The sequence below is a fragment of the Thamnophis elegans genome, chromosome 4 (assembly GCF_009769535.1).
Source record: "Thamnophis elegans isolate rThaEle1 chromosome 4, rThaEle1.pri, whole genome shotgun sequence".
Lineage (NCBI taxonomy): Eukaryota > Metazoa > Chordata > Lepidosauria > Squamata > Colubridae > Thamnophis > Thamnophis elegans.
The window spans coordinates 50,880,574-51,002,469 of NC_045544.1; the positions used below are offsets into that span (position 1 = coordinate 50,880,574).

General features: G+C 42.1%; 1 protein-coding gene across 1 annotated transcript; it reads right to left on the reverse strand.

Annotated features, from left to right (window-relative positions):
• Positions 1 to 62,503: 62,503 nt before the first annotated feature.
• On the reverse strand, positions 62,504 to 121,695 carry EPM2A (EPM2A glucan phosphatase, laforin). The gene is given in 5 exon segments (XM_032216527.1): positions 62,504 to 62,982; positions 88,914 to 89,155; positions 100,545 to 100,695; positions 100,698 to 100,718; positions 121,313 to 121,695. Coding segments are annotated over 5 exon segments (957 nt in total). The 5' UTR covers positions 121,581 to 121,695; the 3' UTR covers positions 62,504 to 62,707.
• Between the last annotated feature and the right edge of the window lie 201 nt (positions 121,696 to 121,896).

Here is a 121,896-nt window from a genome sequence, read left to right on the forward strand (position 1 = left end):
CTCACTCTCTCTCAAACAAACACAAACACAGAAGTTGGATTGGATATATTTTCCAATGGCTTGAAAGCAGCTCCTCTACCACCACCACCCTTCCCCTGCTGCCTTCCCCAAACACCTCCCAATTGCAAATGCAGCCTGCTGTCTGGGTGGGAAATGCCTGAAATGCAATAAAGCCCACCCACCCACTCACCTCCTGCTTGCAGGCTGGGATGAGAGAAGAGGCAGAGAAGCCAGAGGGGAGCTGATCCAAGCCTTTGATTGCAGGCGGAGCCACACTGCCTTTTCAAACTTGTAATCAGTGAAGCTGGGCTTATATGGTTTTATCCAGGGGTGTGTGTGTGTGTGTGTGTGTTTGAAAAGGCAACATGGCTCTGCCTGCAATCAAACTACACTTGGGGAGGGATCTACACTTGAGGATGAAGTTTGAATTCCTCCCCACCCCCTCCGACCCACACGTACCTTTTCCAGCTGTTTCAGAGAGGATTTCAATTCTGCTCTTGCCTGTCATCATGAAAAGAAAAAAAATGTAAAAGGAAAAAGGCAAGAACTGAGGTCAGGCTGAGCTAGTTGCTGCCAGAGTCACTGTGGATGACTCTGCTTAACTGTTTAAAAAAGCCTCTAAAAAAGTGCCCTCTACAGGAGGAGGCAGGAGAACGACGTGCGTCACCTACATCAGGAATTTTTAGGCTTTTACCCCTTGCTTAACTCTGCTTGAGTGATCATAAAACGCCTAAAGTCAGACTAGATGAGGCACGTCATTCTCCTGCCGCCTCCTGTAGAGGACACTTTTAGAGGCTTTTTTAAACAGTTAAGCAGAGTCGTCCATGGTGATTCTGGCAGCAACTAGCTCAGCCTGACCTCAGCTCTTGTCTTTTTCCTTTTACATTTTTTTTCTTTTCATGATGACAGTGGTGAGGCTCTGCCTCCTCTGACTCCCCTGACTGCATATCCCTGAATTCCTATAGTTTCATGCAATTGGCAATGGTGGTTGACTTTGTAAGGAGTTGAAAAACTGAATATCTGGACAATACCTAGTCACTTATCCCTGATCGGCTGCTTAAAAATTATGATCATGGCTTCCTCCGGTATTTTATTATAATGCGTTCTTCATATGCTCTCTGTACATTGACACTGACACTAGTGAACTCTTGTGGAGATGTAGGCAGACACTACTAGTTGTTGGGAAAATAGCAACTGCAGCCCTGGGAGCAGCTTTGCAGCTGATAGGTTCAACTCTATTCATTCCAACTTTTCTCTGTACTATTTCTTTAAAATTAATAAGTGTGTCTGTGTGCACAGCATCTTAAGAATTGTGTAGCATCTTAAACAAAACCACTATATTACATAGTCTTTTCTTTTGTTTTTCCCTTTTTGTTTATATCCTACATGCCTCCACCTAGTAATATGGATGAGAACTCTTGAAAATATGAAGCAGTAGCACACTGATCTTCATTTTCATTGCTCCCTTGTCTTATCTGTCACACCACTATTTTTTGCAATTTTTTTTAAATTTTCATTAAACAAACAACACAAAAAAGAATCATCTTACATTACATCTTGTAGAAAGTGTGTCAATTGATTACAAATAACTTTTGTGCATCTCTTCCACAGTCATTGCTTATATTCATATCAGATATCAAAAATTCTTTATGAATCTTACTGTCAACATAGCATAATTCTCATTTGACTATGAGAATTTGTTGTTTTAACATCCTTTTGCCTAAAATAATCCATAGTTTAAAAAAAATCACCTGATGGCATTTCATTAGGTATTACAAAAATCATCCAATAACCTTAAGCCTTTATAACATATTCTAAATAAACATTAGTTAACAAAGTTTCTAAGCCTTTTTTTTCAAGTCACGGTTTACAATTTGTGTCCAAGTTCCTTTTTTATGGTAGTGTACACACACACACACACACACACAAACACACACACACATCATTAACTATATTCCTTATTATTTTCATTCCATTATTTATTGTTATAGTTAATGTTGGTTAACAGAAAATCCTTTACTGTTTATATCCAATTTCTTCTCATCAAGCCAACACATATGTGTACCTTATTGCCATTATCAATTATTTATTTAACATAACAATCTAAAAGTTACTAAATTATTACTTACTAATTATAAAACTTAGTTAATTTTTTGTTATCAACTTTCATATATGCAGTAACATTACACCTTTATAACACATTCAAAATAAGGATTAATTAACAAAATTTCTAAGCCATTTTTTCCAAGTCACTGTTTGCAATTTACATCCAAATTCCTTGTTAAATAAGTACATATGTATATAATTAACTATAGCTCTTATCATTTCATTATTATTGTTATTATTAATATTTGTTAACAAAATCATTTACTATTTATATTCAACTTCTTCACATCCAGCCAACACAAAAATGTACCTTGTTGCTATTATCAATTATTTATTTAACATAGAAATCTAAAAATTACTAAATTACTATTTACTAATCACCAGACTTAGCTACTTTTTTATTATCAACTTTCATATATCCACCTGTGTCCTTCCAATAGGCCTATAGTCTTATTTCTTTTGCCATTTGTGGAATTAATCTTCTGTTTATTTCCTTAGTAATGTTTTTATGGACATCTCTCCACACCTTGTTACTTGTTGCGTCTCTTGGGTAATTTCGGCGCCCTCCATTTGCTACTTTAATTAATTTATCTTTGGTTGACGATCGTGCTTCTGGTAAGGTCGCTCTCCTTAAAAATCATCATTTCCCCCATATTTCTTTTTCTGTGCCTTGAAATTTGGGGTAGAGCTCCAGTCCATCAAATTCCCTTTTCCATACTCCCATTTTTTCACTTTCAACCACATTCACTCCACAACTCAAATTATCAGTTTTCTTATCTTTGTATTCATTTTCCTCTTCAATTTTTGGTGCTCTATCTCCATCATTTTTTTCTAATAAAAACTCTATCTTCTTGTCAATTCTCCCGATTACCTCCAGTAAATTTTGAATTCCATCCCAAATATTTTGCAAAATTAAAGTTTCCTGTTCTGAAAATTCATCCATATTTCCAAATTGTAAATTGCTACCACTCTAGCTTTTCAAACTTTTTTTTATATTTAACTTAAACACAAGATCATTTGTAATCTTCACAAGAAAGGAGTTCCATTTTTTTCCCTCTCCCAGTGCCGATAAAGCTCTCAAAGGACACCTGTGTAAACACTTCATGCCCTTGGCTCTTATCACTTTTAATTACGGAACTTTGAAGTACAGAAACATTAAGATCAAAAGAGAAACAGGAAAAAATGTGTAGTTTCAGAAACTCTAGTCTCTAGCCTCTGAACGGCAGTATTGCTTCCTTTCACTCTCTAATGTTGTCTCAGGCTTAAGGGAAACAAAGTTCTTAAATGGAATTTAATAGCAAATAGTAGAAACTTTTGTTAAAATCGAGAAGGAGATTTTAATCCGTAAGTTAAAAAGTAAAGCAACAAAAAATAGAAGAAGAAAAACCGGTCCGTTCACTTGAAAAAGAGAAGAGAAAAAAAAGTTGCGAGCACTTCAATCTGCAAAGTATAATTACCGCCCCCCCCAAAATTACTATCCAAAACAATCCAATGCAGGTTAATTTTGCCACTTACTTCTTCTGCTTAAGGATTTAATTTAGCTTAAAAAGAGAATTGGGGGGGGGGGCAGTCTTTTTCAAAACAGAAAGGATTCTTCACCAAATGGACACACTTTCTCTTTCCTCTTTCCTTCTGTTCTGGAGCCATCCCAACTTCATCAGCCTAGGTTGCCTTTTGTCGCCAGCTTGAAAACCTTCTCTTGGATCAATCGGGGACTTTGCAGGGTCCCTGAGATCAGCAAGACATAGTCTTCCTGTTCATCGTCTCTTCGGGACGGTTTAGGTCCGATTGGACCACCCAGCGGCAAAAGTATTGGTGGCAGTCTCAGAGCATCGAGACCACATGTCCGTTCCATTGCTATGTTGGATCCTCCTTTCTTCACACCACTATTTTTTCTTCCACAAAACTTTATTGGATTTCCAAATAATATAAAATACAAAAGAAGAAAGAGAAAACATTGGAAAGGGAAAAGGGCAAGCATGGAGCATTTTGTGTCTCCCCCCCCCCCCCGGGAGACACAAAATTGGGAGTGCAGTCAAGAAGCGAAAAACACTATTGGAAAGAGTAATTTTCCAAAGAAAGTAAACTGATACAAAAGCAAGCGTGAATACACTTTGAACTAGAATAAATAATCAGTCATAAACAGTTCTGCTCATCAAATCCCAAGGTTAACGTTTCATTTCTTTCAGTTCCAAGAAAAAAGTTCAAAAGAGGTCTCCAAGTAGAAACAAAAATAGACAAAGCCTTTTTTTTTAACCAAAGCAGACAATTCCACTATCCATGCCAACTCTGCTAACTTCACCATCCATTCTTCCATTGTTTCTGTGTGTCCTTCTATCTCTGAACCATAAGAAGACTTGCTGCTGTTATGTATTTTCCCATTTTTTTCCTATTTCTTTTTTTCAATTTCCTTGTTCATCAAACCTAGAAAAAAAACTTATGGTTTCAATTATACAATCAATTTGAGAATTGTCTGAACTAAAATACATGTCTAATCCGAGTTTTTCTCAGCTTTCTTACATAGCCATCAAACTTGATAAAATGTACCTTCAAATTGCTTACATTTTCAACTTCCATTTGACACTCCTTATGTATCTTTGACAATTTATCATGTGCTAAATACCAATGATTCATCATGAATAAAAGATGTCTTTTACATTATAATTCAGTGTAAATTCTAGTCCTTTACTTCACATAATCTCATATTGCCAAGCATTATGCTATTTTCAGAGTCTTTGCAAATTTAATCATGTTATCTTTGCCACATTCATCTTATATATCTTTTTTTCAATTGTTATTTATACATTTTAGCAACAACATATTCATTATTAGTACATAAATGAAATTCTATTTTAATATTTTGTATAGCTTCTGATATTTTGAGGGTTATTATAAGGATATTCAGAATTTGTTTCTGGGATTATGGAAATTTTTGGTGAATTCTGTTTTTTCAAATATTCATCAATCATTTCCAGGGAAACTCCCTGCCTTTTATACAAATGTGAGTAAAAAAAGTAGAAGGATTTGTGAATACTCTGAATACTCATGTTAATTTAAAAAAACCTTCCTGAATGTTTAAAATCCTTTCCTTTATGTTTCCTTATTATGAGATAAGAATGTGAGTTACTTGAATTAGAAAAAGCTTGAATTATTCTCTCATTTGAGCATCTTGGTAAAAGCCAAGCTAAATTGTTTTATTTCCTGGTCTGGGTGTGTTTATAAATTTAGGTTTGGATATCATTAGGCTTGGGGAGATATTTTCCCTCTCAAAATCTCTGTTATGCTTAAAATCCAAGACTTTTAGGTTAACAGACTCCATTTTCCACCTACACCATCAAGGTGATCACAGAGAGATCCAGGCTGCTACAGGTTCGCCCAGGTTTGGGAGAACCTGTAGCTAACATTATGGCTGGTTCAGAGAACCTCCAATTCCCACTTCTGGCTGGCCCATCTCACCCTGTCCCTTCCAGGAGTCTCCACACAGCCCATTTTGCATGCAAGGTAAGTGCAGGGCCTATGCGGAACTTGGGGAGGGGGAAAAACGGGCCTCCCAGAAGGCCTCCAGAGCCCGGGGAAGGCAGTTTCGCCCTCCCAGAGGCTCAAGGAAAGCCTCCAGAGCCTGGGGAAGGTGAAAACATCCTCCCACCATGGTGCAGGAGGCTGACTAGGCCACACCCACCCAGAAACCGGACAAGGAAACCGTTGCTGAAATTTTTGAAGCCCAACCCTGGAAATATCCCAACCAGGATTGATGATCTGAATTATTTTTCATATCTTATTATTTGCAGGCCAGAAGGCTGGGAAGAAGTTGAAGGAAGATATTTCATAAACCATTAAGTCCAGTCATCTGCAAAAGGCAGAATTTCCTCAGGAAATGGAGGGACTGTAGAAAACCAAGTAATTAAATATTAAAAAGCAATAAGCAGAAGATAAAAATAGCAGGCAACATTACAACCGAAGCTACAAAGAAGGTCAGAAAGGCACATTCATGCCACTTCTGCTGTTCATATGTGAAGCCAGTCTGCTGCAATTAAGGAATTACAATGATGTGGTTTTTTTCATGTGCACCTGACCATGGCAACCTCTTTTTCTTCTGTGTCCCTGTGACATTGTCCTAACCTATAACTAAAGTAATATTTGGCTGCTGTATTGTAGAGTTAAAGCACCCGGTTTCCCTGAAAATAAGACGTCCCTGGATAATAAGCCCAATCGGGCTTTTGAGTGCATGTGCTAAAATAAGCCCTCCCCACAAAATAAGCCCTACCCAAAAATATTACAATATAGCAGCAGCCATGCGGTGACCATGCTCATCGCATCCTGCACCTCAAAAATAATAAGACCTCCCTGAAAATAAGGCCAAGTGCTTATTTCAGGGGTCAAAAGAAAATAAGACCCTGTCTTATTTTCTGGGAAACATGGTAGTATTTTTCCACCTTTCACAGTCAACAAGCAGTGGTAGATTTACTATGAGTATGATCAGATGTACTTCTGCAACTATTTTAATGGAGTCAAAATCAAATGAATCTTGTGAGGGTGGAATCAGGCTGATATCTTATTAGCTACTTTTAGCTAATCTGGACCTGCCAATTCCTTCCAGTCTCTGGGCATTGTCCTCTAAGGCTATTCTGCTTTGATAGCACAGAAGTCTGGTCCTTTCAAACCTCTTTATTGGCTAGATCTCCAAAACCAACTTTTGCTCAGAAATTTTAACAAGAAACGCATCTCAAACAATGACTGGCTAGTGGTGGAGTGGGACCCTGAAAGGAAGATGGAAAGAAAATGGGTCTCTCTTTCTCTATCATTTCATGGTATAATCCGGTCTCCATCTCATCTGTCAAATCTTGGTTGGCCTGCTTTGAGGTTACTATTCTTCCAGAAGACCATTAAATCTCTGTGGTAAGACCACAAATGTAGCCATTAAACATAACACACTTTCAATGACCCAGTAATCCCTTGCATTGGGATGGAGTCAGGTTGATTAAATGGAGTGTTTACTGGCTGAATGCCCTATGCCTATGTGGAGTTCACAGCAGATATTTTCTCTTTGCACCCAAAGAGAGAAATACTATCAACTGCTACCTGTTCTGACCCCACTCTTCGCCCGTTCACAAACGACAGTCAGACAGAACTTCAAAGGAAATATTTTTATCAGTCCTGGCTCAAGCTGGCTGCGAGCCCAAAAATAAACGTAGATAAAGTCTCTGGCAAAAAGTTACACAGCAAAAGCAAAAACAAAAAGCTCTTACAGCAAACCAGGTTTACAGAAAGCAAATCACTTATCCAAGTGCCTCTTTGAATCAGGTTTACAGAAAGCAAATCACTTATCCAAGTGCCTCTTTGAATCTCAAAACTGAACTCATGAACAAACAAACGATGAACTACAAACAACGAACGACGTTGACTTCTGCAACTAAGGCGTGGCACCATCCGTCTTTTATCTGCAAAAGACGACCCTAACGAGCAGCAGCTGCTCATTATACCTGCATCCCTATGCAACTCACAGCAAGCTTCTGCTGAGTCACAACAGCTACCTAAGATTGAACTCACAACCTCCTGATCGTGAGGGAATAGCTCCACCTCTAGACCACCACCCCCACTCATTAAAGATAACACAATACATGTGACATATTTGGATATCTTGTAATATAGTTGCACAATCTACATTATGAATATGGCATTGTAATAATAGCATCAATTAAAAAACATGCTGACAATCTATGAACTATTCGCTCCAAGATAAGAAAGACAACCTTTTGCTGAGCTCAACTCTTGGCAACAGTACTCCATCAGCACAATTAATTTGATAATGTTACATAAGTGATTTGATAGTGTTGTCTTCCAGGATTTCTTTTTTACTTCCTAGTTTAATTATAAGCCTGGGACATCCAAACTTAGCTTCTACAAGCACCAAAGTCAATAGAGGGTTTCTACCAGCTGAGGTCCATAATAATAATATGCTTTCCTGCAATAACTTGGGTCCCCCTCTCTTAGCACTGTACCTGACTCTTGGAGTGCTTCAACATTTGTTTTGCATTTCTTGGGATCTATAATTACATGTGAGTTTTGAGAATTGCTGGAGGATGATGGCACTGTTTCTTTTTCTTAGTGATTTCTCTGTTCTGCAGATTCCCTGGCTGCCTGCTCTTCTTGGTCTGAAAAATGATTTTATTTGAGGTAAGGTAGTTGGAAAAGCTGGCAATCCTTTGGGGAGGTGAATGTACAATACAAAGTGAGACCTTCACTGAGAACCATTATTTGTTCTCCTTTGATTTTTTATCAAGCCAAAGGACAATGCAGAAGGTTCTGTACAGCACAGCTGGTTAACTAGATGGAAACTATGGGGCAAAAATAATGATTTGAGTCTTTGCATTCCATTGTCCTTGGGAATCAGCAGCCATTTTAGATTTATAAAGAACTGCTATATGCACAAAATTAATTGACTTATTTTATACACATAAAACATTTTGAAAGAGCACCTTTATCAGGCTAGATCACAGAGTGGGGCGTAATACAATAAAACCCATCAGCCACAAGGAAAGCAGTAGCTTAATCATTAAATTCATATTAGATTTGAAACACCTAGCTGCACAGAAAAATATTACTGCCTGGCACTCAAAGGGGAATGAGAAGGCATAGGAGATGGAAAGTTGCTGAAAATCCCTCATCCTCTACAATATTTGTCTTCAGCTCTTTTTCCTTCCCCAAATTTTATTTAGAAATTACACCCCAAAAATGACAAATCACCTAAATACACTAACTACTCCACATAACTGATGAAAAATGTTTTAATCTTGTGGGGAAAATAACAGAAACCAAAATAAAAGAAAAAAATAGAAAAACCAAACAGCCTGTCAGGGTTCCCTGAAGCTGACCCAGCCCCAAATAAATTATGAAATAGAAAAAGGAAGATATACACACAGCCGTGCACACACACTCACACACATACAGAAGATAGAGTTAGATGATGAGAGATGATAGCTATAGATAGATAGATAGATAGATAGATAGATAGATAGATAGATAGATAGATAGATAGGTAGGTAGGTAGGTAGATAGATAGATAGATAGATAGATAGATAGATGATAGATAGATAGATGACAAAGATTTGTGTGTTTGTGTGAAATTACAACTAAGATATTCATTTTATGTACGTACATACATAGGAATGGAGGTTTAGAGGTTTAGAGGTTTATTGGGATTTATATGCCGCCCTTTTCCCTGAGGGGACTCAGGGCGGCTTACAACCACAGGGGAGGGGAAGTGCAAGGTCAAAACAAACAATTAGTGAACAAAAGAAAAATGATAAAACACAACTTTCATTCAGCAATCAAACACTCGGGCGGGTGATTGGAAACCTATTCCCAGGCCTGCTGGGAGAGCCAGATCTTGAGGGCTGCGCGGAAGGTCTGGATCGTGGTGAGGGTGCGGATCTCCATGGGGAGCTCGTTCCATAGGGTCGGGGCAGCAGCAGAGAAGGCTCTCCTCCGTGTGGTCGCCAGTCGGCATTGACCGGCTGATGGAATTCGGAGGAGGCCTAGTCTGTGCGATCTAATTGGTCGGTTTAGGGAGGTAATCGGCAGAAGGCGGTCTCTCAAGTACCCAGATCCACTACCATGGAGTGCTTTAAAGGTGGTCATTAGTATCCTGAAGCGCACCCGGAGACCAACAGGTAGCCAGTGCAGCTCGCGGAGGACAGGTGTAACGTGGGCGAACCGAGGTGCGCCCACTATCACTCGCGCGGCTGCATTTTGGACTAGCTGTAGTCGCCGGATGCACTTCAGGGGCAGCCCCATGTAGAGCCCATAGCAGTATTCCAGTCTGGAGATCACAAGGGCTCGAGTGACTGTTGTGAGGGCCCCCCGATCTAGGTAGGGCCGCAACTGGCGGACCAGGCGAACCTGGGCAAATGCCCCCCTGGTCACAGCTGACAGCTGGTGGTCAAAAGTCAGCTGTGGATCCAGGAGGACTCCTAAGTTGCGGACCCTATCTGAGGGGTATAAAATTTGACCCCCCAGCCTAAGCGTTGGTGTATTAGCCAAATTATTGGGGGGGAAACACAACAGCCACTCGGTTTTATCCGGGTTGAGCACCAGTTTGTTAGCACTCATCCAGTCCTTAACGGCCTCCAGACCCTGGTTCATCACGTCCACCGCTTCATTGAGTTGGCACGGGGCGGACAGATACAATTGCGTATCGTCCGCATATTGATGGTATTTTATCCCGTGCCTCCGAATGATCTCGCCCAGCGGTTTCATGTATATGTTAAATAGTAGGGGGGATAAGACCGAACCCTGGGGTACCCCACATGTTAGGGGCCTCAGGGACGATCTCTGCCCCCCGACTAACACCGACTGCGACCTGTCCGAGAGGTAGGAGGAGAACCACCGCAGAACAGTGCCTCCCACTCCCACCTCCCGCAGTCGTCGCAGAAGGATACCATGGTCGATGGTATCGAAAGCCGCTGAGAGGTCAAGGAGAACCAGGATGGACGCATAGCCTCCATCTCTGGCCCTCCAGAGATCATCGGTCAATGCGACCAAAGCGGTTTCTGTGCTGTAACCAGGTCTGAAGCCGGACTGGAAGGGGTCAAGATAGCTAGCTTCCTCCAAGGCCCGTCGAAGCTGAAAGGCCACCACCTTCTCAACCACCTTCCCGATAAAGGGAAGGTTGGAGACAGGACGAAAGTTGTTTAAGATGGCTGGATCTAACGATGGTTTCTTTAGGAGGGGTCTCACCACCGCCGTTTTGAGTACGGCGGGGAAGTGCCCCTCCCGAAGGGAGGCGGTGACAACCGCCTGGATCCAGCCATGTGTCACCTCCCTGCTGTTAGCCACCAGCCAGGAGGGACACGGGTCCAGAATACAAGTGGAGGCACTTACAGCTCGGATGGCCTTGTCCACATCCCCAGAGGCAACTTCCTGGAACTCAACCCAGAGTTGATGTGGCAGATGATCCTCCTGTGTCTCAGCTGGATCTACTGCGGTGGAGTCCAAGTCCGATCGAAACCGAGCTACTTTGTCCGCCAAGAATTGAGCATAATCCTCAGCCCTACCCTGCAAGGGGTCTCCCGCATCCCTCCTATTAAGGAGGGAGCGGGTTATCCTGAACAGGGCGGCTGGGCGTGACTCGGCGGACGCAACCAAGGAAGAAATATATGAGGAATGTATATGTGCATATGCCTATAAATATATGTATGTATGTGTATCAATACATACGCTATTATAATATAATCAATACAGGTGGGTGGTTTTTTTTGCAAAATATGATGAAATCTCTGCCATAGCAAGACACAGCGCTACATCCTTTGATTAGTGGAAAATACTGTTGTTGTTTTCAAGAGATAGATCACCCTTTCTGAAAGTAATTATTTATCATCTGAAATAATATCACGGTTCCTATCTATCATCTCTCTTCAATTCAAGAAATAACAATTATGGCAGGGACAAAGAATTACATTAATGTTATGCACATCATGATGTCATCACACAAATTATTGCAACCATGTAATTCACATCAATCTTGTCATATTCCAAATGATGTGTGCTGCACCATTCATGGCATTTGCACTATAACGGATGTCAACCTCTCAATGACACATTGTCATCACATGACATTGCAATTTTCCCCCCTTCGCTAAAACGGGTGGGTGTGGCCAGCGCATGACACATCTGGCCCGTGGGCAACGAGTTTGATACCCCTACACTCAGTGACGTGTGGTGAGCTTCATGGCGGGTGAGGCAAGCACAAAAGCCCCGCTGAAGCCCTGGCGCCGCATCTGCCATAGAACAGGACCGGGACCCGCTCTATGGTGGATGGCACCAGGTCTGTAAAGTCCTGCTGCCGGGCCCTGGCGCCACTTTAAAGCCATGCCCCTGGGCACCAACTGCTCCAGCGAGGCTTCCAGCTCCACCCTGGCAGGCGGAGAGGGCGAGGGAAGACTGGAGGCAACGGGCAGGCGGGCGGCGAAGCGAGGCTGCTCGGGCGGCTGAGGCTCGGCCGCCCCTTGTCCCTCAGACTGGCTCTGCCGGTGCAGCAGCACTGCTGAGCCCGTCCGCCCGTCGCCTGCAGTCCTCCCTTGCCCTCTCTGCCCGCCAGGATGGAGCTGGAAGCCTTGTTGGAGCAGTCAGTGCCTGCCCTGCTGCCACTTTAAAGCCATGCCCCCAGGCACCGACTGCTCCAACGAGGCTTCCAGCTCCATCCCAGTGGGCGGAGAGGGCGAGGGAGGACTGGAGGCGACGGGCGGGCGGGCAGGCGGGCAGGCGGGCAGGCTCAGCAGCGCCGCTGCACCGGCAGAGCCAGCCTGACGGATGAGGAGCAGCCGAGCCTCAGCCGCCCGAGCAGCCTCGCTTCGCCGCCCGCCCGTCGCCTCCAGTCCTCCCTCGCCCTCTTTGCCTGCTGGGATGGAGCTGGAAGCCTCGCTGGAGTAGTTGGTGCCCGGGGGCATGGCTTTAAAGTGGCGGCAGGGCCCCGGTGGCAGGACTTTAAAGTCCTGCCGCCGTCCGCCATAGAGTGGGTCCCGGTCCCACTCTATGGCGGACGGTGCTGGGACTTTAAAGCCCTGCTGCCGGGGCCCTGCTGTCACAGAGGCTCGGCCACTCCTTGTCCCGCAGGCTGGTTCTGCCAGTGCAGCGGCGCTGCTGAGCCCGCCCATCCGCCCATCACCTCCAGTCCTCCCTCGCCCTCTCTGCCCGCCGGGATGGAGCACATCAAGCATGTCCCACTGAATGGCCAGCTCAGAAGGCATGCCGCTTCGGCCCGCCATAGAGCGAAACATGTCCTGGTTTGTGACCGGGTGGCACGCTGGCACTTTAAAGTGCATGCCTCCCAGCCACAAACCAGGACATGTTCCGCTTTATGGCGGGCTGAGGCGGCATGCACTTTAAAGTGCCGGCATGTCTTCCAGGCCGGCCATTCAGCATGTCCCGCTGAAAATAAAAAATGAAAAATGAAAAATAAAAAATGAAAAATAAAAATTAAAAATTAAAAATAAATGTGCCAGCCCACGCACCAGCAGTGGCGTGTAAACACACACACACACACACACACACACACACACACACACTAAAAACAAATTACAATTACTTACATTACAAATAATTTTGAATTCCTCCCCCCTGCCCCCTCCCTCTGACCCACATACCTTCCAGCTACGTCAAAAATGCAAGATTTGGTCTAGCCAGGGCCAGGCAGGCTAGGATAGTTGCTGCTAGAGTCACCACGTGGATGACTCTGCTTAAATGTTTTTTAAAAGCCTCTAAACAAAGTGCCCTCTGCAGGAGGAGGCGAGAGAATCACGTGCCTCATTTGCATAAGGAATTTTCCGCTTTTTAACCCTTGTTTAACTCTTAAAAGGCGAAAAATTCCTTATGCAAAAGAGGCCCATAGTTCTCTCGCCTCCCCCCTACAGTTAGCACTAAGCAGACTCAGAGTCACTGTGACTTGGAGTCTGGCAGCAACTACCTTGGCCTTTTTAATTATTTTAAAAATTCTTTCCTTTTCCTCATGAGACTAGTGAGGTCCCGCCTCCCCTGCCTCCAGCGACTGCACATCCCTGCCTGCACTATAACATCACAATGAACATGGCATCACTCGCACCTTTTGCAGAGGCCCAGGGCCAATACTTTATCATATAACACTAGTATTCAGCATGCTATAGGTGTTTATGGTCCAATGTATTTCAAGCTCTAAAAGAACACATACTATTAATACAGAAATGAAGAGCAAGGATATTTTAAGAATGGCATAATGGGAGCAAAACTTGTGCTAACCTAGTGGCTGCTCTCTATACTAATAAATTCTTTTAAACTCTCTTAAAAGACCCTTCCCAACATGTTGCGCAGCAGTGCACTTTGTAGCTTATCAGAATATAGATCAGTAAATGTCATCTTCTATCAGAGGTGGAATTCAGCAGGTTCTGACCAGTTCTGGAGAACTGATAGTGGAAATTTTGAGTAGTTTGGAGAACAGCTAAATAACACCTCTGACTGGCCCCACCTCCTTCTATTGTCTGCCTCCTGAGTCCCAGCTGATTGGGAAGAAATGGAGTTTTTGCAGTAACCTTCCCCTGGAGTGGGGTGGGGATGGAGATTTTACAGTATCTTTCCCCTGCCATGCCACCAAGCCACGCCCACAGAACCAGTAGTAAAAGTTTTGAATCCCATCACCGCCTTCTATATGTTATTGAATACATTTTCCACATTTAACATGCTGCTTGAGGCATGTTGAACTCTTTTCTCCCAATCAGCATTTTAAATGGGGAAAAATGTATTCAAAGAGTTCAACATGCCTAAACCTAACCTAAAGAATCTAATAGCAATTAGATGTGTTTTATCTACTTAAATTAGTATTATCTACTTAACTCTAGATCTCATTATTTAAATGAGTCACAGGATTAATTGTTTAATCTCCAGAAGTGCCTTGATTATGTTATTTTTTACATATTGCAATCTGAATAATTGTTTTAAACAAGTGGAAGTACTGATTAATATTATTTGCAGAGCCATCTTTCCAAAGTCACACATACTTTCAGAAAACTAAGTATCAACATAAAAATAAGAGAGGGAGAATATGTGGTACTAATAAAATCCTTTTCTCCCAGATTAAGCTATCAACATCTATTCTTGGAGTCTAAAGAAAACTAATGCCAATTTTTTTTTTACAGCCCACTGACATTGGCAATAAAGGAATGCACTATTTAGAATGAAAAATGAAGGGATGAAATTTAGTACAATAATAGGAGGAAGGCAGATAAAAATAATCCTTCCAGTTCAATCAACTTTTTTTAAAAAAAACTACTGGTATGCATTAATTCTGGACAACCATCTTGGATATTCTAAACGAATTTCCCCAGCAAAGATAATGGCTGCCACCTTATTGTTCTCTCGCTGCTATTGCAGAATTAAAAGAAGAAATGGATCGAGTATCATTTGCCCAGAAACATTCATTGCAACTGACATTCTTTTTGAAATTAAGTAATTCAATGGGATCACATATACTTCAGAAGTGGGTTGCTCCCAGATTGGCCAGGATCGAACTGGTAGTAGCAGCGGCGGGAGGCTCCACCCACCCACTTATGCACATGTGAAGAAGTGTTGTACACACGTGCAGGAGCACACCCGAACCAGTAGTAAAAAAAATTGGCAACCTACCACTGATATACTTATTGATTGATTCCATTTATTAGGTGACCAGATTTTCAGATTGGTAAAGAGGGACACCTTTGACCCGGGGGGGGGGGGGGCTTGATTAAAAATTTTATACGGAAAAATTATACAGAAAAATTATGGACTATGCCGAAATGGATAAATTAACGAAAGAAATACAGCTGGGTGAGCTCTCCGGTGCCCCGTGCTTTCCTGCCTCCTTCCATCACAAACTGTATCACAGACAGTGGTCACATTGAGGAAATGGGGATTTTATAGTATCCTTCCCCTGGAGTGGGCAGGGAATGGGGATTTTATAGTATCCTTTCCCTGGAGTGGGGAGGGAATGGGGATTTTGCAGTATCCTACCCCTGGAGGGGGGAGGGAATGGAGATTTTATAGTATCCTTCCCCTGGAGGGGGGAGGAAATGGGGATTTTGCAGTATCCTACCCCTGGAGGGGGGAGGGAAAGGGGATTTTATAGTATCCTTCCCCTGGAGGGGGGAGGAAATGGGGATTTTGCAGTATCCTACCCCTGGAGTGGGGAGGGAATGGGGATTTTATAGTATCCTTCCCATGGAGGGGGGAGGAAATGGGGATTTTGCAGTATCCTACCCCTGGAGGGGGGAGGGAACGGGGATTTAGCAGTATCCTACCCCTGGAGGGGGGAGGAAATGGGGATTTTATAGTATCCTTCCCCTGGAGTGGGCAGGGAATGGGGATTTTATAGTATCCTTCCCCTGGAGGGGGGAGGAAATGGGGATTTTGCAGTATCCTTCCCATGGAGGGGGGAGGAAATGGGGATTTTGCAGTATCCTACCCCTGGAGGGGGGAGGAAATGGGGATTTTGCAGTATCCTACCCCTGGAGGGGGGAGGGAACGGGGATTTTGCAGTATCCTACCCCTGGAGGGGGGAGGAAATGGGGATTTTATAGTATCCTTCCCCTGGAGGGGAGAGGAAATGGGGATTTTGCAGTATCCTACCCCTGGAGGGGGGAGGGAATGGGGATTTTATAGTATCCTTCCCATGGAGGGGGGAGGAAATGGGGATTTTGCAGTATCCTACCCCTGGAGTGGGGAGGGAATGGGGATTTTATAGTATCCTTTCCCTGGAGTGGGGAGGGAATGGGGATTTTATAGTATCCTTCCCCTGGAGTGGGGAGGGAATGGGGATTTTATAGTATCCTTCCCCTGGAGTGGGGAGGGAAAGGGGATTTTATAGTATCCTTCCCCTGGAAGGGGGAGGAAATGGGGATTTTGCAGTATCCTACCCCTGGAGGGGGGAGGAAATGGGGATTTTGTAGTATCCTACCCTTGGAGTGGGGAGGAAATGGGGATTTTAAGGGTGCGGAGGACGTGCCTCTTGTCGGTCGAGGCATCGGCTGCCCTCCCTTCTTCTGCCTTATCTCTCCGTCCGTCTACCTTTGCGTTGGGAAAGAGGAGTGGAGTGGGAAAGCAAGACGGATTGCCATTGTCAGTTGCCAGGCTTCCAGCAGGTTGGCTGGATGCTGCCCCTGTGCTCCCGCCCAGTAGCAGCAGCAGCAGGGCTGGCGCCTGAGTGTATGGCGGAGACACCCACAGCCTTCTCCGGCTCACTGATTCTCCCCAACCCCGCGATTTTCCTCCTTTCCAGCTGGGTGGCGGGAGCGCCTGGGATCTCCCTAGGTCAAAGCCAAGAGGAAGGGGGGAGATTCCATATAAAGGCATCCCGAGGCTCTACTTTAACCCATGCAGGAAGTTTGTGGGGGTTGCATCTTTTCCCTGGCTTCTCCGAGCTTCGTTCCTCCCGCTTCCGCTCCTTCAGCTGGAGACAATTACACACACACACCCCAAAGAATCCCAGGCACACAAACAAGCAGCTTCCCCACCGTGGGCTTTGTTCTTAACCGACAGCGGGCAAAGGGAATAGAGAGAGGCAGCGGCGAGGCTACCTGTTGCAGGGAGAGCAGGAGCTTGGCCAACCGTGGAAAGGTGCCCTGGGGCTGGGATCCAAGGTGCACTTAACTAGGCGAGGAACTTGTGCGGACCCGCCGGGGCATGGGAATTGAGGAAAAGAATAGAGAGGGGGGCGTGTGGAGAAGAAGAATCGTGTCGAGCTGTCATCGGGGCTGCTGAAGCTTGCGAGGGAGATCTAGAAGCAGATGGGATGGGACTTGGAGTCCTACAATCTTGGTGAGTGGGGATTCCTGTGATGGGATTTGGAGTCCTAAGACACTGGCCATTGGGGGCTGCTGCGATGGGATTTGGAGTCTGATGCCCCTGGCGATTGGGGGTTCCTGAAAGGAGATGCGGGAATAGGGGGGAGGGGTCTGCACAAGCCCCCCTGACCCCCTTCTTTAGAAGAGCCGGAAGTATTAGAGGAGGGGGCTTTGCACATCCCCCCTCCCCCGAAGCCCAGCGCCTGCTTACAGCAGCCCCAGATCGCCAGTGTCTTAGGACTCAGCACGCTTCTTCTTCTCCACATGCCCCACTCTCTATTCTTTTCCTCAGTTCCCATGCCCCGGCGGGTGCTGAGATGGGATTTGGGGTTTTGACAGATGCCCGTTTCCCCCCCCCCCCCGCGCGCCCGAGCCCTTTCCCCACATCCCTATGCAGCGGGGAAAGCTCGCTGCTTCTGCCGCAGCCACACCGAGGCCAAGACGGGATTCGGGGTTTTGACAGATGCCCGTTTCCCCCGCGCGCGGCTCCCTCCGGCCGGAGAGCCATGTAGATCCCTTGTAGGGGGAGGGGAGGGAGGGGAGGGGAAGAGGCTCCGTGGGTGGGGGAGGGGAGGGGAGGAAAATGGGGGACACTGTGGAGGTCAAGGAGATGAAGAAGTCCTTCATTGTGCCAGCCATCAAACCCTTCGGATCACTACGATTTCGCCGCCGCCAGTTGCAAGGAGTGGGAAGGAGAGGAAGGAAGGAGGGAGGGGGAAGGAAAAGAAGAAGGGATCTACATGGCTCTCTGGCTGCAGGGAGCCGCCCGGGGGGGGGGGGGGAAACGGGCATCTGTCAAAACTCCGAATCCCGTCTCGGCCTCGGGTGGCTATGGAATATATGTGATTGTGGACAGAATGCATGAAATGTACCTGTGACCAATGGATACGCTTTCTACAAGATGTAATGAAAGATGATGCTTTTCTTTTTGTGTTTTTTTAATAATAAAACTAATAATTTTTTTAAAAAAAGACACTAAAACTATTTTTGATTCTAATTTTCAAAATTCCAGTGGTTTTCTATAGAGTATTTTCTTTTCTATTTAATTTAGTTTTTATTCCTCCCAAGTGACACATGACTCAGAATGGCACATTCATTAGAAAAGTACAATAACTCAGTAAAAAAAAAACAGCAAGAAAAAACATAATCACCAGCCCCTGAAACTTATTATAGACAAAATGCTGGGAAATGGGACATATTGCTCCTTGACCTAAAGCTTAAGGGGGTGGGATCATAGGTCTTGGCCTTGTGTTAAGAATTCATAGTGAACTAGATGTATCTGAAGGAGTGGGGATGGCATTGCAGCTAGATCAGCAACCAGAAAAGGAATTCTAACCATTTAAATCTCTTCAAAAAAAGGTCATGAGATTGCCTACTTGCACTCCAGGCAGCTGTTCCTGATGAATTAGACTGCAGGAACTAAGTTTTTTGCAATTGGCTTGGTAGTTGAGCAACTGGGACTCAAAAGATTTCAACCAAGATCTCAGCTGGTAATATAGCCTGTATGTACACAAGTTCATGTGGCCTTTTTTCTTAACCAGTTTTTGATGTAACAACTTTACAGCTAAAGAAACTTGCTATTTTTTTCTTGATTAGATCTGAATAAAGGAAACAAGATCTTAAACACTTTAAAAGTTTTGACAAAAAAAGAGAAACAAGTTGATGCAAAAAAGAAGTCTAAAATGGATAAAGGAGATATATTTTGAAAGATATTTTTTTGGTGATAGTGTTTTTGGACCAATTGGAATTAAATTAGACAAATGAATAGGACCTTTGTGGGAATGTTTTTTTCTTTACTATTAAAGAGTAGAGACAAAAGATAAAGGTACTATAAACCAGACTATTATGCTGATTGTAACTATGGAGATGTTGACTGTGATGCTCACTGTAATTATGGAGTGCTATTTGAGATAAAAGTATTTGAACGCACATGAAGAAAAGGGGAAGGTTTGCTTTTCTATTTCCTTTGTTTAAGACACTTTCAATTTTGGATTTTAAAACTATAATGCAACCACGAGAAAAGTGGCAAAAATGGAGGGGATGAAAATGTCGTGAGAGCAACTTGCAGAGAGAGGAATTAAATCAAATTTGCTTCACAAAAAATCTGAGCAACTGGGCAGCAAGTTAGTTGAATCACTTGATATCAAATTGACAGCTTTTTAAAAATGAATGGATGAAATACTTGTAAAAATGAAATTTGGGATGAAAAAAGGAGTCAAGAAGATAGACATTTCTATAACTGGGGTCTGTAGAGGTAAAGTCATAGAACTTTATTTTTTTATATAAGTGCAGTGAGATTAAAGATGGAAAGATTGGGTACTACCCACAATGAAGGAATGGTTGGTGAAGGTGTTAGAACTTGCTGAGATAGCTAAATTGGCTTCTTTGATCAGAGAAAACACAATTTTTACATATACTGCTCTCTAGAAACCCTGGGTGGATTTTTGCGTGAAACACAAAAAATATGAACTGACGATTTATGGTTTTAATGAATAGACAGAATGGATAGAAAGGAATGATATTATAACCGTAGAGTAATAGGCAAATTTATCATCACACTTATAACTGCTGTAAAAAAAAACAGAAGCAATTTCTTTGTATCGTTTTTCCTTTTATTTCCTCTCTTTTTCTCACCTTACATTAATTTGAATTAATTTTTATCTTCTTTTTTAAACAAAATAAAAAAAATAGAAATGGTACATTACCAGAGAAATTGTATAGAATGCATTAAGACACTCTAAATTTATGTTGGAAATGTGAACAGCAAGAAGGGACATTTTATTATGTTTGGTGGACAGGTAAAAAACAAAACACAACTGAGAAAATTCTGGATTCGAATACACACACTGATTCAGAAGATTTTAAAGATTAATACACAAATGAGATCACAGATTCTTCTTTTGAGACTAATGGAACTTTTTGTTTGTACATGATTGCTGCAGCAAGATTATTGTACGCACAAAGATGGAATGATTGGGAACTGCTGACAATTGAGCAATGGTTAGTGAAGATGATGAAACTTGCTGAAATTGCTAAATTGATTTCTTTGATCAGAGAAAAGACAATATCTATGATTGGAAACTCCTTATTGATTTTATTTTTTGCTTGCAAGAGAAAAAAAGAACATATGATTTGTGGTTGTGATGATTGGACAGGATAGATTATAGAAAGAAGAGTGTTGTGTTGTAACCATAGAGTAAGTGATAAATTTGTGATTATATTTACACCTGCTGTAAAGAAGATTGGAAGCTACTTCTTTGTATCTTTTTTCTTTTCTATTTTTCTTTTACTTTCCCCCCTTTCTTTTAACATGTTTTGATTTTTTAATTTATCTCTTTTCTTTTTCTTACTTTATATTAGTTTGTGTTAGTTTTCCATCTTGTTTTTCAAAAAAATAATAATAAATTGTATATAATTATTATATGATGAGACATTGTCTCACTAATCCAATTGGCACAGATGAATCATAGTGAGAACATTGGAATGGTGTTAGGAATGGAGAAGTGTGACCAGATGGTAACAAAGAAAGAGAAGATAGTTAAAACTTATGGGGCCCACATAGCAATCATACAACCCAGCTATATATATTTGGAATCCCAAAGCCACATAGGAACCATGAAGAGGAGCCAAGGATGACAGCAACATCCATCAGGATAGCTGCAGGTCCAGAAAAGTCAGCTCATGGGAAGAACAAGATCCACCCCAACAACACATATGCTCTGTCTAACTAACTTGTACCAGCAGATTAGTCAACTGATGACTGATATAGCTGATGTAATGAGCTTGCCAAAGGAGGTCATGGAATCTGCCAATATGAAGACCTCAAAGCACCACCTGACCAGGCCTTTGGGGGCCTCCCAAATCCACTGAATCATCTCATACTCTGCTTAAAGACCTACGTGATTGCTTAAAAACTACAATGGGGAAAGCCAGGATTGTGATAATTGAGCAAGGTGGTCGTATGGGTGCCTCACTTATTGACCCCAAGACATATGACCCTAATTCCAGGTTCAATTGTGGTTGTAAGTTGAGGACTACCTGTATATTTTGTAGAAATCTCTTCTGGTTTTTGCAAGAGCCAGTGAATGATCAGTGAAGGCTACTAGTCAACAGGGTTCCCCAATCCTGATATAACTGGAAAAGCCTTCTGTTCGTATACTGTCTTTTATAAATCAAAAGGGATAAGGAAAAATGGGGAGGCTTCAAGGCTATGCTTCATCAAGGTAAATCACCTCTTTGTCTCAATAAAGTGAATTCCATTGTCCCTATAGTGTTAAACATTTAGTCAGAGCAGCTTACATTACCTGTTCCATAAGTGAATACTGTCTTTGGCTCAATAATCTATATAGTGGCTCAGTGTCTAAGACGATGAGCTTGTCAATCAGAAAGGTCAGCAGTTTGGGGGTTCGAATCCCTAGTACCATGTAACAGGGTGAGCTCCTGTTACTTCTCCCAGCTTCTGCCAACCTAGCAGTTTGAAAGCATGTAAAAAATGCAAGTAGAAAAATAGGAACTACCTTTGGTGGGAAAGTAACAGAGCTCCCTGTGCCTTCAGCATTTAGTTATGCCGCCACATGACCACAGAGACATCTTGGGACAGCACTGGTTCTTCGGCTTTGAAATGGAGATGAGCACTGCCCCCTAGAGTTTGGAATGACTAGCACATATGTGTGAGGGGAATCTTTACCTTTACTATGATTTTGTCACCAATCTAACTTAAAAAAAATGTGTGATTGCGTTCGTCATTTAAAGAAGTTTAAAGCAACATAAAGGTTGTCTATGTCGTAATTTGAAGGGCTGTGGAAATTATTTGGGGTTTGATAAGTGGCAACACCTCTTGTACCTTGGCTGGTGTTAGAAAGTAAGTAGAGTGATGCCTGATTAATATTTTGTTGGAAGGCTACTAAAGAATATTAGTATGTGGCTAGACTAAGAAGTTAAGGAACTTGTTAGGAATATAATCTAATGGTTGGGTTGCTGTACCTGTTTCTTTAAACCATGCTGTAAATGTGATTGGTTGCTGTTTCCTCAATCGGCCATAAGATGGAGCCAGAATCACTGTTAGATGCTGATCTGATCTGAGTGTTTGGAAGTTGGCTGTTAGAAATACCTCAGCGTGAGGTATTGTAAGTTTTGCAACTGCTAGCAAACTTTGTGTACCAGACTATTTGTATGATTATGGACTATGTTATTTGGGTTATCCCTTAACTGAAAGACGTTGATGACTGACTGTCTTAACCGTGTATTACTTGACTGTTTGATGGACTCTGATACCTCTATTTCCACGAAAGTAAAAACCTATTTAAACTGCAGTGTCTCTCTATGCTGGTTTGTGTGTTATCCAACACCACTCTCACAACACTTCTCTGAACACACTCGCTCTCCCAACGGGGAACTTACCTAACAGAACTGTCTTGAAAGGAGCCAGGACAAACTATGTTGTAGTATAGGAAAGAATACTATCTGGATGGGTTCCAAAACCTCTCAGGAGCTCCGAACTAATTTGCCAAGTAAAAGGAAAATAGGAATTTTCCATCAGCAAATAACTCTTGGATAATAGAGAGAGATGATAGAAGAGACAGAGCCAAGGGTTGGAGTTAGAGTAATCAGACCAGAATTGTTATGTTGCCACAAGTGATCCAAGTCCATCCCCTATCCCAAATTCATTCTTAGCAAGTACAGGCAAAAGTGTAGATTCTTAATTGACTATGGTAGATTCTCATGTATAGCCATGACCAGGGCCGGATTTAGATGAAAAGAGGCCCTAGGCTATTCCACTTATGAGGCCCTTTCATCTCCCATTTTTAAGTTTGTAAATTACATGAGAGACAATAAAATACATCATTACTGTGATATATATCAATATATATATCAATATATATAGCTGGCCTCCCGACGGAGGGCGGCTCTGCTCTGCGGCAAAGGCAGCGAGGCCAGCCGCCTCCCCTGCTGCACTCAGCTGCCCGGCTTGGCCCCCTCGCCCTCACCTGCCTGGCCGCTGGTGGGCTCCGCGTCGACGGGGCAACTACTGGGAGCGGCCGCGCCTCTCGCCCGACTGCCAGTGCTGGGAACGTGGGCAGGCTCCCCAACTGCCGCGGCGCTGGAACGATCTTAACCAATACATTTTTATGTTTGTTTATTAGTCATATGCGTAAAATTTCTCCTTATTTTCGGTTCAGTGTTTTAGTGTTCACTGTTTTTAGAATAGTGTAATTTTAATTTTGCTAACAATTTGAATGTAGGCCCCTCTTGATCTTGAGGCCCTAGGCTGAAGCCTAGTTAGCCTATAGGAAAATCCGGCCCTGGGCATGACCAATAAATCTTCATACTTAACGTATGGTCCTGATTCTTTGCATCTGACAAGAGCAGACATTTCAACAAATATATTCACCATTTTGATTCTTATTATAATAATTATAGCTGAAATGATAGCTATATCTGCACCCATGCTCATTTTGTGCTTATCTGTACCTACCTTCTGGTCTAATAAAACAAAGTTACATACTAAAGCTACGTCTGTGCCCCAGTTACATCTAGCTATCTTGGTTAATTGTAGCAAGCTGCAAGCTGTTCCAGCTCATATGATTTTTAGTTGGGGAGTTTCTGCTGGCGAAATGATAAGTTGTAGGAAGACATCACTTGAAAAATGTCTGGTATTAAGCAGCAATAAAAGGCATAAGGGTAGAAAGGAGCAGATACACATAAACAATAAATTAGAGTTCTGGCATTGTGAGGGTTGTTTAATGGAAGAGAGAGCACTTAGAATAGTTTTGTCTTTTCGCACAATAATTCAAATCAGAAACATGTCAGTATTGAGAGACAGGTTGCATATCAAAGCTGGCTAGATTTGAATTCTTTGGCAGCCTGATGAGAAATGTAAAAAAGTGGTTGCACATTCTAAATGGACTTCTTGAATTGGAATAAGGCAGGATCTATAGTAAATTAAAATATAAAAGTAAGACATGACAGAAAGAAGAAACAAAGACCTGCTTTTGAGACGTGTACAAAAACAGGAAATGTTAAAAGCCAAAACTGCAGGTTCAGCTACAGTTCACACATATGGCTTAAGGAGGACAAGCTAGCCACAAGAAGTTACTGGAACAAGTTAAGCAAGACATGTATAACAGGAACTACAAACATATCAGCACTAGCATGTTATATTCACATGTTCTGCTGCTTTTGAAAAATATATAAAGGCTGTCTTTTCTATAAATTGTTGTTCAGATGTTCAAAAGGCTGTCTTGCCTTAATTTGCTCTGAACCTGATACCAATAAAGCCACTTGTTTTGATTCTGATATCCGAGTCCCTTAATTTCCTGCAAGATAATGGGAAATGTAAGGACCACATTTACACAATGTGACTGACCCATTAGCTGCTCTCCAAGGGCATTTATCCTTTTGCTGTGGCAATGTATGGCTAACTATCCCAACCATACAGCCATTTTTATCAGACCTCCAAGCTGCCACAAATCTGGGGCCCTTCACTTCCTGAGCTTCTGGTAAACTGCTTAGGAAATAAAATAAAATAAAAACTTAAGAGTGATATTATGAGGGTCAGTGTGCTGAGGACACAAATGGAAGAACTAACCCACATCTATCTTTTCCCCCATGTGCTGCTGTGGGAGGAAGCAGTGTGAAATGTAAAATGAAAACAGAAAACAGAAAGTGAGTTCTATCAGCTCTATTTTTGTGGCCTGCTCTAGAACTTTCCTTAGTTTAGCTGGAAACAACCCCAGAGTTGTTTGATGACAGTGACTAAACCCATTTTGGCTGAAATTAAAACTTTTTTAGCCTCAGTGCTGACTGACAATGGAGCAATTTATCTTTGCTTATTTGTGAGCCAAAGATCTAGTTTGGGATTGTTGTTGACAAGAAACTTCTGTAAAACAACAGCTTGGTTTTGTTTTTTTTGGGGGGGGGGGTGCGTGAGAGTGAGACTAATGACATTATTTGAGACTGGGAAAAGGGAGAATTGATTGAAAGAATTTAGGAACCACTGCAGTAGAAGAAAAGTTCAACTATTACTGTCTTAATGTGCATGTTTTGAAATGAATTACATTCATTCATTCATTCAAAGCAGGCAGGATAACAACAAAATAAACACAAGAGATCTGATAGCAATGATGGTGGTGGCGGCCTTGATCGAGATTAAGACTCTGGTACTGGGGAAATGATGTTTACTCATCTCTCTCTATGTTGTGATCATAATCACAAGCTTCCCTTTGAGGCTTTGTTTGATGGGAAGGAAGTTGTAATTGGTCCATGTTTGGAAATTTCAAGAATGTGTCCAATAAGTTTTCCTAATGACAATATGGAACTGTTTTCTTCTGGGAAGCCTCTGGACCATAAAATAATATTTCCCCTTGTTACTCTGCACAGCTTTATATATTGTTTTAGTTTGGTTTAATTACATGGATCTGCTCTTAAATAATTTGTCTTAATTAATACATTTGCCTACAGTGGCACCAGGTGACTAAGGCAACTCTATCTCATGGGCTAATAAACCCCCTCCCCCACTTTTTTAAGAAAAAGAAAACTCAACAGATAACTAATTCCTCTTTTTTCTTCCTTGTATTGTACAGCAAGGATTTTTTACAGCAAGATTTCATAAGATAAACACTAAATTACAAAAGATATTTAATAAATGACAAACAGCTAAATACATTTAATAAATAGAATACAAGGAACACCTCCCCTGTTAGGTAAGCTCCCTGTTGGGAGAGCGAGTACATTCAGAGAAGCGTTGTGAGAGTGTTGTTGGAGAACACACAAACCAGCATACAGAGACACTGCAGTTTAAGTAGGCTTTTACTTTCGTGGAAATAGAGGTATCAGAGTCCATTAAACAGTCCAAGTCATACACAAATAAGACAGTCAGTCATCAATGTCTTTCAGTTAAGGGATAATCCAAGTAACATAGTCCAGTATTATATAAACAGTCCAGTACTCAAAGTTTGCTAACAGTTGCAAAACTTACAATAGCTCACGGCACTTTCTAACAGCCAGCTTCCAAAACACTCAGATCAGATCAGCCCAGCATCTAACAAACAGAGAACTAACAATCATTCTGGCTCCCTCTTATGGCCAATTGAGGAAAACAGCAAGCAATCACATTTTACAGTATGGTTTAAAGAAACAGGTATAGCATTGTTACATGATTTATATATTGCCAACCCAACTGTTAGATTATATTCCTAACATCCCCCATTAAAAATTAGGAAAAATGAAAAGATACCAATACTAAATATCATACACATACACGCACAACGTAAAAATCACTGGGTTTACAGTGTGTAATAGAAAAATATCTAAAAACTCTAAAAATATTGCTTTATGGTAAAGCATTGTGACACCTATATCAAAGAGAAACATTTTGTTTCATTTTCTGATTAGTTAAAAAGATTGCCTTTTCCAAAATCAATTTATGAATGCCAATCCTTCATATCAATTGGGAATAATGTTAATTTTTCTATTGTTGGGAATAATTCTTTCAGCAACCTCCCTTACCTGGTACAACTACAATTCCTTAAAAGCAGAGAGATCCCAAAGTTTGGGGGTTTAATTTGTAACACATTCACATCTTTAACGTTTAGGGATTTTCCCTCTTGCCTTCTAGTATCTGTTGTGGCCCACCAGCGGCCAGCGGAGCTGGCAGCAGAGTTGGACAGAGAGGAGGTTGGGGAGGAACATGGGCCAGTCCTGGAGGCTGGAGAAGGTTCAGACGAGGGCTCTGTGTCAGAGGCAGAGATGGGGCAAAGGCCATCTGGCAATTAACAGCTACCTTCAAAGCTACACAGCAGTGAGGCAGAGGAACAGCTGGAACTTATTCCCAGTGTGTGCATGAGCAAAGCTGCCAGAAGAAAAAAACAGATAAGAAACCAGGGTCGACTTGGGAGTCAGGCCACAGGTGGGTGGTGAATGGCCCCTTCCAAAGGAAATAAAAGAGCAGTGAAAGGGGAGTGAGCTTTTGCAGGAAACCATTCATTCATTTCAGGAGTGTGAAGAACTATCCATGAATCTCAGAGACTCTGTGCCAAGTCCTGTTGAGAGGACTTGGAAGAGTAAGCAATGTGAATTAAAACGAATATACGTGTCCCAGGATAACAGAAGTTCCCTGAAGATGGGCTCCAGCAAGAGTCTGAAATCTCGGAAGTTAAAACCTTTAGTCCCAATGACTGTCCCAGATTAGGTCTAGTAAGCAATGTGTTTATATTGCCAAAGTAAAATATATTGAGCTATTCAAATGATGTCAGACAAATTTACACCCAGGAGTCAAAGCAAAGGAAATGATAAGGAAATAACCCAATTAGACTAAGTGAAACAAAAGAAAAAAAATCAATGCTGTGTCCCATGCCTAATGACAATTGCCGTATTATTCAGCTTCCTGAACCAAAGATCTTATTATAATTGATCAGATAGATGCTGTTATTTGCTACCTGCGAAGCAAACATTGATGTAAATGGAGCATTCTGTCTACTGCAAAAAAAAAAAAAAAAAAAAAGAAGAACAATCCTTTTATTACTTAGCATTTGCTTGGTAGAGGCATCTCAGGGCCAATCAGCTATAAAACTATTTTTTTCATTATACCCAATGTTAGATGGAAGTATTTAAAAGTGGCATGTTTTACGCATAAAGATTTGCTGATTTAAACAAAGTAGCAATTATAAAGGAGCAGATCAATTTTCCCAGTATTTTTATCTAGAAATAAATGAGTTTATGTATTTGGTATTACCTAGGGCAGAGATGGCGAACCTTTTTTGGCTCGCATGCCATAAGTGAGGCGAGCGCAGGGGGGTCATGCATGGACTGCTATAGGTAGGTTTATAGGTTTATTTCATTTATATGCTGCCCTATTCCTGGAGGGACTCAGGGCAGCTAACAAACCTAGGGGAGGGAGTAATACAGACAAGGCAAAAACAACAAACAGGATACAGAAAAAATTTAAAAACAGTCACACAATTCGAGCGGGGAAGGGAACTCATCAACCCCAGGCCTGTCGGAACAGCCAGGTTTTAACGGCTTTACGGAAAGCCTGAAGGGAGGTGAGGGTCCGGATCTCCGCGGGGAGTTCGTTCCAAAGGGCCGGAGCAGCCACAGAGAAGGCCCTTCTCCGGATGGTAGCCAATCGACATTGGCCGGTAGATGGAATCCGGGGGAGGCCTAGTCTGTGGGATCTGATGGGTCTTTGGGAGGTAATTGGCAGCAGGCGGTCTCTCAAGTACCCAGGTCCAATACCATGAAGGGCTTTATAAGTGACGACTAGCACCTTGAAGCATATCCGGAGACCAATAGGCAGCCAGTGCAGCTTGCAGAGGATAGGTGTAACGTGGGTGTACCGGGGTGCACCCACAATCGCTCGCGCGGCTGCATTCTGGACAAGCTGAAGTCTTTGAATGCTCTTCAGGGGCTGCCCCATGTAGAGCGCATTGCAGTAGTCCAGTCTTGAGGTCACAAGGGCGTGAGTAACTGTTGTGAGAGCCTCCCGGTTCAGGTAGGGACGCAATTGGTGCACCAGACGAACCTGGGCAAATGCCCCCCTGGTCACAGCTGACAGATGATGTTCTAAAGTCAGCTGTGGATCCAGGAGGACTCCCAAATTGCGAACCCTGTCTGAGGGGTGTAAAATTTCACCCCCAAGCCTTAGAGATGGAATACCTGGCCAATTATTGGGAGGGAAACACACAAGCCACTCGGTCTTGTCAGGATTGTTTGTTTACCCCCATCCAGACCCTAACAGCCTCCAGGTACTGACACATCACATCAACCGCTTCACTGAGTTGGCACGGGGTGGACAGATACAGCTGTGTATCGTCCGCATACTGGTGATATTTTATCCCGTGCCACCGAATGATCTCACTCAACGGCTTCATGTAGATGTTAAACAGGAGGGGGGACAGGATCGAACCCTGCGGCACCCCGTACTTAAGGGGCCTAGGGGTCAACCTCTGCCCTCCAACCAACACCGACTGCGACCTGTCCGAGAGGTAGGAGGAGAACCACCGAAGAACGGTGTCTCCCAACCCCACCTCTCGCAACCGTTGCAGAAGGATACCATGGTCGATGGTATCGAAGGCAGCTGAGAGGTCAAGAAGCACTAGGACGGAGGCATGACCCCTGTCCCTGGCTCTCCAGAGATCATCAGTCAGTGCAACCAAAGCAGTTTCCATGCTGTAGCCAGGCCTGAATCCAGACTGAAAGGGATCTAGATAATCAGTTTCATCCAAGGACTGCCGGAGTTGAGAGGCCACCACTTTCTCAACAACCTTCCCAACAAAGGGGAGGTTGGAGACTGGACGATAGTTATTTAAAATGGCTGGATCTAGAGATGGCTTCTTCAGGAGGGGTCTCACCACCGCTGTCTTTAATAGAGGGGGAAAGAAGCCCTCCCAAAGGGAGGCGGTAACTATCGCCTGGATCCAGCCTGTGTCACCTCCTTGCTGTTCGCAACCAGCCAGGAGGGGCACGGGTCCAGTGCACACGTGGAGGCACTCACCGCTCCCATGGCCTTGTCCACTTCCTCAGGAGTAACAAGTTGAAAATCAATCCAAAGATGTCGCTCAAGACCCACCCCCGGTACCTCGGCTGGCTCTGCGCAATTGGAGTCCAGGTCTGTCCGAAGCCGAGCAACTTTATCTGCGAGAAATTGGATGAATTCCTCAGCTCTATCTCGTAAAGGATTGCCCGTATCCCTCCCATTCAGGAGGGAGCGGGTTATCCTGAACAAGGCGGCTGGGCGCGACTCAGCGGATGCAATCAGAGTGGCAATATATGTGTTCTTAGAAGTCCGAATTGCCAGAAGGTAAGCTCTGATGCAGGCCTTTAACAGTCCTCGGTCTGACTCGGATTTACTGGACCTACAGCGGTGCTCTAGGTGTCTCTTTTGCCGTTTCATCTCCCGGAGGTCCTCAGTAAACCAAACTTCTCGGCTACTGACTCGAGAAGCGAGGGGAGAGCTGTTGTCATGCTGTTGGGAGGCAGGTACATTAACAACAAGCCCATTTGACCCACAAGGTCCAACTTCACCAGCAAGGACTCACACCCGACAAGCTCCAGAGCAGGGATCCTACGAGGAACTAAGGACTCCCGGATAACAATGGCCACTCCTCCACCCCTTCCCTGGGGTCGCGGCTGATGAAGCACCTGAAAACCCTCTGGGCACATTTCAGTGAGGGGGACTCCTCCCTCCGGGCCCAGCCAGGTTTCAGTAATACATGCCAGGTCTGCCCTCTCGTCTAAAATTAGGTCCCGGACAAGGGGAGCCTTGTGAACCACAGACCTGGCATTTAGCAACAACAGCCTGAGACCAAGGTCCTGACTACTCATGCCATCTGGCCTTGGAGTGGAACTAATAGGGCCGGAAGGAGGGATCTCTGTGACGTAGGGAACCCTCCTTCCCCGGTAATGGCTCGCCCTAAAGTTCCCGCCATATCTGCCCCTCCCTGTTATGACCCTAATGTTCCAGCCCACTCCTGCATCTCTGGTCCCTCCCCCCTCCCCCCTGGCCACCGAGTTCACCGGCAGGCCCTTCGACACAGACATCCTAAGGATGGGATTAAGCCTAGGCCCCCCTGACACTTCTGCAAAGCACTCAGTGCAGGAGGTACCCGGCTGTGGTCCCGACCTACGCACACATACACACACATACAATCAGTCAATCCCCACAAACAAGTTAAAAACAAGGGAACAGCAATATCATCAATAAAAGTGGGTACATTCAATCAACCACAGTCATACCAAACACTCCCCATACAATTTAAAATTATAAAAACTGCGCAGAAGAGCAAAATTTGCTCGAAATTGGTCCGATGTAGAAGAGGAAAATTGATGTCCAGGTCCTCCCTCGCAAGGGGCCCAAGGTCCAAAAAAGTTGGGAGAACAGTATGGTAGAAGCAACTGGAGAGGGAGCCACACTTCCCAAATGCGTCCTTCTCGTCCAATGCCCTCTCTCTCTACCGGAATAAGCTTGTAGAATAGTCGGTAGAGGTATAAATGGGGGGCCCAGAATGGCCGGCGACAAAGTCGTAGGCCTCAATTCGCTCCCCGAAGATGATCCGGAGGGCAAGGCGAAAAATGTCTGGGAGGCAAGTAGGCTGTAGGCGGAGGATATAACAGCGAAAGTCGTGGGGCCAGCCATAGGCGATGACAGGTCAAGCAACACTCCTTCCCTCAGAAACAAGAGGAACAGAAAGGAGCCAGGGATACCCCATGGTACCGGGGGGGGGGGGAAACCCACTCCCAGCTGGGCCGTAACGCTCCCAAGTGGTGGCAGCCAACCGGTAGGCCGTCAGGCTAGCAACCTCACCCCCACCCTCACCCTAACTCTAACCTTAACCTTAACCTAACTAACCTCAACCTAACTAATCCTAACTCTAACCCTACCCTGTCCCTAGCCTGACCCTGCAGCAGCACAAACAGCGGTTGGAGGCGTCAGACAGTCAAAGGGGTCGCCCCCTCCAAGACAAGTCTCCGATAGCTGTCCCCACAGTAGCCAAAGAACTAGTCTCAGCTAGTTCTTCCAGGCTCCAATAAGCACCTCCAGGATCTGGTGGTCAGATAGTCTCAAGCCCGCCTCTCGCCACAGATGGCCACAACGAAATCCGCAAAAAATAGTTTAAGTGTCTTCCTGAGAAGGGGGGAGGGAAGCACTTCCCCCCGGAACTCAGTGCCACCTGCCCACGCCTTGGGGCCGTTCGGGGCACCGAACCAATCTGGTCTATGTTGGTCCAGGATCTTCTCTTGCAAAGCGTTAGAGGCGGCAGATCAAACAGCCCTTGCCACCGCCAGTTCTCCTGCTAAGCACAATCATTGGTAGTAGCGGCAGCGCCGGCAGCCCATGCCACTTCCAAGTTCTTAGCAGCCTCCCAACATCGACAAACTCCGCCTCCAGCACTCTCCAGCAGTCTCTGCGCTCTCACCACGCTCTCTTAACACCAGAGGCAAGTATGGTCCAAACTCGGCTTGTTTGTCGAGGGGGGGGGGCACCCAGCGAGCCGCAAGCTGCTCGCGTGCATGCAAAATGCCAAAAGCCGAACGCTAAAGCCAAAGCCAAGCCGTCACCAACGTTTTGAAGCGTTTTTCGAAATGGGCACCTCTCCGGATTCAGGACGGGATATCCTCCAAGTCCCTCACCAACTTAGGACTATCGTGCAGCGTGAAATGTATTTCAGAGCCATTCCAACACTCTTCTTTGCCGGAGCATAAAGCTCAGGCAGCCATCTTCCTAGCGCAGGCAGCCAGGTTCAGAAAGCTAGCCCATGGCTAGCATTGCAAGTTCTGAACCGTATTTCCATACCATTCCTGGAAAGTACCATCATTCAGGGAATCCAGGTTAGGGGCCAACGTAGTTAGGACAGAGGCTCTCTGCATTTGTCTAGGTGGGCATGTCTGAGGCCTCCCTGTGCCTACGCATTGCACACATAATGCAATGCGTGACACCACCACCCCAGCGCACATGCGTGCATGACAGGCGCAAACCCCCCCCCCCCATTTTTTGCATACTTTTTTCACCCTCCCCAGGCTCCAGAGGCTTTATAGGACCCTGGGGAGAAGCTTCCCTGAAGCCTCCGGAGTGCAAAAAACCAGCCCAATGGGCAAACCGGAAGTTCAGGAACGGAGTTCCGCTTTGCTCGTAGGGCTGGCTTAAGCCCTCCGGAGCCTTAAACCGGCCCTACCAGCAAACTGGAAGTCTGTTCTTGAACTTCCAGTCTGGCCGTAGGGCCGGGGTTTTTTGTGCTCCGGAGGCTTCTGGGAAGCTCCTGAAGCCTCCAGAGGGCCTCTATAAAGCCTCTGGAGCCCGGGGAGGGTGAAAAAATGGCTTTAAAAAAGGCTGAACTCAGCTGCCCTGCCAAACTCAGCTGCCCTGACAAATGGCCTTTAAATATTACTTCCATGTCTCCATGCAGGGGCGACTGCTATTTTTGAGAGCAAGAAGAGTTCCTGGACCCCACACACTCACAGCTAGTCCTTGACTTACAACAGTTCATTTAGTGACCATTTGAAGTTACAGCTTCCTAATACAAGGGGGAATAACATCCAAACTGTTCCCAATTCTTGAAAATAAATTCACCAGACAAAAGGCTGTCATTCTTGTGTTATCTACTAATAAACTCATTCAGGACAAACATGTCAGCTTGGTTGCACACGTGAATGGGAGAGAGAGGTTTCTACTGTTTGTTTTCTGATAAGTTCTGACATCAAGGCAGCTAATGGGATAAAGAAATAGCAAGGGTCAGTGCAGTGGCAGCCATACAGCCACCACTGGAGTACTGACACTCCCCTTTAAATGATTCTGAAAGGTCGGGACCTTGATAATGTGTTTCATTTCATCAAGAATGGTGAGAAAATGCATCTCTGAGCAGAAAAAAAGGAGAACAGAGAGATAAACGTACTTTTCTGAAGATGAATCAGAGGACATTTACTAGACTCCCTCCCTCCTTTCCTTGTCTTCCTTCCTTCCTTCCTTCCTTCCTTCCTTCCTTCCTTCCTTCCTTTTTCTTTCTTTTTGCTAAATATAGTGTAGGTCTCTGGTAGAACAGGGGTGTCAAATTCAAGTATCACAGACTGGATCCAGCCATGGGGTGCTTAGATCTGGCCTGTGGGGCTGGCCTGGAAACAGCAAAGGACCAGCCCGAAGTGCCTCTGCCAGCAAAAACAGCCCTCTCTAGCTCCATTTTTGCTGGCAGTGGGTTGCAGAAGGCCATCACAGTCGAAAACAGAGATTGGGAGCCCGTTTTCATTGGCAGGGCATTCGGGCCACCACAGGTGCCCCAAGTGTTGTAGAGTTGGCCATGCCCATCCTGGACCCTCGAGGTCAAGCACAACCCTGATGCATCCCTCAATGAAATCAAGTTTGACACCCCTGTGGTAGAGAATACAGTCAAAGTGAAAGAAATAAAGCTTCTAGTTTCTCCCTGATTTTTTCACTCTTTAATTGGTCTTGGTATATGGGAAGTCTTGAAAACAAATGATTTCCTAGGTTTTTTTTTTTTGCCTGTGTCTTAATTGAAGTTAAACATTTAGTTAAGGCAAACCTTGAGGCAACCAATTAAATATTTGAACTGCTAATCTATCATGACTGGAACATGGCATCATAATGTCATACTAGATGTTACGTTATTAAAAGACAAACGGCAATTTTAAGGGTTTAAAATTAGTCTATAGTAAATCTATAGAGCCTTAAGGCTATTCATTCTTTCCCTCTGTGAATTTCAATATTCCTTAATATATCATCAGCTTAGATACAGCTTGGTATAAAAAAAGAAAACAGCAATGACGCACTGACATTTCAGTCATATAATTCCAATATACCAGTAGTCCTTGTTTAACAATGGAAGTTGGGTCCAGAATTTCCATCACTATATGAGGCGGACATAAAGCCAATTTCATATGACCATGTCACTGAGAAACTGAAGTTCTTTTGAGGCTGTTTTTCGCCCTCCGGAGGCTTCCCTGAAGCCTCCAAAGCACAAAAAAACAGCCCTAGGGGCAAACCAGAAGTTCAGGAACAGACTTCCGGGTCACTGGCGCATGACCCAACCTGTGCTCCCACCGCTTTTGGCATGGTAGCCAAAAAAGGTTTGCCGTCACAATACTAGGGATTCAAACTGCCTAACTGCTGACCTTTCTGATCGACAAGCTCAGTGTCTTAGTCACTGAGCAACCTAGTCAAAGGTGGGATTGTATAAACACATGACGACAAGGATGCTGTGATGGACAGAACTTTGAGGACTAGTCATAAGTCATTCAATGCTGTTACAAGTTCAGATAGTCACTAAACGAGTGATTGTTAAGCAGAATCCACCTGTAGCTGGAAAGTAACAGACTGAGAGATGTTGTATGAAAGGTTTCCCCTTTACAGCAGAGAATAGATATCACCATGATCATTATATTCAAGGACAATGTAGTTCAGTTTTTCAGTCTCGTCAAAAAAGGTGCATTTCCTTCTCTGCTCTGTAACTGATTATTATCACACTTCTTTGGTGCCCTCGCATTCCTACTTAGGCATAAGTTTAAACCATGAGTTTCACTTTTTTCCAACATCACAGTTTTAAAAAATATTCCTTATTTTAGAAAAGTTTTGAGGTTCTAAGTTCCAATTAAAAAAGAAACAAAAAGAACTTGCAATGCCCATTGAAACGTAAATAAGTATACCCTTTTCCCGTGAGAATAATTTCTGTATTGCAAAATATGAATTCACAGGTCTGCAAAAAAAATTTTTTTTGAGAGCTGTTTTGGTTATTCCATGTAATCTTTATGTTTTTTGGTGCGCTAACCCGAAAATGACCTCCATTTTGTCATAGGACATCACGTTTCCTGACAATTTAGGTAACTATGTTAAATAAGTCAATACCTCAAAATAAATGGAAATAGACTTATAAAATTAAAGTTTTATTACAATATTTTCATGAAAATCCTTTTTTGAACTGAAATGAGCTCACCTACACACACTAAACTCGATTCTTCTTCCTTGTGAGGCTCCTCTTGGTGCATTTATGCTTGTGAGTAGCATCTGGAATGTCTCTCTGAAGCATCCAACAGTAGTCTGCCATCATTGTAATGCTCCATTTTCCCTGGTATCTCCTTTCCATCTCTTTAATGTCTTGGTGAAATCGTTCACCTTGTTCCTCACTCACAGCTCCCAAATTTTCAGGAAAGTAGTCAAGATGGGACTGGAGGAAATGCACTTTCAAACTCATCAGGCAACCTAAAGCTTGAAATGCTTTCAGTGTTCTTCCGACGATCTTTTTGTAGTAAGGATCTTTGTTATTGCCTAAAAATTTCTGTACGACTGCTTTAAATGCAATCCACCCTTCTTTTTGAGGATCTGTCATGGTATTGACAAACTTTTGACAAACTATAAGCCTTCTAATGTCTGGTCCGACAAACACACCTTCCTTCAATTTTGCCTCCAACAGGCATGGAAACTTGGTGACCAAGTATTTGAAGCATTCTCCATCTCTTGGAAGTGATTTTACGAATTCCTTCATCAATCCCAATTTTTGGGGAGAGGTGGTAGAGGAACTTTATGGGAAGGTACCAAAGTTTCTCGAAGGACATTTTTTTCACCGACTGTTAGCACCCTCGGTTGCCAACTCTTCTTGGTCCAGTGATTTTGTCAGTCTCGACTGTGCCATAGACACAGAAAACAAGGGTATTTGGTATATCCAGCTTGTTACCCGAGCAGCATGCACAAGACCTTCAAGTCCCCACACACTTGCCAACCATAGTCTTCATTTTTAAGTTTACGAAGAACCAATTCCAAGTTCTTGTAGGTTTCCTTCAACTGTACGGAATGACCTACAGGTATGGAAGCATAAAAACCGTTGTGGAGTAAAACTGCTTTGAGACTTCTTTTTGAAGAATCTATAAAAAGATGCCATTGCTCTGAATCATATTGGATTTTAAATTGACCCATCATACCTTTGACATCAATGCAATAAACCAACTTGTCTTCCTGGGTGAAGTAAGGAATGAACTCCTTTTCACGATGTCTGAACCATGAAGATGACACTCCTGGCAACAACAAATTCCTGCTTTTCAGCCTTGATCCGAGTAACTTAGTGGCATCTTTGGGAAGATTCAAGTCTCTTACCAGATCATTCATCTCCTCCTGAAAAAACAATTTTGGTCTTGTATCATCTTCAAAGTCAGAACTTGATTCATCATCTGGAATCTTTTTCATCATATTCCGCTGTGACTCATTAAGTTGGAATAGAGCCACTGTGTAACAGTTTGCTGTTATTTGGGGGTTTATTCTTTCCAAACTAAATTAGTTTAGGGGGAAAAGTGGGTAAAGGGGCCTTGAAGTTGTCTCATTGTCCAGATCTCTGCAGTCTATCAACCACATGATGAGGAAGAGGATGATGCATGAGGACATTGATGAAGATGACAATGAGGAGGAGGAGGAGCAGCAGCAGCTATCAGGCTAATGTTAACTCTTAGAAGCTACACTGATAGATTTTCTCCAGAACATCAGCCTGATGGTAGGTCTCCCCCCACAAAAAAAGGACCAAATGTGTAGCTGCGTGACCCAACAAAAGGGCGAACGTCAAAACCGCGCCCGACTAAACCGCGTCGCTAAAACCACGACGTCATCAATGCACCGACAACAGCGCATTGACAGAAGGGCGATTTACAACAGTTCGTCGGCAGAAGAGTGATTTAAGTTAAGGTAAGGGTTAGGTTTAGGGTTAGGTTTAGGGTAAAGTTTAGGGTTAGGTTTAGGGTTAGGTTTAGGGTTAGGTTTAGGGTTAAGTTTAGGGTTAGGTTTAGGGTTAGGTTTAGGGTTAGGTTTAGGGTTAGGTTTAGGGTTAGGTTTAGGGTTAGGTTTAGGGTTAGGTTTAGGGTTAGGGTTAGGGTTAGGGTTAGGGTTAGGGTTAGCGTTACGTTTAGGGTTAGTGTTACGTTTAGGGTTAGGGTTAGTTTTACATCGCGCTTCTGTCGCCACGCTGTTGTCGGCGCGATTCAGCGCTCATTTGTTGGAGCGCTTTAGAACACGCGGTTTTGTCACCGCGGTTTTGTCGGGCACAGTTTTGTCGTTCGCCCTTTTGTCGGTGAATTGTGTAGCTGTTATAAAAACAGCTAGCCAAAAATAAGCTAGAGCAGTGATGGCTAACATTTTTATCCTTGCGCGCCAAAAGCATGCATGCGCGTAAGACAACATGCATGTCTGTGCCCATGCCCATAATACAAAGCACATGCACCCATCCCCGTGTGTACCCCGCCCCCCCTGCATATAGATGTGTGACCCCCCCTGCATGCCCAGTTTGGGGCCTAGCAGGTCTACCTGAATCCTCCTGGCACCAAAAATGGGGTGCAGGGGGGTGCACACACCCCTGCCCGCGCTCCCCCCATGCATGCCTACATTGTTACAGGTGTTATGTCTGCCTTGTATGCAGCATTATTCTTCTCTAGCATTCATCTCCATTGTTCAGTGATGCATTTCCTGCCTCTCTAGGATTTACGTTTATCTGCTCCTGTGAGGCACTTCCTGTTCCTGTTGGAGGCATATCGATGGCTTGTATAGTGTTTTGCACAGACCCGAAAATCAGCTAGACACGTGCTTGGTGGAGCTGAGCTGAAGTGATGGCTCGCATGCCGGCAGAGAGGTCTCTGTGTGCCACCTGTGGCATGCGTGCCATAGGTTCGCCATCATGGAGCTAGAGTTTTAAAAAATGGACTGGATTCATTTGGGGCTATGAAGAAAAAAAAATTCTGGAAAAAAATTCCTCAGGGACAAATATCTATGGAGAAGGCCAGTAGAACAGGCATCTTAGAATGTTGGCAACTTCTTCATTCCATCCTGCTCCACATATGACGATGGGCGGGACGTGGTGAGACTGATTTCAGCAACATCACAGCATTGTTGTGCAAGCTTTGCCCTATTTTATCTGCTTGCATTGCCACGTCGCTTGCCCCAAAGGAGCAAAGAGAGACATGACAATGCCCCTACATAATCTTGATAAAAGTTATATCTTCCCAGTCATGTGATCCGGAGTGGGGTGGCGGTAGTCTAGTGCTGGTTGTTTTCCTAACCTTGTTTAAAAAGGACATTGTAAGATGAAACTGACTCATACATTCTCAAGTCCAGCTGTCATTTCCCCATTTTTCTTTGAAGACACAGGACTAGGAACAAAGTAGCTTAACTACATGCAGGTCTGTGGTTTGAAGCAACTCTGTACAAGTAAATCCTGATTTAATTTTTGCAGGGTTTATCAGTATTTGAAGGAAGCAATTGAAGCAATTGTTTGGAAGCAAAATATACGGATCCCAGCACAAAATGCCAAAAATGGTATAATTGATGCACAATTCACTACTTTTATTTGTATCCTACATTTGTATGATAAATGTACCATGATACTTATACATTACTATTTTTCTATGCGTCAACAATACATTTGAGATAAAATGAGGGGACGAAGGCTCAAAGTTTCTTTATTAAGGAACACTTCATCTGTTAATCTGCTGAGAAATCTGTTCATGTCTGCTATCAGACTCCGCATAATCTAGAATTTGTTTTAAAAGAAAATGAACAGTACTTACTAGGTGGCACACTACATTTGTGAAACGCGATGGTGGATCTCATCCATCCATCCATCCATCCATTAATCCATCCATCCATCCATCCATTCAACATCCATCCATATCTATCTATCCATCCATCCATCCATCCATCCATCTATCTATCATCTATCATATTTCTAAACTACCCATCTCCCTAAAAAAGGGGCTCATTAAGTTTCATCGTGGTGCTTTAAAACATGTATTATTGTCCTTGAAGTGTTATATGGTCTGCACAATGACATGCGGTGAGGTTTATGACTGGTGAGGCAAGCAGGCAAAAGCCGCCCTATGTCAGACACAGCGGCAGGGCTTTGGACACCCCGGCGCTGTGTCCGCCAAAGCCGCCGTGCCGCCCTGGCACTAGACGCAAAAGCTGCCCTGCCGCTGTGTCTGACATAGAGGCGTCCCGCCTCTATGGTGGACACAGCTCCGGGTGTTCAAAAGCCCTGCTGCTGTGTCCGACATAGAGGTGTCCCGCCTCTATGGCGGACACAGCGCCGGGGCATCCAAAATCCCTGCCGCTATGTCTGACATAGAGGCGTCCCGCTATGTCCAAAAGCCCTGCCGCTATGTCCAAAAGCCCTGCCGCTATGTCCAAAAGCCCTGCCGCTATTTCCAAAAGCCCTGCCGCTATGTCCGACATAAAAAAGTGCCAGCCCGCGGGCCAGCAGAGGCGGGTAAAACACACACACACACACACACACAAATTACTTACAATAATACAATTACTTACAAATTACCTTAATTTTGAATTCCTCCCCCTCCCTCCGACCCACATACCTTTTCCAGCTGTTTCACAGAGGATTTCAACTCTGCTCTTATCTGCCATGGTGAAAATGTAAAAATGTAAAAGGAAAAAGGCAAGAGCTGCTGAGGTCAGGCTGGGTTAGCTGATGCCAGAGTCCCCAATTGATGACTCTGCTTAACTGTTTAAAAAAGCCTCTAAAAAAATGCCCTCTACAAGAGGAGGAAAGAGAACCAAGTGCCTCATCTACATAAGGAATTTTTCAGCTTTTAACCCTTGCTTAACTCTGCTCGAGTGATCATAAAGATAGACTAAATGAGGCACATGGCTCTCCCGCCTCCTCCTGTAGAGGGCACTTTTTTAGAGGCTTTTTTAAATAGTTAAGCACTAAGCAGAGTCATCCACTGTGACTCTGGCAGCAACTACCTCAGCCTTTTTCCTTTTACATTTTTTTTTCTTTTCATGATGACAATGGTGAGGCCCTGCATCCCCTGACTGCACATCACTGGGTCTGCATAGCATTTCAGGGTAAACTTACCGTATTTTTCAGAGTATAAGACACACCTTTTTCCCTCAAAAAAGAGGCTGAAAATCTGGCTGCGTCTTATACACTGAATACAGCATATTTTTGCCTTCCAAAACCCTGCCCTCTTCACCAAAATGGCTGTGCATAGCCTCTAGGAAGCTTTCAGAGAGCGCCTGGAGGCTGGGGAGGGCAGAAATTTTATCACCACTACCCCAGCCCCCAGGAGCACTCTATAAGCTTCCTAAAGGCTATCCATGCCCCCTTTTTGACAAAAAAACCAGGGCCATTTTTGGTTTGTGCAAAAACTTTTTTAAAAAATTTGCCTCTTCAAAACCTTGGTGCCTTATTCTCTGGTAAATATGGTACATGTCAATGCTGATTCATTGCATGTGTACTGTATATATGAAATGATTCCGTAAAAATATATGTTAGGGAGATCCATATATTCATTACTGGTTGATTTGTTTTCAAACACTTGTATCATTTGGTAAACAACATTCAAATTCCCACATTCAGGCAAATCTTTCCAACTGAAGTAAATAAAACATTTAAAGTTTAAAAACATTTTAAATCAGTTTTGCATTCAAAAATAAATTGGAAGAAAAATAATATCTGAAAGTATGCAAATGCTTACATATATCAAAGTGGAGGTTTAATTGACTTCTAAATCTAAAGCGAGCCTCCCCCCATGCCTAGATCTTGACTATGGTGTTTTGCTGTCTTTTCTAATTACAGTTTTTTTTTTTAGCAGATTGCCTGAAAGTGAACACTTTTTGGAATCTGTGTTCCTTTATTTCAAGTGAAATTTTTTGGAACAGTTTCTTCTGAAAACCAGCCAATGTGCTGGAAAGAGTGGTTGCTTTGATACCAACCTTTAATTGCACTGTATTTCAAAAAAACAACACCTCAGAATGCATGATACCTTTTGAGTTACCCATCCTGGATTTCAAAGGCAGTCCAGCTAATATGCAGTGGCAAACCCATGTCAAAATCATACAGAAATTATTGGCAAGACAAGGACAATAAGACTCCACTGACAGACCATCTGCTTCACTGTGAAGCATTCATGCAGCTCAAGTCTGTTAGTGTCTCGACTATTAATGAGGTTTTGTGCAGTGCTTCCCATACCTTCCTCCGAGTGGAACACAACAGCAGTGACTGATAGAGCATCCGGAAGGGAACTCAGGTGGAAGTGACTTTCTTTTCTTTTGCTTTGACAATCTGAAGATGGATTTTAAAAAGGAGAAAGAGACCAAAGCACATCCTGATTGCTCAGATTCTGTTTCTAGGTAGCATAAATTGAGTGGAGACAAAAATGGGTATCATCTCCCAGAAAATTTGAACGGAAGGAAACCTCTGCAAATGCTCCTTATATATTCTTAAAAAGAGGTCCAAAGGGTAAGCGCAGCTCGCGGAGGATAGGTGTTATGTGGGCGAACTGCGGTGCGTCCACAATCACTCGCGCGGCCGCATTCTGAACTAGCTGAAGTCGCCGGATGCTCTTCAAGGGCAGCCCCATGTAGAGCACGTTGCAGTATTCCAGCCTAGAGGTCACAAGGGCCCGAGTGACCGTTGTGAGAGCCTCCCGGTTCAGGTAGGGTTGCAACTGGCGCACCAGGCGAACCTGGGCAAATGCCCCCCTGGTCACAGCCGACAGGTGGTGGTCAAAGGTCAGCTGTGGGTCCAGGAGGACTCCCAAGTTGCGAACCCTGTCTGAGGGGTATAAAATTTGGCCCCCCAGCCTGAGTGATGGAACACTAGCCAAATTATTGGGAGGGAAACACAACAGCCACTCGGTCTTGTCCGGGTTGAGTACCAGTTTGTTAGCTCTCATCCAGTCCCTAACGGCTTCGAGACCCCGGTTCATCACGTCCACCGCTTCATTGAGTTGGCATGGGGCGGACAGATACAGCTGAGTATCGTCCGCGTATTGGTGGTATCTTATCCCATGCCTCCGAATGATCTCGCCCAGCGGTTTCATGTAGATGTTAAATAGTAGGGGGGATAAGACCGAACCCTGCGGCACCCCATATGTTAGGGGCCTAGGGGTCGATCTCTGCCCCCCAACCAACACCGACTGCAACCTGTCCGAGAGGTAGGAGGAGAACCACTGCAAAACAGTGCCTCCCACCCCCACCTCCCGCAGTCGTCGCAGAAGGATACCATGGTCGATGGTATCGAAAGCCGCCGAGAGGTCAAGGAGAATCAGGATGGATGCATGGCCTCCATCCCTGGCTCTCCAGAGATCATCGGTCAATGCGACCAAAGCGGTTTCTGTGCTGTAACCAGGTCTGAAGCCGGACTGGAAAGGGTCAAGGTAACTAGCTTCCTCCAAGGACCATTGAAGCTGGAAGGCCACCACCTTCTCAACAACCTTCCCAACAAAGGGGAGGTTGGAGACTGGATGGTAATTGTTAAGAACGGCTGGATCCAAAGATGGTTTCTTCAGGAGGGGTCTCACCACCGCCGCTTTAAGTGCGCCGCTTAAATGTACCCAAGTAAGCCCATGGAAAAGCCCAGCATGTCCTAGGAACAAACAGTCTTGGTAATGGGTACCATATGTCAAAGCTCACCATGCACTGGGAGTAAATGGTTTTGATGATGGGCAGTACATTCCCTGCAAAGACAATCCTTCTTTGACTTCCCTTGACTTGAAACCTACTCTTTTGGCAGATCCCATGGTGAGTGCCAGCCTGAATCAAGGCAAATATCACCTAAACCCAATGATCACAGAAGTCTTCATCCCATTCTCAACTATGGAAAAAATACCATCCATTCTCAGGAGACATACAAACATCACCACAACAAAACCCATATAGAGAGAGTATCTCTGACATTAACCACTTTTTAAGGGCTACTGCAGTTTTCAGATAGTTAAAAAGTTGCCATATTGAGAAGGGAGTATATTTGTTCTCCATTGCCTCCGGCCTAGAATTAATGGCTAGAAATTATAAAGAAGTTAACTCGGGTTAGATATTAGAAGGAATTTCCTGGTAACAGCTAGAACCTAGTTTAGAGATGGGGAATTGTGGCCCCTTTATGATTTGTGGGCTTCAATTCCCAGAATTCTTGAACCAGCATGGGGCGTGCCTGGCTCAAGAATCCTGGAAATTGAAATCCAGTAATCATAAAAGGACCATGGTTCCTCACCCCTGACCTAATGGGATATTACCCTATGAAATGGGGTGTTCTCCTTCACTGGAGATCTTCAAATGGAGTCTGGGTAGCCATCTGCCCAAAATAATTTAGTAGATCCTGCACTGAATAGAGGGTTGCGCTAACCTCTGAGATGCTTTAAAATGTTATAATTCTATTACCCATCTTGTTTGCTACCTCCATATGTTTTCAGTCTGAAAAATAAAAGCCACTTCCCTGAAGCATTTTTCTTGAAAAATGTTGCCAGTATTATAAACCAAAGCTATTTATCCTCCTCCATTTTTTGTGGGTTGTTTTTCTTGTAGTTCTCATAGCGTTTCAGCCTTTCTTCTTTTTCTTTGTATTTCAGGAAAGGTTCAGCCATTAACTGTATCGCTCAGAAACAAATCTCACTAGATTGGGTTAAACTTATTCCAGGTGAGTTCATGGAATGGTAGCTCAGAGTCTTTACAATACACAGGTGCATAAATATACATTTGCCTAGACTGACCTTTCTTTGAACTAGTCAAAAAGATCCAGAACTCTTCAGTGGATTTCTCATTCTTTTCAGGTGGTATGATTAGGTCTACATCAGCAGGCCTCATTCACTTGACTGAAAATAGTTGTGAGGTTAAAAAACAAACAAACCATGTTTCCAAGATTGACACATAAGGCCAGACTTTTCATGAAACATAATTCTGTATGTGAAGGCAGAGAAGAAAACTAAAATCAATGTGGTGGGATTTGGTACCTATTTCTTTTTAAGCAAAGGTATATCACATAGATTTTGTTAAGGTACAAGGCTAGAAAGTGGGTGAAAGTGAATTCTAGTCCCATCTTGGACACTAGGTCACCCTCTGTCAGCCCTAGAAAGAAGGCAAGAGCAAACTGAAAGGCAATTGGGTGAAATGGTTAAGATGCTGGCCTAGAAACCAGGGGACTATACTCACCTCATAGGATGGCTGTTGTGGGGAAAATAGGAAGAGGAAGGTATGTTGTATATGTTTGCCATATTGAGTTGTTTGTAAAATAATAAAGATGGGATACAAATCTAATACATAAAAAAATAAAATAAAACTACTTCTGAAATCTTTCCCAGAAAACTGCAGGGATTAGTCAGGGCAACTGCCAGGAGTCAACACTGACTTGTGGTACCTTCCTGCCTCCCCCGCCCCCCAAAAAGCACAAAGACATACTGCAAATACTAAGAATGGTAAAATGTTCATTCTGGGAATGATATTGTTATAGAAATTAAGATGCATATTTCCAACTTAATCCTATCCATACCTAAGAAGTAAATCCCATTGAATTCAAAGAGATTTTCTCTGGGGTAACTGTGCACAACATTGCAGTCATGTAACACTGTACTTACATATACACATAGAAGCAAAGCCTGCTAAGCTCAGTAGGATTTACTGTTAAGTAAGTAAATCCTTCAAGGTAATCTGCTCCTATGAAAAACCAATGCTGACAAATTATAAGTTTTATGCCATTTAAAGAATGGCAAAAATGCCACGGTTAAGCACATAAGGATATTCACCACGTTAAAGCCTGGATATAAGCCAAGGCTAATAACAAACCTTGGAGGTAAAAGCCATTTGCTTTAACTGCATGCTAGAATAGGATTTGCAATTTATTAAGGTCTCACCAATCAGTGCATACTGATCAGCTATAGAGAAATATGCAGCCAATTCATAAACTCGACTGGACTGGTGCCCTTTCAATTCACATAAATTAAGCATTGACTTGGTGGGTGTGATCTTGGGGGTTCATCTTTAGTTCTGGCAAACCACATGTTCTTCAAAGCTGTCTATTGAAAAGTTTATAGGCAAGGCTTTTGGATTTAACCCTGAGGAAAATGGGGAAAAGACAGAGAGAGGTTTCGTAGGATGAACCTCTTACAAGATGGATACTTAAAAGCACACCAACTGTGAGTGCTGAACATTTGCAGCAGGAGATTTTGAAGTACTGTTGAAGTGCCCCAAGATTTCTTGGAAATAAGTTGAGCCACTCAGATCATTTGTGATTTGAACTCATGATTATTCCAAAGGTGCTTTTTCCAAGAGGCAACCAGACTTTCTGTTTTTTCTTTGCAAACATTTTGTTTCTCATCAAGAAGCTTCAGCTCTGAGCTGAAGACACTTCTTGGATGAGAAGCAAAGTGTCTCCTTAGAAACGAATGATTACTTCCTCCTGATTTTTTTTATAATACTTGTTTTGCATGAAGAGGCTCAAAGGTTCATTGTCAGGCTAGGACCAGGACATTCTTGCTAGAGAACCTGATTCAGTACAGCTACTGGCACATACCATATCATTTTGGCCCTTTTCTTCTACTCTCTCCGGCACATCTTGATGGGCACAACAATTGGGCTCATTTACGCCCTGCTATGCTAATCTTCTTCTTGCACTTGGTGCAAATGATCTAATGTAGTCTGAATTAAATGGTATAATAAAACAGGTCTACAAATAAATTCCTTTGTATCAAACAACTTTCCCCTCACTATGTTGCTAGTGGTGCTCCTCTAATAGAAGGTTCTGGTTACAGTGAGGTAGCTTTTCATTGCATGGTGCGCTTATGCAAGGGAGTATTAATTTGATCTTCAACTAGAAGAACCCCAATGGCAGAATTATACTGTTAATTCAGGAGCCTCTGGTTTATAATAAAAAACATAAATCAACTCCTAGCTGTGCCTTTAAAATGTTGTTTTTTAATGTTTCAAAACGTTTAATCGATGCCTATTTATTTAGTGTCACAATTTCTTTAATTTTCAGTTTGAACTACACTATACTGTATAATACTATACTATACTGTAGTAAGTTGAATGGAAAAAGATACAAATGTCACACATGGGTTATGCTTACTAAGGAATGTCAGTGTCCAAAACTGAAAAGCAAAGATTTCAGGGTGAATAATACTGCCACTTTTAAAGACTGTTTCATCATTTCACCTAGGGCAGTGATCACAACCTTTTTGTCGAGGTGTGCCAAAAGTGGGGGGGGTTGCGCACGCACGTGCCCACACCCATAATGCAATGCCCTCCCCTGCACATGCGCAACCTTCCCACGCATGTGCGCAGGCCTCACTGAAGCCTCCAAACAGCCCAATGCACAAACCGGAGATCTGTCCCGAACTTCCGGTTTGCACGTTGGGCGGTTTTCCGCTCTCCGGAGGCTTCTCTGAGGGTGAAAAATGGCCAAAAATCAAGGCCAAATATCAGCTTGCCAGCGTGCACATGCGTGCTGGAGTTGACAGGGCAATGCCTCACGTGCCCTCAGAAATGGCTTCGTGTGCCACCTGTGGCACGTGTGCCATAGGTTCGCCATCACGGACCTAGGGAATTTTGTTTTTAATCATGGATTTGAAAGCCACCAAGAAGTAAGAAACCTCTGTGGCCGGTGAAAACACTGAGAGCTTGTGATTCATTATATGAGCAAAGAACTTGGCTTACTTGGTCCAAAGACTTTTACAAACCTGGGTCCAAGACCTTTTCCAGGTTTATTTATGGGAGTTTTCAATTGGCTGTTGTGAAACAATTAGTAAAACAGAACCACGGGCAGTATTTCTTTTGCTGTTTTATGGAGACTGGTTTTATTTATTTATTTATTCAATTTCTACAGCTGCCCATCTCAGACAAGTGTCTCTGTCTGGGAACCATTATAAAATCGATTAAAAAGCAGTTTTGCATTTGATGAGGGAAGCAATATGCTTCTGTTGACATTAACTGACTTTTATTATCTGAACCTAGTGCCTCTCTTGCTACAGAAGCTGTTATGTTTCTGCTTTAAGAGAGATTTTCTACTCACATTACATACGTTCAGATCATTAAGTTACCTCATGAATTAACTTTAGTAAGACTGATACTATAATCCTATCATGTGTTCTTAGAAGTAAGTCTCATCAAACAGGAAGCTTTTGTTGTGATTAACTTTCTCCATGATGGTAGTCGAAGCATATTTAGAATCTTAACTCTAAAAAAAAAGATTAAGCAATGTTATATATTCACCCATTGCCTTTTCCCATTTTAGTATCAATGCAAATTTCATGCAAATTTTCACAGTGAAAATGAATCTGAATATCTTGCTCTTGGTACTTATTAAATTGCTCTCTACAACTTTAATGTGGTATTTTGAATAATTTAAAACATTGTCTTTACCCTTAAATGCCAGGCTGATTCCCAAGTGGATGAAAAATCTGTGATCTATGGTAACATGTCAAAATGTCATTATTCAGTGGCATATTTACATATTTTTATAATTAGAACTAAGAATGTAATCTACTTCCTTTTATTATTTTTTAAATATTTTGTGGATAAACATACATATAGCACAAATTCTTACTTTAAAATTGTACATGAGGATCTGGCCAAAATGTACCAAATTTGTGTATCAAATAGCACATAATACTTGTAAAGTTATTTACTCATTGTACAGCCATGCCGACCCAATTAACTCAGAAGCTGTTAACAAATAATATAAATTAATTGAAGCCTTATGTAATTGTGCCTCATAGTGATGATAATTAAACCACACGGGCTTATCATAATGATGGGTAGGAGGTTTGTTGCAGTTGAAATTTAATGAGATTGATCATGGATGTTCTCAGAAATGACTTTAGCGTATCTCATTATCTGGTGAAACAGTTTGGTCCTCCTACATAGTTGTTGAAATAGTGACAAAATTGGCTTCTTACAGGGAAGGCAGAATGTTCTATATTTATCCATATTTTCCATTAACCATGGAGAATACAGCTGTGTTACCATTTACTGAACTTCACTAATAGTGTGATAATGATATCAGACTGTCATCTGTCTTGAGATTAAAGCATAGGCAGGTAGAGGGAGAAGCATCTCCCCACCTCTTAAAACTTAAGCTCCAACCCCTGTCATGGTTTTATAATTCCTCACTAGGTTCTTGAAGAGGACAAGTATTCAGTGCAATTCTTAACAAGTGTTAGGCAGTTAGCAAATCTGCTGTCTGCCATTCTCGACATAATTCCTGATACTCTAGGGGTTACACTGCATTGCTTTTTGTTTTCCCTATCTTCAATTCAGCACCAAAGCACTGAGCCACTTTGAGGGATTATGCTCAAGTTGGCCTTTGAATCAGATCTTCAGTTTGAAGTAAGTTTCCCCAGCCTGATATTCTACAAAGGCATTGCCTGAAGCACAATAATCAAACGGGATACTAAAAACTACTGCCCTTAAAAGTTGTCAGTGGTGTCAACCAAACAGGTATTTGTTGCGTCCTCCCGACGCAGCCAGCAGCCGCAGCCAGAGCCTGAGGCTTTTCATTGGCCCTGGCGCGCCGGACGGCCGGCGGGAGAAATAAGCGCCGCCCATTGGCTACCCGCCTGACAGCTGTCAAGTATAAATAGCTGTCAGGCGGGCTCTGTTCTCTGTTCGTGTACTGTTGTTGACTGTTGGTTCCTGCAATAAAGTTAGTTGAATTCACCTCAGGCTCGAGTCTTTAAAAGTATCTCTTTGGATGCCTGAACTGGATGAAGATGAGAAACTCTCAACCTAATTTAATAAGAATGTTTACCATGTCTCCTTACCTGCAGTAAGTATGAAAGGTGTTTTTTTTTTAATCCAATTTTAACTGTTGAAAGTTTCTTAGGATTTTTTTTTCTGAAGCAAGACAAATCTGCTTGAGAAGTTGAGGAGGCAAAATGTTTCACACTCTTTTCCCCATTTTTTTAAAATCTCCATCTGAAAATAAACAAACACTTCAGGGAACCAAGATCAAAGTCAATGGCAGAGTACTTTATTTTGGTCAAGTAAGGTCCTAATTTGTCTTGCCACTATGAAGCAGAATTTGGTGATAATAAAAGGGAGTACATTTTTCTGATCAGCTGTGAGATAGCTAAGGTACCGCATAGTCAATAAAGTTATAACTATAAGTGATGTTAATAAAGATATAATAATGTTGCATTCCAATTTGTGGTAGGCTTAGAAAGCAACAAAGGAGCTCATTGCATGGGATCTTCTGGAATTTTCCTTTCAGAATGGCAGTTTACAAAATTCCCACTTCTTTATCAGAGACTATTGTTTAATTTATATATTAATTGATCAATTCCTCACCTAGATAATTAGATTACCATCTACCCAAACTGGCAAACATTTTGGAATGCTGCGGTAGGCAGATAATGCAGTAATACTCTCTCAATCTTCAGTGTTTCTGGGAAGAGCATTACATATTCTTGTTTCTTATTGTGGCAAACAACTCCTTTAATGGAACCAAGGATCCAATGAACTCATAGCAAGAGAATATTGAACAGAGGGGAAAAAACCCATGCAATAAAATACATTAGGAAACAGTCAGTATGAGAGTAAAGTATTGAAGAAATAGTAATAAAATATCTCTTCTGGGTTATTAGATTTTTATATTACTAATGAAAGAAGTATACATGATGTTGCTGGATCCAGTCTGGGGTGATTACCAGGATCAGAAGTTTAGTCTTATGAGCTTTTGGACTCAGGTTGGAGTCCATTCTCAGGGAACTCCTCTCTACTGGAATGTATAGACTGAGTCACATTGAATCCCACAGTAATGAAAGGAAAAGTGAATGTGTAGATTAACATTTAAACCATCAAAGGGTTATCTGGCATGTTGTTATAATATTCATAAATGAAGCCAAACTCTTCCGGTTATTAGGATCCCATCTGCAAAGTGACTGCAGCAATAATGACAAAGTACTTTTTGAGGGTTAATGCAACATGGCTGAAGTAGGAGAAGGTCACTGGAATGCTGTATAATAAGAGCATGCCAATTCAACTAAACCCAAATCATATGGAATTATTGTTTGCCTACTAGCACTGAATGGCTCTGACTGCTGGCCACCAAAAGTACTGAGTGTCCTTTAAATGCCATATGCTCCACTGGTCATTAGGCTCTTCCCTTCTTGACCATATCAGTAATGATACAGTCAAGCAGTAGCTGGGCATTACAGCAATAACAGAAAAAATAAGGGAAAGGGCCCACATTCTACGAGCAGCACCCCATATTGTTCCCTTCATCTCTTACCACTAATAGTGAAGACAAATGTCCATGCAGGAAACTAAAACAAAAGTGGCAGGTCAGAATTAATATGAACATGGTAAGTTTACACTTGGACCTGGCTGCTATATTCAATCATGTGAAATACCATTTGTTGATCTGAAAAGTAAACCTTATTATGGAGGAGGAGGAGGAGGAGGAGGAGGAGGAGGAGGAGGAGGAGGAGGAGGAGCTACACTCTTCATAACTTCATCTATCTTGTTATTTTGTGATGGTCACATGTATCTTCTTCTCCAATTCGTCTTTCATCAACTCCCTTATAACATGCTTTAAAAGACTTTCCTCTTCTCCTTGCCACTTTGATGCTTTGCATCAGCTCTCAGAACACTGACTAATATTCTTAACTATTTCAGTATTCTTACCGATGCCAATGTTCTTACCCATTTCAAATCCTCATTCAGGAACTTCCTTTAGTTTAGCAACATTTTTATTTTTCTCTCTGGATTCTACATCTGATACAATCTTCTCCAGCTTGATACCCTTCAGATTAAATGCACCACATCTTCAGTCAAGGATTGATGGTTGTTATAATTTAAAATAGTTTCAGAGCATTCATTGGAGAAGGCAACCCTGCTGCAACTTGGCTTGTAATCAAGCCGAAACACATGTCACTAAAGTAATTGCATATTTGTCCCATCTTCTACTCGGCTCCCCGCTTCTGCTGTTTTCCCAGTGACAAATTAAAAACCATTTCCACATAAGTGATTTATAACATCTTCTACTACCATCCAACATTGTTGTGTCAATATACTATAGCAGTAATGGAGATAGGCTCCAAAACACTGCAGAGAGTTGGGTGAGGCTATAAGATGCAATGAAGCCTTGTGCTGAAAAGGAAGCTGGGAGAAGATTTAGGCTGAGTCTTAAATTGTTTCTTAGGAATTTCTTAAAAGATAAGGCTTACATATTGTATGCACCACAATGAACATGAAAAATAGATATGTGCTAACTGTGATAGTAATGGTAAGAATAAACTTTTTTTTCCTGAAAAGCCAAACCCAAAAATACTGAAGTCCTTCTATCTTTCACAATGAGAAAGAGAGAAGGAAGACATGATTTTTTTCAAGGCAGCTTTACGAAAATACATATCACCTCTAGAACTAAAAAGGCAAAGAAAAAAAGCTAGAATTGCCCACGCACAAAACTTGAAATGGGACAACTCTCCCTCTGATGGAATGGTGATAAAAAGGTGCTTGATTGTGCAGATATGGACAGGCTAATTATGGAACTAAAAGACAAAGTAGAAATGGAATATTACATGATTTGGGACACATGGTATAAGTGGCCAGAGAATAGATGTAAAGATCATACATAAAGGTTATTTAAGAGTTATATTAAGGTGAAAAGGCAATATACATATTTATGAATATCTATACAATGTAAAGTTAAAAGGCAATATATATAGACACATACATATGAATATTGATACAATATATAGAACAGTGATGTATATAATTGAAAAGGAAGAATAATGAAATAACCACTAAGTAACTATGAGTGATACTGATACTGTAGCGCTGTAAAGATTGAAAATGTGGTGTAAATGATGAAATATGTTCAATAAAAAAATTAAATAAAATAAAAAGGCAAAGACTGAGAGTCTGCACAAAAGTGTCTTTTCAGTAGAAAGAAACATACCATGCTCCCTCACGATCCCACCTCATTGTAAAGATATTTGCGTTATTTTACCACCACAGCTGGTTCTCTTGGTCAAAAAGAAATCTGTTTACTGTAAATGTCAGAAAGTGAGGTCTGTGAACATTGCATTAATTGAAACTGTGATTTTAAAAACCACTTCTTCATCCCCATCCATTTCTTTCCCCCCTCCTAAATTGGAAGGCCTGCTCACTTAGGGCAATTGCATGATATTCAAGCTAAGGACATTCATTACTCTCAGCATACCTTTGGCCACAGAATTGTTTATCTAACATGTGTCTTCTAACAATATTTTTGGTTTTCCTTGAAGGTGTCAAATAGAAAGCTGCAAAATAAATATCACAAAGTCACAAGTTAGTTGGTAGGGCATATAAATAGAAAGCTGTACGCCACTCAAATCTGGCCATCCATGGCTGGTTAGCTGAATCTCCAGAATATCTGTAAAAGTGAGATTTTGTAGTTCCCCCTGTCATTAAATTCATAGGAACTGAAATTACTGGGTTAAGAGAGGTAAAATGTGATTAGTTCATATAGATATTTTCAGAGCTTCTTGGAAGAAAAGTGAATCATAAATGAAGGAAGGGAATTTTTAATCTGGTTTTGTTTAAACCTTCTTCATCTATTAAACATTTCTTAGCAGTATTATCTTCCTACTAAGTGTGACATTTTCCCCTTGTCTTGTAATCCATCTTAATTCCACGTCCTTAAATATAATGCAAATACATCTGCATTAACTTTACCTGCTTTATTCATACTCGTCTTCCTCATTGTTTTCAAATTAGTCACAACCATTGTGTACGTACGTGGTTTCATTTTGTTTATGTCATACATATACAATTCTGCCTCTTGCATTTTAACTGCTTAATCCTTATTAAAGTTGTTTTGCTCACCTAAATCCTACTGTTACATCAATTGTCTCTAATCTAGCTGGGAAATTATATGGCCACAGTTCTATAATCACTTTGTATGTCGACTTGTTAGTGTTCATCTAATTAACTTCATCCAGTGTGTGTGTGTGTGTGTGTGTGTGTGTGTCAGTGGTGGGATTCAACATTTTATACTACCAGTTCTGTGGGCGTGGCTTGGTGGGCATGGCATGGCTTGGTGGACGTGGTTTGGTGGGTGTGGCAGGGGAAGGATACTGTAAAATCTCCATTCCCACCCCAATCCAGGGGAAGCTTACTGCAAAATCCCCATTTCCTCCCGATCAGCTGGGACTCGGGAGGCAGATAATAGATGGGGACAGAGCCAGTCAGAGGTGGTATTTACTGGTTCTCTGAACTACTTAAAATTTCTGCTACAGGTTCTCCAGAACTGGTCAGAACCTACTGGATACCACCTTTGGTTGTATGTGTGCGCACGCGGGGGGGGGAGGGCTATGCAATTTTTCAGGGGTGAGGGATGTTAACCTTGATGAAGATTTATTGGAACCATTACTTTAAAGAGCTTTATGAAACTACATAGCTCTCTTTCTAAAGAGAGGACCATAATGGCTTGGTTGCACAGCTTGGCTGGAGGGAAAGTGCACTATACAGAGTCCAGAGGCTCAAAAGCTCATTTATGACTAAGGAAAGGACTGGAAGAGAGGTTGGAAGTGCAGTCCATCCACAAAGAGGAACATTGTTGCCCCCACACCAGTGAAGGTAAACATGCAGCTTCTGTGGCTTGAGGTGCCTCATCAAGTCAAATAGTCCCAACTAGATAGATGAAGAAGGAAGGAAGTTAGAAATGGTGACTGCAGTGGAGTTGTGTGGAAAGGAAATTACAGGGCTGGTGAGTGAGTAAGGAATTGTACTGATGAGTAGTAAAGACATAATGAAGAGACAGACAGGGAAATGAGCATAGAAAATTTGGTTCCATGCTCACTTTCCAGCCATTTTCTGCCTGTGATCCTGAGTGCTGAATTGCTGGAGACTATTAGATTGGAAGCTTTTAGCTGGAGACTGATTCTTTTGAACTTTTGTTCACTTTGTAAGTACATCCCTACTCTTTCATGATGCAGATAAGAATAAAATCTGGACTGTTTCACCACGATCAGGCTAGATCCTCTGCATTTGAGATTTGTTCAGTTAAGTTTCAGATAGTATAATGACCTCAAGACTAAAGAGGGAAAGAGGAGTGGTGATGATATTCTATGATTAAACAACAGTAGCTGTCGGATCAAAAATATGAGGTCTAGTTCTGAATTGAATCTCAGTTCCTCCAGTTTCATCCTAGTCAACTCTAGTTTAATGAAAAGAAGGACTTGGGGTGACTTGATAGCAGTGTTCCAATATCTCAGGGGCTGCCACAAAGAAGAAGGAGTCAAGCTATTCTCCAAAGCACCTGAGTACAAGAAGCAATGGATGGAAACTAATCAAGGAGAGAAGCAACTTAGAACTAAGGAGAAATCTCCTGACAGAACAATTAATCAGTGGAACAACTTGCCTGCAGAAGTTGTGAATGCTTCAACACTGGAAGTTTTTTAGAAGAGATTGGACAACCATTTGTTTGAAATGGTATAGGGCCGTGATGGCAAACCTATGGCACGTGTGCCAGAAGTCCTCTCTGTGGGCATGCGCGCCATCACCAGCTGCTCTTCTGGTTTCCAGCGCCGGAAACCCGAAGACCAGGTGGTGTTTGAGTTTCCGGGGCTGGCCAGCGCGCATGCGTGCGATGGAAAACAGAACACCAGGTGGCTGACACGTGCATGCGCACTGGTCAGTTGGTCTTCAAATTTCTGGGGCTCCGGCATACACACACATGTTCTGGTTGGGCACTTGGTGTCAAAAAGGTTTACCATCACTAGTATAGGGTTTCTGTCTAACCAGGGTGTTGGACTAGAAAACCTCCAAGGTCCTTTCCAATTCTCCTGTCCTGTCCTGTCCCTTCCCTTCTCTCTCCACAGAGTCCTCAAATCCCCCCAAATTAATTCGGGGATAAGAATTAAAATCTGCTCCAGTGGGGGGGAAAAGCCAATTTTATTTGCCTAATGGGACAAGAGAACATAGATTTTTTTAAAAGAGACTTTTGAAGGGTTTCCTGGAAAATAGAGCAGATTAGCTGACCTGATCTATATTTGAGGGGCTGTCACAAAGAGAAAGAAGAGGGAGTCTGCATATTTTCCAAATCACCAAAAGGCAAGACAAGAAACCATGGATGGAAACTAATCAAGGAGAGAAGCAACCTGGAATTAAGGAAAAACTTCCTAACAATGAGGACAATCAACCAGTGGAACAGCTTGCCTGCCTTCAGAAAATGTAAATGCTTCATCACTGGAGATTTTAAATAAAAAACTGGACAACCACTTGTCTGAAATAGTGTGGGGCCTCCTGCTTTAGAGGGGATTGGACTAAGACCTCCAAGGTCCCTTTCAGGTCTATTCTGATTGATTGATTGATTGATTGATTGATTGATTGATTATTGATTGACGGTAGAGGCAGGGATCAGTCAGATTGATGCAGGAATGGAGGCAGCATGAAAGTGTGCCAAGTTCTCATGTAAATGAGAGCCAGCAATGCCAGCCATACACACTTTGAGATTTGCAAACCCAAGGCTGCCTAAGCAAATCTTAGTGGCCAGCATCCTGCACCATAGCACTATTGGATAGCCATAGGCCACAAGACATCTAAAGTTCTCTTTGCTCTGATGATCAGCACGATTTTGATAGGTTTCTAAGTTCTGACTTGAATATCTGGAACCAACAGTTGTTAGTTTAGTATGATGTCATTTGCTTTATTCCCTCTGGAAAGTCTTCTGAGAATTCTTCTGTAGAATTTGTCTTCAGTGAATCAGATATGGAAGGACTTCAAGGATTGTGCCTTCCATTACCTGAGAAGTTCAAAGCAGAGGTGGTATTCAGATGGTTCTCTCCAGTTCGGGCGAACCGGTAGCAGCAGCTGTGGGAGGCTTTGCCCACCTGCCCCAATGTAATGCACGAGCACTGCGCATGTGCAGATATGGCACCTGCACATGTGCACGCTCACATTTGCGAACTGGTAGGGAAGGTAAGTGAATCCCAAGGCAAGAATGACAGTATGCTCCACTGAAGACATCCAGTCTGTTCTCCTATACATTCCCTGCCCCCCACCCCCTTTGATATAGTTTAAATTGAAAAGACCAAAGTTCTGTCATAATTGTCTTTTGGACATTTTTTTAAAAGAAAAAAAATCAGATGTAGAAAACACCCTAAGGTTTCTTTTATAAATAATTTTAACCTGAATAAATGAGTGAGCTCATGAAAAACAGATGCAGTTTTGATTATATAACATGCTTTGTTTTTCTTGTTCTTTCTGTGCAACAACCATGCAAAGATTTCAACGCTATTTCCATTTTTAATGAACTTTCCCTTCTAAACTTTCAATGGATGGAATTTATTCTTCCCATATAAAAGGTTGAATTAGCCAGTCTTCTGCCAGTCACTATGCCCACTCACCAGGAAGCCAAAACATCATTTTCCATTTATTAGTTCCAGTCAAAACTGCTCTCCTGCAGTTTACAGCTCTGCATGAATTCTTTAAGCTGTCTGAGATCATCTTATTTTTCCTACAACTACTCAAGTTCTTTTTAACATCTATGGTGGCTCTTTCCCTGCATTTTTTTTTTTGCTTGAAAACTCATCTGTTCTACTTCCAAACTCTTCTGCCAGTCAGTTTTCTTAAAATTATGTTTTCATTATTTCTACCTTTTTTCCTCCAGTAGGGAATGCAGTGGTAGTCCTTTCCTAACACCCAAATCATGTCAAGAAATATAAGTGCCAAAGTAATGTCAAGAAAACTTAGGATCCAAAAAGCTTTCAGTGGGAAAAATGAAGCGGTCTGGCAAAATTGAAAATATACAAGCGATGACAGCCATTCCTCCTGAAACCATGGCAACACCTCTGACACGTGTCATGCACAGAACTGCACGTTAGTGACATATATACACACATGAAAATGAATGGAAGGAACTGAAATACTGATCAGGCTTGTTTGTTCCATTGATTAACAGCTACGTCAAAACCACTGCAACCACCAGCTTACAATCCCGGGGAAGTTATTAAATGGCTAATTTTTCTTCACCCTCACTCCGCAACTGTGTCTGGTAAAAACTGACAAAGCAAACTATTAAGGCATAATTCTGCACAATTATTTTGTGTGAAAGAATCTGATTGTAGCCTCCCAGTGAATGTAGTTAATGAAGCTCCTGTCATCTTTGACTTCTTGGCCATTAGAATTAGGTCTTGATTTTTCCTCATAGAACAGTGATTATTTCTAAATAAAAGTTTTTTGGGGGGGTGGGGTGGGGGTGGGGGCTGGCTTCCAAGCAAATTATATGTCCTGCTATATTATATGCTAAATTAATAAGGTAATGTTGCACAAAACAGCCTTCCATTATTATTGTGTATGCATGTACAGATAGCCCTCGACTTACAACCACAACTGACTCCAAAATTTCTGTTGCTGAGACAGTTGCTAAGTGAGTTTTGCCATGTTGCATGAACTTTCTTGCCACAGTTGTTAAGTGAATCTCTGCAGTTATTCAGTTAGTAACACAGTTGTTAAGTGAATCTGGCTTCCCCATTGACTTTGCTTAGCAGGTCGTAAAAGGTGATCACATGGCCCTGCAGCAGTCATAAATGTGAACCAGTTGCCAAGCATTGGGATTTTGATCATGTGACCATGGGGATGCTGCAACAGTTGTTAAGTGTGCAAACGGTCATAGGTCACTTTTTTCAGTGCTGTTGTAACTTTGAACAGTCATTAAATGAATGGCCGTAAGCCGAGGACTACCTGTATACATATTATGAGGCAACCTAATATAATTTGCCAGTTCCATGCCACTTCCAAGCTTGTTCTGGCTTGGAGTGAGAGAGAATGGGATTTTCATCTCTCATTACGTTTAATGGAGCAGGAATTAATTATTTTTCGGAGTATAAGACACACCAAGGTTTTGAAGAGGCAAATTAAAAAAAAAAAGATTTTGCAGTCTGCAAACCTCCCCAAAATGGCCCGTTTTTCATGATAATAGGCCCTCCCTCTCCCCAAAAAGGCATGAATAGCCTTTAGGAGGCTTGCAGAGTATTCCTGGGTGGTGCCCCCCCAAAAAAACAAGCAAAAAACAGCTCATTTTTCACGAAAACAGGCCAGCATTTGTCAAAAAAATTGCATGCATAGAAGAACAATTTAGATTGAACACTGCCCGCACACATTGTGCACGCGTTGTGAACCAGTAGTAAAACTGGCAGCAATCCACCCCTGCTTCACATGGTTTTAAATTTGGGCTGTAATTACTACTTTTAACAAACTTTTTTGAATGGATATGCCAGCCTCCTCCGTATCTTTGCAGTTTGTCTAATGGCTCCTCAGTTTATGAGAATTTTCCTTCCAAACATGTATTAGCATCTTTGGATTGATTTTGTAAACGATGATATATAAATGTATTCATCCTTTTAGTTAAATAATATAATCGGATTTTGTATGGTGAGCATTAATGATCTATCCGACAGATTAACTTCTTTTCAATTTGATTTTTAACAGATAACTACTAAATTCCAGGCTATTGTGTAATTATGCACTGGGGAAAAGTTAAATATTTTATAAGTATTTTGAAACAATCACTTTTTGTTGTTAATTGGCTTGATAAAATATATACTGTTATTATTTGCATGTCTTGGCTAAATTCATTTAATGGTTAATCTTCTCCAATCCTGTTATTCAGACCTAAAAAAAAGCCTCCAAACCAATTTTAATATGTGTCTGGAATAACGAGTCATATTAATATATGTATGATAATTCAGGTACAATGGGTCACATTCAGATCCCACTGATATCAAATTCAATCTTGTGTTCTCTTGAGGATTGTTTTCATTTTCATACAGTGACTAAATATATTCCAGCAATCATGAAGAGATGTCAAAACAGTTAAGCTGGATCTATAGAAACCTATAGATGAAGTTTCTATGTTGTGAGTTTGCTACAGGTTAGCATGAATTGGCTTTCATTTGGCCTTATAATATGTCCTGTGACACACAAACATAATTAAAATGAATAGACCACATGGAGCCTTCATATTGTCAAAATTATTCTCCATGCATTATCAAGAACATTTTATCAGCAAATACTTTTAACCCTTTATTTATGTTATCCCTTATTTAAATTATTATAATTCAAACGCGGCATAAGTCATTCTTGTACAGATCTTGACATCCAACAAAAGAACTTGTTCATTGTCAATATTGTGTGTTTCAAATATTTAATGGTACATCCAACATCCAAATTCGGAAATAAAGTCAAATATGCAACTAAAAACATATTCAGTGCTATTTTTGCATACAAGATGACGTTAACAAAAAATAGAATAAAATATATATTTTTAAACAAACCAATGCATGGATAGTTAATAAACAAAAAAATATTTATATAGAAGAATTATCATTCTACAAGCTGTCATACATACACTATATTGCCAAAAGTATTCGCTCACCCATCCAAATAATCAGAATCAGGTGTTCCAATCACTTCCATGGCCACTGGTCTATAAAATCAAGTACCTAGGCATGCGGACTGTTTTTACAAACATTTGTGAAAGAATGGGTCGCTCTCAGGAGCTCAGTGAATTCCAGCGTGGAACTGTGATAGGATGCCACCTTGATTTGTGCAACAAATCTAGTCGTGACATTTCCTCGCTCCTAAATATTCCACAGTCAACTGTCAGCTGTATTATAAGAACTTGGAAGTGTTTGGGAACGACAGCAGCTCAGTCACGAAGTGGTAGGCCACGTAAACTCATCCAACATCAGTGTGTGACCTCACAAATGCACTTCTGGAAGAATGGTCAAAAAGTCCCATAAACACACTCCTAAACCTTGTGGACAGCCTTCCCAGAAGAGCTGAAGCTGTTATAGCTGCAAAGGGTGGACCGACGTCATATTGAACCCTATGTATTAGGAATGGGATGTCACTTACAGTAAGTTTATATGCGAGTAAAGGCAGGTGAGTGAATACTTTTGGCAATATAGTGTATTTATTAAACCCTGTAATGCTTCTGGATTTTCCTCCAAGCTGCACTATTTATTAAATTTTTATGTCATCTTCTCTGTAAGATGATTGTGGGCAACTAAGCATTCTTCCAGGTGTAATGGTAGCAACTTGCAATTATTCCAGTATTATTTCACAAATTTATCAAGGTTGTTGCACAATGCCCATAGGTATTCTTGTTTGAGTTGAACTAGTTTTCATTTAGGTCACATTCATTAATAATCATCTGTTTTAAACCATACACAGCCTTTGATCCTGCACATACTTAATTTGTCACCTGGATTACAATAGTTTATTGCACCGACACCAACACATTTAACATTATAGTATTGAAGATTCTCCATCCAATAACCTACACGACTAAATTCTGGCAGCTTGGAAAATACCAAAATTAAGAAGCAACATATACTGCCTAACTACAGTACATAGACATTTGGGAAGGGTTGCCTGGATAAGCAATCAGAACAAGACTTGACATGTGATTAACCGACGTCTTTGGTTAAGCCTATAGGGGATCTCAAACCTGTGCATGTGGATATATGAGAAAAAAACATTTATTATTTAGTGACAGCTTCTACTGTGAAGCATACAATCAGGAGGAGTTTTCTGACAAATACATTTTATTAAAGGTCATAAACTCTCATGAATTGCAGCTCACTTCATCAAATGCCCAGAGAGGCTAAACTGATGCAAGATTTAGATTGGGGTGAGGAGGGAAGAGCGGGGAAGACAGGTTAACTCTGCAGATAGAGGATACACATAAGATAGATTGCAAGTTCCCTATTTACAAATGTAAAACATAATTCAACTGGTCAAATCTATACTTTTTAATAAAATTTGTTAAATGGAAAATGTAGTTCCAAAACCCTTCTGATTTTTGAATTATCATAGCTCTCCTCCCATGCTATGACAGGTTTGTTCCACAATTGTTGTACAACTCCTATCACGCCCAGCTTCCAACGTTAGCCAAGCTGAGGCTTATAATAAATTTAGGTTCTAAAATCTACATTGGAGGCATTGCAGATATTAAATCTGCTGTCTGGGCTAAGGAGTTTACCAAGTTTCATACACTTAGCCATAATCAGATAACTCACGAACCTGCAGTTTCTTGTCTAGCTCCCAGGGTCATGTTTGCATATGCATTTGTGCAGCTCCGTTTAAAAAAAATAAAATAACAATAATGCTTGGGAAAGGCAGTAACATGAACTTGACTTCAGGCAGTCCTTGTCGTTTCCTTGGCAGAGCTATGGAAATGGTGGGCTACCACCTTCTTACCATATTCTCCAGAGGTCTTTCATCAAAGTACTAAGAGGGCCTGACCCTACTTAGCTACCTAACTCTGGCTATGCCAAGTACTGAGGCATGAATGGGTGGGGAAAATTAGAATTAATCCCCCTCTCAAATAGTAATCAATGTGTCAGTAACCAATGTGAATTCTCCTTCTCTAAAACTGCTACATAATCTTTATGTATCCTGACTGCTACACGCACATTCACTCCAGTGGTGGGCTTCAACATTTTTTAGAACCTCTTATGTAGGTGTGGCCTGCTTTGTGGGAGTGGCTTGCCAGCAATGTGACCGGGAGTGGCTTGTCAGCCATTTGACTGGGTGGGCGTGGCCAACTTGTAAAATGTGATGAAACTCACTTAACAACACTCTTGCTTAGCAACCAAAATGTTGACTCAGAAACTCTGGCATTTGAAGCATGTGAGTCTTAAAGCTGTCAAGTTACAAGACCCTTGCGTCCCTAACCCTTTAGAAAAAAAAACCCAGGGGTGTTCAAACTTGACAGCTTTAAGACTTGTGGTTCAACTCCCAGAATTCCTCCTCTTGCTTTTCATCTTGATGATGTGTGGACGGGCGGGGGAGGGAGCTGGAACCGGTTCTAAACGGCACTGTAGATTTGTGGAACCTCTTCTATAGAAGAGGTGAGAACTGGCAGGAACCCACCCCCGATTCACTCACATTTTCATCTCACTATTTCCTCAGGCAATGGTAGCATTTTTTTTGGAGTTAAGGTCATGATTTCCGAGAAGTTTGACCCTGACTATGTTGCTGGCAATTTCTTCTTTTGCTGCTGCTGCTATGGCTTGAATGAGGAACGGAGCGGCCCAAATTTCTGGAAGAAATCCTCTTCGGCACGGACCAGTGCTTCTTCATCAATGTAGATGGCTGCTCTTCTGGAAGCTACAAAGTACTGCACTTTTCTCAAATTCCATCCCAGCACATATTTTAACCACCCACAAATGGCAGCGGTGGACCTACCAACACCTGCATTGCAGTGAACATAGACAGTGTGCCCATTCTCCAGTAGCCCATGCAGGAGATAGACAGCCTGAGGCAGCATCTGGACTCTTCCTAGGATTAGAAACAAGATCACTGTCAAATGCATGCTCTACCCCAAATCTCTCTTGGAATACCCAGTATTTCTATGATTAGGCAATAAATTGTTCTTTTTCCTTTCTTTTTTCTGAGTAGCAGGGCATTTTAAGCAACACAGTGGCCTCCAACTTCAGATCATCTTTATTTCTATGAGTCCCTACGAAGCCAAACTGGAAAAGATTGTAAGCAACAAGGCTATGCAACAGGTCTGACTCCATTCCAGGAAGCATGTTTTGAAGCACAATGGAGCACAGGAGCCTGGAAACCCTTTATGGACTTTTTGCATAGAAATGCAGTAAAATGAACTTATGGTTTTGATGATTAAAGAGGATATATTTATAGAAAGAAGAGAGTCACAATATAACTTGAGAGAGGGAGAGAGTTAAAATAGAATTATAGCTACTGTGAAGAATATCAGAAGCTACTTCTTTCTATTGTTATATCTTTCTTTGCATTTATCTCGTTTTTCTATTTTCTTCTATTTTCTTTTTTATTGCATTTTTAGTTTTTTCTGTTGCTTCTTTTTCATTTTTTTCTCTGTTCTAATTCAATATGTATTAGTTCTAATTATTGCTCTCAAACGTTTGATATGTTCGTCTCTCTGTGTGTGTATTTAAAAAGAACCACAAATGTGACACTTATCTACAACTCTTTAAAGCAACCATGTCATTTCCTAGGATCACATGCCTGTCATCTGACAGGAACAGATGTGGGCAATATCTAGTGATGGATCACACATTGTAAAAAACCTGGAAGCAGCATATTATCTGTGGATTGCTACCTCTGTTGCAAAGGAATAAAAATAATACTAATGCTAAATAATTCCAACAAATCCCAAGTATTTGTTTACTTTAACAAGTGATATAACCAGTCCACCGTTTTCAAAAGATAATTCTGCTTATAAATATATGCTGATTAGATATATTTTAGATATACTGTATGAATTTTAAAAAAATTGATAATGCGTTAACACACTTATTCATTATTAAGACTCTGCACAGAGAATGCTTTCTCCCTGTTCAGTTATAAATTAGACACTGTGTGTTTACTGAAAATCCTGAAAAGCTAAATTAGTCATCATCAACTCTTACATTATCTTCTATCTAATAGAGGGAAGTGAGAAAATTGTGGAGTTTGTTTTAAACAATGTATGTTTGACTTATGACACTTGTGGTTGAAGCTTTTTATTATTTTGTATTTTTTTGAAAAAAAATTTCTGATGTACATAAGAAATGCTTTTCAATAATTACGAATTCTGATTTCCCCATTTCAAATGATACAGTATGCCCTTTCTAACTTCATATCAAGTTTTGTGGCATAATTAACATTCATTATTATAACAACTGAATACACAAAAGCTATGAAATATTCATAAGCTTTATAGTCTTGTGAATTGTGTAATACTGTTGTCATACTATGTATTGGTATGTGGGACTGACCTTGGGAGACAGGGAGAAGAGCTGCAGCCAGGGCAATACTTGGATAAGAAGCAGCTTAGCCTTTAGCAGGAATGTAAGCATGGCATATGCCTCAGAAGGGAATCCTCCCTAGATTCTTGGGTTTTAAAGATGATGGAGGAAAAATGCATTTTCAAACTTGCAAGATTGATGTTGGCCTTGCAAGATAGTCCAGACAAGAAACACACAAAGAACAACTAGCTTTACTTTATTGCAGGGATGTCAAACTCGATTTCATTGAGGGCCACATCAGGGTTGTGTTTGACCTTGGGGGCCCAGGTTGGGTGTGGCCAGGTTGGGTATGGCTAGCTCGATGTCACTCATGTCGGCTGTGCCTGTGGTAGCCCAAACGCTCTGCCAGCAAAATGGACTCCTGAGCTCTGTTTACAGCTGTGACAGCTTCCTGCAACCCTCTGCCAGTGAAAACAGAGGTTGGGAGGGCCACCCGTAGTCCTCACAAGGTCCATTTTCGGCTGCAACAGCCTCCTGCAACCCTCTGCCAGCAAAAGCAGAGCTTGCGAGGGCTATAGGCAGAGCCCTTTCACTGGCAGAGGCACCATGGCCCGGTCCTTTGCTGTTTCCAGGGCGGCCCCACAGGTCAGATCTAAGCACCTCACTGGCCGGATCCGGCCCTTGAGTTTGATACCTTTGCTTTATTGTAAGGTTAAATTAATAGAATCTTGCAAGTCTGAAAGTACATTTCTCTCCCATTGCCTTTGCATAGAGACAAAAATAGTTCTATCTGAGTCCCACATGCCTTCTGCAGGCTAAGCTGCCAATTTGTCCAATTATTGCCCTGGCTGCAAATCTTCTCCATCGCCCAAGATCATTCCCACATACCATTACATTTGCCTGGAAGGCTGACATACAATTGTCAGAGAGGGACTAACATGTCACAAAAAAATAGCTAGCAGGAGCTTGTTTTGCCCTTCCTGCCTCAAAGCCCCAACCCAATTGCTAGTTATCCTGACATTGCGGAAACAAGAGGACATTGTGGTCCTTCCTATCAGCCAAATAAATAAGAATCATGAACTAGTGGAGCAAGAAAATCGTTAAGGGAAGACTTGCCAGTATTAGATAGAAATATTTGCTAACAGCATTAGCAGTTTGTTTTGACCTTGCAAAAACTGGTTTCCCCCCCTTCTTCTCTTTGTGTATCTTGTCCTTTTCAATTTATAAGGTTGATGACAGGATTCATTTACCTATCCCTCTTGTCTGTGTGAGAGACAGGGAAAGAGAACTGCTTTGGGACACAAGAACTAAGAAAAACAGAAAACAGTGTACTAAATAATGAATTTATACAGTAACAGGCTGTTCTGTCTTAGCAATAATGTTGTGGTGAGCTAATTAAGGAATTTGGATTTCAGACTGATGACAAGTGTGATATTTTGGAAAGGTTGAATTTAGGAGTAATTTCAGTAATTAATCTATTCTACCTATTATCCATAATGCTTATTGAATAGTATTTATTTTATTTATTTATTTCATCAAGCATGTATTAGACAACGTGTGTGTGTGTGTGTGTGTGTGTGTGTGTGTGTGTGTGTAAACATGATTTTGGATGCATGAAATGGATACGAATAAAAAGAAACATTAGAATAGGGATGGTAGGCACATTGGTGCGCTTATGTGTGAGGTTACCAAGGCAATGTCTACCTCTCCAGTATGTTGTAAAAAGGTTCTGTATTTTAATAAGCTAAAAAACATAATAACCCAAGGTGGTATTCAGCCAGTTCTGACCAGTTCTGGAGAACCAGTAGTGGAAATTTTGAGTGGTTCAGAGAACCGGCAAATACCACCTCTGACTGGCTCTGCCCCCATCTATTCACTGCCTCCCAAGTCCCAGCTGATCGGCTGGGTCTTATTCTGTTGCCTCCCACAGGAACTGGAAAGTAGGCTAGTGGGGTGGGGAGGGAATGGGGATTTTACAATATCTTTTCCATGAAATGGGGTGGAAATGGAGATTTTGCAGTATATCCTTCCCCTGCCATGCCCACCAAGCCACACCACGCCAACAGAACCGGTAGTAAAAAAAATTTGAATCCCACCACTGATATTAACTGATAAATGGTACATATAGTACTTAGAGGTTGTTTTTTTATTAGCCCCCAGCAGATTAGCCAATTTGATTTGCTGTTCTTTGCCTATTTTGTAAATTAATGAATTAGAGTAAGCTAAGAATGCATTATAGTATTCTTCTATTTTTATGTCTTTCTCATTTTAAGCTTTTCATCAACAAACGTAGCATTTCATTCACTATATTGCCTGAAGTTGATTATAAATCATGGTGTGGAATTGCAGGTAGGAGAAATCATTTGGGATTTCAAAATCTGAAGTGGGCTTCCCTACGAAAATAGATAAAGGTCCTTTGCAGAAATCAGATTGTCACAGGAGATAGATAGATAGATAGATAGATAGATAGATAGATAGATAGATAGATAGATTAAGTGTTATGTCAAAGCATCTGGTATGCCCAAATAAGGGAAGAAGCATACTGCTTCCCTTTTGCCTTTTAGCTCCACCCTAGGAGCCTTCCAGGCAGAAAACCATTTTTGTGTTGCATTTGTGCTGATAAATAAATAAAGGGAGACTAGTATAGATCTATTTCAAGCTATTTAGCTCTCATCAGCTAGCCATACCCTTACTGGGATTCGAACCGTAGACTCCCTCCCATATTTGGACATACCAGGTGCTTTGACATAACACTTAATCATTTCCTTGGCTCAGCTGATAAGGGAGGAGAGCTTGTGCCTTAGAGGCTAATACAACTGCCTAACAAGTAAAACCAGCCCAGGTTCGAATCCCAGTAGTTGCAAGGTAGTTGCAAGGACTGGCTGGCCCTGCTCCACCTTTCCTCAGAATCTCCACACAGTCTGTTTTAGATGCCAGGTAAGTGCAGAGCCAACGTGGAGGCTGTGGGAGGGAGTTCTGGAAGTCCAAAAATGGACCTATTTCTGGCCTCCAGAGACTGGGGAGGCCATTTTCGGCCTCTCAGAGGCTTGAGGAAAAGCTCCAGAGCTTGCGGAGGGTGCACAATGGGCCTCCCAGAAGTTCTGGAAGTCCAGAAATGGGCCCATTTCTAGCCTTTGGAGTGCCTCCAGAGCCGGGGAGGCTGTTGTAACCCTCCTGGAGGCTTGAGGAAAGATATTGGAGCCTGGGGATGGTGAAAAATGGTTCTCCTGGAAGTTTCTGAAGTTCAGAAACAGGCCCATTTCCAGCTTCCAGAGGGTCTTCAGAGCCCAGGGCTTTGAAGAAAGCCCTTGGAGCCTGGGGAGGATGAAAACGCCCTTCCTGCCATGGTGCAGGAGGCTGAGTAGGCCACACCAACCATTGCCATGCCCACCCAGCAACCGGGCAGAGAACTGTTTGCTAAAATTTTTGAATCCCACCCCTGTATGTAGTCAAGAATTCAGGAATAAGAACCATGGAGAACATGAATTTATTTTACCTTTCAAGCATAGAGAACCTATAGTAACTAACCTAACACATACAGCACATTTTCTTATGACAAGCCTAGAAAGGAGGGAAGAATGAGGTTGCTACAAAATCAGACATCTTTTACCTGATTTGTAAGCAAAAGGTTCCATCTTAGCAACTATGGATTAAGCAGATGGGGTTCAGCAGAGAAAATGTAAAAATGAACCAATGTGCAGGAGACAATAGAAAATAATTCAATGTACACAAAGTACATATTTTTCTAATTCACATGCATAGTTCCAAAACAAAGCAATTCTGTTCCAGGCATAATCCTAAGTAAAATGCAATATGTTTCCTCAACTACAACTCTTTTGTCGCTTGTGTTCTTTTCCCTAGCCCATTTTTTAAATAAAAGAATCACATCCACTAATAAAAATGTAAAAATTCAAGACCTCTGCCAGCAAGAGAAAGGAAATAGAGATACAGAATAAGCAAGAGGACATAAATGAAATGGCAAGCCTAACAAGAGAGTGTTCTTTGGCAAATGTCTGAAGTCTGATCATAAGAATCTGAAGAAGACTGGAGCATATTCAAAGCTTATATTTCTTCTGATTTTGCAAGAGGTGAGGTCTCATATTCACATGATATCTTACTGAAAAACTATTGCTGCAACTAAAGGCCATGTTTAAATCATACTACAATACAAGCAGTTCCCCCCCCCAAATGGAACCCTGCTCAAATTTTAACTACTGAAGTGTCTTACAAAAGGTAAATACAGTATTGATTATGGTAAGGTGTAAGACGGAGTAAAGTTTACCTGTCTTCTTTCCTCAGTGAATAACATGACTACATTAATCCATAAGGAAGAATGAAACAAAGCAGACTGAGGTGAGGGGTCACAATGTCACTGATTCCCTACTTCTCAAGGAACATGGAATAGGATTATTCAGGATTCATTGCTTTAAATAAAGATACATTCTGCTTTTGTCGCAGAGTATTATGTTTCTAAGGAAAGTTCAATACTAACAATGGCCTTGGAAGTATATGCTGGTGGAAGTGCATCCTCCTGATAGAATAAGATGCTGTGGCCTGCCAGCAGCCAGCAGAGCTGGCAGCAGAGTCGGACAGTGAGGAGGTTGGGGAGGAACATGGTCCAGTACTGGAGGCTGGGGAAGGCTGGGACAAGGGCTCAGATGCAGAGATGGGGCCAAGTTCATCCAGCAGTTTTCCTGCACACTGCTTAGAGAGTCCAAGCTGTGGGTTATTTCAGTCTGGTTGCCCTGGAACTGAAGAAAGACTTTTCCTTGGCCATGCCTCCAGGTGTGCCTAATCCCCAGAAATTTTCCTCAGTTTGGCCCGTTTGGAAGCTGTTTTGGGAGCTCCAGCTGAAATAGTGCTTTGCTTGGATTCTCTTTATTACTTCTGACTTTTCCTGCTGAGTATATTTCTCCCCTTAGGCATTCTCAATGAAGCGGCAGACGTGATGAACCGAGGCCTTGAGGCCGTTATGGACTGGATGAGGGTTAACAAGCTTGTGCTCAACCCAGAAAAGACCGAGTGGCTGTTGTGCTTCCCTCCCAAAGATTCGACCAATATTCCATCACTCAGGCTGGGGGGTCAAATTTTATACCCCTCAGAGAGGGTCCGCAACTTGGGAGTCCTCCTGGATCCACAGCTATCGTTTGACCACCACCTGACGGCTGTGACCAGGGGGGCATTCGCCCAGGTTCGCCTGGTGCGCCAGTTGCGACCCTACCTGAATCGGGAGGCTCTCACAACAGTCACTCGGGCCCTTGTGACCTCTAGGCTGGAATACTGCAATGTGCTCTACATGGGGCTGCCCTTGAGGAGCATCCGGCGACTTCAGCTAGTACAGAACGCGGCCGCGCGAGCGATTGTGGGTGCACCTCGGTTCACCCACATAACACCTATCCTCCGCGAGCTGCGCTGGCTACCTGTCGATCTCCGGATGCGCTTCAAGGTGCTATTAGTCACCCATAAAGCCCTGCATGGTAGTGGATCTGGATACTTGAGAGACCGCCTTCTGCCAATTACCTCCCTGCGACCAATTAGATCTCATAGATTGGGCCTCCTCCGTATTCCATCGGCCAGCCAGTGCCGGCTGGCAACTACAAGGAGGAGGGCCTTCTCAGTAGAAGCCCTGACCCTTTGGAACGAGCTCCCCGTGGAGATTCGTACCCTCACCACCGTCCAGGCCTTCCGCACAGCCCTTAAGAACTGGCTAGCCCGTCAGGCCTGGGGACAAGGATAGCCGCCCCTCCCGAATGATGAATGTATGTTGCTTATTACTTTTATTATATGTGTCTACGTCATTGTTTGTATTCCCCCTTCCTGATTTTATGTGAGCCGCCCTGAGTCCCCTCAGGGAAAAGGGCGGCCTACAAATGTTAATAAACATCTAAACATCTAAACATCTAAACATTCTTGCCTTTGTCTTGTTCTTCTATCACTAATTGCTGTATTCAAGCCCCCACCGTAGGGAGGAGGAACCAACCAGGTGGTTCCGCCCCAGGCGACTTATGGACCCGTTGAGGTTCCAGGTTCGGCGGAGACTCTGGTTGCCGCCTGGCATTCGGCGGCGTCGGAGTCTCTTGATCGGATTGCGCCACTACGGCCCCTCCGGGTCAGTGGATCCCGGAGACCTCCTTGGTTCACCGAGGAGCTCCGGGAGAAGAAACGCCAGAGGAGATGCCTAGAGCACCTGTGGAGGTCCGATAAGTCCGAGGCGAACCGAGCACTTCTGACTACCTGCACCAAGGACTACGTCCGGGCATTAAGAGCTGCCAAAAGATCACACATCTCCGCCTTGGTAGCGTCCGCCGAGTCACGCCCAGCCGCCCTGTTTAGGATAACCCGCTCCCTCCTTAATAGGAGGGATGTGGGAGACCCCTTGCAGGGTAGGGCTGAGGACTATGCTCAGTTCTTGGCGGACAAAGTAGCTCGGTTTCGGTCGGACTTGGACTCCACCGCAGTAGATCCAGCCGAGACACAGGAGGATTACTTGGCAAACCATCTCTGGGTTGAGTTCCAGGATGTTGCCTCTGGGGATGTGGACAAGGCCATTCGAGCTGTAAGTGCCTCCACCTGCATTCTGGACCCGTGTCCCTCCTGGCTGGTTGCCAACAGCAGGGAGGTGACACATGGCTGGATCCAGGCGGTCGTGACCGCCTCCCTTCGGGAGGGGTACTTCCCCGCCGTACTCAAAACGGCGGTGGTGAGACCCCTCCTGAAGAAACCATCCTTGGATCCAGCCATTTTAAACAACTTTCGTCCTGTCTCCAACCTCCCCTTTATTGGGAAGGTTGTGGAGAAGGTGGTGGCCTTCCAGCTTCAACGGGCCTTGGAGGAAGCTAGTTATCTTGACCCCTTCCAGTCCGGCTTCAGACCTGGTTACAGCACAGAAACCGCTTTGGTCGCATTGACCGATGATCTCTGGAGGGCCAGAGATGGAGGCTATGCGTCCATCCTGGTTCTCCTTGACCTCTCAGCGGCTTTCGATACCATCGACCATGGTATCCTTCTGCGACGACTGCGGGAGGTGGGGGTGGGAGGCACTGTTTTGCAGTGGTTCTCCTCCTACCTCTCGGACAGGTCGCAGTCGGTGTTGGTCGGGGGGCAGAGATCGTCCCTGAGGCCCCTAACATGCGGGGTGCCGCAGGGTTCGGTCTTATCCCCCCTACTATTTAACATATACATGAAACCGCTGGGCGAGATCATTCGGAGGCATGGGATAAAATACCACCAATATGCGGACGATACGCAACTGTATCTGTCCGCCCCGTGCCAACTCAATGAAGCGGTGGACGTGATGAACCGGGGTCTTGAGGCCGTTAAGAACTGGATGAGCGCTAACAAACTGGTACTCAACCCGGACAAGACCGAGTGGCTGTTGTGTTTCCCTCCCAACAATTTGGCTAATGTTCCAACACTTAGGCTGGGGGGTCAAATTTTATACCCCTCAGATAGGGTCCGCAACTTAGGAGTCCTCCTGGACCCACAGCTGACTTTTGACCACCAGTTGTCAGCTGTGACCAGGGGGGCATTTGCCCAGGTTCGCCTGGTCCGCCAGTTGCGGCCCTACCTAAACCGGGAGGCTCTCGCAACAGTCACTCGAGCCCTTGTGATCTCTAGGCTGGAATACTGCAATGGGCTCTACATGGGGTTGCCCTTGAAGTGCATCCGGCGACTGCAGTTAGTCCAGAATGCAGCCGCGCGAGTGATAGTGGGCGCACCGCGGTTCGCCCACGTTACACCCATCCTCCGCGAGCTGCACTGGCTACCTGTCGGTCTCCGGGTGCGCTTCAGGGTACTGATGACCACCTTTAAAGCACTCCATGGTAGTGGATCTGGGTACTTGAGAGACCGCCTTCTGCCGATTACCTCCCTCCGACCGATTAGATCGCACAGACTGGGCCTCCTCCGAATCCCATCCGCCAGTCAATGTCGACTGGCGACTACACGGAGGAGAGCCTTTTCTGTTGCAGCTCCGACCTTGTGGAACGATCTCCCCGTCGAGATCCGCACCCTCACCACCATCCAGACCTTTCGCGCAGCCCTCAAGACCTGGCTCTCCCATCAGGCCTGGGGATAGGTTCCCAATTTACCCGCCCGAGTGTTGACTGTTGAATGAAAGTTGTGTTTTATTATTTTTCTTTTGTTCACATTTTGTTTGTTTTTTGATATTGCACCCCCTTCCCCGTGATTGTAAGCCGCCCTGAGTCCCCTCAGGGAAAAGGGCGGCCTATAAATCTTAATAAAATGACTAAAAAAAAAAAAAAAAGGAGGCAGGAGGTAAGCGTTTGGCTGGGGGAAGTGCGTCCTTTGTCGATCTCCTCAGGCCGATCTCGGAGGCTTGCCGTGCCTTTTAAAACGGCACGAACGGCGGCAGGAAGGCTCCAGGAGCCTGATTCACCCCTCGGGTTCCCTTTTTATTGTTTTCTTGCAAGTTCTTCGTATTTTTCAAGCCCCTCGCTCATAGGAACTGCCGCGGAGGCACGCGCACGATCGCCCAGGGCTAGGGCGATCACTGCATAGCCCTTGATATTCCCTCATGGCGCGGTGGCCATTTTAGGCGCGAATTTGCCGTTTAGGCCCAGCTGCAGGCCGCGCAGCCACGCTATAGCAGGGATCGCTGAGGGGCAGTAGGCCAGCAAGGGTTTCGGCCCTCTGGCCTTTGCCTCTTCTCTGTCTCCACGTTTTTCGCCACTCCTGGGCGAGCGGAGCTGGCGCCTTGGCCTAATCAAAGACCATCGCCCAGCCTGGGAGGCCTATAGTAATCCTGGCCTTCTCAAGGCCCAAGCCTCCCCTCATCCCTGCCAGGTTTGTCTATCACTGACTATACGCCTAATGTTAAAAAACCTCCCATTCAGGCACTTTTCTGCTCTTCGCTCTTTATTATATTATGCCTTATATTTGCATATGGCCTGTTTACTGACCTTTTCTCTCTTATCCTTTGTTACAGAGCAGAATATCATCTACTGCAGCTCTCTCTCATTCAGCCTGCGCTTGCTTGCTTGTGCAATCTAGGCATGGAGAAATCGGGACCTCTGTCCAGTAGACCGGGACTCTCCCAGGGACTGGATCAGGTTCCTTCTATATCTTTGGGGGGTGGGGCTAGTGGAGACAGGGCTCCCTCCCAGATCCCTCCCCTCAGAACTCCATCTGCTGCTGAGGCTAGGGACGCTGCAAGGCGCCAACGGGCGCTTGACAAGCAATTTGAAAAAGCCCGTCGCAGAGCGGCTAAGGAGACTCCCTCAGGGGATTCCTTTGTCCTGCCACTTCCCAGAAGGGATTTGACAGCCATTATGGCAGAAGAGGTTGACTCTCAAAATCTGTCTCCTGACCGGTCCTTCTCTGAACCTAGAGCAGGGTCTGTCCGAGGATGAGGACCTCACCCCGGATACTCCTTCTTATTCCGGCCTGTTCAAGCCCAGCTTGTTTAAGTCGGTCCTCCGCAAGGTGAAGGCCACCACTATGGTGGGCATTAAACCAAAGCCCACTGCTACTCAGACTGATTCGGCCCTAGTAAACCCGAATGCGGTCATGTTTGACGCTCCAACTTCCCAACAAAAGTTGGTTCCCATTCCCGGGTTTTTTCTAGACCTTATCCAGCGTCAGTGGGTTCAGCCAGCCACCTTGTCCTCACCTAGCGGGGTAGACAAGAAACTGTATACAATGGAGCCTGTCCTGGAAGACCTCTTGGCTCTCCCGGCAGTGGATCCTCCCATTACGGCCCTTACTTCTAACGCCTCCCTACCTGCGGACCTGTCTGAAGGCCTCAAGGCGGAGGACAGAAAGGCCAAGAAAGTCTGTCACAAGGCTAACCTGGCGGCGGCCTGGGCCATTAGGGCCTCTTCTTCCGCCTCCTTTTTCAGTAGAGCGGCTGTAATCTGGTCACGCGACATCATAAATAAGATTCCCCCAGGGGACGCCCGGCTTCATCAGGACATGACCAAGCTCATCGCGGCGTCTCAGTACGCCGCTGATGCGGCACTTAACACCACTAAATTCGCTTCTAGGGCCCTAGCCGCAAATGTCACCTCCCACAGATTGCTCTGGCTCCGACATTGGCAGGCAGACCAGAAGCATAAATGGAAATTGGCTTCTGCCCCCTTCAAGGGGTCCAAATTATTCGGTGAGGTCTTGGACTCATTCCTGATCGAATCAAAGGATAAAAGAAAGATTCTTCCCTCGACATCCAAGAAACAGGACCGCAAGTCCACCCCTTATGTGAGGCGGCAGTCCTTTCGGCCCTCAGAGCCCTCCACGTCTTCCTCCTTCTACCCCTCTAACATAAACTCTGGGCAGCAGGGGGAGAGGGCTCAGGACAGGTCTTCCTTTCGAGACTGCGGTAGGCAGCAGTTTGGCTTCCGCAAGTTCAATCAAGGAGGCGCCTCCAACAGGCCCTTCCGGAAGTCCAAGTGACTCCCCGAGCTCATCTCCAATCGGGGGTCGACTGCAGCTGTTCGCCTCCCACTGGGCTCAGACGGCTCACGATGCCTGGGTCTTACAGGTGGTCAGGGAGGGTCTATCCCTAGAATTCCTATCCTCCCCTCCCAGAAACTTTATCAGGTGCTCCACTCCCTCATGTCCCACCAAGAGGGAGCAGATGAACCAGGAGGTCCTCCACCTCCTGGAGATCAATGCCATCGAACAGGTGCCCCCGGACCAGGAGGGGAGAGGGTTCTACTCCATTCTCTTCCTGGTCCCCAAGAACCCGGGGGGTGGGTGGGTGGGTGGAGGGCCATCTTGGACCTCAAGAACCTCAACAGGCATATCTCCTATCGGAGGTTCAAGATGCAGTCCCTTCAGTCCATCCTAGTTGGGATACGCCAGGGAGACCTCCTCACCTCCATAGATCTGCGGGAGGCTTACTTACACATCCCAATTCACCCCCGGCATCAGAAGTTCCTGCGCTTCTTCTATGCAGGCCGCCACTTCCAGTACAGGGCCCTTCCATTCGGCCTGTCATCGGCCCCCAGGACCTTCACCAAGGTTCTGGCGGTAGTGGCGGCCCATCTCCGCCGCAGGCCCATAAGGCTCCAATGCTACCTGGACGACATCATTATTTAGTCGTCGTCCAGGCGGCAGGCCTTGCGGGATCTCCAGATAACCATGAGAACCCTCAGGCATCACGGGTTCTCCCTAAATCTCGAAAAAAGTCACCTTACCACAACCACCAAGATCAATCACTTGGGGGCGGTGATAGACACCATCTCCTGCAGGGTGTTCCTCTCCCAAGACAGGTTAGAGGCCCTCAGGTCCATGACCCTCTCTGTACGGCAAGCAAGGCAGGTTCCGATTGTCCTCCTCTCACAGCTACTGGGGAAGATGATCTCCTGTCTGTCGATCGTCCCTTGGGCTCGTGTCCACTCCAGAGCCCTGCAGTGGCTGCTTCTTCCTCATCAGAGGGCCAACAGGAGCAACTCACCAAGACTGATTCCATTACCTCAGTCAGTCAAGAGGTCCCTCCGGTGGTGGACTTCTCCAGCTCTGACCAAGGGACACCTGTTCAAGGAGCCCGACCGACTGGTTATTACCACCGACACCAGTCTCGCAGGTTGGGGAGCACACATGGATCATCTCGTGGTCCAAGGCAGGTGGTCCCCGGCGGAATCGCGTTGCAGCATCAACCTTCTGGAGCTGTGAGCTGCGAGGTTGGCCCTCCGTCATTTCCACCGTCACATACGTCACCGTCATGTCCTCTTGATGACGGACAACGTCGCCACGAAGGCGCACATCAACCGCCAGGGAGGCACCAAGTCAAAAAGGCTGATGGCAGAGGCGGAGGCCTTGGGACTATGGGCGGAGCGGCACCTGGAATCGATCCGCTCCGATCACATCTCCGGCGTGGACAACACCCAGGCGGACTGGTTGAGCAGGACCACCATAGACTCCGCGGAATGGCAGCTGGATCCTGCTCTGTTTCAACAACTTTCTCGCCGGTTCAGCCTACCGATGATAGACCTGTTTGCGACAAAAGCCAACACGCACCTTCCGCGCTTTTTCTCCCGTTTCCAGTGTCCAGGAGCGGAAGAAACGGATGCTCTTTGCTGCAGATGGCCTCGCGGCCTCCTCTATGCGTTTCCTCCTCTTCCACTCCTTCCCCGTCTTCTAATCAAGATCATAGAAGAGGGGGCGGAAGTTCTACTCGTGGCGCCCCACTGGCCCCGGAGGTCGTGGTTCGCCAACTTGGTAAGCCTGTCGGTGTCCCCGCCATAGCGGATTCCCCCGGATCAGGTCTCCCTCAGCCAAGGGGCCATTGTCCATCCGGAGCCCCAATGGCTGCAGCTGGCCGTTTGGCACTTGAGGGGGACCTGCTAAGGGCTGAAGGTCTGTCAGATGATGTCGTCCACACCATTCAAGTGGCTTGGCATCCGTCGACAACTCGGATCTACGACTCCACTTGGGCTACCTTCGCGCAGTGGTGTGAGGACTCAGGACTTGATCCAGTCACTGCTGCAGTGGCAAGGGTGCTGGATTTTCTGCAGGGGGGCCTTGAGAGGGGTCTTGCTCCAGCCACGCTTCGTCGCCAGGTGGCGGCCTTGTCTACCGTTTGGGCCGGCGACCCTTCCCTTCCTCTCAACAAGGTTCCCAGGGTGCGCTGCTTCCTCAAAGGTGCCTCTAACATCCGGCCTCCCACGGTCCACCGTTATCCGACATGGCAACTTTCTGTGGTGCTACAGACACTCACGGGGCCACCGTTTGAGCCTCTCCAGACAGCCTCTCTCAAGCACCTCTCACTAAAGACTTTTCTTTTTTCTTTTTTTTTATTAAATATTTTTTAATTTTAGTTTGAAACGGGTACAGCATCTTTCTTAATATATCAATCAATTACAGATAAGTTTTGGTACATCTCCTCCACAGTCAACCAACATAACTCATATTAACTCAAGCATTATTATATATCCATTTTCATTTAACTGTAATTATTATTTAGGAGTATTGGTAGGAGTAATAATCTTGAACAATACCTACCCACACCGATGGGAGGGGAGAAAAATCAAAAAAAAAAAGAAAAGAAAAAAGAAAAAAGAAACGACAATCAGGAAAACAAAACAAAACACAGGTGTCTATTATGAAAAAAAAAGAAGTATATCAACTGGTTACAACATGTTTTGGTGCTTCTCTTCCGTTAATTCATATTAATTCAGATATCTTAACTCGAATATTTACCATATCAACATCATTATACCTCCGGTTTTAATTATTATGGTTATTTAAACATCCTTCATCCTTAACTATGCTAAAGAATTAATCCATAACACATGCTGGCAATTCATTTACTTATTTGTAAAGTCCTCTATTATCATCAAATCCTCATATCCTATTTTAGCTAAACATCCATAATATTCAATTATATCATATATCATAACATTTTCCCAGTATTGATTAACATTTGATTGTATGAATTTTATTTAGTTTTTTAATAGTGCTAATTATTATAGTTAATACTCTTTATGTATAATCTAAAGGTGTTTTCTCATATCCAATTGTTGGTTATCATATCAACTCCACATTATATACATTACTATCAATATCAATTATTATTCAGCAATATCTGTTACAAGAAAAAGCAATTAGGTTTAACTAGTTTTCAATTGTATTCATCAATCTATCAGCCAGTTCCAAATTATATATATTGCTATCCATATCAGTCATTATTCAGCTATATCTATTACAAATTGAAGTAATCCGATTTAGCTAATTTTAGGTTGTATTGTCCCATCTGTCAGCCTGTGTCCCTCCAACAACGAGATTTCCTCAGCCCGGTAGCCATTCGTTGGATAAATTTACCAAATGTTTCCATCAGCAAATCCAAACAAAAATATTTCGGCACCTTTGGATTCTGAATGTCGGTGATGAAATAATAATGTTGTCCTAGGCTTATAAAATTTCCCAAATTAACTTTAATTCTCAAGGGTGGATTTTCCATTCCTCCTGCACTCTGTCTCTTTAAATGAGTCGTCTTTATAGCTCCCCCACTCCTCTCTTCCTCTGAGATAGACCAGACACCATTTCTCACATTTTCCATTTGTGTTTCAGGAACATTTAAGCATTCAACGATCTCAGTTTTAACTTCATATTTTAGAATCAGTTGATCCAGGGTTCTTTCCAGTTTTTGGTAAGAATCAAAGAGTCCTCTACACGCAGAGAAAAGAGCCTGAAATGAAATCTTAGAGGTATTTTGGGACGCCATGATGTGTCGTAGTTAAAAATTAGAAGCTCTCTTTTTTTTCCCCACAGGCTTCGAAGTACTTTTTTTTTAGTCTCTTACAGGCTGTCAATCTTATCTAGTTGTAAACAGAGCTAGGTAGTAAAGTAATAAAAATGTCGAATCATGACGGGCTAATTAGTAGGAGATAAGTTTTACGATCCACTTAGGGAGATTCAGAGGGGGGAGGATGTCGCGGGGTTTCTTTATTTTTTTTTTATTTATTTTTTTTAAACAGAACTTTTTTATTTTTCTTTAAAAAAAACACAAATATGTCATCATTTGTCAATCATTAAGACATTGAAGTACAATTTTTTTTTGTGTGTGTGCCCCTCCCTCCCTCCACCCCCCACGCCCCCTCCTCCTTCCCCCCCCCGACTTCCCAGAACCCGTACACGGTATGGATTTTTAACTAACACAGTCTAAAATCTATTGAGAAAAAAGAAATAAAGAAATTAATGACATTCTAGATTGACCTTAGCTTCTTCTTACTGAACTGACTTTTAACAGTTTAAATCATTTCTGATCTTAAGCATAGGCTAACTGGAATTTCTTAGTCCCGTATTTATTTTGTATATAGTCAATCCATTTTTTCCAGTCTCGTTTATATATCTCATTTGAATGATCTTTGAGATATGCCGATATTTTAGCCATCTCGGCTAAGTTTGTTACTTTCAATGTCCATTCTTGGATTGTAGGCAAGTCTTCCTTCTTCCAATATTGCGCCACCAACAGTCTTGCTGCAGTTATCAGGTGCAGAATCAAATTGGTCTCTACCACTGTAAAGTCAGTACATATACCTAGTAAAAATAACTGAGGAATAAACTTTATCCTTCTTTTAAAACATTTTGCATGACCCACCATATTTTTATCCAAATGCCTTAACCTTTTGGCAGGTCCACCATATATGATAATATGTAGCATCGAGAGAACCACACCTCCAACATTTAGGCTGTACATTCGGATACATAGAAGCCAACTTTTTAGGATCTAAATGCCATCTATAGAACATCTTGTAAAAATTTTCTCTCAGATTTTGAGCTTGTGTAAATTTCACATTTCTTACCCAGATTCTTTCCCATGTATCCAACATTATTGGTTCCTCAATATTTTGAGCCCATTTTATCATACAATCTTTAACTAATTCTGTTTCCGAATCCATCTGTATTAATACATTATATATCCTCTTTATATGCATTAAGCTTTGATCTCTTATTTGTTTAAACAGATTATCCTCAACTTGGATAAAACCAATTTTTTGATCTATTTTCCACCTAGCCTGTAATTGCCCATACTGGAACCATGTTTGAACTACCTTCTCCTCTTTTAATACCTCTAAAGATTTTAATTGTAATACCCCCCTTTCCGATGTAAGAAGCTGTCTGTAAGTAATTCTGTCCTGTTTTTGTGCTGTATTCATATTTTCAATTGCGTGTCTAGGAATTGCCCACATGGGTATCTTGTCATTTAATTTATATTGGTATTTCTTCCAAACCCGCAATAAAGCATTTCTTAAAATATGACTTTTAAAATTCTTATCCAATTTTTTGTTGAATAACAGGTAAGCATGCCAACCAAATACCAGATCGTGTCCCTCAATATTCAATATTCTATCATTGGTTAAATGAGTCCAATCACTAATTACAGATAATGCCACTGCATCATAATATAGTTTTAAATTAGGTAGTTTCAATCCTCCTCTCTCACGTACATCTTGCATTATTTTCATCTTTACCCTCGGCTTCTTTCCTGCCCACACAAATTTGTTGATACCCTTCTGCCATTCTAAAAGGTTCGCATCTTTTTTAAGTATAGGTAACATTTGGAAAAGAAATAAAAATTTTGGTAAAATGTTCATTTTCACTGCCGCTATCCTACCCAGCAAAGATAAGTGCAATTTCTCCCATTTTTTCATCTCTGTCTGTATGCTATGCCAAAGTGGTTCATAATTATGCTTATATAATTTCCCATTTGAAGTTAAAATGTTAACTCCAAGATATTTGACTTTTTAAACTACCTCACATCCTAGCATCACTCCTAATTCTTCCTTTTGTTTAATATTCATATTTATAGCTAATATTTTGGTTTTTCCTAAGTTTATTTTAAAACCCGACACTTGACCATATTGATTAATCGTATTCATTAAAACCATACTGGATTCCTGCGGTTGTTCCAATATTATGACCAAATCATCCGCAAAAGCGCGGACTCTATATTCTTGCTGCCTAATCTTGATCCCTTTTAAACCATCCAAGCCCCGTATTTTATTCAACAATACTTCCAAAGTTATAATAAACAATAATGGGGACAAAGGACAGCCCTGTCTTGTACCTTTTCCAATTTGAAAAGAGTCTGTTAAATTTCCATTGACTATAATTTGTGCTGTGATGTCGCGGGGTTTCTTGAAGCATTTAAGAAGTAAAGTAACCACCAGTCATAAATCCATTAGAGAAAGCCAATTCGCCGCTAAATCTTCCTGTTCTTTGGGTTCAATTAGCTTAATTTTTTAACACGAACAGTCTCTCTTGGATAATAAAATCAGCTTACCAGATGACATCACTTCTTCCATTCTTAGGGGCAACCTGCAGTTTCAGTTAGCACGCAGCTAATCCAAAAAGGAATTGGCACGAGGAGTTAATACCCCCCCCCCCGAGATTTGCGGATATCTCTGGGGTCCTGGGTCCCTCCCCACCTTCACTGTCGTCTCCGGGACAGCTAGAGTTCAAAGAACCCGTCCAAAAATCCTTTGGTATAGAGGAATTTCAGGAGTAGCCTGAAACTCCATCTTCTCACTGCTAAGCCCCGCCTTCTTTCTCTAAAGACTTCTTTTCTTATCGCCATCACCTCCGCCCATCGGATCTCGGAGCTGGCGGCTCTGTCGATGCGACAGGACTTATGCGTCGTTCATTCCGACAGGGTTGTTTTGCGGCTTGATCCGACCTTTCTCACTAAGGTCAATTCCTGGTACCACAGGGCGCAGGAGGTTGTGTTGCCGAACTTTTGCCCGCATCCTTCGCATCCGAACGAGCGCAAGTGGCACAAACTTGACGTGCAACGAGCACTAAAAATCTACGTCCATCGCACCTCGGATTTCCAGAAGTCCAAGGCTCTCTTTATATCTTTCCAGCCCGGATCGCTGGGGAAAAAGGTCTCCTTGTCCATGATTGGCAGATGGCTCAGAGCCTGTATTGCATCTGCGTACGAACTACAGTCGAGAGCGGTCCCTCTCCGAATTACGGCTCGGCGACTTCTGCAGCTTGGGCCACGCAGGCGCCAATCGAGGAGATCTGCAGGGCAGCCGCGTGGTCTACACTGTCTCCGTTCATCAGACACTATAAGTTAGACACGTTTGCTTCAGCTGAGGCGGCCTTTGGCAGGTGGGTGCTGCAGGCAGTGACTTCTTCTGTCGTAACCCGTGACTCTGATTCTGCCCACCCAGATGGACATTAACTTGGGTATGTCCCACAGCTTGGACTCTCTAAGCAGTGTGCAGGAAAACGACCATTGGTCTTACCTGAAGGGTCCTTTTCTGCACACTGCGGGAGAGTCCAACCCACCCTGGTCTGTCCGGGGTTACGGATCGTCGTGTCAACACAGTTCCATTCTACGGTCGTCTTCAGCTGCATCTCCACGGCCAAAGTGTCTCAAATTTCTGGGGATTAGGCACGCCTGGAGGCGTGGCCAAGGAAAAGTCTTTCCTCAGTTCCAGGGCAACCAGACTGTGGAGGACCCTGGACAGGGTTCCGACTCCGAGCAGGGCGCAGAGAGGCTGGTTGGCCACCAGGAGGTGCCTGAGCCTTGGACCAGTGGGGAGGAGACAAGGGAGAGTAAGCCGGACCCCAGCAGTGAGTTGTTCCTGGATGCCCGGCACCGAAGAGCTAATAGATGTCAGGAATAGTTGCACAGTTACAGGAGGTAATTGCACTCAGCTGGTGGTCATTAGGCTCCTCTCCAGACTATAAAAAGACTGCTTGTGCACACGCCCTTCTTGCAGAAGTCAACACAGGAATTAATGTCGGAGAACATTATTGTGAGTTTGGCAGGCTGGATTGCTGCCTAAACTTGTCTGTGCCAATTTGCTGCCAAGGACCTGTCTGCCTGTTAATTAAATGCCGTAACTTATCTTTGGCTCAGAGTGTGTGTTGGTGTGGGACGAGGGGGGTCAGAACAGATACCTAACATCAAAAACATCATCAAAAAAGCACCACAAAGAATGTTCTTTCTGCGCCAACTCAGAAAGCTCAAACTGCCCAAGGAGCTGCTGATTTAGTTCTACAGAGGAATTATTAAGTCTGTCATCTGCACCTCTAGAACTATCTGGTTTGGCTCTGCAACCAAATAAGACAGACACAGACTTCAACGAATAATTAGAACTGTACAAAAAACAATTGCTACCAACCTGTTTTGCATTAGCAATAGCAATAGCAATAGCAATAGCAGTAGACTTATATACCGCTTCATAGGTCTTTCAGGCCTCTCTAAGCGGTTTACAGAGAGTCAGCATATTGCCCCCAACAATCTGGGTCCTCATTTTACCCACCTCGGAAGGATGGAAGGCTGAGTCAACCCTGAGCCGGTGAGATTTGAACCGCTGACCTGCTGATCTAGCAGTAGCCTGCAGTGCTGCATTTAACCACTGCGCCACCTTGGCTATTAAGGACCTATATACTGCACAATAGTCAAAACGAAAGCTGTGAAAATATCTACAGACCCCTCACATCCTGGATGTAAATGGAAAAATGTAAGAAGTGATAAACAAGATGACAGAAAGAATGTAATCCACTAACAGGATGATTGGATGGACAGTTGGAGAAAAAGATATACTTGGAATTAAGAGGATTTGAATTGGAATATGCACCCCGAATAGGACAAAAAGGGTTGATAGAATTTTACAGAAAGAATTCTTTGTTCATTTTTGACCAAACCTGCTTCAGCCAAAATAAATAGAAGCTTTATGAATAGACATCACCAGATGGACAATGTCGCAATCAAGTTACTTAATGGAAACTGAAGATGGATAAATGCAATCCAAATAGCTACCACACTTCTAAGTGCAGAATAAATTTAGGTGTCCAAAATACAGAATAAGTTTTGCAAAGAAAAAAAAAGGATATAGTTATGCTGGCAGCTGGGGAACATACAGTCTGAATGCAATATTTATTTTGATGTACTGGATTTATAGCTGCCTTTCATGCAGGGTTTGAAGGCAATGGATATGGCTATGGAAAGAAGTAAGAGACATCACATGAAAAATGAAGCAGACAAAAATATTCCCCAAAATTTAAAAAAGAAATTCAGGTGACTTTCAGAACTACCTTTCACTATAACCAAAGAAAGACAGAAGGCAAAGGCTTTGATCAATAAGAAGAATTTAAATGATTGAATGCAGACTTTCAACATCAAACAAGAAGCAACTAGAAAAACGTCAAACACAGCTGACCAAGGAAAAGTTTTAGCCTCCCACCCATGTTGTTCTGCTTAATGCATCTTCTAAAGTCTGCTTTTCAAATGTTTTTAAATGCTCACAGAACAATCTAACATTGCCCAACATCTAGTTGGCCCAAAGATTAATTTGAATACTGTGGGAATATGTGGTGAACTAAAAGCACCATGTGCTATTTGCTCCTATAAAACTATTGATGAAAAATATAAAACCTCATATTCTGTTTATATAATATCATTATTATACTATTATTATACTCATTATTAAATGAGTATCATTATTTCTAATGAAACTGTGTTCTTCATAGTTCATTTAAGACATGATCAGACATGGCTGTAAACATGGCTTTAATAAAGCCAATTGAACACAAGGAGAAGGAATGTCTTTCAGAAGATAAAGTTTTTTTAAAAAAATGCTCAGTCTGAAGGTCATATTAGCCTAATTAATTTAAAATGATAAACATTCAACAAACATAAAGGGAATATTCTCCCTTACTCTCTACTCAAAAACTGGCCAAACATAAGCTTTCTATACCTTAATATTTTCATTTCAGGAGTGCTCCAATTCTTCTTTCCCGATTGAGATATGAGCAATAGGTTTAATAGGATTGACATGAACAACAAACAGAAGCATTACATGTTAAAATTCTTCAGGGAAAGTTTCCTGCTTGATAAAAAGGCTATACTTTTTCAGAAGGCAAGTTGGGCACCTGGTTATTTTTTGGGGCTCTCTTTATGGACTTGCTGATTTTTAATTTTTTATTAGTCTCATTGGGATTTTATTAATTATTGGCTGGCTATTCTGTCAGTTAAATTTTGTTTTGTTCTTTTTTAGTTTTAATTCAAGAAGGTGAGGCACAATTATTCTGATAAGTAATAGATAAATAAGCTTCTTTTTAGATCCTGCTATCTGGACTATTACAAATATGAGAAGTGTTATTGGAATAATATTGATCTAGTTTAAAAGCTATTTTAGGAAAATACAGTAAAATTGATTAATCATGTAGCATTTTACAAACTCATAGTTATGACCCTATTAATTACCATATTTTTCAGAGTATAAGATACATTGGAGTATAAGATGCACCAAGGTTTTGAACAGGCAAATTAAAAAAGTTTTTGCACTCTGCAAACCTCCCAAAAATGGCCCGATTTTCACAAAAATGGGTCCGTTTTTTGTCAAAAAAGGGCATGAATAGCCTTTTCTCTAAAGACTTCTTTTCTTATCGGTGAAAACTCTGATGGGGCGCAGGAGTTCATGGCTTCCATGACAGCCATGGGCTTGACCCAAGTAATTCGAGGCCCAACCCACTCAGCGGGACACATGCTTGACCTCGTATTTCTCTCGGAGCAGTGGATTTATGATCTTGGTCTGAGGGGGAGCGACATCATACCCCTGTCGTGGTCAGACCATTGCCTACTGAGGCTCGACTTCCGGAGGCCAAACCCCCACTGTAGGGAGGAGGAACCGACCAGGTGGTTCCGCCCCAGGCGTCTTATGGAGCCATCAAGGTTCCAGACAGAGCTTGGGGTTATTCCTGACACTTTCGCCCACAGTCCGGTGGAGACTCTGGCTGCTGCGTGGCACTTGGCAGCGTCAGAGGCCCTCGACCAGATTGCGCCACTGCGGCTCCTCCGAGGCGGCGGATCCCGGAGACCCCCTTGGTTTACCGAGGAGCTCCGGGAGATGAAGCGCCGGAGGAGATGCCTAGAGCACCGTTGGAGGTCCGATAAGTCCGAATCGAACCGAGCAATGGTAACCACCTGCACCAGGGAATATACTAGGGCACTTAGGGCAGCAAAAAGATTGCACATAGCCACCCTGGTTGCATCCGCTGAGTCCCGTCCAGCCGCCCTGTTCAGGATAACCCGCTCCCTACTGAACAAAAGGGAGACGGGGGAACCCCTGCAGGGCAGAGCTGAAGAATATGCCCAATTCTTAGCGGACAAAATTGCTCGGTTTCGGTCGGACTTGGACTCCACACCTGCAGTTCCAGCCGAGGCACAGGGGGATCAAGTAGAACAGCTCTGGGTTGAGTTTCAGGACGTTACCCCCGGGGATGTGGACAAGGCCATGAGAGCTGTAAGTTCCTCCACCTGTGTTCTGGATCCGTGTCCCTCATGGCTGGTTGTTAACTGCAGTGAGGTGACACGAGGCTGGATCCAGGCAGTTGTAACCGCCTCCCTTCGGGAGGGGAACTTCCCCGCCGCACTGAAAGCGGCGGTGGTGAGACCCCTCCTGAAGAAACCATCCTTGGATCCAGCTGTTCTTAACAGCTATCGCCCGGTCTCCAACCTTCCCTTCCTGGGGAAGGTTGTTGAGAAGGTGGTGGCCTTCCAGCTCCAACGGTCCTTGGAGGAAGCAAACTATCTAGACCCCTTCCAGTCAGGCTTCAGACCCGGTTACAGCACAGAAACCGCTTTGGTCGCATTGATGGATGATCTTTGGAGAGCCAGAGATGAAGGACATCCCTCCATCCTGGTCCTCCTTGACCTCTCAGCGGCTTTCGATACCATCGACCATGGTATCCTTCTGCGACGACTGCGGGAGGTGGGAGTGGGAGGCACCGTGCTACGGTGGTTCTCCTCCTACCTCTCGGACAGGTCGCAGTCGGTGTTAGTGGGAGGGGAGAGATCGTCCCCAAGGCCCCTAAATTATGGGGTGCCGCAGGGTTCGGTCTTATCCCCCCTACTATTCAACATCTACATGAAACCGCTGGGAGAGATCATCCGCAGGCACGGGATTAGATACCATCAATACGCGGACGATACTCAACTGTATCTGTCCGCCCCGTGCCAAATCAATGAAGCGGTTGACGTGATGGGCCGGGGTCTTGAAGCCGTTATGGACTGGATGAGGGTTAACAAGCTTGTGCTCAACCCAGAAAAGACCGAGTGGCTGTTGTGTTTTCCTCCCAAAGATTTGGCCAATATTCCAACTCTCAGGCTGGGGGGTCAAATTTTACACCCCTCAGAGAGGGTCCGCAACTTGGGAGTCCTCCTGGATCCACAGCTGTCATTCGACCACCATTTAACGGCTGTGACCAGGGGGGCATTCGCCCAGGTACGCCTGGTGCGCCAGTTGCGACCCTACCTGAACCGGGAGGCCCTCACAACAGTCACTCGGGCCCTTGTGACCTCTAGGCTGGAATACTGCAATGTGCTCTACATGGGGCTGCCCTTGAGGAGCATCCGGCGACTTCAGCTAGTGCAGAACGCGGCCGCGCGAGTGATCGCGGGTGCACCCCGATTCACCCGCATAACACCCATCCTCCGCGAGCTGCGCTGGCTACCTGTCGATCTCCGGATGCGCTTCAAGGTGCTATTAATCACCCATAAAGCCCTACATGGCAGTGGATCTGGATACTTGAGAGACCGCCTTCTGCCAATTACCTCCCTACGACCTATAAGATCCCATAGACTAGGCCTCCTCCGTATTCCATCGGCCAGCCAGTGTCGGCTGGCAACTACAAGGAGGAGGGCCTTCTCAGCAGTAGCCCCGACCCTTTGGAACGAGCTCCCCGTGGAGATTCGTACCCTCTCCACCGTCCGAGCCTTCCGCATAGCCTTGAAGAACTGGCTCGCCCGTCAGGCCTGGGGATAAGAATCGCTACCCCGCCCGAATGATGAATGTATGTTGTTTACTATTTTATTATATGTTGTTGTCTTAATGCTGTATTCCCCCCTCCCTGGTTTTCTGTGAGCCGCCCTGAGTCCCCTCAGGGAAAAGGGCGGCCTACAAATGCTAATAAACCTAAACCTAAACCTTTAGGAGTCTTATAGAGTGCTCCTGGGGGCTTGGAGGGGCAAAAATGAGCAAAAAATGGCCCATTTTTTTGCTCATTTCTGCCCTTCCCAGCCCCCAGATCTCTGAAAGCCTTCTAAAAACTATGCATAGCCATTTTGGGGAAGGGGGCGGGGTTTCAGAAGGCAAAAAATGCTGTATTCAGTGTATAAGATGCACCCAGATATTCAACCTCTTTTTTGAGGGCAAAAGGTGTGTCTTATACTCTGAAAAATATGTTAGTTGCCTTACAAATACCCAGAATCTTAAAGTACTTCAGAGCATAATACATTTATTGCAGCATGCAATTTTGAATAAATAATTCAGATGCACAAAAGTGACCTTAATTAAATGATCTTAATTAATTGTGATTTTATGATAATTTTATGATAATTCCTAGGGCAAAGAAAATATATGTGTTCAAGCAAATCATTTTACTTTTGAGCTCCATCCTGCTGCCACATTTATTTATATTTATATTTTATGAATTTGTAATCCCTTAATTCAGGGTAGAGTCAAGACGCCTAGATGGAGCTGAGCATTTACTGGCCAGATGCCCTTCCTGACACCTACATGGAGTTTGCAGCAGATATTTTCTCTTTGCACCCTAAGAGAAACATCTGTTGCTACCTAGGATTGAGTTCTCAACCTTCTAAGTGGGAGGGGAGCATCTTTACCTGTAGGTCACCATGTTGTTCTACCACATTTCTATATATACGTATATTAAATTACTATACGCTTTTATTAGAACGGATAGAAATTAATTATAGCCTATTGAGTAAACATGTTTTTCTTATTTTACAAACAACACTATCATATTATTAATCTCTACCATAAAAACAGGTATTTCCTTTAAATATTGCTGAATATTTAGTATGGTCTAGGAATACAAAATGCATAATTAGCTATTATGCTTAAAATGAACTCCTGTGAGATTTGCTTGTTAAATCCTTAGGATTCTCTATCAGTACCATAAGGCAAACACCCGAGATTAACAGTAAATTTGTAAAGCTATATTATTCAACTATATCATTGAATGGATGCTTTCCTAGAGATGGAATGTGAATATTACCTTCAGTGCTCATGTCTGGTGTTGGCATCCAGACATAAGCAAGGCCTTCTTCTTTGTACAACTTCATGAGAACTTCTGGGCTCATTGGTTCTGGATAGCGGTTGCATCCCCAGGAATTCTGAACCACATCCCATTCAGTCTGGAAGTTCATTATAGAGGTAATGCCCAACTCATGTTTAAGTTTGACAGTCACATGTTCCACTTGACGAGGGCAACTTCCTAACCACAGATTTGGCAATATCCTGTTAAAAGAGAAAAATATTGAACTAATGAATGTTAAAAGACTTTAGTGATTAATCTAAGTCAGTAACATGATTAATTGAGGGATAGTAATTTTCTACAATTCATGTTAAAATAAAAAGTTACCAAATATCACTAGGAACTTGAAATTCAACAAAGAAATGAAGGAAAGAAAGAATCATGTGTACAGGCTAGAACGAACCCCCTTAAGCCAAATTCAAGGTTTTCATGAAGGACAAAGAAAAATGTATTTTCTGATAACACTCCCTAGCACCCTAAGACGTCCACTTCATAGCTGGCCAGATAATTTTTCATACATTACAACAACTGTTACTTCTTGGACACAAAATATAACATTGTACATTAAAAATCTGCTGTCAATTTTTTCCCAGAGAAATCAAGCAATGGACCAACATTTAGCTGAATAATTTGTTATTGATACTTAGTTCAGTTATTTGGACTTCTAAATGAGACTGCCAGTGAATTAGTTTGGGTATTGTGAAACAGATTATCAATCACTTGTATTGCATTATCATTCACATTCTAGCAATTTACTCAAAAGACAATATACTTAATATCAACTTAAGAAATCCTTAGAGAGTAATATATTTGTCAAATTACCTCATTCTTGTGAGGACTGTCACTATATATTATGAAAGCAAATTCTATCATTCTTTTCATAGATACAAGGCTTGTCACATTTAATTGTATTTTAATGATATTGGTTTAAGTCTTCCAGAAATGTGCTTCTTTATAATGGTTTTGTTTTCTCATAATAATAACTAATATACTAAACACTGGATGATGCAATTTTAACTAGAGAGCCATTTATATGATCTATGAGCCTTGCATTTTCTTATATTTCTTTCCAGAAATTCAGCCCCCTGAACAAAGTAATTCTCTCTTTCATCTACGTCTAAGATAGTGAGTGTTTGACTAGACAGAGAAATTGATTAACATCAGAAAATAAATTACCAAGAATGTATTTAAATGATTGTGTTTGGCCTGAAACACAACAAGGATTGTCAGCTTTCAAAGACTTAGAGACATGTTAGGAAGGGGATCAAGGTGAGAATAATTTATTTATTGTAAGAAGATGGAGAAACTTATAGAATTAGAGATAAGATTGTACATCACCATCCTGTGATTTCTGAATATTTTTTTAAAAAAAGAAATAGACCCAAGTATTAAACTAATATGAAATTAATGAAGTACAATCATTCCACCATAACCTATATGGATTGAATCAATCAAGACTATTAATATATTTTAAGAACACAAGTAAAAACTTATTTTAATTGTTACATTATGTATTTAATTAAGTACAATCAGTCTTTTGATAAACTTGAAAAAACATTGGGATGATGATTTGGGCACTGAACTTAAATATCTCTGGAAATCTTTCTGGCAAAACAGAAGCATTTTAGAATCTATGTCAGCAATTGGCCTCCTGCTCCGTTGAGGCCGCGAGCAAGCAAAAGAAGTGGGGCTGCAGCCTTGTGGGCTCCTGATGCACATGGCTGTAAGTATGTGTAAGTACACAGCAGGTGTCAGGGTGTGGATGGGTTGGCCATGAGGTAAGCCAGTGTGGAGCACATGGGGTGGCTCTACCACCACCCTGCCACGCCTCATGGCTGCAGCACTGCAAGCAACTAGATAGAATGGCTGGATGGGTGGCTGTGCGGGGTTTTAAGTAGGATGTATTTTGGGGGTAGGGCTTATTTTTGGGGAAACAGGGTATATGAATTGGAACTCTTTTTGATAATTTTTGCCAGAGATATAAATAAATTAGGACACATTTTATCTTTGGCTGGCAATGCTTTTTGTCAATCACCAAGAAACTCTTACAGGGAATTTTCAGGATGATTCACTATACGCTTGCTAAAGCATATAAACTAAACTAGTACAGAAAATTAATTCGGCTTTTATAGTTTAGCCACTAACTTTGTTATTGCAGAATACTGAAAAAAAAAACCTACTTCATTTATTAAAACTTATTCTTTAAAAGTACAGATAATCATGATAGTTGAAAAATGAATAATTCAAGAATGAAGAACATTGTAAAAATTACAGTTTAATCAATACTTATTACCCAATCATTTGTTTGATAAATTCAAATTTATTATTATAGATTCTATTTCTTTTTCAAGTCATCAGTTGAGTTGCAGAAAAGAATATCAAATTTGAATTGCCTGGGTTTCTTCCTTTATCCTGGTATATAATGTTGCATGCAACAGTAAGTCAAAGACTGTGAGGGGGAAAGGGAGGATAACTATATTTTTACTTTCCTTGAAGTTTTTGGCTTTTCATCCCTGTGCTCCAAGTCTGTTAACTCTTAGATAGCAAAGTCATTTCATTACACAATGTTATTCAAGACGTGGCATGTGCAGAACAAAATTATTGAGTACATCATGAAACCAGCATGCCTATGCTTCGAAGCTTGACAATTATGCTCTGAGTCTGATTTTGATCATAAGGCATTTCTAACAGATGACAATTCCTAAGACCAGTTTTCTCTTTGATACTGTGCCTGTGGAATGATCCAAACAATTATCTTCAGAAGGATAGTTCTGTATCCTATTTTACATGACAAGTTATGTGGTCCTTACTTCAAAACTCACATTAAAAGTTAGTATATGTTGCAGGAAGGGAAGGGAAAGTACAGTATAAATGAATCACAATATTTTTTTTTAAAAAAATACTATACTGCTCCTTGAACAGTGGTATTTAAGAGGCTTTCCTGTGATCAAGTTCAAGGATTCCTTAAAATTACTAGAACTTAAAACTCTCACCTAAAGTCTTTACATATTTGAAGAAAGACAAGAGAAAGAAAAGCATTAAATGAGTAAATCAGATGGCACTATAGACTCATAAAAAACAAGCGTACACAAGACAAATTGGCTAAACAAAAGATTGTGAATGATGTTGTTTAGACTTTATATCTAGCTGAAAATATTCATTATCCATGGTTCAATGATACTAATGGAAAATGGATAGGGAAGCCAGTCCTGAAGAGATAAGAAGGGCAAAACAATAATCTATAGTCATTCAGTCTTGGGTGCCATAAAGAATAGCATGAAAGAATCCTCAATTAAATATCCTCAGATGAGGGATCTAAGAACAAATTACAATGCACACTTTCCAATGAAGACTTATCTTCATTAGAGCTTTGGTGGCACAGTGGTTAGAATGCAGTACTGTAGGCTAGTTTTGCCCGCAACCAGGAGTTCAATCCTGACCAGTTGACTCAGCCATCCATTGTTTCGAGGTTGGTAAAATGAGGACCCAAATTGTTGGGGGCAATATGATGATTCTGTAAACTGCTTAGAGGGGGGTATAAAGCACCAAGAAGCTTTGTATATAAGTCTAACTGCTATTTCTACCTTCATAGTGCCTTTCCCCTATGAGGGAGGTGTCTATCTGAGTTGCTTACAAACATCAACTGTTTGTTGTGGAAATGAAATATGTATCATTTCTCAACACCCTAGCAATGAATTGTACATATATCCATCAAGATCATCTTCTTTACTTTCTATACAATGTAACAACACTAAGAGGATTGAGGCTGGTTTTGAAAATGTTCAATTTAAAAATGCAGTAAATAGATATTAAGAAAACATAGGGTTTTATAACGTCACTTTTACAATTACTCTTCTGTCGCAAGACATTAAATTATTTTAACAATATCAATGCAAAGAAAGAATGGATGATTTCCTTTCTAACTCTGCACATTCTTAATTAAATTTGCCAAATCACTTTGAATGCAGATGAAACTAAAACAATTTTTTTTCAATTAATTGTATGACTCCTGTTTTTACCTATGGAGACATTAAAAGACTGCAGTTGTAAAATGTCACTGCTGCTCTGACACCATTTTGCACTGTGAAGCATTAGAAAATTACCAACCTTGTAACCATTGTCTAGTTTTATAAGCAATTCAACCATGTCAAAAAGCGGTGTAAAAGCAAGCCTCTGTAAGCAGATTTCAGTAAATTTGTTTATCTATAATGAAGTGATGAATTTAACTTGTTTATTTATAATACAGCTTTCTACGGTTGTTTCTTATGATTAAAGTGAATACTTGTCAAAATTAAGTTACTTTACCTGCCATTAACTTATAGTGCTGGTTTTACTTCTATTGGTATCTGTGCATTCTCTTCTTAAATCCAGCACTGACTCCCATTTTTATTATCTACTTAAACTGTACTATACTTACAAGATTTATAGTTCACTGTACTTGCCCATTAAGTGTTCTGATTCAATTTCACAAAATACTTCATGATTGTCAGGCTCATTATTACTACCTTTCCTGATTGTCCAGAAATATTAGGGCTACATCTCCAGATGGTTGAGAAATCAGATAATTGCAATCCTAACATACCTAGAGGTTAATACTGTTGTAGAAAACTAGTTTGATTGCATGTCTAAAGTCTGATCTTGTAGAACATGGGTCCCAATAGGCTTACTGTAGATATATTGCATAGATCTCTGCCCTATGGTAGTATTTGAAGAGATAGTAACATATGATGCCCATACAAGTGATAAGAGGGAAAGGAAGATAGTTTCTGTTATTCAATCAACTACTGTATTTATCCAAACCTTGGATGACAAAGAGCTCCTATAATTAACAGCCAAGCTGCAATGCTTGAAGGAAAAGCCAGATCTTTATGGCCTTCTGAAATATCACGAGATTCAGGGCCATCTCTAGGAAGAGGCTGTTTCATGGGACAGGCACTATGATAGAGAAGCAACTCTTCAAGTGACTCTGAATGCTCACTCTGTAGAGCTAATGGATTGGTCAGAAAATATATGGGAAAAGAAGTCCTGGCCCCATGTATAGTTTTAAAGGTGACAACCAGCACCTAGAAATGCCTACTAGGAGCCAGGAGCTAGGATGATAAGCAAAATGAGTTTGGCTCTTATTTATTACTCACTCATGTTTCTTGTCAATGTTGTTTTCTGCATATCTCTGATAGATGATAGATAGATAGATAGATAGATAGATAGATAGATAGATAGATAGATAGATAGATAGATAGATAGATAGATGGAATGTTTAGATTGTTTATGCATGTTTATACATAAATGTATATACACACATACATATTGAAGCTGCAGAAATTGGTATTCTTACATCTGGGTCAATCTGCAAATTATCTATAAGCATCTTTAGACAGCTGCATATTTCAGCTCATCTATTTGCATGTGGTGTTTAAATGTATGATATATCGGGGTGAAACGCCACTGCTTTGCTTTGTGAAGTGACTTTTGACACTAATTGTTGGAGGGAAATAGTTCCTCAGCATGGAAAAAGTAAGATGCTCTACTTCTCAAAAGCATGGAGGCTGCCTGCCTTGATCAGCATCAAAGCCTTTATCAAAGTGAAGCACACACAAACCCCTCTTTAGTCTTCAGACCTAATATTTATGAACCATTTGAGTTTTGAACGAGTGAAATCAGTAGCTAATTTTCAACTAACTTCAAAATGGACATCCCATTTGCCTCTGTTAGAAACAATTATAGATGATTAGAAAGTTATTGAGCCTATTTTAATTAGGGCCAGTAGTCACTCTTTATATATATATAAATATGTGTGTGTGTGTGTGTGTGTGTGTGTGTGTTTATTTGTGCTGATAAATAAATAAAGGGAGACTAGTATAGATCTATTTCAAGCTATTTAGCTCTCATCAGCTAGCCATACCCTTACTGGGATTTGAACCTGGGCTATATTACATACTAGGCAAACATCTTAGCCATTAGGCCACAGGCTCTTATCCGTCATCAGCGAAGCCAGGATGAAAGGCCTAATGGCTAAGATGTTTGCCTTGTATGTAATATAGCCCAGGTTCAAATCCCAGTAAGGGTATGGCTAGCTGATGAGAGCTAAATAGCTTGAAATAGATCTATAGTCAGACCATAATTATTTTTGTTCTCTAACTCATCACATTATATCCCAATGATTATTGGGGATGGTAATTAATTTTATTGTATAAGATTAAGAACTGGGTCTCAAAACTTTGTTCCCAATGTAGGACCTGCAACAATTGTAATAACTGAGTGATTATTTTAACTATAGAGCATTGCATTGGCTTTCTGCTCCTATCACACGGTTCACGAAACTCCAGTTAAAAGCTGTTCCTTTACCCTTTCATAGAGCTATGTTATAATTTTGAAATTAAAAAAAACACTCCAAACACTTAGCCTTCACATTTTTCTTTAAAAATTTAACTAGATATTACATTTGAACTTAATTCAAACTGAAGAAAAAACAACGATAACGAAGGATGTAAGTCCCCTCCTCTATCTTTTGAATGAATAATTCAGTGCAGATATTAATGGCAACCAGAAATTTTAATGACTCTCATAGAATATCGATGAATATGCACTAGCTGAAGCTTTTGGCTAGGACATAGATATTAAATAATGTATCTTTGGTGGATGTAGTTTTTTTTTTTAGCTTTAATAGGCTATCCAAAATACTCTCCTCCTTTACTTTGATACTTTCAAATGAAAGGTATATATGTCTTTGAGCATTATATCTATTAAACCAGGTCTTGGGTTGTTAAAATTTATTTGGACAAGGTGGATCTTGGGTTGTCATAATGCATTTGGTTTGCCTTCTTCATCCTGACATCTCTGAATTAATAAATGGTTCAACCTTGAGGCAAAAGTCTGAACTTCTCAAGTCTGCATCTTCTCAAAAGGAACAAAAGTCACATCCAAAGATAAATTGTTCATTGTGCACAGCCAGCATTCTTACTGATATGAATCCTGTTTTATACAGGGCTCTTCTATTAATTTGTATGTTATTTCCTGCTTTTATTTACTTGCATATCACCAGGTAATGGATTCTTTAAATAACATTCAGAAGGAGTTGATAATTTCTCAGGTTGTTGTCAAGGGTTGGAAAAAAGTTTGAAGCAAAGCATATTGTTAATCCCATAAAGACATGGGGGGAAGATATATTCTGAGCATGCTGTTACAGCTCTCTAACTGGAATTACTTCTTATTCCCCAACTTATCTTGAAGGAGCAAATGACAGTTCCTAAGCAGTTGGAAAGTGAAACAGTCAGTCTCCTGAGAATACCATTTATGACTCTCTGGGTTTTAAGCATAAAATAACACATTTCAAAACAACAATGAAGAAACCAGGTTCTAATCCTCTGTCAGATAGGGAAGTCAGATGAGTAATTTTAGTCCAACTATTCTTTCTCAGTTTTTAACTACCAGCCCACAATGGAGCATTCTGATAGGTTACAATCCATAACTTTCAATGAAGAGATGTTTATCTTTTAAATGCTTGATTCAGACTAACAATAACAACAACAACAACAACTCAATACATTTCAAGCATGAAACTTTTTATAGAGTAATTAAAAATAAGTTTTAAAAACCTATGCCTACTTTCAATTGGCATTTTCAATTAAGTTTGGTATTTATTTTCAGAACCGCATTTAATGTACTGATAGAGGTAGTCCTCATTTTACGACTGTAACTGAGGCTTCAACTTTGGTCATAAATTGTGACAGTCATGTGACCACAGGATGCTGCAAATGGCTGCAAATGGAGCTCAGCAGAAATTTTGAGTAAAATACCGGTAAATATCATCTCTGACTGGCCCCGCCCCATCTATTCTCTGCCTCCCAAGTCCCAGCTGATCGAGAGGAAATGGGGATTTTGCAGTAACTTTCCCCTGGAGTGGAGAGGGAATGGAGATTTTACAATATCCTTTCCCTGCCACGCCCACCAAGCCAAGCCAAGCCACTCCCACCAAGCCACGCCAACCAAGCCACGCTCACAGAACCGGTAGTAAAACATATTGAATCCCACCACTGTCCATTGTAACTTAAAATGGTCACTAACAGACTGGTCATAAGCCAAGGACAACCTGTAGTCCCATGCTGCCCAGATTTGCCTCCAAAATTACCTAGTTCTGAATGTGTATTTTATGGTGGATAAAACAAAATATGTTTTTGGTTGCTGCTGCCATCAGTTTCAGGTACCTGACTACATTGGGCTAGGTGACCGTTTCCTGGTAAAACTGACTGAATTTCATTCACATGCTGCCATCTACACTTACACTGAGGTATTCTAAATTAAAATAACTTTCCTAAAAAAGGCATTTTTCTCCCCTAAGTACGAGTAGTCCTTGTTTAGCAACTGCAATTGGGATCACAGCTGGGTCATTAAGCAAAACAAGGGCTAAGTGAAACTGTGGCTGTGTTTATTATGGTTTTACTTCAGCTTCCTTTTGCTTTACAGACTTGCAAATGTCACAAATTTGAGGACGAGCTGCAAAGTTACTTTTTCATCACTGTCTTAAGTGTGAATGGTTGCTGTACAAGGCAGTCACTAAGTGAGGACTAGTTTTAGATAATTTTTTCTTACTGCTTTACTCGATAGCTAGACAGAAGACAGACAACTACGGTTCACAATATACAAAGACCAAACCCAGGTACTTTTCTCATAAGAAAAATCTCATAATTTGTTCCATGTTAGCCAGCTTTGGTTACATCAGGGTTACAAGGCAGCAAGCTGTCTCTGCTGCATGACAGATTGCTTTCTGACAACAAAACTTTGTTATTTTCAAGGGTCGCTGTAGCTTCTTTTAATCTGATATCTATTACTGCCTGGCTTTCTGACCCACTGCTTTTTCTTCTTTTTTCTTTTCCTGTGGTTACTTTTTTTTTTTTGTTCTTTCTGCTTCACAGTGAATTTCTTATCTCATATCTTTGCCTCTCTCTTAATTCACTTTAGAATGCAATGCTATTACTGCTGTTAGTCAAGAAGCTGAATGTGGAGAGATCAGCATCTACTTACAGATATTTGTAGAAAGCTGCTGAGGACTTTGTTCACTAAAGCAATAAATATTTCAGTTTTGAAATACAGAAAGGAGGATTGCTTGATAGTGCTAATAAAGAAGACAGTGGTCAATATTAAAGGTAATTGCTGAGGTTTTTAATCAGATAACCATTCAACAAAATGTCAGGTACTGTTAAAAGTATGTCAATTACTGGCAGTTTTTCATGCTGACTTTTTCCAATTATTAATCTATCCAATGGCATTGAGAATCAAAGCAGATGGTAGCACTTAGCTAGCCTAGGCTGGTTCCAAAGAACTAAGTAATCTGGCTAGTTCTTGGATGGAGACCACCAGGAGCTATAAGAGTGGGAAGCTGAAAAAAACACACCTTTGAATAAAACAGTTGTGACAACATTCATTTTGTTGCCCAAAACTATCAGTGTCATCAAGATGCAACTTAAGGGAGTTTTGTATTATTATTTTTTTTAGTATTAGTAAACCAGAATATTTATCTCTGAGATCTGAAGCACACACACACACACGGGATTTTTGGGTAAACTTGGAGCCAATTTTGTTGGATGAAACTGTCCAGCTGATGCCACAGGAGATACATGATCCTTCACTTAATCACGCCCTATACCATGTAGGCTTAACAAGTCATAACCGATACTCTGAATTGCACCTGGAAGTTACTAGTAACCATTACAGCTTGGGAAGCATAAGTGTCACACAGGCACACTAAAGCGTGCCCATCACTATCTGTGCCACTGCATTCTGGAGCAGTTGAAATTTCCAAGTGGTCTTCAAGGGCCCATGTAATGCATTGCAGCAATCAGGTCATAAATTATCAGAGTAATTGACTATATGAAGGGCCTTCTAATCTAGGAAAGAGTGCAACTGAGGAAGATGAAGCTGTGCAAAAGGCCCTATTTACCATAGCTGCTACCTGCTCATCAAGAAGGAGCGGTGAGTTTAGGAGTACTCCAGATTGTGTACCACTCTTAAACGGGGAAGTGCAATCCCAATCAAGACCAAAGGTAGAGTATTTCCATATCTAGATGGCCCCAACCACCACAGCTACTCAGTCTTGGTAGGCTGAGACAGAGACAGATCCTCCCCATCGAAACCTCCATGTATACCATAGTTTTCAGGCCCTGGGATAGTATCTCAACAGCTTCCCCTGGCTGGCCTGGGGTTGAAAAATATAACTGTATCATCAACATACTGTGAATACCAAATGCCAAACCAGTGGATGCCCTCACACAGCAATTTAATGTAGATATAGAATAAAAGGAAGGACACAGTTGAGCCCTGCAGCATCCTAAAATGGAAGGGCCTAGAATACAACCTCTTCCTCCAAAACAAATACTGATTGAAACCAGTCCCAGAGGAAGGAACAGAACTATCAAAGAACAATGTATGCTATTCCCAAAGGTCCCCCTATCCCCAACCCTTATCCCATCAACTGCAGACCAACCATCTTTTGAACAGCTTTCTGTAAAAGGAAAAGGTTGGAGACAGGACTACAGGTACTTAATAGCATTGCATCCAGGGATGACCTTTTGAGGAGGGGGCACACCATAACCTTCTTTAAAATAGTAGTACTGCCCAAATATATTGACACCATAGTATCAACCCAAACTCAGGCTATTTCCTTGGCTACTTTCACAGTCCAGAACGGTGGTTGATCCAATAAATAGGTGGTCAACCTGATAATTGTATTATCCACTTCCTCAGGAGTCACTGGTTCAACCTCATCCCGGATTGCAGTGCAAGATCTGACCCAGATTGTGACCCTTGTGTCCGCGTGCTTGATGTGCACTGCAATTAAAATTGTTCTGCGCATGCACAGAACTGAAAAACAAGATGGTGGCACCAATGGTGCTGACCGGGGAACCGGTTCGGGGGCATGGCAGGCCTGGGTCACTGCTGGTTCCAGCGACCCAGGCTGCCAAACCACTACCAGTTTGGCTGAACTGGTCCGAACCGGTAGGAACCCACCACTGATCTGACCCCAGGCATTTCATCTGGACCTGTCCAGTCAGAATTCAAATTACCTATGTTCAGTCAAACTCACTCTGAACCTTCACCCAAAATAGTCCAAGCATTTCTTCTGACCTTCTACCTACTAGAACTCATCAGTAAACCAAGGTGCTTCCTAAGATAAGCACACATGGAGAGGCAATCCAAGACCACAGCCACCTGCCCATTTCAGGCAGCGACTAAAGCCTAGGTTGAACTTACCCCAATACTTGAGGAAACTTCAAGCTGTCTCTGGAAACCCTTTAGTTCTGTGGATCACCAGGGGTGGGCTGGCTGAATGGGTCCTATATCCCTCCAGAGAGGGATGATACCATTGAACCAAACGACAATCAGAAAGAGATTTGAAGTTTTCTTTTTTCATTCCTCCAATATGGAAGAAAAGTTGGAATGTAAACTGCAGAATGATTTGTATCAATACTATGAACAGGTCTCTGGCAAGAAATGCTGGAAACTACATATGTTCAGCACATGTTTATGTAAGTCCCCACATAAGGCACACCTGTTAAAATCTAATTCACCCTGCAGCACATTTTGTTTCTTTGTTACCTGGAGCAGTGAATAGCTTGATGTCCAGCAATATTAAAATAGAAATCAGTTGTATGTTTCATTTCATCTGTGTGCCCAGAAACTTCAATCCAGTGTCCTATTGGGAGGCAGTAAACTCCATCAACTAAATTGCGTGGATTATAAACATGGTTCGATCATGGTGCGGTCCATTACCTAAATACAGAAGAAAACACACACACCACAATTCAGCAGAAATCATTAATTAAATTATATTTGAAAAACAGAATTTTCCCACCCCTTGCAGAAATCTCCTCCTTGCATCCTGTGCGGGTTTTTTAATAGTATATGGCAGGCCATTTTTTTGAGGTTTGCACTCAACAGGCCAGATTAAGATTGTTTAAGACTTAATGATAACTAGTTTTTGGATATAAATATCTAACATTTTTTAGAAGATACAAAATAAAATCTCTTTTAACTATAATTTTTTGTTTATGAGCTAAAAATTGAATTCTGAATAACTTATTCACTGTACATGTTTTAGAAACCAATACTATTATATCTTTAAAAGTTTTATCTCATTTTTAATATTGTTATTTTTCTTATTTTAAATCCATTGCCAGAAGAACTATTTAGAGCAGATAACTGGTAAATTATGCTCTGAATTAAAGTAACTTGAATTCTGGCAACTATTAGATACTAACTCAGTCCCAGAATTTTAACACAGTAAACAGGCATAATTTTTTCCTCTCTTTCTTTCTTATGAGCATTCACAGTGCCATCTGCTGTATGAAAAATGATACATGCTATGATTTGGAACAATTTATTTTTGAAGCTATTGTTTTTAAATTCAGGTCTTACAAATCATATTGTATAACTTCCAGGCAGACTAGCTGACACTCAGTAAAAATAAGATGCAATGTAGCAAAAACGACCAATTATACCAGAAAGGTAGGTTTGTGTGTATGTAATATCAAAGTCAATTAAAACAGGCTGTACCACAATTCTGTACAAAAGAGTTAGCCCTACAAACCCAAAGACAGATAAAGATTAAAGAGACTGGAATCATATTGAGATCCAATATAACCTTTGCATTTTTTATGATTCCCAAAGGATATCTAGGACCATTAAGAGAATATAAATTCAGATGAAACATTTATGATACAGTAATAATCTCTTTTGCTGCAAGAATACATCTCTCACCAAATGTTCACTTAGGAATTAAGCCTGAGCTCATTAGACTCTCCTTTAAAAAAATCTTTCAACATGCTTTTCCATAAATCTTTTGGAATTGTAATCTAATCTATAGTTTGGAGGATTTTGTCATTGTTGGTAAAAATTCCTGGAGAGCATCATCATAGTACTAAACACTGTGGTTGATCTGTTATTCTGGGTTTTTCAAAGGCTGGTAGACAGGCTACCATTTCCTACACAGATTTCAATTTTTCCTTTCCTAGATATTGAATTGAACATAGGTGGAGACTGGACATAGGTTCAAGTCGTGTCTCCACCATGGATCCTGATTAGGTGATGTAGGATTAATCTGTTATTCATATCATATTACTGAATGCTGGCTCATTGTGGGGAAATTTTTGAAGAGGGGGTAATATGTACCTTGCCTTCAGCTCTTTGAGGAAGGATTTAGTTGTAGTTTAGTTGTAGTTGTAGTTGAGTTTATTTATAGGCCGCCCTTTTCCCTGAGGGGACTCAGGGCGGCTAACAACTTGTATGGGAGGGGGGAAACATACAATGACATAAAAACACAATGTATAATTAAAATTGAGCAACATTCATTCAACATTGGGTGGGGGCGGATTATACTCTTTACCCCCAGGCCTGACGGGATAGCCAGATCTTGAGGGCTGTGCGGAAGGTCTGAAGGGTGGTGAGGGTATGAATCTCCACGGGGAGATCGTTTCAGAGGGTCGGAGCTGCTACTGAAAAGGCTCTCCTCTGCGTAGTTGCCAGCCGGCACTGGCTGGCAGATGGCACTCGGAGGAGGCCTAATCTGTGAGATCTAATGGGTCGAGAGGAGGTGATTGGCAGGAGGCGGTCTCCCAAGTACGCAGATCCACTACCATGAAGGGCTTTATAGGTAGTAAGAAGCACCTTGAAGCGCACCCGGAGATCAACAGGTAGCCAGTGCAGCTCGCGGAGGATAGGTGTTATGTGGGCGAACCGAGGTGCGCCCACGATCACTCGCGCGGCCGCATTCTGAACTAGCTGAAGTCGCAGGATGCTCTTCAAGGGCAGCCCCATGTAGAGCACGTTGCAGTATTCCAGCCTAGAGGTCACGAGGGTACGAGTGACTGTTGTGAGAGCCTCCCGGTTCAGGTAGGGTCGCAACTGGCGCACCAGGCGAACCTGGGCAAATGCCCCCCTGGTCACAGCCGACAGATGGTAATTAAAGGTCAGCTGTGGGTCCAGGAGGACTCCCAAGTTGCGAACCCTGTCTGAGGGGTGTAATGTTTGGCCCCCCCAGCCTGAGCGATGGAACACAAGCCAAATTATTGGGAGGGAAACACAACAGCCACTCGGTCTTTTCGGGGTTGAGTACAAGTTTGTTTGCCCTCATCCAGTCCCTGACGGCCTCAAGACCCTGGTTCATCACGTCCATCGCTTCAGTGAGTTGGCATGGGGCGGACAGATACAGCTGCGTATCGTCCGCATATTGATGGTATCTTATCCCATGCCTCCGAATGATCTCGCCCAGCGGTTTCATGTAGATGTTAAATAGTAAGGGGGACAAGACCGACCCCTGCGGCACCCCATATGTTAGGGGCCTAGGAGTCGATCTCTGTCCCCCAACCAACACTGACTGCGACCTGTCCAAGAGGTAGGAGGAGAACCACTGCAAAACAGTGCCTCCCACCCCCACCTCCCGCAGTCGTCGCAGAAGGATACCATGGTCGATGGTATCGAAAGCCGCCGAGAGGTCAAGGAGAACCAAGATGAAGGCGTGGCCTCCATCCCTGGCTCTCCAGAGATCATCGGTCAATGCGACCAAAGCGGTTTCTGTGCTGTAACCAGGTCTGAAGCCCGACTGGAAGGGGTCAAGGTAACTGGCTTCCTCCAAGGACCATTGAAGCTGGAAGGATGGGATATAAACCATATAAAAATAACTAAATAAACATAAATACATTCATTTCAATATTAAAAATATTTATTCAATATATATCTTGCCTTTCTACTTAAGTAATGACTCATGGTTGCTAACCAAATTTCTAAAAGCATTAGCTAAATTAACATTAAACTTGATAGTAAAAGCTAGACAAAAATACATTTTACAATTAATAGTGAGCAATGGGGCCATGTATAAATCTCTAAGGTGTTTAGTTTACAGCTTATGTTTTTGATATTGTGAGCATCTTCAGAAGAGTTTGTCTTGGAGATAGGTTATCAACAGAAGATGCAGTTAAGATTTTAAATGTTAATGCCAACATGTAGAATTGTACCTGTTAAGCCACTGATGACCTGTACAGACCTTTCAGTATTACCATTATGTGATCTGTATACCTATTCCTACATTTTGCACAAATTTAAGCATCTGGCTTTTTAAAGGGATTTAGTAGAATACACTGTAATAAGAGGAATGATACAGGGGTGGATTCCAGCTTCTGTTACTGCTGGTTCGCTCAGGGACGCACTTCGCGCACACACTTTGCCGTATGCACAGTAGTGAAAATTTTCTTCTGTGCATGCGCAGAAGCAAAAAACATGATAGAACTGGTTCGGGGGCATACCTGGCCAAGTTACTACCTACTCTTCCGAACCAGTCCGAACCAGTAGAACCCACCTCTGGAACTATAACTAAGGAAATGATAAATGTAAACTCTAAACATTAATGAAAGAAAAGTTAGCTATTCTCAAGCAAGAGAATGACAATTGCTACCAAAACAAAAGTCAATTAGAGTTGCTTCTCTGATTTAATTATTCATTCATTTACCAACTCCATACCAAAGTGACAAAAAGTATACAATTCAATTACTGTGAATAAATAATAAGCTTGCTATTGTTACACACGGTCTTCAGACCCAATTATTCAACATATCCATTCCTACATCTTGTTTCAGAAGACATGAAAATAAAATTTAATGAGATCAATCAATGATAATTGATTATGGATTCTGCCCCTTTAAATATATTGAACATGCACTCTTAAAAATGTGTATAATAGATATTTCAGAACCTATGTCTATTCTTTAATTTCTGCTTTTTTCCTACTTCCATTCACAAGATTTTTTTTAAAAACCACACCTCAAAAATCAATAAAATTAATCATCTACTGTTTCTTAAAGATATCATACGCCAAGCATCAGGTCCACATGTGATTATCCAATTTATTGCTACTCTTGCCTATGCACAGGAATATTCTCAACTAATGCTTAGCTCCTGCTTGGAGTTAGATAAGAATAAACGGAATTTCAGGGTGGTTGGACTTAGTTTGCTTGTGGCTGCGTAGGGATTCTAGGTTGATCCCTCTTTGAAATCCACCCCCAGGTTCTGCCACTCCTTCTCCCACAGCTAAATAATAAATGAAATCATAGTAGAATAAAGCAACAGTTAAACAAAGCAGGCTCAAAGCAGTTGACAAACACATTTCTATTAACTGCTTTAGCTTTTCAGTTTCAACAAATGCAAGCATAAGAGCCGTGGTGGTGCAGTGGTTAGAATGCAGTACTGCAGGCTACTTCTGCTGATCACTGGCTGCCAGCAGTTTGGCAGTTCAATGCTCATTAGCTCGAGGTTGACTCAGCTTCCATCCTTCTGCAGTTGGTAAAATGAGGACCCAGACTGTTGGGGGCAATATGCTGACTCTGTAAACCGCTTAGAAAGGGTTGTAAAGCACTGTGAAGCAGTATGTAAGTATTATTGCTATTTTATTTATTAAAAGAAACCATCAAGGTAATATTTAATCTAACTTCATTCACAATTATGGATTTGGATAAAGTGTATGACACTCTGCGTTCTCCCCAATAGCACCTTGTGCCACGTTCCACATTTCAAGAGAAATCTCCGACCCTGCTGAGAGGTATTTCATGGAGGGAAAATTTGTGATTCAGTTCTTATCGTTTCCAACTAGATGGAGCAAAAGTGGGGAAGGAGAAACTAATGGCCTCCTCCTGGCTCTTCCTAGCCTTTGAAACTCCATCCCAACCAATTATGTATAAAAAGGTTTTCCAGTCAAGAGAGAAATGTGTGTTCCCCCATTCTAAGAACTCCCAGTTTCTCGACTTTGGAATTATATTTATAGCTGGTCTTTGTTTATCAATGGTAATTGAGACTGGAATTTCTGTCACTATGCAATGCAATAGTAAAGTACAACATCATATGACTCCATTGCTTAGTAATGGCAATCCTGGCAATCCTTGTTGCCATCAATAAGTGAAAATTGTGATTGTTAAACAAACCTCGGGTGCTTGTAAGCAGGTCAGCAGGCAGTTAAGGTACAGTGTTAGGTGAGGCCTGAGCATGGAAGATCAGGGGTGGCTGTTGCCAGGTGGGTAGGGTGCAAATGACAGGAACAATGTCAGCCCAGGGAGCCATGTTTTCTTTGCAGCTTCGGGGCTGCCACATTTCTTCTTTCATTGGGGGTGTTATTTGGAACCCTGACAAACAATTTGCAACCTTCCATGCCAGATTCCACATTGACTTTGCTTGCGGGAAGCTGGCAAATGGCAGTCACGTGACCATGGGACACTTCAACCATTGCTAAGTGCAAACCTGTGTGCCAAGGTCCCAGGTCCCAATTGCATAAATGTGGGAGTACTGGAATGGCAGGAATTTAAGGACTGATCATAAGCACTACTCATTCAGTACCATTATAACTTTAAATGGTATTTAAATAAACACCTGTATTAGAATGCTTAGGTAGATGGCTTTAAATCAGTCATGTAGACCTACCTTGAGGTTCCCTTTCAAACTCCAAAATTTAGTGAGTGATCCCTTTGTTTCACCTCACAGATGAGCAATTTTCCCTGGATTAGGCCAATAATTTAATCTCCTGCCAGCTGGAAGAACACAAGAGACCTTCCAATGATGTAGTGATGGTAATTTTTTTTTGTTAATTTTTGCTGTTAGGGAATTTTTTAAAGGAGGAATGATATAGATGTCCACTCTTAAGATCTCCAAGCAGCCTCAAAAGGTCAATAATCAAGCAACTGAATTTGGCGAGTGCTGTTTTCTACAGACTCTTGAAGCTTGGTAGCACAAAGCTCTCCTTTTCAAGTATCATGCCTGGGCTCAGCTGTAAAAGATTGTATTGAGATCTCTGCTCAAATAGAGATTTTGCTTTACGTTTACAGGTCCAGAAGAAACTTACCTCTAAATTCTACTGCAGAAGCCATTAAAGCCATTTCAGTGTCTTAGAGATTTGGGGAACTATTTTGACCAAAGCTTGCTTGATTTAAAATGTATGATCCCCTTACTGCAACTTGGAAACATATAAGCAGAGTGATTTTGAACATCTTCTTGTAATTGGGGTATTCTGTATAGCACCAAGCAGTTCATGAACATAGAGAAAAGAAGGTAAAGATTTAAATACCATTATTAAAAATCTGGAAAATTAATTGCTCCTATTAGTCCAGTTATTCTGATGGCAATTCTGACATCACTGTCTAAACTATACTCTAAATGTATATTGTTTATTAATTTATCTGACCAACTTGGGAAAAATGCAAGTCCAGGTAGCATACGACAATTATGGGCAAGTAATTAAAAATTCAAGCATAAACATTATTATTGTATCTTTCTGAAATGTTTATCAAATGAATATAAATTGAATAAACGTGCTCTCTTTTCTTGCCATTGTATGCCCATCCCTCAACAAATTATAAACTCTCATTGGCTCCCCCCCCCTTGTTTGTTGTGTAGATGCATATCCAGCTTGTGTCACACAATTCCTTAATATATTTGCTTACTGCAAATATTTACTTTCTGTAAAAATTTGTGGTAAAAATAAATATTTTAAGTTTCAGCTATTTCAGCTATTTCACTGCCTTTCTATTAAATTAATCTACAAACTAAAATCTTAGTGCATACCATGTCTTTTTTAAAAAAAAATCTGTATTTCATTTCTGAAACAAAAAAATCCAATATCAGCCTGGATATATTATACAGAGTTATTTCTATGCCTAAAAAGATCAAAATAAAAATAAATCGCAAACATTAGAAAGCAAAATAATGATTTCCCTCAAAAGTTACATTACATTTGAGATTGGTTTTTAGAGTCCTCATTGTTGTTCCATTAATGTTCAAAAATTCTTCTATGCAATTTGCTTGCACAGCAACGTGTTAAAGAACAAAGAAGTCACAAAAGTCTGCCTTACAGATCAATCTTTGCACATAGCACTCTTTTTAGTGCCTAAGGACTGCTCATATAGTCATAGATGAAGTGTAAGAAAGATGATCAAGCTGATATATCAAAAAAGAGCCACTGGCTTTATTGCAAAGCAGATTAAAACAAGGTTCTCCAAACAATGTGTAGCTTGTATAGGAGAGAAAAACAGACATGAATATATCAAAAGGAAAGATATGATCAAAAAGCTCAACCAACGTAGCCAAAATCTGTCATAGAAAAAGAATATAAGTTCTCACATGGTGGTGGTGGGTGGGCTGGGAGTTAAAAGAATATAAGTCAAGGATATAACACAACGGTATATAAAAGGTAAAGGTTTGTCCTTTAGGTAAAAGTATCCATGTCCGACTCTAGGCGGTAATGCTTATCTCCGTTTCTTAATTGAGGGAGGCGGCATTGTCCGAAGACAATTCCGTGGTCATGTGGCCAACAGAACATCACATTGCAGCACAGAGTGTGTGGTGAAACATGGAACATTGTTATCTCCCTGCCGAAGTGTACCTATTTTTTTTAAACAGAATTTATTTTTATTTTCAAAACAAACACAACATATAAAAATCTTCCTTCTTTACATACTGTAGAAAGTGTATCAGTTGGTTACAAAAGGCTTTCGTGCATCTCTTCCACAGTCATCAAGCATAATTCATATTAACTCAAGTATTTTAACTCAGATATTTATACATGTTACCCTTATACCTCCATTTTATTTGACTATAATTATTTAAATGTCCTTCATCATAAAATATGCCAAGATTTAATACATAATACATACTGGCATTTCATTTAATATTTCTAAAATCCTCCAATAACACTGAATCCTTATGTCCTATTCTAGCTAAACATCCATAATATTTAATAGCAAACTTTTCTAATCCTCCTTTCCAAATCACTGTTTGCAATTTTCATCTAGTTTCTTTATATTATACTCACACATATATATAGGTTGTCATCATTATCCCTCCTTTATTTGACTATATCCTGTATCATAACATTTTCCCCCTAATAATCAAAACTTAACTGTATCTTAGTTCTTTTTTATTAACCTTTGTATATAATCCAAAAGGATTTTTAATCTTCCTTTCATGGGTACCATTCAATATTCATATCCAATTATTACTTATCATAACACTACACATTGTGTACATTATTATCATTATCAATTATTTATTTAACTATATCTATTATCACTAAATTTCACTAAATTTAACTAGTTTTAAGTTATATTCTTCTATCTATCAACCTGTATCTTTCCAGTAACAAAACAATCTCATATCTTCTGCCATTTGTAGTACCAATCCTCTAATCATCTTCTTGATCAGCTTTGTATGGACTTCTCTTAGCAACTCCTTGCTTCTAAGATCTCTCATATAATCTTGATGCCCTCTTTCTGTTTCTTTATTCAGTTTGTCTTTGATTGTCATCAGTGTTATCAATACTTTTGCCAATGGAATTTCTTTCTTTAAGTCCATAGGTTCTTTAATTTTATCTTCTTCTATATCTTGACCTTTGAAATAGATTTCCTCTCCATTTAATTCCTCTTTCTGTATTCCATTCTTTCCATTTTCAGGAACAAACCAATTACCATAGATTTCAGCAGGTTTAGTCTCTTTATATTCATTTTCCACTTCGGTTTTTTGAGTTTCAATCACCCTGTTTTGCATTTGATGAACATTTTCAATTTTTTCATCATATTTTCTTGTTATGTGCTCTAGGAATTCCAGTTTTTTCTCTACTATATTTGATAATTTCTGTAGTTCTGAAAATATATTTTGCAAAGTCAAGACCTCTATTTTTTCTTGAGATTGTGTCATTCTGACAAACAGGGCTACTCTAGCTTGAAAGATCAACAAAATTAAAGCATACATTCACAAAGAACGCTGCTCTCACTTCTCTCTGGTCGAAAACATACTTCAAAGGGACATCTGTGAGCTCTTATCAGTCTGTAGCCAAACAGTAAAACCTTGTGGTGCCAAGTCAAAGCAATCCGTGAAAGAAAGAAAAAGTTCCATTTTGAATACACAAAACTCCGAAACCTCCCAGCCTCCGGAGCGGAGACACTATTAAAGCATTTCTTTTTGTATCTTTTTTGTATTTCAAATTAGAAAAAGAGGTCCAATCTTTAAATGAATTATAAAAATACCCACAGCAATAAAAGAGGAAGACTTTAGTTTGTAAATTACAGAGAGTCACAAAGAGAAGGTAGAAGAAAACTTAATCTATCAGTTTCAAAAGGTTTGCATAGATTTGATCCATGAAAATAACATTTAAAAAGTAAGATAACCACTGTCCAAAACCTTTCCAAATTTAATTTAATGCCGCTTGATTCTTCTATTCTTTAATTTAAATTGGTTTTTGAGTTTTTATAGGCAGTTTCTTTTTTAAAACAATAAAAATTCTTCACCAGCTGGAAACACTTTCTCTTTCTGTATCCTTCCGTTTTGGAGCTGCCCCGACTTTGTCAGCCTTGGCTGGATTTTTTGTCACCGGCTTGAAAAACTTATCTTGCTTCTTTCAAGGATTTTGCGATATCCCCAAGATCAGCAAGACATATTCTTCCTGTTCACCGTCTCTTCAGAACGTTTTAGGTCCATTTGGACCACCCAGGGGCAAAAGTATTGGCTGTGGTCTCAGAGCATTGAGACCACACAACCATCTCATTGCAACATTGGCTCCTCCTTCCGAAGTGTACCTATTTATCTATTTGCATTTGCATACTTTTGAACTGCTAGGTGGACAAGACCTGGGGCAAAAACAGGAACTCACTCTGTCATGCAATACTCGGGTCTTGAACCCAGGCTATCAGTTTGTCAGCTGACAAGCTTAGCTTAACTGCTAAGCTATTATTCCCTCTCTTTTTTTCTGATGTAAAGTAAATGTAAAGGTTCCCCTCGCACATATATGCTAGTTGTTCCCGACTCCAGGGGAATCTCCATTTCAAAGCCGAAGAGCCAACATTGTCTGAAGACATCTCCTTGGTCATGTGGGCGGCATGACTAAATGCCAAAGCCGCATGGAACACTACTACCTTTCCACTAAGGTATTCCCTTTACTACTTGCATTTTTACATGCTTTTGAACTGCTAGGTTGGCAGAAGCTGGTACAAGTAATGGGAACTCACTCCATTACGCAGTACCAGGGATTTGAACTGCCGATCTTTCTGATCAACAAGCTGAGTGTCTTTTCGGTACATTCCATACCAAATTCGTTACATTCTGATATCCCTTTTCCTTAAATGTAATTTATTGTCACTTTTTCCTTGTTTCCATTTGTTCTATCACATTATACAGTCCACATGTGGTGAATTCTGCAGCTCTTTCCTTAAGCTTTTCTTATTCCACATCTCCTTCATTTTTTTTCCACCTTAATGGATTTTGCTTTCACTCTCTGTCAGTTGACATTCTTTCTGCCACTTTACTTCAGGGCATTTTCTTTTTAATTCTGTCCCATTAATGTAAATTCCACCTCTACTAACACATTTCTGCATGAATCTCTTAGGAAATCTTATTAACATTAGTTGGGTCAAAGTCCAGACAACTCAAACAGAATTTCTATGGATTTCCAAAGGAAGAAGAATTAATGTAAACTCCCAAGGAAAGGAGACATTTTAGAAAATGATGTTCTCCCAAATGGGATATCACAGGGATCCCAGAATAATCTACTTAAGTTCTTCAGAGATAATATTTGCCTCCAAAAAGTCAGGTGTAAAGTAAGTCAAATAAACTTAGTAAAATAGAGTCAGTTCTTGTTGTTTATAGTAGTTACATTCTATGAAGTTGTATATATTGAACTCACAGTGAACCCTCATTTGGGGACGTATGCAATGGGCAATTCAAATTTTTGCCGCTATACATGTCCGTGAATGACCATGAAAGCTCCATGAGTATTGATTTTACAATCAGAAATAAATTTTAGCCAGCAGATTTGCAAATTTGCAAATATGGAATCTGCGAATGACGAGAACTGATTGTTTTCTGACAGTGAAAACGATTAAGGAGCCCTGATGATGTATTGTTTAGAACACACTATTACATGTAACCTCTGCCCACAGCCTGGAATTCAATCTTGATGGGGTTCAAGGTTGACTCGGCTTTCCATCCTTCCGCGGTCAGTAAAATGAGGATCCAGATTGTTGGGGGCAATATACTGACTCTGTTTAGACAGAGCTGTAAAGCACTGTGAAACAGTATATACGTCTAAGTGCTATTGAATTGCTAATCAGTGGAATGGTTTGCCTCCTGAAGTTGTGGATGCTTCAATCTTGGGAGGTTTTAAAATTAGCCTGGACAACCATTTGACCAGGATGGTATAAGGTCTGTTGCTGGAGCAGGGGATTGGACTAGAATACTTCTGATGTCTCTTTGAACCTTGTGATTTTATGTTCTATGTTTATCTTACCTACTCAAACTTCATTCTCCTCTGAAAAGCTCCTACAGAACAGGGAGCCCTCCAGAATGAAATAAGAAATGATATCAAGTATTACGGTTAGCAAGGGAAACTGTCTATGTCCAGATGCCCAATTTAATTGCAGAGAAACATTTTCCACTAAAGCAAAGCCAACACAAGATACAGCACAAGATTTTTTGTTGTGTCCCCCTTTTTCTTACCTAATATTATAATAATGAAAGGACATACAATGCTAAGTAAGGACCCATTTGTTTCTTTTAGCTATTTCAAATATTTGGCTTCTATATTGATATTTGGGTCTTTTATAGATAGATACCTGTCTCACTGTCTCACTGAGAATTTACTTACAAATTACTTAGAAAGGTGTCTCTGTCAAGTGAAGTATGGTGGAATAGTGATTGTTAGTAAAGAACTATGACTATAAACACATATGGTTTAGATCACTTGACAGTGAATCTACTTGACTTATACAACTCACATGTATCATTTAAAAGAAAATTTGCTTTGTTGATATGGTTGATCTTTCGTCCCTGCTTTTCAGTTGTTTCAATGTTGTTTCAGTGGTGGAGTGTTTTTATAATGATTAAAGCATACCAGATTAGGCCTCATTGATTTATACTGGTTAAACAGCCCAAAAGTAGCTCCCATTTGCTATCTTGAAAAATGTATTCTTTATTATGGGAAAATTCTAAAAAGGGAGAGAGAGAGAAAAAAAGCTTTTAAATATTGTTAAAGGAGATAGTGGTGATGATAAAATAATTCTGTCTTGTTTGTAGAGTTATCTTTCTTCATGAAATTTTGTTCCAAAATGTTGTTTAAGAACACAAGGATTATCTTGATGAATTATGCCAATCCTTTATGGATATGTCTCTCAGAAACTCAGACATAATATGACACAGCCTTCTGCTGTTGTTCTTCCAGGAAAATATCATCCCATAGCAAATTTTTAAGGGGATCTCTTTATCTATCACAGCTAATTCCACTGAGAAAACTATCTACCGTATAACTTGTCTAATTCTCTTTTTAATTTAAGTTAATAGCTTTTAATTTAACTTAACTCTATTACCATGTCTTGTGATGATGAAGAATTACAAAAATTAAGCATGGATGATGTGAAGCAGAATTGCTCTATTGCTAATCAGTTTTATAATCCAATGGTTGCCTTTGCAAAAGGAAGTGCTTAGGCTCACATAAGAAGAGACATTCAAACTTCCCTCCCCACCTAGTAGATACTTTGGGGATATATTAACACTGTTTTGGGAGGGCTCCTAAATCTCAGAAGCTTTTCAGCTGACAAAGACATCTGTAGCAAGTGGGCATAATCAGTGTCAACAAGATATCTTTAGTGACATCATTTAGTATACTAAATAGTACTCAAAAAGCAAGTCCCCATATGAAAATATTTTGGGCACCCAATCTGGCACTCTCCTTTTTGACTGGGAACACAGCAACACAACTTCTCAGCAAACACTGCTAAAATCCCACTGCAGATTCAAGGCTCTGCTGGGAAAAGCTGGACAATAATGTTTCCATTTGAGTATAGCATAGACAACCTTTAAAGCAGGAATGCTTGAAGTTTTTAGAAAACTTTGGTGCACTACTAGAAATCCTCCATACATTTCCACTGAACTGAATTCTTTAATGTGACAGAAAAGGAATATTATTAGATCCATAAGCTGTTATATTCATTTATTTTGATTTATTATAGCTGCCCATTCTGATAAACTCAATATGATTTACAAATCTAAAAATGTGTCAGCCGGATCTTCAGCATGGGTTTTCCTTTGATGCATGTTTGCTATCGGCTGCTATAGAAACGGGGAGTGGGGGATATGGCATTGGGGTTTGGGAAGTGAGCTGGTGTGATGTAGGCCCATGTGGGGAAAAAGGGAGGTTTGCTCTCAAGAATTACTGCGCTGCTGAATGGCGTTGTTTACACCCAATCGTGGCCAATCCTCCTAGAACTCCAGATGGACGAAAATACCTGTACTTCACATGGCACTATGTGGGATGTGGATTGAACTTTTGGCCTGGGTCCCTGGGAGTGTGTGGATTTGGGGAAACTTTTAACATGTAACTTTCACACCTTTTGAAGCAGATCTTGCTTTGGTTTCACCACTATCATTTCAAACTCAGTAAAAGTACATCTTCTCTACCTCAATGGAGTCGGGGGTTTTCTTTCTTGGATTTTGAACAGAGGCAGGTCTGATAAAATGTTATAAGCAGCTAAAAAGCTATGGCCCCACCTTCTGGAGCAGCATCTCTGCAAACATAGGGACAGTGTCCTGTCTGAGGTTCCAGAAAGCTTCAAGATTTCATTCAGGCCTGGGGTTAATGTACTATGGGTCTTCTGTTATAAGTCCTTCTTATTACGATGGTTATTTTAGTTCAGGATTGGCCGTATCTTTTTCTCTATTTTCCTCCTTTAAACACACTACCCACTTGCCATTTTTCTTGCAAAAACTCTTTCAAATGGACGCATTCTGGCACAATTGCCATTTTTCTTGCAAGACTCTTCTAAATGGAAAAATGGCCTCCTCCTGTCTCCTACAGCTCCATAAATTCAGTGGTCTGGCAGACCTTTTCATTCTTCTGACAGTTCAAACCCAGTGGTATCTCCTTCAACATTTCAGTATTTATTTCATAACCTCAAAATCATATGTCATATTTGTCAGAAAGATAGGAAAAAAATGGCAAGTGTGTTGGTGCGTTTAAAGGAGGAAAAATAGAGAAAAAGACAGGGACAAGGGCTTCAGAACAACTTATTTGGGATAAATGCAGTATGACAGTGGGTAAAGGGTTGGAGGAGAGAAGATTTTATTGGATGCAGTAGGAGGCTGGAGAAAGATGGGGAAAAAGAATTGGACACAGGGAGAAAATAAAGCAGGAATGTATAGAGGAGAGTTGTGGACGATCTTAGCTCAAATAGACAGCAGGCAGCCAGAATAACAAATGTCTAAGTACAATACTCCACAGCCATCTCGATGTGACCAGCTGACCTCCACCAGCTCACCACCACCCAGTCGCCTCTGCCAACACACCTCAAATATATAATCTATATTTTTAGAGCCCTCTCTAGATGCCAAGCTACCAAAATCAAGAAAGACCCATTGTGATTATTCAAAGCAGATTTCTTTATTGCCGCTCACCCATATACAGAATCCAAAAGCAAATTGCCAGCCACATAAAGTGTATATCTGAGAATTATTAGGGAAGAGCCATCTTGACCCTCACACACACACAAACTGAGTTATCTCTTGTTCCTCTGCAATGCATTCCCTGCCTCTTGAGGGTCCAGACTATATTCCATCACAGTAGATGATGGACTACCACCTACTCAACAGAATTGTTCCTAAAGGAGAGGTTGGAGACCAGAGAGAAGTGATCAAATACCTTTAAAGTGGGTATCACTACACCTTCCCCTTACCCAACAGTTCATACCCTACCTAACTATCTGCAGAAACCAGGACAGACATGGATTAAACAGACAAATGGTAGTGTTCAGACTATAGAGGATCTTATCCACTTGCTCCAGTTCCACAAACTTGAAAGGATTCCAGAATACACCAGCAGATTTGCCTCACTCTCCATAGTTGGGAATCTTCTCTAACTACCGGTAAAAAAGATTCCCAAATTGTATAATAGTTTGTTCTTTTTCTTTGATAGCCAGTGTCAATCTGTTCATTTCTGCCCATTCTAATATTTTCCTAATCACATTCTCCTCCGTAGGGATCTCTTCACTTTTCCAATTTTGTTCAAATACAATCCTAGCTGTTGTTATAACATGAATAATCAAATATACATTTTCTTTACTATAATTTTCTAGTAAAATCCCCAGCAAAAATATTCCAGGTTTTAAGTCAATATGTTGTTGTATCATTTTTCCCAGCCATGTATTTATTTTAGTCCAATATTGTTTTGCTTCTGCGCAGGTCCATATGTGATAGTACAAGTCCAGTGTCTGGTGGCATTTCCAGCATTTAGCTGATTTATGTTTAAACATCTTCACCAGTCTTGCCGGTGGCCAGTGCCATCTATAAAACATCATATAAATTCTCTTCCTGCAGCTCTTTCTGAGTTCCTGGACCTGATTTCTTGGCTGGTACAGAATTCCCCCAGTTACTTTGTAGAGGCTAAAGTTAGAACATGAACAACAGTATTACGTTTCCTTCTCACATGGTTGCTCTTTAGAAATTGAGCCAGAGTGAAACCAGAGAGAAGCCATATTCTGTCATCTATTTAGATAACCTGTTTTAGAGATGAATTCCTAATATCTGTCACTTCTTTGAAGCACTATTAACAGATTCTAAACAAGTTTGAAGAAGTAAGCTAAATTAGTATGCATGTTCAAGGGACCTTTCAAATATATATTATACAATATATACAAGTCCATGATCTAATGACACAAAAATATGTATGCTTTAGAATAGTGTAATAAAGCTAATGAATAATGCTTAAAGCTGTTTAAGAGCCGAGGTGGTGCAGTGGTTAAATGCAGCACTGCAGGCTACTTCAGCTGACTGCAGTTCTGCAGTTTGGCTGTTCAAATCTCACCGGCTCAGGGTTGACTCAGCCTTCCATTCTTCCGAGGTGGGTAAAATGTGGACCCGGATTGTTGTTGGGGGCAATATGCTGACTCTGTAAACCTCTTAGAGAGGGCTGAAAGCCCTTTGAAGCGGTATATAAGTCTAACTGCTATTGCTATTGCTATTTATATGGCTGGAGTGGCTTGTCTAAACTACTGCTGACATTTGTAACTGAATATTCCTTCCTTCCTGTAAAGTAAAAAAAAAGTTTAATTACTTACTCTAATTTTCTTATTTGTCACTGTAAGAAGAAAATCTGTAACTTGTAGTGGGGTAATTCAGTCTTCGCACTTAGGGACAGGTTCTAGGAAGGAACCCGGAGTTCATAATTGTCATGATTATCTGTAAATGATCAGGCTGAACCCGAGAGAGGGGTCAAACATATTATTAGTCTCAAGTCCCTTCACGCCCACAAGAGGTCAAAGCCCACCTTGAATTCCATTGTCCCGTATCTATCGCCAATTTACTTTGACTGATAGTAATGTAATATTTAGTCTGACACACAAAAATGGATGCATGCTAGACCTTGAGCTTACTTTGGAATGGTTGATGAGTGATCCGTATTAAGGGGGGGGGGGACAACACGTTAGACTAAGTTCCTTTTGATTGTCACATACAGATTGTCCTTGCTTAATGATCAGTTGCTTAGTGATCAAGTTATGGCAATCCCCCTACCCTCCCTGAAAGTACTTTCGACCTCGTTTTGGAGTTCCAGCAGTGTGACTGTATTTTGGGTGCTTGGCAACCGACTTGCATTTATGGCTATTTGCAACATCCTGTGATGTGATCATGATTTTTGGCATTTACTTCCAGTTTCTGACAAAAAAGCACATTCAGGATTTGTTTAGTGACTGTCATGTTCGCTTCATGACCACTACAAAAAAAGGGTTTTAATATCAGACAGGGTCACACGGTGATCCACTTATCAATTGGCATGACTTATGACCATATTATAGTTACAGAAGGCTACCTGTAATTCCTGGACTGGCCACTCCTTGTGTGGGGTGGGTGGATTTATTTCGATGGTATGTTCCAGGTATCTAACAAATCTAGAGGGTTTCAAAGGGCACTTGAGGATTTTCCCTAACAACTGGCAAGCAATTCTGCTAGGTATCTGGAATTCGGAAATTCATGATTGTTTTCCATTCATGGGCTAATTTTGGGCTTACAAGAACTTCTAGAAGATGAAGCTGTAGAAGAGATACTTGGAGTACAAACAGAGGCATATGAGTGAACATTAGATGAGAGCCCATGTTCAAGTCTCCATTGTGGCAATAAGAACAGTGAGAAATGGCACTAAGAAACGGCATTGGACATTTGGTTCAATGACTTTTGTGGCTCTCAATTGGAGGGTGTGACTATTAGGTTATCCTGGACTTCCTGCAAGGGTTGGGAATTGCAGACACAATGCTCCAGTGGTTCCATTCTTTCCAAAGTATAATCCCAGCTGGTAGCAGTGAGGAAGATAGGGTCTCTCCCCTCTGTTGTCCATGGGGTTGCCTTTGAAGCACCACCCAGAAATTGATTCAAAAAGCAGCAGCCCATGTATCAGAGTTGCTATAACCATCTAAATCCTATTTTACAGTAAATTCACTGACTGCCAATAGATTTCTGAGTGTAATAGATTTTGAATGTATAATTCCCTTTAGGTAGCTTTCGGGTTGCTCTCCTCCTTCATGCTCTTGGCAAAATCTGTTGATTTTGAGGGTAGGGTATCACAGGCAATGTTTCTTGGTTGCAGCACCTGCATTAAGGGTGGGGTCTTTGCTGCTGGCTTTCAGGAAATTATTACACAATGAGTTAATCCATAAAGCATTGAGGAAATAGTGTGGTCATGACTATATTTACTTATAGCAGTATAAAAATAGAACAGATTATAAATATATTCCTTCCATGTATTTCTTTTACATAATTGAAAGAGGCAAAAGAAAAAGCATCTTTATCTTTTATCAGTCACTGTTTCGATGTTCTACAAAAATGATCAAGAGCTAGTCCCACTATGCTGTAGAGAAACTGAGATTTTCAATTCTGGTACAACAGTGACACTTAGTGGATTTAGGAGACACTAAATCCATTATTACACTATTTGCTTATATGAGAAAGGGAATAAAAAATAAAAAATAGAGAAATGGAAAATAGGGAGGGGGCATTCAAGAAAGATATCGTCCATCCTGCTGTGAAACTGCATCTTTCTTTCTAATATTAATGGGAAAAAACTTTGAAAACTAAATATGAACCATGGAACCCCGCTCAACTTTGGGCTATCTGCAGACTTTTTAAATACGGATAGCCCTTGACTTATTACCATTCACAAAAAAGATAGTAAAACTGTGTTGGTCACGATTCATGACTCATGATCATGATGGACAGACTCGATTATGTAAATCAGGGATAATCTATATTACGTCAACATCCCCACCAAGCTGATAAAAAATATTGAACTGCAGAGTTGTCTGGCACTCCATTACTGTAGGTATAATCCCCTCCCAAGATGGAGCCATTAATGGGCATTTTTTGTTGTGGTGGTTCACCCAACTACGAGTCTATCATCTAACTTCTATTTTAACATTTTGTGAAAGGGAATATAGTCAGCACTCCAAATCCAAGGCTTTGCTGAGTCCAATTACAATTTGTCTACAGAATTCCCCAGATTTACTATGCTAGTAACTCCATCAAGGAAGGAAATAACATAAATGTGAAATGGTATGTTTACAACAAATCCATTCTGGCTCCTATTCATTGTAGCATGCTACCAACTGCTCACAAGCACGTTGTAAAGAATAGTTCTTCTCACTATATTACACAGAGGAATAGGGAGCATACTCTAAATACAACATTCCTGAAAAGAAGAAAAGGTAATCAAGTGTGGGGTAATGGTGAAGATCAGGGATGGGTTGCTGCCGGCGTTACTGCCGGTTCAGTGCACATGTGTGCGCAGTTGCCTGTAAATAGGTCTGCACATGTATAGATGATTAAAAATGCCAAAAAAACATGCTGCGGCAACCTGGAAACTGGTTGCGGGGCGGGGGGGGGGGAAGCCTGCCATCCCTACTGGTTCGGCAACCCAATCACAATTTCCACTATCGGTTTGCCCAAATCGGTAGCAATCCCTTCTGGTGAAGATGTTGATCCCAGACCCAGGAGGCAGATTCAAGTCTACCTCCAGCCATGGAAAGTCACTGGAGGAAGATGGGTTAATAACTCCCTCTCAACCAACCTATCCAGTGGGCTGGTTTGGAAGTATACCACATATGGAAATCTATACCACCACCACCACGAGTTCCTGGAAGAAAGGCAGGGTACAGAACAAATAATCATGGAAGACAAAACATCCTGCTCATGGTTTGTAAACAGCAATAGCTTCTCATACATTTGCTGTGGAACATACAATTCTGGGGGCATTTGGGGCCAGCTGCCAGTACAGGACAGCAGTGACTACTCAGATTATTGCTTGATAATATCTCTGGGCCTCTTCTGAGAGCATCATATGTCATGTATGTGAGATAGGTGGTTATATAAATGTGACAAATAAATAAATAAATCGAGGCACCATCTGTCAATAGAGGGTAGCAGTGACTCTTCCTATTATAACTTCTCTGGGCCTCACCACCAGCTTCTTCAAAGAGAGGCCACGAGTAGCAAGGACATTTTTTCCTACTACGGTGACCAGAGAAGCTGGGCAAAAGACAGTAGTAGACTCTTATCTTTTGCACAGCTCTACTGTGTACAGCAAGCTTTCTCTTTCGCACACTTCCAAACTCCAGTGGGACAGCTTACCACAGCCTTGCTGGGGCCAACTCACCACAGTCAATTGGCCACGGGGCAACTCAACTATGGGTCATTTTAGCAATTCTATTTAATTACTTAATATATATATATTTGCCATTCGCATTTCATTCTATCCCTCCTTTGGCACCCTTTCTTTCATGATCCTATTCCTCCGTTTCTTGGATATTAGTATAACTCTTGTCCCGCAGGGAGTTGTCCGGTGGCGAGATGGCGGTGGCAGCGGGTTGGTTGTGGAGAGTTAGCTGTGATGAGACAGCCATGGCGAACTGTCATAAACCCTTTCTTGTCTGCTTGGGCTTAAGGAGCTGGGAATGGAGGAGAGCAGCAGTTCTTGGGCTCCTGTCTTGTTGCAAAAAAAAGAAAGAAAGCAGTAGGTAAGGTGCCTGACTAGGTGGCTCAGTGGCTAAGACACTGTGCTACTCGATCAGAAAGGTGGTTCGAATCCCTACTACAGGTCTCCTGCGTGAGCAGGGGGGTTAGACTAGATGACCTCCAAGGTCCCTTCCAACTCTTGTTACTGTTTAAACTTGTCGCCGTTCATCTTTTTAGCAAGGAAAGAGCCAAGAGAAGGTAACGCGGGGACGCAGACGCGGCCACGATTCTACCCCCGCAAGTGAGGGGGCGCTCACTCGCGGCCGTGTCCCTGGGGAGCGCGCACGCGAGACTTGTGTTACCTTCCCAGACGGCGTCTCCCGTCTCGAGCCGCCTGAGGAATTTGTACCAAAAGGTGCCCGCGGCTTCTTCCTCGCCGGGCAGCGCCACCTCGCCGAGCCACAAGACTGGTTCTTGAGCAGGCAAGGGAGCCAGCGGCCGGCTGGGCTTCATAACCAGCGCGCGCTTGGGATCCCATTGACCCAGCTCCGGCCGGGACCCCGACACGCAAAGCACCGTCCCGCCTTCAGCCAGACGGGCGGGAAGAATCACCCCGAAACGAAACAGCATGGGCGCCCTCGGACCCACTAGACAGAGCAAAGACCCTGGTGGGGGGAGAAGGAGGAGGAGGGACGCGCGCAGGGAGGTTCCCCGTTCCACTGCGGGGGTGCCGGTGACGCCACCGACCGCCGCCACGTTCTATGGAGCGAATGGGGAGGAGATAGGTGGGCGGGATTGGCCGGTGAAGGCCACATGACTTGGCCGGCGAAGAAACTTCTGTAGCCACAGGGCGCTTTCGAGCTGCAGCGTCCGTCTGCGGTCTTTTACCCTCCGTTCGATCTCCGAAGGATCGAGTTCTGAGGAGTCTGTACGGCCCAGGAAAGCC